The sequence below is a fragment of the Acipenser ruthenus genome, chromosome 32, assembly GCF_902713425.1.
Source record: "Acipenser ruthenus chromosome 32, fAciRut3.2 maternal haplotype, whole genome shotgun sequence".
Classification (NCBI taxonomy): Eukaryota; Metazoa; Chordata; class Actinopteri; order Acipenseriformes; family Acipenseridae; genus Acipenser; species Acipenser ruthenus.
Window position 1 is genome coordinate 9,747,131 of NC_081220.1, and position 141,339 is coordinate 9,888,469.

At 42.1% G+C, this 141,339-nt stretch overlaps 7 protein-coding genes, 3 long non-coding RNA genes, 13 other non-coding genes and 1 pseudogene across 25 annotated transcripts; 14 read left to right on the forward strand and 10 right to left on the reverse strand.

Moving 5' to 3' along the window:
* Nucleotides 1-7,003: 7,003 nt before the first annotated feature.
* trnaf-gaa (transfer RNA phenylalanine (anticodon GAA)) lies at nucleotides 7,004-7,076 on the reverse strand. Its single transcript has one exon. It is a non-coding gene; the product is annotated as a tRNA-Phe (tRNA).
* Nucleotides 7,077-10,069: 2,993 nt separating this feature from the next.
* Nucleotides 10,070-13,746, forward strand: LOC131703119 (uncharacterized). The gene is made up of 12 exons (XM_059005984.1): nucleotides 10,070-10,202; nucleotides 10,283-10,344; nucleotides 10,433-10,522; nucleotides 10,979-11,106; nucleotides 11,184-11,327; nucleotides 11,441-11,521; nucleotides 12,191-12,361; nucleotides 12,468-12,564; nucleotides 12,660-12,880; nucleotides 12,956-13,106; nucleotides 13,201-13,409; nucleotides 13,525-13,746. The coding sequence occupies exons 1-12, from the start codon at nucleotides 10,177-10,179 to the stop codon at nucleotides 13,744-13,746; spliced, it is 1,602 nt and encodes a 533-aa protein (XP_058861967.1). The 5' UTR covers nucleotides 10,070-10,176.
* Nucleotides 13,747-13,995: 249 nt separating this feature from the next.
* Nucleotides 13,996-16,631, forward strand: LOC131702971 (zona pellucida sperm-binding protein 2-like). Its single transcript, XM_059005834.1, has 9 exons — nucleotides 13,996-14,111; nucleotides 14,236-14,405; nucleotides 15,101-15,153; nucleotides 15,228-15,355; nucleotides 15,436-15,625; nucleotides 15,714-15,855; nucleotides 16,103-16,196; nucleotides 16,300-16,404; nucleotides 16,497-16,631. Exons 1-9 carry the CDS (start codon nucleotides 14,057-14,059, stop codon nucleotides 16,604-16,606), a joined length of 1,047 nt encoding a protein of 348 aa, XP_058861817.1. The 5' UTR covers nucleotides 13,996-14,056; the 3' UTR covers nucleotides 16,607-16,631.
* A 7,585-nt stretch (nucleotides 16,632-24,216) lies between these two features.
* LOC131703504 (small nucleolar RNA U3) lies at nucleotides 24,217-24,419 on the forward strand. The gene has a single exon (XR_009309946.1). It is a non-coding gene; the product is annotated as a small nucleolar RNA U3 (small nucleolar RNA).
* Nucleotides 24,420-27,110: 2,691 nt separating this feature from the next.
* Nucleotides 27,111-33,070, reverse strand: LOC131703120 (uncharacterized). The gene is made up of 5 exons (XM_059005985.1): nucleotides 32,660-33,070; nucleotides 31,009-31,055; nucleotides 29,676-30,089; nucleotides 28,007-28,123; nucleotides 27,111-27,524 (listed from the first exon to the last, which is right to left on the reverse strand). Exons 1-5 carry the CDS (start codon nucleotides 32,940-32,942, stop codon nucleotides 27,159-27,161), a joined length of 1,227 nt encoding a protein of 408 aa, XP_058861968.1. The 5' UTR covers nucleotides 32,943-33,070; the 3' UTR covers nucleotides 27,111-27,158.
* Nucleotides 33,071-40,652: 7,582 nt separating this feature from the next.
* On the reverse strand, nucleotides 40,653-40,771 carry LOC131703519 (5S ribosomal RNA). The gene has a single exon (XR_009309961.1). It is a non-coding gene; the product is annotated as a 5S ribosomal RNA (ribosomal RNA).
* Nucleotides 40,772-41,793: 1,022 nt separating this feature from the next.
* Nucleotides 41,794-58,181, forward strand: LOC131702965 (zinc finger protein 135-like). Of its 3 annotated transcripts, none has more exons than XM_059005809.1 (4): nucleotides 41,794-41,888; nucleotides 42,594-42,857; nucleotides 44,917-45,414; nucleotides 55,665-58,181. In XM_059005809.1, the coding sequence occupies exons 3-4, from the start codon at nucleotides 45,153-45,155 to the stop codon at nucleotides 56,858-56,860; spliced, it is 1,458 nt and encodes a 485-aa protein (XP_058861792.1). In that variant the 5' UTR covers nucleotides 41,794-41,888; nucleotides 42,594-42,857; nucleotides 44,917-45,152; the 3' UTR covers nucleotides 56,861-58,181. The 3 variants fall into 3 exon arrangements, with proteins under 3 accessions (XP_058861792.1, XP_058861793.1, XP_058861794.1); XM_059005810.1 differs by lacking the exon at nucleotides 41,794-41,888 and adding an exon at nucleotides 41,954-42,045; XM_059005811.1 differs by lacking the exon at nucleotides 41,794-41,888 and adding an exon at nucleotides 41,957-42,017.
* Nucleotides 58,182-63,667: 5,486 nt separating this feature from the next.
* Nucleotides 63,668-63,739, reverse strand: trnaw-cca (transfer RNA tryptophan (anticodon CCA)). The gene has a single exon. It is a non-coding gene; the product is annotated as a tRNA-Trp (tRNA).
* A 628-nt stretch (nucleotides 63,740-64,367) lies between these two features.
* trnav-uac (transfer RNA valine (anticodon UAC)) lies at nucleotides 64,368-64,440 on the reverse strand. Its single transcript has one exon. It is a non-coding gene; the product is annotated as a tRNA-Val (tRNA).
* Nucleotides 64,441-64,579: 139 nt separating this feature from the next.
* Nucleotides 64,580-64,780, forward strand: LOC131703428 (small nucleolar RNA U3; annotated as a pseudogene).
* Nucleotides 64,781-66,092: 1,312 nt separating this feature from the next.
* Nucleotides 66,093-66,165, forward strand: trnaf-gaa (transfer RNA phenylalanine (anticodon GAA)). Its single transcript has one exon. It is a non-coding gene; the product is annotated as a tRNA-Phe (tRNA).
* Nucleotides 66,166-66,301: 136 nt separating this feature from the next.
* On the reverse strand, nucleotides 66,302-66,375 carry trnan-guu (transfer RNA asparagine (anticodon GUU)). The gene has a single exon. It is a non-coding gene; the product is annotated as a tRNA-Asn (tRNA).
* A 6,988-nt stretch (nucleotides 66,376-73,363) lies between these two features.
* On the forward strand, nucleotides 73,364-73,437 carry trnai-aau (transfer RNA isoleucine (anticodon AAU)). The gene has a single exon. It is a non-coding gene; the product is annotated as a tRNA-Ile (tRNA).
* A 170-nt stretch (nucleotides 73,438-73,607) lies between these two features.
* trnas-aga (transfer RNA serine (anticodon AGA)) lies at nucleotides 73,608-73,689 on the reverse strand. The gene has a single exon. It is a non-coding gene; the product is annotated as a tRNA-Ser (tRNA).
* A 2,155-nt stretch (nucleotides 73,690-75,844) lies between these two features.
* On the forward strand, nucleotides 75,845-76,060 carry LOC131703317 (small nucleolar RNA U3). Its single transcript, XR_009309781.1, has one exon. It is a non-coding gene; the product is annotated as a small nucleolar RNA U3 (small nucleolar RNA).
* A 679-nt stretch (nucleotides 76,061-76,739) lies between these two features.
* On the forward strand, nucleotides 76,740-76,821 carry trnal-cag (transfer RNA leucine (anticodon CAG)). The gene has a single exon. It is a non-coding gene; the product is annotated as a tRNA-Leu (tRNA).
* Nucleotides 76,822-77,119: 298 nt separating this feature from the next.
* trnai-aau (transfer RNA isoleucine (anticodon AAU)) lies at nucleotides 77,120-77,193 on the forward strand. Its single transcript has one exon. It is a non-coding gene; the product is annotated as a tRNA-Ile (tRNA).
* A 170-nt stretch (nucleotides 77,194-77,363) lies between these two features.
* trnas-uga (transfer RNA serine (anticodon UGA)) lies at nucleotides 77,364-77,445 on the reverse strand. Its single transcript has one exon. It is a non-coding gene; the product is annotated as a tRNA-Ser (tRNA).
* Nucleotides 77,446-87,070: 9,625 nt separating this feature from the next.
* Nucleotides 87,071-93,906, reverse strand: LOC131703121 (reticulon-4 receptor-like 2; the record flags this gene model as incomplete). The annotated part of the gene is made up of 4 exons (XM_059005986.1): nucleotides 87,071-87,202; nucleotides 91,500-92,241; nucleotides 92,959-93,206; nucleotides 93,682-93,906. Coding segments are annotated over 4 exons (1,347 nt in total), but the record flags the coding sequence as incomplete, so codon positions are not given.
* A 17,402-nt stretch (nucleotides 93,907-111,308) lies between these two features.
* LOC131703016 (uncharacterized) lies at nucleotides 111,309-113,714 on the forward strand. Its single transcript, XR_009309634.1, has 8 exons — nucleotides 111,309-111,402; nucleotides 111,486-111,544; nucleotides 111,635-111,724; nucleotides 112,135-112,262; nucleotides 112,341-112,487; nucleotides 112,602-112,682; nucleotides 113,347-113,517; nucleotides 113,620-113,714. It is a non-coding gene; the product is annotated as an uncharacterized LOC131703016 (long non-coding RNA).
* A 102-nt stretch (nucleotides 113,715-113,816) lies between these two features.
* On the forward strand, nucleotides 113,817-114,841 carry LOC131703122 (uncharacterized). The gene is made up of 5 exons (XM_059005987.1): nucleotides 113,817-114,032; nucleotides 114,108-114,258; nucleotides 114,353-114,561; nucleotides 114,660-114,781; nucleotides 114,829-114,841. Exons 1-5 carry the CDS (start codon nucleotides 113,835-113,837, stop codon nucleotides 114,839-114,841), a joined length of 693 nt encoding a protein of 230 aa, XP_058861970.1. The 5' UTR covers nucleotides 113,817-113,834.
* Nucleotides 114,842-116,257: 1,416 nt separating this feature from the next.
* Nucleotides 116,258-116,773, forward strand: LOC131703021 (uncharacterized). Its single transcript, XR_009309639.1, has 3 exons — nucleotides 116,258-116,311; nucleotides 116,386-116,513; nucleotides 116,590-116,773. It is a non-coding gene; the product is annotated as an uncharacterized LOC131703021 (long non-coding RNA).
* A 102-nt stretch (nucleotides 116,774-116,875) lies between these two features.
* LOC131703123 (zona pellucida sperm-binding protein 2-like) lies at nucleotides 116,876-119,114 on the forward strand. Its single transcript, XM_059005988.1, has 5 exons — nucleotides 116,876-117,010; nucleotides 117,255-117,348; nucleotides 117,436-117,540; nucleotides 117,635-117,673; nucleotides 119,077-119,114. The coding sequence occupies exons 1-5, from the start codon at nucleotides 116,969-116,971 to the stop codon at nucleotides 119,112-119,114; spliced, it is 318 nt and encodes a 105-aa protein (XP_058861971.1). The 5' UTR covers nucleotides 116,876-116,968.
* A 9,870-nt stretch (nucleotides 119,115-128,984) lies between these two features.
* LOC131703050 (uncharacterized) lies at nucleotides 128,985-129,870 on the reverse strand. The gene is made up of 3 exons (XR_009309670.1): nucleotides 129,801-129,870; nucleotides 129,552-129,581; nucleotides 128,985-129,064 (listed from the first exon to the last, which is right to left on the reverse strand). It is a non-coding gene; the product is annotated as an uncharacterized LOC131703050 (long non-coding RNA).
* Nucleotides 129,871-141,339: the final 11,469 nt, after the last annotated feature.

Sequence of the window (141,339 nt, forward strand, 5' to 3'; positions counted from 1 at the left end):
GCCTGTAGCTTATACAGAAGTATACAAAAAACACAAAAGTTTTCAAAAGTACAGATTGAAGGATTATCATCTGAACAAAACAGTCTTTAGGCACGTATTTAAACACTTTGAAACCAGGCGTTTATGCTGAAATGCACGGATCATGAATGTATATTTAAGTTTATTTATTTTAAAGCTTCAAAACGTCAAAACAATATGGTACAAACATTGACTATCAGCGGTCATATTTTAGACAATTTCCAACTTTGTTACAACGTATTTACTTAAAGCAAAAAATTGTTTTAAAATAAAATGTGATAAACTTCGGCTGTGTCTATTCTTGTGTGAGCATGGCAGACTGAGAGAGAATTGTACAAGCGACAGATCCCCCTCATGAGCGAGGGGCTGGGGATTGCACTGGCCTGTGGTGATAGGCTAGAGGCGATAAGTACAAGAGTCTGCTGTAATTCCTTTAGGTAGAATGAGAACAGTTTTAAAGAGGGGAATGGTAAACAATTTTAAAAAGTTAATAAAATGACATAGAACACTTCTCGTTACACAGCATGTCACTCCCGTTTTAAAGTTTTTCATACATAGGACTGCATTTACAGAAAACTGCACGAAAAACTATTCCATATATCCTGTTAAAAAGTGTGCAGAATAGTGGGGTGTCTGCATAAAGAAAATAAGTGTCAAATTGGTTAACAGACCAGTAAGCTTACACGATGCATAAACCAAATAGGGAGCATTTTTCAAGAGAAACAGAACGGTGGTTGCTGACATTGAGTAGCAATGGCAAAATGAACTAGAGATTAGAGATGTGCTGGTATTGAAACTTCAACGATGATTTTAGGTTACATTATAGCGTGTATAGCTGCGCTGTCTAAGGATGCAGGGCCTGGCCCTTTGACAAGCAAGACAGCTAAAGAAGTGGACAGCGCATTTCAAAGCCTACAACCTGCTGTGTCCTGCGGTGCTATCTAGAGGTTGTCCAGCCAGTTTCACAAGAGAATCGGCAATGCAATTTCGATGAACAGTTGTTGGGGAGTTCTTAGCACAGGGCACACACTGTAAAACTATTATCTTTTGTTGCCCTTACACTTCACACTGTGTGTGTGTGTGTGTGTGTGTGTGTGTGTGTGTGTGTGTGTGTGTGTGTGTGTGTGTGTGTGTGTGTGTGTGTGTGTGTGTGTGTGTGTGCGTGCGTGCGTGCGTGCGTGCGTGTGTGTGCTAGTTATATTTTTCCAAGCTACGGTGTTCAAGAGTTTTAGCCAAGATGAAAATAACTAAACTTTAGAGATGCTAGTTGGGCCCCTCTAGCTGGGATGGCTGTTCTTGAGAATGTCCAGTTTGTGACGGTCAGCTAAGAAAATGTGGTGTTTTAAGATGCCAAGGGGCCATCCGGTTTACATTATTGTCCTTTTAGAAACGGTTTTGTGTCAATGTTCTGCAACCAGCTACTGTGTAGTATTGAAACATGTGGTGCCAGTAATTCAGTTATGCAAACTGAAATCTTTAAAAAAAACAATAAATTAAAAAAAATATTCCAATTTAGTCATCAGAAAACATTGCTTACAAAACATTTACAATATTTACAAACAGGTACTTATCCACATCCTGTGAAACGGTTCGCTTGTACTGCGCTTCCACGTTACAGGACGGATCCGCTGCTTCTTGTTATTTATTTGCAACACACACATTGTTCGGGGTGTGTGAGCACACATTTTACATTCTGTGTGCGTGCATTTTGTCTACAAACACTCATATATCCAATATTTATATATAAAGAAAACACCAACAAATACTTTGAGCAGATGTTAAGCATTTTCTTTGCAGAGAATAATTTCTGAAGGTATCCTAAATTCACATTAAGGATTTTTTCTTGGTTACAAATTGACTTGTTAAAACAGAGTGTGTAAAAACAAGGGGGTGAGGGGCTCTTCTTTAACTTGTCATCTCTCGTGGCTATCTAACTTACACCTGCCCTATCTGGAGTGTAATGCAGTCACTTGATAACCACATTCTTCACAATACAGTATGCAGACTCTTTGACAGAGGGGCTCCTCCTCAAAGATCCTGAAAATAAAAAGCTAAAGTTTGAATGCACTGAAATGAAGGAACATAAATATCTCCCTGAGCTGGGAGGTAGTGCCACCGTTTCATTTTTACCAGGGGAATTCTAACACGACTGAAGTGAAATAGAGAAACTAGGTACCAATGTCACCTCCATAGTAAAACGTGCTTCATTTACATGATCAAATTGTATCTAATGCCCAGCTGTAAACACTATGCTGCGTGTGTCGAGATATTAGTTTAGTCCATCCTCTATGCCTACACACACTGGTCAGCTTTCAAACGCTGTAGCGTCCATGTGTTAACATGTCTGTCGATGCCTCTGACGTACATCGCACTCTTGAGATTATTAACACAAATATCCTGTGCAACACGAAGGAAAGTTCATTCCAAACACTTAACTGTTCATTCTTTATTATAAATGTAGGGATTTGTAAATATCTGTGAAAGATAAACTTGCCAGCGTCAGTGCCATACTGTCGCTGGAGGTGAAAAGCGCTCAGTGCTACTGGCGCTGGTGTGTAACACCTGTAACATGTTAAACCAGCGCTCAGTGCCGCACCGCCGCGGACCAGCAGACCATTGCAAGCTAGAAAGCCAATACAGAAAGTGCCACATGACAAGTGTTCGTGTGGTGTTTTAGCTTGCTGAAATCATCTTCTTTAGAAACTTTATTTTTATTTTTGAAGCCGCACATTGTAAGTGATATTCTGGAAGACGAGACTCCCTTTTCAAAGCACGTAGAAACAAGCAATCAGCAGCGACAGTGCTTCCCGGCAGCTTTTGTCGAAATTCTCTTTTTATATGTATTTTCTGTAAACATTAGTTTATGGATAATCTTGTTTGCTTTTAAACCAATTAAATTACATTATTTTTTACACATTATTTTTACATACACTTGCCCATTTATTCAGTTGGGTGTTATTTTTTTTTTACTGGAGCAATCTAGGTAAAGTATCTTGCTCAAGCAGCAGCGTTCCCCACCTGGGATTGAACCCACGACCCTCCGGTCAAGAGTGCAGAGCCCTTGTTTGTTTGTTTGTTTGTTTGTTTGTTTGTGTTGGGTTAAGTATGTACATTTTAAACAGGTTGTTCCTTATTTTAAACATTTTGTCTTTTTTAAATATACACACTGCTCTGTTTAAAGCCATCCTGTGTCGTTTCCTTCTGTGTCGCCGCAATATAGCTCTGGACATGCAACCTCTACACGTGTTAACAATTCACATTTCTCCCCTTTTAAAATTGTTTTTCATTTTTAAGTAACTGCATGGCAACCTTGTTTTTACCATTTATTGCAGAGATTCGCCGTTTGGTTCTGTACCGTTTCTTATCTTCGAACAGACGTACCAGCAACACCCTTCGCACATGCCCAGCGATGCTGCTAGCCAGTGCTGGGGTTCTCCTAGTTTCTTATCTTCGAGCGACGCCCTTAGCTCCTGCAGGGCACAGATTAGTGTACAGCAGTGTTCTCTTTCCCGCAGACACATTTAAGGTTTGTAGTATTTTATTTAAAAAAAATATATATATTCTTTAAGCAAATACATTGTAACAAAGTTGGAACTTGTGCTTAGGTCTAAAGCTATGTAAAATACGTTTTTTTAAAATGTTAACAATGTCTACAGGTTCTCACATCTTACTTTGTTTTATTTATTTATCTATCTATGTGGTAGTTAAGAAGTGTTTTAAACTGTTTAGCACGTTTTTAGTCTTTTTTCAACAGACACGGTTCTCTGTTCTCTGCAGGTTTTAACAATTCACATTTCTCTGTTTTTAAACGGTTTTTCATTTTTAAGCACATGCATTGTAAACTTGTTTTTAACATTTTACTGCTCATTTTATTTTCAAAACGTGCTTTATCTTTTCAACATTTTATACATTTTTGTTTTCCCTTTTTACTCATTTAATTTTTTCAACACTTGATACATTTTAGTTTTGACGGGAGGGTGGGACTTCTGGAATTGCTTAAAGACTACAAACACATGACCGGAACTGGGAGTCGGAACCTCTGGTCGATTCTGATTGGCTAGGGGACCTGTCAAAACCAAATGCTGCATTCTCATTGGTTAAAAATTAACATGGTGATAGCACATATAGCGTACACTACTAACATTATGTAAAATAATATAACATGCTGTTATTAATAAAGATAAATACAACTAATTTGTGTTCTATTTTTCTTGCCATCAGATTATGTAGTGTACATTTTGTAATTTGCATTTGCGTTATATATTATTGTGTCAATTGCTACAAACATTCAGAGTTATGTAGCCTACGCATCAAGCGCATGCTAGTATACTCTTAGAATAAAGAGTTCTATAACCTTTTAAGGTTCTTTGGCGTGCTTCATATATGGAACCCTAAAAGTGTCTATATAGAACCATTTCAGATGGTTCGTTTAACACCAGATACGCATGCCAGCGTCAGTGACACACTGTCGCTGGAGGTGAAAAGCGCTCAGTGCTACTGGCGCTGGTGTGTAACACCTGTAACATGTTAAACCAGCGCTCAGTGCCGCACCGCCGCGGACCAGCAGACCATTGCAAGCTAGCAAGCCAATATAGAAAGTGTCACATGACAAGTGTTCGTGTGGTGTTTTAGCTTGCTGAAATCATCTTCTTTAGAAACTTTATTCTTATTTTTGATGGCGCACATTGTAAGTGATATTCTGGAAGACGAGACTCCCTTTTCAAAGCGCGTAGAAACAAGCAATCAGCAGCGACAGTGCTTCCCGGCAGCTTTTGTCGAAATTCTATTTTTATATGTATTTTCTGTTAACATTAGTTTATGGATAATCTTTTTTGCTTTTAAACCAATTAAATTGTTCCAAAAAAAAAAACCAAAAAAGACTATTCTATAGTCCATTCATTTTAATTCCGTACATGGTCTTGTTGTACTAGTGCTCAAATATACACTCCCTTTTTTCTTTATATATTTACCCGAAACCTTGCTTAATATAATTTTAGGAAATGACATGTCAGCACTGTGCCTGCATCCAGAGCACGTCTGCCGATGAAAATAAAAATACGGCTAAAAACAAAACAGTATTCGGTTCAACAGAGACAGTCAGTAGCGTAAAAACAAACAAGCTAAATGCTCCGCGTCTGACTGTACAGTTTGACATTTGAATGTGCCGCCCCTGCTTGTTCTGCGATGCTAAGCCAATAGGCAGGGACAGGACGTTGAAAAGAATTGTGGGAAATGTTGTTTTAAGACCTTGAAATATACCTTTGCTTCTATGCCTGAGCCCACATTTCCCACAATTCTTTTCAACGTCCCGGGTAGATGTTTTTTCGAGGCAACTGATCAATGTCTGATTCTGTTCACATTGTATACAGTATTGCAACAAAATTACTTATTGATCATTGTCATATACCAATTGCTATTGTAAAATGCGTGCATCATAGCTATAACAATATTGAAATACATAATCTTACTTTTTTGGGTTGGCTTCAATCCCTTTCTTTTTTACACTATGTACAGTTAGGAGGCTGTGTGGTCCGGTGGTTAAACAAAAAAGTCTTGTATCCAGAAGGTCCCCGGTTCAAATCCCACCTCAAGCACTGACACATTGTGTGACCCTGAGCAAGCCACTTAACCTCCTTGTGCTCCGTCTTTCGGGTGAGACGTAGTTGTGAGTGACTCTGCAGCTGATGCATAGTTCACACACCCTAGTCTCTGTAAGTTGCCTTGGATAAAGGCGTCTGCTAAATAAACAAATAGTATGTGCGTAATAAACCCAATCGGGCCGTGATAATGACAACCCTAGGCTGTGCTGAAATAAATAATGTGGTTTTCTGCTGTAGTATGTGCAGCTTGGCAGGATGGCCGAGTAGTCTAAGGCGCCAGACTCAAAGACTCTGTATTTCCAAAGAATTGTGTTCTGGTCTCAAAGTGGAGGCGTGGGTTCAAATCCCACTTCTGACAGTTCAATTTTATTTTAAAGCATACCTTAAGTTTGTCATGTGATACAAAAGCAAATTTTGGCATTTTTGCATTGCCTGCCTCGTCAAACAAACTCGAGCCACAGCACACAGCGCTGCTGCATCGGGATACAGAGATGGATTTTAAAGCGACTGAATCAACGAGCTGAGACTACTTTTTGAAGAAATTGAAAACATGCCTCTAGTCGAAATATTTGCTATTTAGTTAATTAATTTATTTTTTGAATTTGCAAATCGCAGATTACATTGCCAACAATCTGAATTGCTCAAATCAAGCTGCGATGAAGCCTATGAGAATCGCTGGCATAATTCAGGGGGAATTAGCTCAAATGTTAGAGCGCTCGCTTAGCATGTGAGAAGTAGCGGGATCGATGCCCGCATTCTCCAAATAGTTTTAATGTATCTGCGTATTAAGTCCCAACGCATTATGGAGATACATACAGTGTGTCAATTCTTTGTAACAGAGACGTCCGCCCTACATCTGTATTTTAAAGCACAGTTCCTAATTTGTAATATTCCCCAGGCTGAAAAACTGCAGTGCGCCCTCCATCGTATGCCTTCCGAGAAGCACAAACTGAGTTTTTTTTATATTTTTTTTAGCAATGGAAGAGTTTGTGTTATTTGGGAATAAATATAAATGGTTTGAAATTTGCTTGCATTGGTTTGAATACATGTAATTGTGATTGCAGACTTTCCTGCCCAGTGTTGCTTTCTTCTTAGATGTGGTCTGTTTCGGCTTTCTGCTCCCTCGATCACGTTGTGCAGCATCTCCCGTATGCTTTGGTGGTTTAACAGGTTGGTCTCTGTGGTGCAATCCGTTAGCGCGTTCGGCTGTTAACTGAAAGTTTGGTGGTTCAAGCCCACCCAGGGACGATGCTTTTTGCATTTCTTAATCCCATTAGAAGATGGCACTGTAATATGTTATTATTTCCTCCAATTACACTGAAGAAGAAAATGTGTTCTGTTTTTTAGTTCAAAATAATACAAAACAGAAAAATATTCTGGCTGTTTGCCGAAACCCGGGATCGAACCAGGAACCTTTAGATCTTCAGTCTAACGCTCTCCCAGCTGAGCTATTTCGGCTTGACAAGCCTCCTTTCTCGAGATAACATTGTTTTTTTTAGAAAAGTTGTAATATAATTAAGTACATTTCTAAACAATCCGCTCGTAACATATATAATCTCAAAGAACTATAATTTATTTCAGCTCTTATGAAAGACAAGTATCCTTGCGCATTACATCATCCTTGATTGCGAAATGTAATATTAATTAATTCTGTATTTGTAATTAAGAAATGCAGCTACCTTATAATTATTTATGAAAGATTATAAAAATCAAACACTGCTACCATCTCCTGTGTGGAATTTCATAGAAAATTGCGCTAAAAATTTAGCAGCTTTATTCCTATAGTTTTAATGGTAATGCTGACAATCCTTTATCAAGTTCACTGTACCTGTGTATTTGCATGGTCCAGTATAAGAAGATACGATTTTTCTGGAGTTCTTGGTTGCTCAGTTCAGCACCAGTCATCAGAGCTGAAAAACAACAGCAATAGGTACCTGGTATGGTAACTGGACCACATATCATTTATATCAACTGACTGTTTTCCTCGAAATATTATAATGCCAGTATTTGATATGTGTATACTAGAACATTCATTATATAGCACCCAAGTTTAAATCACACCATCAGTTATAAAAATGCATTGTAATAGATAATGAAATTAGCACTGAAAGGGAGACCTATAAAGTAGTTATAATGTGAAGATCATTATTTTTATAAGCATTGATTCAAATTCGAACTTACATGGTTGAACCTTCTGGGGCGATACCAGCTTATAGATTACTTTGTATCAGTCAGGCTGAGTCTGCCATCAGCCTTTCTTCTAAACAAGGGTTCCATCTGAACCTGAAAAAAGAACATTTGTGACAAAATAGCAAGGTTGCAGTTAAACAAAAGACTTCAATTAAACAAATAGCCTAAACACAAAATAGTCACAATGGCCAAATAAAAGGTTTCTACACAAAACAACAAGAAATCAAAAAGGGGTTCACTGGGTGAAAACAAATAAACACTACTATACAATGACAAAAGGGACTTACTGTTGAAAAAGAGAGATTATTTTTTTTAAAAAGCATGGAGTATCCATGTTCACATTTTTTAAGTATTGCTTTCAAAACAAGATCATTTTTCAATGAAACTAAATTAGACTTAAAAACCTGAAGTTAAATACAGTACTATAACGTTCATGGATACATAATTAAAAATAAATGATAGAAAAACACAATGTATCCGATACTATCAATGTACAATGCACTATTCTGGTACTATAATGCAGTACCATCATGATAATATGATTGTCCTTTTTATTTCTAAGAAGTATCCTGGTATCTACAGTATAATGCAACACTACACCACGGTACTATATGGTACTATTTATTTTACCATGGTACGATTTCTGTTGTCCCGGATACAAGTATTACAGTAACATTATAACGGAGAAATGTATTAAATATAATTGCGCTTTGGATAAAACAGTCCCTCAAACAAGTTTCTAGCTGTTGTAAATATTACATTTTTTTAACACTCAGAACTGACACCTATTGTAAAAATGTCAATACGAACATATATTATTATTGCCATTTTTTTTAATTTTTGGTGACTATACGTACAGTACTAGTGACAATTAAAATAATACTGTAATAAAATTCTTCCCTTCAGATGATTGTATTTCGAAATAAACCAAAAGTCTTCACGATTCAATAATCTCCCGCCGTTGAGAACGCGCAGGATTCCTGGGAGTTCTACGAGATCTGATTGGATAATTCCGTCACTTCATTCGTGGTAGCTCTGCGAAATCTGATTGGCTCGCTCCTTGGTAGTGACACGGGCTATGATTGGTCAAAGCTACCAAGATATTCCCAAGATTGCAGATCGGGTGGGAGGGAGAGCTGGCCGGGCTGGGGAGCGCACAGAAATGCACAGCTGAACAGAACACACCCCCTCAGACATGTGCCGTCTATTCACGGGAACACACCACTGAACCAGTTAGTTCAGATGATCGCTGGATACACTATAAACAATGTGACAATTTCACAAATAAACCCGTTTGTGTTCAAACCTATGAGAGGTGGAATGTAACAAAAATGTGAACTTCAAAAGCCAGAGCGTCAAACATCAACGACAAAGTTCAACATTTGAATTGAAATAACAGCTGTCAAATAGACAAAGCACAACACTCGAAGATAAAATGCCAAATTGAAAATGCTCAACACACTAATTGAATGAATTATACATAAAATAATGAATGTAATTAAGCTCAAAAATTGAAATGGGAACTTGAAATCTTAAATAAATTGATTACAATTCAAATTTCCAGCACGCCATCCGATTTGTGTTTAGTCTGTTCTAAATCAATTCTGCGCGTTGTATTTCAGGTTAAGCGCTGTGCTTTCCATTTGTCACTTGGTCATTCTATTCCCCGGGACTGCCCCTTTCATGGCAAATCTGACATGCGAAAGAGATGCTTTGCACTGTTTCTTAAATCAAGTGGCCTCAAATAAATTGTTTACATTAATGTCTGCTTAGCCTACCTATCAGTCTGGTGAAATTGTAAAAATGTGTAATTGACTTGTGGATGTTCACATCAGAACTCGAGATGTCATTCTCGTCCCCTCACACTGGCGCAGGCAACACATCTGCCTGGATTCCTGCATGATATAAATGTGTTTCTTCATTTGCGCGGCCTGCTTTTTATTATTCATTGGGGTTTGTTTACTACATGCCTCCATAGCTGAGCCTTTAATCAGACAGTCCTTGTAGGTGACAGTCCAGTTTGATCTGCACGTACTTCTGCCAAACTTCAATTCAAAGTACAATCTTCTAAATGGGTTGTAATATAATTTAAAAAGTATTATTATTATTATTATTATTATTATTATTATTATTATTATTATTATTATTATTATTATCAGTTTTAATTAACGTACTGATTGCAAATTAGAGGACTAATATGAAAGAGGTGCGTGCATCAATTGCAGCTAATTAGATCCCATTAGCACCTGAACCTCTTTATAACCCCATTGCACTCTAAGGAACCCCAAACTCAGCTACTGACGGGTTTGTTTTTATTATTGTTTCTTTATAACGGTGAAAGTTCACGGTCGGGGCTGCCTTGGATTTAATGATGCCGTGTTGTCTTAGATTTGGGTAATTGTTGATCTTTTCTCTACTTTAGAAACGTTCATTTTATTGTGTGTTTCTCACTTGCGTTTTTTTTTCCAATGCAGAATAACATTGCTATTAGCAGTGTTAGTCACAGAAGTTTGGACGCAAGTTTGTGCCCCTCTAGGTACGATAACGGTCGCTTCAGCACAACAGCTTTCAGCTTCCTGTTTATTTGCCGGTTGTGTGTTTTCAAGTATCGTTGTCTTCTACAGGCTCGGTGAGGACAGAATGTCAAGGGAGTGTTATGATGATGATGTTGGAGAAGTCTTTTGTTGGAAAGTATTTTCGCATCAATGTGATTGGTGAGTGATCATTTTTCTTGAATGGAAAGCTTTTGATGTACAAAGCCTGTTGACTCGTAATGTAATAACCTGAATTAAATACAGAGCACTCCTGCGCTGTATGACAGCAACCAGGCTTTGTTTTTTTTAGGATGCAGGGTATGAAAGGCTCTTGCCTTAGTTTTAGAAGCATGTTGCTGATCTCACTAAGTAGACCTGTGCTGCTACAGCCTTAGTCAGATTTGTTGACTGCAAGTGCGCAGAAATAGACATCATTTACACTAAACCCACTGTTCCAAATGGGCGTATAATTCTACTTGTATGAATCGTTTTTATAAAATTGCATTTAGTAGATGGAATAGTTATGACAATTTCAATAAGTAGATGGAACGGGGCGGTGGGGGTGTTCACTTTGTTATATCTCTACCTTGCTTGATCACGTGTACAGTTTAAGGCCAACTGAATTTTTTCCCATAGACAATAAGGGGGTGCTTGTATCCCTCTCTCCAAGACTGGCTGCACAGTGTGGATATAGCTTAACCGTTGACTTCTTGGGAAATGCCAAGTTCCTTGCTTCTGTGCTGAGCTGCTTTGTTCAGAACACAGTGAGTCATCATTTTATTTCTTGTAAACCTGTTTCTAATGGTGACATGCTGGGACTAACTTTAGCCTTTGTTTCCAGAATGAGACGTACAAGCTGACAGTACAAATCAGTGTCTTCTCAAACAGTGCTATGACTTCAGCTTCCTCCTATGTTCAGAGCATGACATGCCACTATTCTCCATGGGCAGAGAGGGAGATTCTGTGTGAAAGAAACTACATGGAGGTAAGGGCTGTCGGGATGTGATAATGCTGTTCAGTATAACTTGTTGGGTTGTGTGGGTATTTAATTGTCACTGCAGAAGTACTTCACTCATGACTAATGTGAATTCTCTTTAGGTTTCTGTGAGAAGAGGGGTGCCACTCATTGAGCCAAACTTTGTTCAAGATGATCCTGATTGGTCCCTTGCGTACCCAGAGGTAGAATCATGTGACTTTGCATTTTCTTCATTCATGTCCCCTTGGTCTTGCCTATTGAAGTTTACTCTACTGTCTCGTCTAGAGGAAGCAAAATCTAACGGCCCCCTTAACTTTAACCTGTCTCCCAAGAGGGTGGCCATATTGGAATTGTGTGACATTTAAGGCATTGGCTTTGCATACATGTATTCTGTGATTGCTTTGATAGAAATTGATTGGAGAAATTAACCCTTTCTTGTTGGTGTAAGCCTTGTATTTCAACCACTGAGGTAGTGGCTTCATATGTGCAGGGTTATAAACCCTTCATGCTAAATGTGTCCTGATTTACCTTTTTGAGGACTGCTGCATAGGTGCAATTTCAGGTATTGTCCTAAAGTTTGGTACACTGATGTATTAAGGTGCAGTACAAATGAATGGCTGTAAACTCTGCCTGTATCGGATCCAGACAACATGTTTTCACATAGGCTTTTGTACGCAGTTGTATTTGAGGATTTACTTTGTTCTATTAGAGATGCCCGGTGAACATAGAACAGTTTGAGTGATACATTGTTAAACTTTCACCTTTCAGTTTTAGTTCCTGTTTATTAAACAAGCCATTTGTGACAAATCCTTTAGACTGGGGATGCTTTGTGTTCAAACTCCTTATTCTAATGAGGTTTTTTTCTTTGCTAGGCAACTGCTGCTGACAACAGCATCTGGAAAATTGTGTTCCATCTCTCAGCAAATAGAAAGACAACTATGACTGTTGCTCAGGCCATGACAAATGGCTATGGCATAAACACTACACCAACTCGAATTCTGGTTAGAGCTGCATACAACTCCACAGAAAGCCAGCCTCAGGTGGTAAGTAGTCTAGGCTTCATTGTTGTCTAGTACAGTATATCCAGACTATGAAGGTAGATTTAATCTTGCTTTTGTTTTAGTAAAAGTTCCCCCTCCCCTCCAACAGATCCAAACTGTACCAATGGCTGTGCTAAGATCAACCACCTTTTATAAGCAAAGATGGATGGTCATGATGGTGGACACTGCAGTTACATGTCCTACTGGTGAGTAAGTTTATGGAGGGCAACGGTGCTCAAGAACTATTCTAGGTTTAAGTATGAATTTTCTATACCAAGTCTATGGTGTTCTTTTCTGTCAGATGGAACAGCCTTCACAGAACAGATGATTACATGGAATGTTCCCCGTGTTCTGCCTCCTCTTGTTCCGACACCACAAATTACTACCCTTGATGTCCAAATGGGAGTTGATGGCCGCAAGCTTGACCCTGCAACGATTCATAGTAGAGATTATAAACTGGATGTCAGTCCCCAGCTAATCACTGTAAAAATTCCTGTGGGAGCTGTTGGTGGATATTACAAGGTATGTAGAAGTTCAACATCTTCTAAATCCTTCTCATTTTAAAGCTTTCTTCCTAAGATGCTTCTGTGCTTTCAGAGCCATGTATTGGACAACACCTATGTGATCTCTTATTCTATTGAACCAATGCTGGAGCATACCTGGCAAGATGGGCCTGAGAAGACCAAGTACACAGTACTTCATCCAATAACCACTCCTTTCATGCCTCGGCCACCAGTTGTCACAAACCGTATGTAGAACCGGTCCACATGCAGTAAATCAAAGGGATTTGTTGCAGTGCTCCACTTCATATCCTTCATTTTAACTGCATGTTTTAATTTCAGACACTGTTCCTAAAGCCAGAGTGTTCAATGTGACCCTGGGGACATTCCTGCCTGATGTGGAGCTGGTCAAAATTATAGTTGGACCAGAGACGTTAACTGTGCCAGAAGCCAACCTAAAAGGTTATAATGTCCAGGAGCATGTCTTTCCCAATGGATCCAAGACCTACACTCTCCAGGTGCCATTTGAGGACCCCAATGTGAAGCAAAAGGTAACATCCCACCTGTTAAACCATCCTATTGCCCTTTGAAAACACTTGCTTCCTGTGGACGTTTTGCTTGCTGTTTGACTTTGGGTTTAATACTACAAACCCTTTCTCTTTTCAGGTAACTCCTCCAGACACCAGAACCTACATTCTGCCCCTGACCTACTTGCTGAAAATAGTGCCAGAGAATACACCCTTTACTCATCCTGCTGTAGTCGAAGCCATTCTCAAAGACATCAGTAAGTGCCTGACTGTGGTCTACAACTACCTTTTTCTAACCAATCCAGTCCATTGCCGTGACAATTCCTTTTGCAGTTCCACCTACAGTAACTGGCTACTGTGATGGTGCTGCATTCTATACCATGGTAACATATGGCAACATGGGTCGCAACTGGATTCCTTTTGTGGGCTCAAGAGAACTTGGTGGAAGTCTGCTTGCCCTGTACAAGTATAATGCCAACTCTACCAATTTCTGGATGACTGTCCCATACAATTCAGTTGATGCCACATATGAAGTAAGTGATGGAACTTTAAAATGTGTGTTAGCTGTTTTGGGTTCAACACATTACTGACCTGATGTATTGTCTCTGTAGGTGATCAGTTCTTCAGGCATCAGAAGCAGGCTTGACTTGACCTTGAAGGATATTGGGACCATGGTTGTGGTGGCTGACTTCTCCCTGTCCTGCAGTTTCCCTACAAAGATGATTGGTAACTCTCCTGCGAACAAAGCATTCTTTAGAATAGCTGCTTTTGAGATTGGAAAAAGGCTGCATGAAGTGGTATTGAAGCTATAATCTGTTTCCTTAACCTGGTTCCAAATGCTGTGTTTCAGATTGCTTCACCAATGGAACTATGGCAGCTCTTGCTGTGAAAGTGGAATCTGTCCCCACCTTGTCTCCAAGTCAACTAACTCTGAGGGATCCGAGTTGCCGGCCTCTTCAGTCTGATGCTATCAATGCGGTTTTCTACTTCAATGTCAACTCCTGTGGCACAACTAGAAGGGTTAGTATTGACACATTTAAAACCATATTATGAGGAGGTTCAACATATTGACAAGGTGGCCCCAACACCCCTGGATCAGTCTGGGGAGCCATGGTGACCTGTGTTTCTATCCGCTGAATTACTTGCATGAATTGTGGACATCTGAAGGATGCCACCTTTGTATTGAACTGCTTGTCCAGTTGACAAAGGCGTTGTGACACATGACTCTTGGTTATGGCATTGCATGTGCTGCCTAGAGACCTTTGGGTCAATAGCGGTGAACTGGAAAGAGCGTACTTACTGGGGATGATCCCGTGGTGAGGCCGGGACTAAACTAATACATGAGTTGATACCAACTGCAGCTCAAGAGTCACCAGCTGTGTATTCAAATGTGTATTTGCAACAAATCCAAAATAACTGCTGTTGCCCTCCTAGAGTTTACTAAAACAATACCATATTAGTCTAGCAGTTTCTGTAGACAGGCTTGAGGTATCATACTAACTGTAACAATCATGAGGTCCCAAAAAAGTGTTCAATTATGAAATTGCAATATTCATAACCAACGCTTTTTATTTTTAAATTGTGAAATTGGTACTAGGTTAGTACACAGCTGGGGATGATCCAGAGTACCATATTAGCTAGTCTGCAACTTGGTATGCAGCTCCATACTAAATCTACAAGTTCATTGCAACCTGGGTCTTTGATTTCTCTTTCAGTTTGACAACAACCTCCTGACTTATGAGAATGAAGTGCTGTTCACATCTTACCGGTAAGGATTGCAATCAAAGTGAGTATCCTTGTGGTTGATGCTGAAACTCTGCTAACCCCATCTCTTCTTTCCAGGTTGAGAGTTGCCTGTCACTATCTGGTCAATGACAGCAAGGTAGTACAGTTCTTGTACCAGAATAATCCTGCACCTGTAGTCCAGCCTGGCTTGGGTGACCTTGCGGTCATCATGCAGCTTGCATTGGGTAGGACTTGGCAATTGAAATAATATAGATGCTCTAGTAGCGTGTTTCCACCTATAAAATTCTCCCTTGCATCTCTGCAGATTCAACCTACAACGACTTCTATGGAGCTCAGGATTACCCTGTTGTGAAGTACTTGCGAACACCCTTGTATTTTGAGGTAGAGCTCCTGTACAGCAGGGATTCACAGGTTGAATTGTTTTTGGAGAACTGCTGGGCAACCTATTCTGCTGACAGGAATAGCTCTCCAAAGTGGGATGTTGTTGTGGACAGGTAAGATGCTGGAATATGATATTGCTGCTACAAAACCTATGAATTGGAGTTGTGGCTGATGTGCTCCTGACCTACTTTCTCTTTCTAGCTGTGAGAACTCTGCAGATGAGTACTTGACCATCTTTCACCCAGTCTCCAGCAATGCAAGAGTGCTGTTCCCTTCCCATCTGAAGAGGTTTGAAGTGAAAATGTTTTCCTTCACAAGCGGCCGGGATGCACTGAAAGGACAGGTAAAGTGGAGTGTTGATATGGGGATCTTGTACCACAATGCTTGGTTTGGATTGCTTTGCAAGCAGCAAATGGTCACTGTGCTCACATCTTTAGTGAGTTGGAATGAAAACCTATAACTGCACATTTGCAAGAAACACTTACTATGATGCAATATATTTGTTTTTCAATTCAGTAATCCTCATTGGATGATGGTCCTGCCTGATCTATTGATGCTTGTTTTACTTGACAAGGTGTGCTGTCTTTCAGATTTACTTCCACTGCAGTGTTGTGATATGTGATTCAAACCAGCCATCAGACAGCCTCTGTAGCAGACGGTGCATTCCAGGGAAACAGAGGCTTGGTAAGAGCTCTGCTTGAGAGGGGGGGGGGGGGGGGGGGGACGGACGACATTTTGCATGCATTTTTGTTCATTTGTTTTGATGGACTCCTAATTCCTCCTGTAGGTCGCAGTGCTGAAGGGATGGATGGTGGTGCAGTAAAGGCATTGGTGTCTTCTGGCCCAATTGAGCTGAAGAGAGATGGATCCCTTCACTTTATGCCTAGAAGCGGTAATATGCATGATGTGAACACAATTGCAGTTCAAGTGAAATATATAACTATCTCTTTATATTCCACTAACTATTTCTTTCTTCTCTTGCAGGCCAATTCAATGTGTGGTCCCTTCTGGGAGCTGCAATGGGTGTGTGTCCAGTGGTTGTCTTTGTAGCTGGAGTTGTATATTTTTGGAAAATGCCCAAACGTGTGTATTGATAAATAAAAATCTTGCTTTTAAAGACTTTTTTGGATTGTGTGTTGTTTTTATTTTTTTGGTGGGTGCTTGACTAATTCTACATAGATTATATATTGGTGAGTGTCGGAATGGCCATGTTAATGGGATTCTCTCCTCTTACTGCATTGAATGCTTTGCTTGTTTCCTGATCAGGCCATTCTCAATATGGTGTGTTATTCAAGGACCCTTCATTAATTCACTGAGTGAACCTGGGGGCAAAGACTTTCCTTCTCCATTGAGTTGTAACCCTCTTTTTATGTTCCTTTTTGCTTTGACATGCTGCTTTCAGTATGCAAGTTTAGGGTGAAATTATCAACACTCCTTTATATATGTATATATATATATATATATATATAAACCTTGTTCTAGCATCACAAAAAGTGTGTAGATTTATATGGTCTGATTGCTTGGTTTTTTTTTTTTTTGTTATGAATACAAGTTTGTATTCATTTTGTTCACTGAGATTAATACGTCTTTTACTGAAAGTGGTCCCTGGTGAGAGCTCCAAGTAAGGTATTAGTTTAACTTCTTCAGTTTTAACACTATAGAAATGAGGTTGTGTTTTTTTTTGTTTGTTTTTTTTAAGTAATTTGAGTTACTGGTTAAACAAACCACTACTTGGCAACATGTTCTCTTCATGTTTGTTTTGACTGTGGTTTATATTGTCTGTTACTGGATAAACTCATTTTACGAAACACGTTCCGTAACAAACCGGTACACCCGATGCGGGGAATCTTTAGATCCGCGCACCAGTCTGAACCAGAAGTTCCATTCTTTGAGCTTTAACATATCTATGAGAGAGCTGAGATATTGGAACTGAATTCACTACACCCGCTGGCAACCCCTTGTGTAATGTGTTTATACTATATAGAGGACACTGAGTTTGATGCAAAACTCGAGCAGCCACATTCATATTATTAAACCTGCTATCAGACTCTCCGGCGCCATCACTCTGAGTGCTCTTTGAAACAGACTGGGTTTGTATTTATATTCATGTTGGGTTAATCAGAGATGATTATCGGCGGCCCGTCTGTAGTACTACCGGAGATTTTAATTGCACAGTTTGTACCGCTCTGTGCAGCGCCGTACCGTTTGTAACACGGTACGTGAACTGCATTCTGCTAAACAAAACATCACAGCAGCAGCAGCAGCGCCATCTACTGGACAAAACCCAGACATACACGTTGAAACAATGATCCACTTCAATATCTACAAAGCCTAAACAAGAAACTATTAGCAAAGCCCCGAAAAAGAAAATATTATACAAAACAGTTTAAAATCAAATATTTAATTGTTAATCTAACCATTTTTAGTTACTGTAGAACTACTTCTCTCAGTGAATTATTAAAATAAGGTTTAAAGTCTTCATTTGTCAACAACACCACACTCCTAGACCCATTTAATAATAGCAATAATACACTCCAGGGTCTGTGTGTTATCATGAGATATATCACCACTTCCTGGGCGGTTCAAGAACTCGACTTCGTCTAGTGTCTCCCAACGCACCCAAGGCATGGTGATATTACCTCATGATAACACACACACCCTGTCGTGTATTACTGCTTCATTAATGTAGTCATTAGGTTTATATGTCACATTCCATTGTTGTCAATGTATTGATTTAGATATTCGGGTTGGATACCTCGGAAGCCAGCGGAACTCCAGCGTTTCTCCGACAACCACTGATAACCCCTCCCGTGATGATCGACGCTGCCATGACAACCCATGACATCACCCGCACACGTTAGAACACGTCGAGTCATTTTTTGTAGCACAGTATTAACGTGTTATTGTTTTCACAAAATAACATCAATAAGATTATCAGATCACCTGCTAGTGTGTACTAAACACAACCTCAAATATCAGTGAATTGATACAGAGACAAGCCGTGGCACCAGCAAGAGGTTAAAATGAAATTAATAAATAAATTACGACATGAAACAGAAATACATGTGGGTGTATTTTAATCAAAAATCCATGATCCATAATTCTGATTATAATCCCACAGCTAATTATTTACAAATTATCAATTTCTATGTTTCTCTGAGTGCTAATGTGGTGTACATATTAATGGATTTTAGAAATCATCTATACTAGTCTGCCCCTCAAACAGTTTTAAATATAATTTAGATTTAAATGGCAGGTAGTATATCAATCAATTTCTAAAACAGGTCGCATTTTGTAATTTAAATAGGCCTACGTATGAGCTACCAAAACATATTTTTGTTTCATGTCGTTATTAATGTATTTACTTATTTATCTGGTTAAACTTGAATCCAGCCTTACATTTTAACTTCTTGAAGTTACCACAGCATGTCTGTGTATGAATTACTGAAGAGTAATATTTGTGATTTGATTACTCTAGCAGATGAACTGATAATGTATGGGTGTTATTTTGTGAAAACAAGACAATATTAAAAAAGAAATACTACAACATTAAATAAATAAATAAATTATACACCAAACTGTAGAACATTTGTTTAGTCTTAATATCATAACAAATATGCATATTATAAATATGCACTTCTTTTAATTTGTTGGAAAACGGTCTGGAACTGAAGTAAAGTATATTTTTTTTAATACTGTGCTATTTGAGTATTTAAAATATGGTTATCTTCAAAATTAAAATGCCAGCAACTGTGTGTTAATTTAACGAAGCGCCTAACGCCGCTCGGAACGTTCGCATTTTTAAATCCTAACGGTCTCTGCTCAGCTGAATGGAATGTTCACGAGCCGGTTGCCTAGCAGCGTCTCCCCCTCCTTCTCTGCCCCGCCCTCTCGCCCTCTCTCGTTGCTCCAGCTAGGAGTTCAAATTTATCTTCATTATTAGCGCAACTCTTTACTAACTTTTACAAATTAGCTTATTGGAGGCTTCGTGTTTTCAAGATGGTTCTGGTGCAGTCCGGGCAGACTGACTGGAGCATCATTACAGTATAGCACACTGCTCTTTTTAATGCTAAATATGTATCTGGTATTCTAAGTATTATCTACAATTAATAATTCAGCTATATTCATATTCAGAATGTAATACAGTATTAAGACAGGCTCCAGTATTATAAATAAATAAACACGCTTTAAGAGAAACAGCAGTGATGTTTATTGTCCATTCACATACATTCTCTATATGTTTCTACATTGTGGTTGCACAGGGACAAGGGTCTCAGTGATGTTTAAAAAAAATACTAGAGCCTACAATTAACCAATATAGAAAGGAAGGGGGGAGAAATGTATTGCCTGTGTGCAGTACCTTACACTTTTCTCTATTAAATGTCATTTGCCATGTGTCTGTCCAGTTCTGAATGCTGTCTAGATCATTTTGAATGACCTTTGCTGCTGCATCCAGGGCGACTTATAGTCGTAAACCAAAATACATTTCAAGAATCACAGTACAGTATTAATACAATTAAGAGCAAGATAAATACAATGACTTTGGTTCAAGCAAGTACAAGTATGACAAAATACAATTCAATAACGAAGCAGATAACAGTGTCAGTGATAGTTACATCAGGATATAATTAAATACAAAATACTATAGTTTAAATAACACTTGACAGATTAGAGTACTCTCAAGTACAGGATTAGATGTAGTAAAATAGGGGGCAGATAAGAGCAAGTAAAGCACATTTAAGGAAGAGTGATAAGTGTCCAGAGGGAAAAACAGAGGAGTTCTACAGGTGCTGTCTGAAGAGGTGAGTCTTGAGGAGGCACCGGAAGGTGGTCAGGGACTGGGCAGTCCTGACATCTGTAGGAAGGTCATTCCACCACTGCAGGGCGAGGGTGGAGAAGGAGCGAGTTATGGAGGCAGGGGAGTGTAGAGGAGGTAGAGCCAGTCATCTAGTGCAGGAGGAGCGGAGAGGTCGAGTGGAGGTGTAGGGAGAGATGAGGGTCTGGAGGTAGCTGGGTGCAGTCTGGTCAAGGCATCTGTAGGCTAGTACAAGAGTCTTGAACTGGATGCGAGCGGTGATTGGGAGCCACTGGAGTGAGCGGAGCAGTGGGGTTGCGTAGGAGAAGCGAGGCAGAGAGAACACCAGGTGAGCAGCAGAGTTTTGGATGAGCTGGAGCGGACAGGTGGCGGACGCAGGGAGGCCAGCCAGGAGGGAGTTGCAGTAGTCTAGACGGGAGAGTACCAGGGCCTGGACCAGGAGCTGGGTGGCGTAGTTGGTGAGGAAGGGTCGGATTCTTCATATGTTGCTCAGGAAGAATCGGCAAGTGAGTGTCTGTGGCAATGTGCCCTGCCCCTGTGTGCATTTGTGTGTTATATGTTGTATGTTGCATGCGTGTGTTAATGTTGGTGTATAGTCATTGGTACACGAGATATAAACGGGTCTGTGTTTCACGTGTGATTTTAAAAGGTAGATTTGTATTTAGGCACGAGGAGGGCACAAATCACTTCACGTGCTGGTTAAATGTAATATGTGAGCACGGGGTTGCACAGAATTAATTCACGTGCTGGGATTCAAGTGAAAAATTAATTAGTAATTCAATCCCAGCACAACAGTATATATAGAGACACGTACCATTCACTCAGGGTTGGGTGTTCGAGAGTGGAGAACGGGTGAGAGAGAGAAGGAGAATAACTTTAAAATATCAATTGCTATTACGTGCTGGTAGGACCAGCACAATACTTGTTTATTTAAAACTCACCGTGTTTGTTTGTGTGTCTGTCCGTGCACTGTATAGTCCGTTTTGTTTGTCTCTTTATTTTGGCGTGAAGTGCCTTGTCCTGTTTTGTGTTCAAACCTTTTATTACTTGGTAAGTGCAGTTGGAGAGTTAGGGGAGAACCAGGCCAGAACAGTGCCAGAGATTCCCAGGTCAGCGAGAGAGGATAGTAGAATTGAGTGATCGACAGTGTCAAAGGCAGCAGAGAGGTCGAGGAGAATTAGGACAGAAGACAGAGAGGCAGCTAAGGCAGAGTTTAGTGAGTTGGTGACAGACAGGAGGGCGGTTTCAGTGGAGTGAGCAGAGCGGAAGCCAGATTGGAGAGGGTTGAGCAGAGAGTGGCTGGACAGGAAAGCAGAGAGCTGGCGGTGTACAGCCCGCTCGAGGGTTTTGGAGAGGAAGGGTAGGAGGGAGACAGGATGGTAGCTCTGGAGGGAGGTGGGGTCGAGGGTGTTTTTTAAGGAGGGGAGTGATAGGGGGTTGTTTGAAGGCAAGTGAGGAGAGGTTGGAGTGGACCGAAAAGAGTAAGGAGGGTGAGAGGAGAATACCAGTCCCACCTCCCTGTCCAGGGAGACGCGGGGTATGGGACAGGACGTAGAGAGAGGACAGGGCAGCAGGAGTTACAGTGTTATCAGGGGACAGCCAGGTTTCAGTGAGAGCAAGGAAATCGAGAGAGAGGTGGGAGGCAAAGGCAGAGATGAAATCAGCTTTGTTAGCAGAAGAGTGACAGTTCCAGAGTGCACCAGAGAGTGTGCGGGAGGGGGGAGAGGCAGCGGGATGAGGTTAGAGGGGTTGGAGGAGCAGCAGTGGAGAGAGGGCAGAGGACGAGGACGAGAGGACAGAACAGGGAATTGAGAGACAGTCATAGCAGGACAGGTAAGACAAATAGGCACAGTGGGAGCGGTGCGGTGGAGGGTACAGACCTGACTAGTAGATGGCATCATCCAGAGCGCTGTTAGGTTAGGATCTATTCGAACAGCGTCTCGAGGCAGGCCTCCCCTCGCTGGACTCCCACAGCTAGACTCCCGGCTCTTTTGTTGAGGCTCTTCTGTTTGCTGGCGCTTCGTGCTGGCCACGGAAATAGCCTTCCTGATTAATATAACAGCTGGGTGGGAAAAGAACAGCTAAACAGTGTGGAAACCAAACAAATAGCAAATCAACTTCTAAAATGGTATTGAGTGCTGACAAGAGTTTGGTATCAGCTGTTGATTTCCTTGAAACAATCTTTTATAGTAAAGTAAACACATTTATTCATTTTAAAAATAAGTAAAAATCAAACTGTCAGAAGTGGGATTTAAACCCACATCTCCATTTGGATATCAGAACACACAATTCTTTGGAAACACAGAGTTCTTGAGTCTGACGCCTTAGACAACTCGGCCATTACAGTAAAAATCTGCACTATTTATTTCAGCACAGACTAGGGTTGTCTATTGTATCAAGGCCCGATTGGGTTTATTACGCACATACCAACTGTTGCTCCATGAAAGATGTAATGACAATTGTAAAAAAAGAAACGGATTGAAGCCAACCCAAAAAAGTAAGATTATTTATTTCAGTATCGTTATAGCTATAAACGATGCATGCATTTTACAATAGCAATTGCTATTTGACAATGACCAATAAGTAATTTTGTTGCAATACTGTATACAATGTGAACAGAATCAGACATTGCTCCGTTGCCTCGAAGAAACATCTTCAATTTGTATTTAAAAAGGATGCCCACCATGGAGCTCGAACCCACGACCCTGAGATTAAGAGTCTCATGCTTTACCAACTGAGCTAGCCGGGCTGACTTTCACTGTAACCAACTGAGCTATTAATTTGTCATCTTATTTGAGAAAATACTTAACGACAGAACCAAAGATTCCAAATATAATCCACTGGACGTCACCAGAAACAGCTTTGATGAGACAAAGTCGTATGACACGAACCCTAAGAATGTTATTCCAGATTCATTGTCGCTTAGAAACAAGAGGATTTAAAATGTGAGTGTATGTGAATAGTCAAATACATTTGCATCATTCTGTATATATATATATATATATATATATATATATATATATATATATATATATTTCAAGTAACTGTAGATTTATTATCATAATGAAAACACATTACACACTTTAGTTCTGTAACAAAATGACAATAACAAAGACGTTCCCTTACCGGGAGTCGATACCGGGCCGCCTGGGTGTTAACCAGGAATCCTAACCACTAGACCATATAGGAAGCTATGTAGCAAAATCATGGACATAGAACAATAGTTAGTATACAGTACAATGATTGGTAAAAGGGAACCACAAAAACATATTTAATTACAAACACGTTACAAATGAAAGCAAACTTCAAACCATTTATATTTATTATCAATTAACACAAACACTTCAATTGCTAAAAAAAATCTCCCTTTGTGCTTCTCGGAAGGCATACGATGGAGGGCGCACTGCAGTTTTCAGTCGGGGGAATATTACAAATTAGGAGACTGTGCTTTAAAATACACATGTAGGGCGGGCGTCTCTGTTACAAAGAATTGTTACACTTTGTATTTATCTCCATAATGTGTTGGGACTAAATACGCAGATACATTAAAACTATTTGGAGAATGTGGGCATCGATCCCGCTACTTCTCGCTAAGCGAGCGCTCTATCATTTGAGCTAATTCCCCTTGAATGGGGCCACTGATTCTCATAGGCTACATCACAGATTGATATGAATTCAGATTGTCCTATAGATTTTTTTTTTTTTATTGGCAATGCAAAAATGCCAAAACTTGCTTTTGTATCTCATGACAAACTTAAGGTATGCTTTAACGACTTGGCTGTCTCAAGTTAGTTTGTATTGTTAATGGAACACCTCGTTGTTGCCCAGTCATTGTATCATATGAAGTAGAGCTTGCCAGCTGGGGGCGACGGTCTGCCAATAAAAGAGAAGACTATTTGCAAGGATCATTTCTAGAGTGAAACATGTTTTGAAGGGATTGGTCTCGGTATCCACCAGGAGGAATGGGAGTGTTTTCTTCTCAGCACCAAGCTGACAATGAGTGTTGTTTTTGGGCACCTGCTCGCTGCTAGTGATGACACTTCAATCTTCAATCGGGGGTTGTTGAAGGAAGGGGACACATTTTGAGTGCGTATCTCATACTGGTAGAAACGCAGAAAATCAGAAACCATCAAGCCTACAATTGTTCAGTTGTTTAAATAAATAAGCAAATTTCAAATTGATCAATGCTAATGTTAAAACAATTTAAGATCACTTTAAATAGGCCTTGACTGATATAAAAAATATAGTAATGTGATTTGCACTACGCAGGACTAGATGAGCTTAAATAAAGACATTACATTTGAAAATAACCTGTGCTTATCCCCACTTACAAGGAGGAGTGGCATCTGTTTCTTTATTAATGAACCAAAGATAAAGACGTTACAAATGAGAGAAGAGTGCCATCTAGTGGAGAAAGAAAAAGCACAATGGCAATAGACACGTTCTGCAGTATAGCCTATGGGAGTTCTGTTACAGGCGAATCTCTCCATCTCAATATTGATCCAGGTCCATTTCGTTGTTCGAGGTGATCTTGGTGCAAACAGAACGAAGATCACGTGTCGTGTCATTGAGATCTCTCTATCTCACTTAAACAGACGGCTGCGTTTCTCAAGATGCTCCAGCAAGCGCTGCTGCTTGCAAATGGAGAGCATGTAAACAAACTGGACAACTAAACTTAAAAGTAACAATTGTAAGTCGCCCTGGATAAGGGCGTCTGCTAAGAAATAAATAATAATAATAATAATAATAATAATAATAATAATAATAATAACAACAACTAACATTATCAATCAGTTATTTTTTTTAAATCAAGGTTTATAAATACAGATAGTTGGGCGGTGTATTTCACTGGGTTAATAAAAAACAAACATAATATATGAATGTAAACAATGAAATTTAAACCTGCCTCGGTTCTACTCTCAATTTAGAACAATGCACAACCAAACCTTTGAATTGCAAAGTACAACAGAATGCATGCCAGTGGAGGCAGCGATATACATGAAATAAATGAGATACCAACAAAAACATATTGTTCAATAATTAAGAACGCTTATTATAACTCAAATGTAATGTTTCTTGTAATATTCGCAGTTTTGTCGAAACAATCCATATTTAATTTTTCCCGCCGAAATTAAACAGATTCGAATCGATTTTTACAAGAAAAATAAAATTCATAAAACCCGAAAAACATTTAAATTTATGAAACTAAAACTACATGTATTCCCAATTAAATACGTAAGTCTCCTTACCTTAAACATTTCCATTTTAAAATGTGCAGAGAACTGAAATGAGAATTGTACTCTTTTTGCGGTATTTGGGTGGCTCTCAGAAGAGCCTTTGTGTTGTAAAGACGGAGCAGGGACGGTCTCGGTTTACTTGGAGCTGGTGTACTTGGTGACGGCCTTGGTGCCCTCAGACACGGCGTGCTTGGCCAGCTCTCCGGGCAGCAGGAGGCGCACGGCTGTCTGGATCTCCCGGGAAGTGATGGTGGAGCGCTTGTTGTAGTGAGCCAGGCGGCACGATTCGCCGGCGATGCGCTCGAAAATGTCGTTGACGAACGAATTCATGATGCCCATCGCCTTGGAAGAGATGCCGGTGTCGGGGTGGACCTGCTTCAGCACTTTGTACACGTAGATGGCGTAGCTCTCCTTCCTGGTCTTTCTGCGCTTCTTCCCTCCCTTAGGCTGGGTCTTGGCAACAGCCTTCTTGGAGCCTTTCTTCGGCGCGGGTGCAGCTTTCGGTTCTGGCATTTTCCTTCTCTGATGCTTTTTGAAAGATGAATGAGTAACCAGCCCCCAGAGCCCCAGTATTTATACAGTATGTATGCAAATTATTACCAAACAACCCTTTAGAGTGAGAATATTGACCTGGTAACCTAGCAACGCCCCCGGGCGACGGAGTACTTCGATGTGATTGGTTGTTCACTGGAAACGCAACAGAGGGGGTGGTGACTTTGCCGCGAGCTGAGATCTTTTTTTTTCTCTCTCTCTCGAGTTCAGGTTTGAATTCGGCGCCTTTTTTTCTTGAGCGGTTAGTTTAGGTCTTTTGTTTTTCATTTATTAAATACATGAAGAACTCAGTATACAGCAATACTGAAATCAACACCCGATGCGTCTTGAATATAGAAATATAAATAATCAAACCCACGCCACTTTGTGTGCTCATTAAACACGTTAAATGTAGAAACACACGATCAATGCTGATGCTTTTCGATTTCTTCCTCATCCCAGAGTCCCGATTGTTTCACAGCAGCTTGAATGGCGAAACTTCAACTCAAATTCAGAAAAGACGACATCGTGGAGCTCAAAGCTGAATCAGGATCTACTGCTTTTAATTTATTATACTGATTACAAAATGTAGTGAAAATAAAATTAAATTTTTTTTTTTTTTTTTTAAGTGTTTTATTTCTTATCTGACTTTAATTCTGTACGGAATCGGATAAAACCGAGCTCGTATTTTCTCATTATTACTGAAAATGTTCACTTTTTAAAATACAATTCCATTCAATTAATTGATTTATTAACTGAAATGCTTATTTTAATGTTATTTTTTTCTGGATTTGTGTCAAGAGTTAAAAATCCAACACTTAAGTTTAAGCCTAAAATACTCTCGTTACACAGCGTGAAATAGGTCTAAATAGCCATTTTAGAACAACAAAGAAAACACTGGGGAGATAACAGTATAAAACATTTTGAAAAATGTGATTTTATTCTTTTGAAGATTTAGTGGTGTACTAAAATTTAGCTTGTTTCAGAATTGAAAACTCTTTAAATGAAAAGGTGGGCGGCTCTTAAAAGAGCCTTTGTGTTCGTGTCCTTGTGTCCAAATCTTTAACCCCCGAATCCGTACAGAGTGCGACCCTGGCGCTTCAGAGCGTACACCACATCCATAGCGGTGACGGTCTTTCTCTTGGCGTGCTCAGTGTAGGTGACGGCATCCCGGATCACATTCTCCAGGAAAACCTTCAGCACCCCGCGGGTCTCTTCATAGATCAGCCCGGAAATTCGCTTCACTCCTCCGCGGCGAGCCAGGCGGCGGATAGCGGGCTTGGTGATGCCCTGGATGTTATCACGGAGCACTTTGCGATGCCGCTTAGCGCCTCCTTTGCCGAGTCCTTTACCACCTTTGCCTCTTCCAGACATGCTGTAGATCCGTATTATGAAAATAATACAATACTTGAAACGAGGGCTGAGGCTCTAATACATACACGCAGACCGGACCTGATTGAAAAAGAAGCCAGCAAAGAAGAGCGCGGAAACATTAGACCCGCCCACCACTGAGCCGTGTCTGTGAGCGCGTGTTAACCACCAAACTGCTGACTCGCATTCCCTGCATAGTGTTGCTGATTAACAACGCGAATGTGAATGAATTTATGGAAATGTCCTTTAACCTGATTCCAAATAAGTTTTTACACATTGTTTTCCAACATAATGGTTATGTATTTCTGCAGGCAAATACACAGTGGAAAAATAATCTTTTTTCCTCACCAGGAGGCAGAGGTGGCATTGCCTATGAAATACACTACTAATGAAATATTTAAACTACTCAGAGAATGCTGTGCTGCACAGAACAGTTTAGTATTAAGTTTGAGTTTTCTCCGTGTTGAAATATTAGAAATGGCAGAAACTGCTCCAGCACCAGCCGCTCCTGCTCCGGCTAAAGCTCTCAAGAAAAAGACTGCGGCAAAGCCCAAGAAATCGGGTCCCAGCGTGTCGGAGCTCATCGTCGTGTCTGCCTCCAAGGAGCGCAGCGGGCTGTCTGTGGCGGCGCTCAAGAAGATCCTGCAGGCCGGCGGCTACGATGTGGAGAAGAACAACTCCCTCGTCAATAGAGCCCTCAAGAGCCTGGTGACCAAGGAGACCCTGCTACAGACCAAGGGCACCGGCGCCTCGGGCTCCTTCAAGCTCAACAAAAAAGCAGCTGAAGCCAAGGAGAAGGCGGCCAAGAAGAAGGCAGCTCCAAAGAAACCAGCGGCAAAGAAAGCGGTTGTCAAGAAAACAACGAAAAAGGTTTCGGCAAAGAAAGCTGCGACACCCAAGAAGACTCCTACGAAAGCGAAGAAACCGAAAGCTGTAAAGAAAGCGCCCAAGAGCCCGAAGAAAGCGGCTGCCAAGCCTAAAAAGGTCGTGAAGAAGAGCCCGAAGAAAGCGAAGGCAGCGCCTAAACCTAAAAAGGTGACCAAGGCAGCTAAACCCGCAGCGAAGAAGGCGCCTCCTAAAAAGAAGTGATCAGTTAAAGCGACCATGCGACAGTGAACCCAAAGGCTCTTTTCAGAGCCAAAACATCTTTCTAAAAGAGCAGATTGTCCTTGTAAACACAGGGCGATGTGTGGAATGTGCTGCCGTGGAACGTGTTCCGCTTTCTCGGTGGAACAGCCCGGTCTCCTCGGCGAGCAGTCCAAGACGGTGAAACATGGCGCCGCCCCGCAGGTACAGCTGTGGACAAAGGTGTTGCATTATCTCGACTTCTGATTGAAACACCTTTAAAATAATTAATAACCTCATTTAGATCTTTTATTTGACATGTAATCAAATAAACTACGAAATGATGTCGTAAAAGTCTATCAAAAGCCATAATGCAGTTGTACAGTATTTCGTGTTAGATTTGGAAACGTCACATTGTTCAATACTTTTATTTTTATTATTATTTCTTAGCAGACGCCCTTAACCAGGGCGACTTACAATTAAAATCTATCACATTGTGCACATTATACATTAGATCAATGACAGCTGTATCTGCAATACTGGGAAACTGCAATAAACAGACTCGATTTACGATGGTCTGTACTGTACAGCGAGATTGTTTTTATGTATTTGACTCAATTTTATTAATGTTGCTATTTTACATATGATATAAATACTGGTTTGAACTTGTCGACTGAAAAAACATCACCAAGCACAAACCCCATCATCCCCACATCGCTGTCAGCCAAGATGCTAGAACAGAAACAGAACAAACTGATTCTGAGAAAAGACTCGAAGCTGTTCCTGTTACACACCGAACAAGCTGAGCGAGTCCGAGCCGGTTCACCTCCCGAAATTCCGCCGATAATAAACGAGGCATTTTTTTATATCTGATATCAGATTTTTATTTTGGCCTAAAATGTAGCCTCTCTTTCCATCTATAGATTTGATGGTTTAAAAGAAACACAACGTTGGGAAGGAAAAGCGAAACGCGCTCTTAATATAATATTAACATGTTCCAATTGCGAAACTTACACATATAACACTTACCGTGTAAACTACAGCTGTTTATTTAAAATTGGAATATAACACTTTCAGAGAAGTGGGTGGCTCTTAGAAGAGCCTTTGAGTTTCGCTGTATTTTAAGGGTTTTGCAGTTTAAGCGCGTTCCCCTCGGATTCGGCGGGCCAGCTGGATGTCTTTGGGCATGATGGTGACTCTCTTGGCGTGAATGGCACACAGGTTGGTGTCCTCAAAGAGCCCGACCAGGTAAGCCTCGCTAGCCTCCTGCAGCGCCATCACAGCGGAGCTCTGGAAGCGCAGGTCGGTCTTGAAATCCTGAGCGATTTCTCGGACGAGCCGCTGGAAGGGCAGTTTGCGGATCAACAACTCGGTGGATTTCTGATAGCGGCGGATTTCCCTCAGAGCCACAGTGCCAGGTCGGTAACGGTGGGGTTTCTTCACGCCGCCGGTAGCGGGGGCGCTCTTTCGAGCAGCCTTGGTGGCAAGCTGTTTCCTGGGCGCCTTTCCACCGGTGGACTTACGCGCAGTCTGCTTAGTTCTTGCCATTTTCAAACTCTACTACACAGTATTAAAAAAAACAACTGTAAATGGCACAAGCAGCCGATACCAGAGACTATATAGGAACTGAGCTACTCTGATAGGCTATGAGATCTGAAGGGCGGGTCTCTGTTCCTCATTGGCTATATTCCAGACTCTCAATGATTGATTGGAACATTTGAATTCTGCGCGCGCACATTCTGTTAAGCAGTTATTGTTTCGGAGCTGTTGGCGCCTTTTTTAAATAAATACAGTATAGTCATTCAGGACAACATTGCTTATCCCCAGTATAAGAAATGCATTCCATTCACATTAAGCAGTCTGGGTTCAAAATTGTAACGGAGAAACGCTCAACAATAGGCAAGCAATACTTATTTATGGCGAGAGAAAATACATAAACCAAGCATATACCCTTAACACTAAAGAAAATAAACCAATTCAAAAACTATAAATCAGACTGAAAACAAACAAACAAAAAACAAAACACGGAAAATACATATCCCCGCAATAAAACACAAACGCGGGAGGGGGTGGATTTCCAACTGGAAGCATGTTTCAAGGTAGCTCGATCGAAAACCAAGTAAAGCAGTCATTGATATTGTATCAGATTGTCTCTTTGTAAAGAACGTGGCATTAATGTGGGAACGTGATCTACACGCGCTGAGGCGAGGCGTGGGTTTGATATCGCTCCAAACAGACATGGCAGCGCTGCACTGCCACACACAAATACAAACTAACTATTTATTGCTTCAATTCTCACCAGTCGGTATTTTTCAGACAATAAAAATAAACTGATTCGATACGCTTTTATAGAAAAGTGGGTGGCTCTTAAAAGAGCCTTTGGGGGTTTATAAGATGTAAAAGCGGCGTCCGAGTGATTTATTTCTTGGCTGGCTTCTCGGTTTTCTTGGGCAGCAGCACGGCCTGGATGTTGGGCAGCACTCCGCCCTGAGCGATGGTGACGCCTCCCATCAGCTTGTTGAGCTCCTCGTCGTTGCGGACAGCGAGCTGCAGGTGACGCGGGATGATTCTGGTTTTCTTGTTGTCCCGGGCGGCGTTCCCGGCCAGCTCCAGGATTTCAGCAGTCAGGTATTCGAGCACAGCGGCCAGATAGACCGGGGCTCCAGCGCCCACACGCTGGGCATAGTTTCCCTTCCGCAGTAGCCTGTGAACACGACCGACTGGGAACTGCAGTCCTGCCCTGGAGGAGCGAGTCTTTGCTTTAGCACGCGCTTTACCGCCAGTCTTTCCTCTTCCAGACATCTTCACTGTAGTTCAGAATATCACAACAATAAATGCGCTGCCGCTCTCCTGCTATTATACACACCGGCTCATTCGTGATTGGACAGAACGGTGCAATACTAGTTAGAATGTTAAAAGACGTCATAGTGGATGAGGGCGTGCAGAATCTTATTGCATGCCTCTGATTGGTTGTATCATTCACTGCCCGCTGTTTCTGATTTGGCGCTGTTCTGCTGCGGTTTGTCTTTTTTCCTCTTGGCGCACATTTTTAAATTGGAAGACAGCTGTAACAAAATGTAACCGTTTAGAAGTGTTTAAAACCACACTGCCCTACAGTCGTGTTCGAGTTGTTATAATTCCTAGGTTTTAGTTTACAGTTTAGAGTTCTGGGCACTTCAGTTAACTAGAAAGTCGACATTGTTGACTGTCCAGTTTGTTTACATTGTGTAAAGGTAGTTATATCTGCAATTATACCAATTTAAATTATATGTTCCAATAATTTATTTACATTATAAAACAGTTTGATTAAAACATTCCCCCCCCCCAAAGTACAAATAACCGAAATATCGCTGTAGATTTTTAGATCACCGTGCCTGTTTTAACCCGAGTATCCTCGGGATGAGGTTCAGTAACACAGGCTCAGATTTTTGCCCATTTGAAAACATTCATAGACATCCTATCTATGGTTTCATTGAGATTATACAATGGCACGGAATAATACAAAATGGATATTTACACGTTGTCTGCAGGATTGGAACCTGCGCGGTGAGACCCCAATGGATTCCCAGTCCATCGTCTTACCCACTCGGCCTCGACACCCGCTGTCTAATCCCGCGCATCTGAGCAGCGCATTCCCCCGGTGACAGGCAGCCTCCTGTTAGGAGAGCTGCAAGGGGTTTCCAGTGAACACACCGCTAGTTCTGCGGTATCAGCAGTTTGTTAATATTAAAGTTACGCAGCGGTGTTTTTGCTTAAGACTGTTCAAATTTATAACAATACCTCTTTCCCTAGTTTACATCAACATACTACCTTAATTAAATTAGCTCGTTAATACATTATACATACTTTATTAATGCAGACTTTCTTTAAACAAAATAACTCCCAAAACGCATATTATACATACAATGTCATTGGAATTCAGAGTTTACGCAGATAATTATATATTTATGCATGTTTATATATGTAACACCCTAACCCAAAAAGCATCTCCTCATGTTGTAGAAAGTGAATGATTAGTAAACGGATTTAAACTCGTGCTTGATATTGTGGGTGGCTCTGAAAAGAGCCTTTGTGTTCAAATGCAGCCGATGAATATCCTTAACCTCCGAATCCGTACAGAGTGCGACCCTGGCGCTTCAGAGCGTACACCACATCCATAGCGGTGACGGTCTTTCTCTTGGCGTGCTCAGTGTAGGTGACGGCATCCCGGATCACATTCTCCAGGAAAACCTTCAGCACCCCGCGGGTCTCTTCATAGATCAGCCCGGAAATTCGCTTCACTCCTCCGCGGCGAGCCAGGCGGCGGATAGCAGGCTTGGTGATGCCCTGGATGTTATCACGGAGCACTTTGCGATGCCGCTTGGCGCCTCCTTTGCCGAGTCCTTTACCACCTTTGCCTCTTCCAGACATGCTGTAGATCCGTATTATGAAAATAATACAATACTTGAAACGAGGGCTGAGGCTCTAATACATACACGCAGACCGGACCTGATTGAAAAAGAAGCCAGCAAAGAAGAGCGCGGAAACATTAGACCCGCCCACCACTGAGCCGTGTCTGTGAGCGCGTGTTAACCACCAAACTGCTGACTCGCATTCCCTGCATAGTGTTGCTGATTAAAAAACAGTTCAATACATGCATCTGCATTCGCGTTGTTAACCTGATTCCAAATAAGTTGTTTCACATTGTTTTCTTAGATAATGGTTATGCATTTCCCTGCGTATTGCAGTTGTATTTCTGCAGAGGCAAACAAATGTTTACACACGCACACACACTCATGTTTTTTTTTTTTTACACCCGTGTTGTTGGGAGTCGATGCGCTGTAAGTATTATTATTATTATTATTATTATTATGTAACCCCCCCCCCCCTCTCTACCAGGGTCCTCGTGTTTTGTTCTCTTTCTTTGAACACACTCACACGGGGTCTGGGGTTCTTTTCAGGGTCTCGGTTTATTCACCAAAATTAGTAAGAAAGAAGAATTGGAGAGAGAGGTAACACAAGGGAAGGGTACAAAGGAATAGAGCAGGTAAAGATAGAAATAGGGTTTTGTTTTAAGGATAGGTGAACAATCTTATACAGAGCAAGAGGGTGGTGGTTAAATATTGGATAGAGTAGCTACAGGCTACTTCATATCCCCAGCTTAAAGACACACTGGGCAGTCCAGTGTCTTAACAGATATCAACGTTAACACTTTAATACATGTATATATGTGTTAATCAAGGCCGACAAGCAGGCCAAGAACACGTCACCTAAAGTACCCAATGGTCTATTTCAGCACATTCAACAAAACTCTCTCTTATTTCTAAAACTTAGCGTGAGTTTCTTATGGCAATACATGCAATGCATGTGAGATAAAATAATAATAATAATTGCTTAATGCTTACCCTTTAATATAAATCGTAAAAGGATATGGCTGTCTTCACCAGGCAAATGAAACTGAATTCAATCAGCTCAACTGTGTAGGTTTTCTACAGTGTGAAAGGTTTAGATTTGTACAACTCATTTTCTTTTAGTAAGTGTTTTATTTGTACCTACTTTGTGTCATGCTGCTCAGCAGCTATTTTTGCTGTTGTGTAATAAAAAGCCTGGGTGTCTATTTAGATTACCCTCCAGTTTCCAGTCTCCTTCATAAAATAGCTGGTTTGCTACAATACATTCAGAGATCACTCTGATTGGATACAACATGCCATAATCATAACCTGCTCCTGAACAGGATATGTAGAGCCTTGTAACAATGTCTCAATAAAATGCTAGTGGAACTGCAATAGAGCATTGCTGCTCCACCCCCTCTGCTGATGGGGGCGCTCTAAGGGAAATAGGGGTGCCCTGTGTCTGACAGAGATGCAGGAAACCATTGTGTGTCTTGCATTTTTGTGTTTAAAATCTAAATGACCACATCTCTCTAATACAGTACCTGCTTAGTCAATCAGAGGTATGACAAGCATGCCTGTGTAATTAACAGGACAGAGGATGAGTCCAAACCAGCGACCTGACCCACAGCAAGCAAGCAAGCAAAGAGCTGGTCTGCATTGTGGTTATAGAGCTTTTATCCTCATCTCATCTCATCGACAGGGGACGGAATCCATAACGACAGTGCAACACACAGTACTGCCCATTACACTACCAATGAAAATCATTTCTGCTCACTCAAAAAATATATATTGGTAGATATTCAAAGTTATTTAAGAAGCATTTGATTACATTTACTTCCACTGGTATTTGAGTAATCCTTAATGACACAGTTCTAGTGAATTATTGCTTAATTCATGAAGCGCCATTGTCCACTGAAATGAATAGGACAATACTGGTACTGTAAGTAATAACATGGATCAACAGGTAAGGTTGAAAAAAACACTGTAATTTAACTAAACATTTAAACTGAATGTCAGTGCAACCTAGTCCAAATGGCTTCAGATACAGTGTAAGTATTATGAAACAACTGATTGTTTCTAAATGAATTCATTCATGTTTGTTAGACGTTCAAAGATTTATTTTTGTTATACAGTTCAAACCTTTGCAAAATGGCAGTACATTGCAGCAGGTCTTTTGTTGACAGTAGACATCTGAGTCAATTGTATTGTACAGTACCCAGTATAATTTGTATTTGAGTTTATTTTTATTGTATAGTATACAGTATATATTGTATTTGAGTTTATTTGTATTGTATAGTATACAGTATATATTGTATTTGAGTTTATTTTTATTGTATAGTATACAGTATATATTGTATTTGAGTTTATTTTTATTGTATAGTATACAGTATATATTGTATTTGAGTTTATTTTTATTGTATAGTATACAGTATATATTGTATTTGAGTTTGTTTTTATTGTATAGTATACAGTATATATTGTATTTGAGTTTATTTTTATTGTATAGTCTATTTTACTGTATATTTATGATGCAGGTATTCCCTCTCAGGGTAATTTATCCTGGAGTGTGGTCGCTTTAATACTGAAGTTCCTGACAGGTGGATTCTGTCCATTACCATTCCCAACAGAATACCCTGGACAGCCATGTTGAGGCCTTTTCCACACAAGTAATGTTTTGGTGCCCTCTGGTGAGCTTTCCTTGTACTTGTAAATGCGTGTATAGGATTACTATCAGCAAAAAACAAAACAAAACAACAACCTTAAATAATATTAGAAAACGAAAGATAGAATAAAGGGATAATCTTGCCCCATTACAGAAGACACCCCCTTTCCTTTTAGTAATTAAACAAATTAAAAAATAATAATGAAAGAATATAAACAAACAAACAAGGTTTATTCATCCTGTTGATTTTCAAGTTCTTCTAGCTGGGCTCCTTATTGCACTCATTCTGTGATCTTTTTACAGTATCTGTAAATACCTCTGGTTTGTGCTAAAGCTGAAAAAAATCCATAACAGTGCTGGATTCTCTGGTTTTCAGCCAGGTGGATAAGCTACTATAGTCATATTATTAGAGCCAAGGACAGGTGTCCTGGTAGGGTTAAAGCTAGCCTGCACACACAAGTAAAGTAGAGTTGATGAAATCGTACTTAATAATAACAAGAGCAAAGTCTTCTGTTGAGATTAGTTTGGAATCCAAAGCGTATAAAGGTTCACTTCATTACTGCACTGAGTGTGGAATTGCTTTGTCCCAATCAGATCTCATTATATTGATGAGTTTCTCGAGAGCACTTCATTATTGCACTGTATGCTCTGTTCTCTGCTAATTTTCCACAGTTAAATCCTGAATCCCTGCTTCCCGTCATGTGTCAAATAATTGCTGTCTTGTTCTTTTCTGTGCCTCCTACAAATATTCAGCAATTGAATTCTCTTCCAAAGTAAAAACAGAAATGCAGTTTATTGATTAGAAGCCTATTTTATTATTATTATTATTATTATTATTATTATTATTATTATTATTATTATTATTATTATTATTATTATTATTATTGAATGACGTATATGTTGAATAATAATAATAATTTAAACTAATGTTATTTGTGTGTCATATTTATCGGTATTACTTTGAATGTATTGTTTGTGGTGTGTGTGCTCTCTAGGCAGCAAGGTGTTTGCAATGCTGTAAACAAACAGTGTACTATTTTTCACCGTGTTTGTTGTCTGCTTATACTCGCCCACCGCGGCTTTGGCCCTGCGCCCCCCCCCCCGGTACACGCTACGCGCTGACCAGGTGTGTGTGTTGACCACGCGGTTAGGGTCGGCACATTGCGTAGCGGCCTCCCTGGTGCTACGATACTGCGGCGCACGCATAACCCGTGATGTTATTATCTCGGGGCACAGGTGCTTAATATAAGCGCCTCAGTGGTAGTGCACAACAACGCTGCACGATACACGGTGCACTTAGTGCCCTCAGTACTCGGAGTGTGCAGTGCTCGGATCACACAGAACACGTGTGCATGTGTGCTGATACCTCTACCACTCTAGTGTGATTACGCACGGTACTCAGTTCACGTAGATATGGTGCCTGGGACGCACAGTGCAAGCAGAACATGTGGTGCACGTTGCGCTAATTGCGTAGGCACTGGTCAACCTAGCATATAGCTCACAGTGCTGCGCAGCACCCAGTGTAAACAGGGTACTCGGCACAAGGTGCACAAGGTTAATACCCTTGCTGCAACAATAGTGGTTGTATACACTATGCTAACACTTGCAAGTGTTCGTCGCAGTGCAAGCAGTGTCTCAGTGCTAATGCACAAGGCCAGGACTATGTCAGGGTCTCATCCCTGTATGGACATTATGGATCTCAAAGCCAAGATGATCCAGGTCCTGTCCAGGTCCCACAGCCCCAATCGCCATACCCCCCCCCCCCCCCCTCTCCCAACGGAGTGCAGGAGGGGTGGGCATGGTCGTCTCAGCTGGTACAGGAGGACACGCTGTCTATAGCGGCCTCGGGTGACGGGGCTTCTTTCTCCTCGGAGATGCAAGTGGGTGAGACCCTTACCGAGGAAGAGCCTGGTTCTGAGAGTGTCTCAGAAGCCAGTACCACCCCGCTGTCCAGCTCCATTTCGGCACTTGTGGGACATGCTGCAGCTTTCCTGCAGCTCCCCGGGACGCCAGCATCAGAACCATGCTGGTCCATTTTCCGGAAGCAGGCGCTGGTTCCCCACCCCCAGAGGTTCCAAGCCTTCCCAGATTTTTTGGAGGAGGTACGCTCCTCCTGGGACCACCCGGCCTCGGGACTCAGTGTGCTGAAGCAGGCTGCATCGCTTGCCTCCTGGTAGACTCCACCATTGCAGCCTTGGTTAAGGCCCCGCCGGTGGGTGGTCTTATTAAAGACCCGGCGTGCCCGAACCCCCAATGCAGGGTGACGGAGACACATTTGAAGCGAGCCTACACAGCAGAAGCGCAGGCAACTCGCTTGGCTAATACAGCTAGTGTGCTGACCACATATTTAGATGGTGTATTGCGTGAAGCCCCACTCCCCGGGCCTGTGGCCATGGAGCTGCGACTCCTGTCCAGCACACTGCTGCAAGTCTCCAGTCTCCAAGTACAAGCCCTTGGCCGGAGCCTGGCTAGCTATGGCTGTCTCAAGCCAGGGTCCCTGATGCGGATAAGGCCGCGCTGCTTGACACGCCCATATCCCCAGGTCATACGTTTGGGCGAGCAGTGGAGGAGATTTTGCAAAGATCCCACCAGGAAACCAGGAACGCGAGATATCCAGTCAGGTGGCCGCATTGCTCCCTCCCTGTGCCGCTGCATGGGGTAGGTCAGGCCGCTGACGAGCTCCACAGACTCGGACTGTCACACGAACAGTCCCAGTCTCCACAGCTCCACTGGGTGACCTAAGGCATCGCACACCAGCAGGTAACCGAGCCCGACCGGCAGGTCGTGGTCAGTCCACAAACCAGCGTCATAGAAGATTTAGGCCAGCGCCCTAAATACTCACTCAAAATTGCCAAGCCGCATGGGGCAAATTCTATTTCCTCTCGGCCACGAAGGTCCTTGTCCTTCCAAAACCCAAGGTGGCGTAGTCAACACAATCTCTTGGTATCATACAGGTTACAGTGGACACCCTACCCGTGACACATACATGTAAACTACACCACGGTGAGCAGCTCCTTCCTCCAGACACAGACCACACTGGAGTGTTTAGATTACTGGGTGTGAGGAGCCTTGTGTTAACAATGGGAGAACTGGGCTGACTGGGGAGCTCACTGCTGCTGCCTATTTCAAATGTTTTATTACTGTGTTACAGTATGGGGCAGCAGTAGTGCTCTGGCTCCCTCTTGTGCTCAGTGTGAGTGATGGCAGTGTGTGCAGCTTGGCAGGGCACTGATGCCTGTTTCCGGAGAGGGATTCAATCAAACACTAAGTTCACAGTTTAATAGAAGAGTGGATTAGTTCTATTTGTATATGTGTTCTAAGCGCTGCACTTCTGTTTCAATAAGTGTCACAGACAGTTCTATGAGATCTGAGCTGTGAACACAGGTGGGACTTGATAGGGTTGGGTGACTCACAGTGCAGTTAGATTATCCTTCCTGTAGTTTTATGTTTAGCCTCTCATTGCTTTCCTGCTCTCTAGGAGGGGCATTAGAAATCTGCCTGTTCAGAATGAACTGGCCCATAAGTGTTGAGACATGTGTGCCAGGGAGCTGCTGCACACATAAGGAATGAAGGAGACCAGGTGGGTAACAAGGATGACACAGGAGGCAAGACAATGAAGAATAAACTGCCTTCAATAACGCTGATGTGCTGATCCTTAATAAAAAATACAAATTCATTCAGGGACTTCTGAGTTCCTCATTTAAAAATGTGTCTGAAATTGAGATAACATCATTTTTATTATTATAAGTTATAATCCAAGTTAGAAAAAGTAGACTAAAGCACCCAATCTTCCATCTATTTGAGGTGCACACCATGTTAATATATGGGGCATTCCATACCAAGTCAACCAGTGCAGATTTTACTAGAAAAAATCACCTGGGTTTTTCTGACATGCTGAGTGCAGAAACTATGGTTGTTATTTTTTTTAAATTTCTCCTTCGACCTATGACCTTGCAAGGGTCAACAAAAAATGAGAAATTATGTTGTAATCAAACTGCCATGTTTCTTCAATTTTGCATTGTCTGGAGTTAGATCTAGAGAAACAAGTGGCAGGGTTTGCTTCCAGTGGCACTAGCTTGGAGCTGAGGAGTTATCAACTTGCATATGGGACTTGGTGTTTTTTGTTATCATGACATATTTGATTGAATACTGCTCATTTCTCCCGAGTAATCCAGGCTGATTCAAATTCAGGATGCTCTCTAATTAAGTATGACCCCATTTTTGGGGGGTTTTGCCTGTGGGCTTCTCGCCCTGGATTGTAAGTCAAGGTGTTTCTTCACCTCTTTAAATGTTGGTGATGCCCATCGCCTGGGCCTAACTACTGTTCTCAGCTGTTGACAGGACTTGGAGACGACGTTGTATTTTCTGGAAAAATTAGCAATAAACAATTTTAATTTTGACATTTTCTTTTACAAAGCATTTCATCTCTTTAATGACACCTCTCCATGCGTCTGACATTTTTATATTGCTTAATCCTGTCCAATACAATGTGGAATATTTGAAGTAGTGTCCGATACATTCAGCAAAACTTTTAAAATTTGAGTTAAAAAAAGTTAACAAAAACAAAGACCATTTCAATGTGTTAAAATATTTGTCCTTAATTGCAACCATATAGTAAAACCACTTACATTTCTTTTTGACTTTCTTCTTCTCTCCTCAAGATGCCATCTGTTCCAAATGTTGGATTTGTTGCTTTTTCTTTTTAAGGAACACCAGTAAGTTTTCATGGCAGCTAGAAAATAGAAAATCATATTTAAATATGCATGTACCATTTTACTGTACATATATAGGCTGATATACTGATAATACATTGAATCTCAATGTCTTTGAAATCACGTAATCCCACAACAATGTCTATTTATCAAACTGAAAAAATAATGTAATTTTTTATGTTTTAACAAACTCGAACACACACACACATGGGAAAAGGGCGGAATGGATTGAGTTCATATCATTTACTTATGTTAAAAGTTTCATGTTAAATGTTAAAATAAAATGTAAAACAAATTCTAGTTGGAGTAAGTGTGAGAATATTATTCGAAATATGTGGGGAAATAGCGCCCCCTTTCAAGCTGTAGGTAGAAAAGCTTACAGCACCTGGTATTCCCAGGCGGTCTCCATTCCAAGTACTAACCAGGCCCGACCTTGCTTAGCTTCCGAGATCAGACGAGATCGGGCGTTCTCAAGGTGGTATGGCCGTAAGCGGAAAGCTGTGGTGGTTTAGTATGTTTCATAGTAACTAATACCGGAATAGTGCTACACGAGGAAAAAAGCATTGCTTAAAATGAATGAATGAATTCATAAATATCGACATAAATGTATTTATTCCCATACGTATTTATTTATTCATTTCAATATTTACATATTACTTTATTTATTTCGATAATTGCAGGTGGTCGGACAAACTTCATACAAGATTCTCGTCTGTATTGTTCTTTCAGTAGCCTAAATACCAAATTTAAACGACACCAAAACTGACCACGGGGTAAGAACAAATAAAAAATAAGAAACGCATATGCACGGCCATAAAACGACACACACACACACACACACACACACACACACACACACACACACACACACACACACACACACACACACACACACACACACACACACACACACACACAACCTGAAAAGCAAACATTATACTGAAGGGAAAACAAACACGTAAAGAAGCAGAAATGAAATCCACACACCGTTATTAAAACAGCCGATCTCAGTTGTATTGTGTAATGAATGATAAAGGGCTAGATGTGTCATTGGACTCCGCTGACGAGGGGCAGCAGTAGGTTTAGTGGTTATTTGTTTATACTCGACAGATGATTCGGTCAGGATGGACACAGACCTGCACTTGCTCAAGGCAGACATATTTTAAACTCAAGTCTCATTCTGTATCACCAACACTGCATTGCCATGAAAAACTTGAATAAACCATCTTTGGAAACACTGGTATTAAAATATTGTATATGTACGAATCTTGCAAAATTAAAAAAAAAAAAAATATATCGGTAGTTTGATACAGCCTCTGTTCTTCTATACAATATTTTATATAATTCTATGCATTTCAGTGGGTAGTTCTAACCGCAAAGTCAGACACACCTAAATTTTTCCCAGTCTTTCCCCGCCAGCTTTTTGTAACATAATCTGGCCAATCAAATGTTCCATTAATCATTTTAGACTCGCAAGTAACCAATCAGAAGCAAAGCATTCGTTTTGCCCCCCAGAACAAGCTTGGTTTCCAAAAACTCAACTGAACCGGACGCATCATTTTAAAGCGCAAGATTTGCGGCGGGTTTGAGTTTTGAAGATTAGTAGCGGGTGAGTTGTTAACCATTTCATAAAATCCTGGATTTATATTGGTCTGGTGGGGTCTGGTAGGAAGATGTTGGAGAGCGGGATTCTGGGAAGAGCGGAGTTCGTTGTACCGGATGTGTGATTTTCAATAAAGTGTGTTCATTTAGAAGTAATACACAGTGTGAGTCTAATCGTTTGTGGAAACCCCATAATTTATAACACTGCTTGTACGAGAGCAGCCTGTTTCCTGTTTGTGTGTGAATACAACATGTAGTCAAATTTTTCCGCATTTTCTGAAACGTTAGTATAAACTACACGTTGACAATGTAATCCATGTTATATATATATATATATATATATATATATATATATATATGTCTGTGTGTGTGTGTGTGTGTGTGTGTGTGTGTGTGTGTGTCAATGGTTAACACGATTTCTGCTTCAGGGTTAAACCGAAAACTCGCCGAATTTGCAGGAGTTTTTTTAATAGACGCATGCGCAATCAGTAATTTAAATTAAACATCTTCATGTTTTGTGGCGATTTAAAAGTGAAATCCACCTTAAGAGTCAGATCAGAATAATTCTGGTATTTTTAAGTTTCTGGAGTCTGAAAGTGAAATACAAATCCACTGCACTCGGGCGAGCGCTTTGACTGGGTGTGCCTGTCAGGAGCCCCCACTTAAACCTCTTTGACAGGACTTATAATCTTTCTTTTTTTATTTTTGGCAGCTACCGAGCAGAACCCCATTTGATACTGTGGACAGTTTAAAGATGGAATCAGTCCCGATTAAAGAGGAGCTCCCTAAACTTGAACTGGTCCCCATTAGACTGGAGTTCTCTGGACTGTCTTCCCTCCCCATTAAACAGAAGCTCTGTGAGATGCCATCTGACAGCATCAAGTCGGAGGTGTCTGGGATTAAAGCTGAGCGCAATGAATTGGAGATCTCCCAGACAGAAGAACCCCTTCCTGTGAATGAAGAGGTGCTGGAAATGGTGTGTATTACTAAACTGGAACCCCTCCAGAGACATATATAGAACTATGTGTACTCTCTCGTGTTCTTATCATCACCCAAGATGATGGACCCAAATCTCACTTGAACTCCGCTGATTGTAGCTCTAGATCTGTCTATAGATATATATCTGTAGTTTTGACGGTAAAATAACAGAGTTAAGTGATCTTTAACAAAGAACCCATGAACGTGACCACAACACCAGAATGGTGAAAATGTAGTCACAGCAGTTATAAGATTTTTTTTAAAGAATTATGTATGGGTTGGTTATGTATGTCAGACTGACTATAAGATATATCTGTCAGAAGTTCTCTACCAATAAATCTCTAGGCAAACGTATTCGACTGCATTGCTGTGTATACAAACTGTATAGGTATTTTGATCTAAGTGCTTTCAATGTATTTCATGCTAGTAATGTGAAACCATTTTTCTTTTCATTTGTGATCAGCAGGGATGCCCTGACATGTCTCAAAACACAGGGGGGTTGAGCCCCCTTTTAAAATGCTGACTTTGCCCGAGGGTGGCTGAGGTCTCACGGCCCCCACATACTCGATGCTGGTGGGCAGTTGCTATTCATTCATCACATGATTTTTTTTTTTATAATTCACCATAATCCTAACAATCCTAACCAAAACTTCAAAGCACAGGCAACCTCCAAAACCCTTATTTTATTTTATCCCCACGGGATGAATGCAGTACGTCCAGTACTTTCCCAGGCTTCTTGTAGAGTGTAGGTGTAGCGGTTGATCAAACACAACAGGGTGATGATGTGCACATTGCAGAAGTGTCACTGGTGCTTACATTAAAACATTTACAACTCATTCAGTTGGTGGGGTTCATAGATGTTCTTTGCATTCTTCACAAAATGTAAAAAATACAAATTCTCTGCCAAAATGCAAATTGCGCATTTTTCCACCGTATTCTGTTATAAACAGATTTCTAGGATCCCTGGGGATTAACACCTACTTTGAGCAATCGATCAAATCAATCCATTTTTAAATAAGTTGATCTACACAAAGTTTGACATGATTAAAGCATCATTTAGTAATTTAAAAATTACTTCTTTTATTCTATCGACCCTCATTTTTGTACACTGCAGTTTGTTTGTTTTGAACTTCGGCTCCCTGCTGCAGATTATTATTATTATTATTATTATTATTATTATTATTATTTATTTCTTAGCAGACGCCCTAGGGCGACTTACAATCGCAAGTAAATACAAATACATTCAAGTGTTACAATACAAGTCATACAATAAGAGCAAGAAATACAATAATTTTTGTTCAAGTGTGACAAACCACAATTCAATAATACAGAAGATAATAGTGATAGATACATCAGGATATGATTAAGTACAAACTACTACAGGTTAAACACTTGGCAGATTACAATATTCTGAAATACAGGATTAAATGCAGTAAAATAGGGGGCAGATAAGAGCAAAATAAAGCACATTTAAATGAAGGGTGATAGTGTCCCAGGATACAAACAGAGGAGTTCTACAGGTGCTGTTTGAAGAGGTGAGTGTTAAGGAGGCACCGGAATGTGGTCAGGGACTGGGCAGTCCTGACATCTGTAGGAAGGTCGTTCCACCACTGCGGAGCAAGGGTGGAGAAGGAGCGGGCTCGGGAGGCAGGGGACCGTAGCGGGTTGAACCCTATTTCAAAACACAAAAAAATGTTTTTTTTAAGGAGTGTACCATTAACGTCCATTACAAATATAATAGGGTGTTACATACTGTTCTGTGTAAAATGCAGTGTCTGTTGTGGCATTGCAGTTTACACTGAGAAACATCTGCTTCAGAACCGGTACTGTGCCGCCACCGAACCACCTCGAGAGACGGGTCAGTGACAGAATAAAGAGTCTCTGCATTTTACCTGCATTTTACCAGCATTTCCCATTGACACTGAAAGTGACTCAGCATCAGTGCCGCCACAGACACAGTGATTTGCTTCAGTGTAGACATGCCTCAGCATTAGTGCTAATCAGGGTCTGTGATATGAAACCAGCCTTTCATCTTTTTTTTCTTTTTTTTCTGACAGTTACCAAGCAGAACCACGTTTGATGCCTTGGACAATGTGAAGATGGAATCTGTCCCGATTAAAGAGGAGCTCCCTAAACTTGAACTGGTCCCCATTAGACTGGAGTTCACTGGACTGGCTGCCCTCCCCATTAAACAGGAGCTCGGTGAGACGCCCTGTGACAGCATCAAGCCAGTGGTGGAATTAAAGCTGAGCGCAACGAACTGGAGATCTCCCAGACAGAAGAACCAGTTCCTATGAAAGAAGAGGTGCTGGAAATGGTGCGTATTAAAATGGAGCCCCTGAAAGAGGAGGTACTCTTGAAACCAGGGAAGGAAGAATCCGAAGACTTGAAAGCAGCCCCCACTAAGCTGGGTCCGGTACATCTGCGGGAGTGTAGCGTGGTGCTGGAGAGAATCTATGTGAGAAAGCAAGGCTCTGGAGAGGAAGGCTCTCCCAACAGCACGCAAGGAGGTGGACAGGACGACGAGAGCTCACATTCAGAGTGCAGTCCAGCAGGTGAGTGACTGACTAGATGTGACATTGTCATTCTACACTGAGTGATGGCCACAGTGTGACTGAGAGGCTGAGAACAGATAGCAGGGCTCCACATTAGCATCCAGGTTCATTTCACATACTTGTCTACACTGAAGCAAATCACTGTGTCTGTGGCGGCACTGATGCGGAATCACTTTCAGTGTCAATGGGAAATGCTGGGAAATGCAGCGACACTCTCAAGGTGGTTCAGTGGAGGCACAGTGCCGGTGTGAAGCAGATTTTTCTCAGTGTGAACAGACACCACATTTTGTATAGGACAGTATGTAACACCCTATAATGTGTGTAATAGATGTTACTGGTACAGTCCTAAAACTCCCCTTATTTTTTCGTGTTCTGAAATCTGGTCCTGCCCACATCTGCAGCTGATGACACGGGGCTGAAGTTCGAAACCAACTGTCTGACCAGCGTAGGCTAGTATATTGTATATTTTATGTCACAGGTTGGGTAATAAATAGCTTAAATATTTAATTTCACCTCAGAATATAAATGATAAAAACACAAATACTGTTTAAAATACCATATGTTAACAGCATTTCTGCTTTATATTATAAAATAAAGTTTAATTTATTAGAATAAGTTAGAGTTCTGGCTAAAATGGTTTATTCTTTAATTAAAATACTGTAGCCTACTGTTTTATGTGTATGATTACTTGGCACAAAAAGTTTGAAACAAACTATCAGTTTAACTTGTCTAAGCAACATACTGAAATGTGAGTTACCGGTAGACTTTATGTTTTGTGCTCTTGCAGATTTGAAGAACAGAATGTTTTTGTTTTTTAAAAAACGAATCCCTATTTAATGTGTGCAGCATACAGTATATTCTTTTGAAGTGTGACACACCGGCAGCATGTTTTAACACTGCATGATCTGCCTTCTATGTAAATGGAGGTATGCTGCCAAATTGCAGCTGAGCCTGTAATATCGCTGTGTGAATGCCGTACTGAAGGGTCCTTTTTGTAGGTTTACTTTTTTGCTTGATTTTTTTTTTTTTTTTTTTTTTAAGTAGTTTTTTTTACCAATTAATAAAAGCATGTCATGATCAGGACCCATCCTTCAATAAAAGGGCCGTTATGGCAGAACAAGTACACACATGAGGAAATACATCCACTTTGTCAGTCTGTGCATACAGTAAATTGGTAAGCAGAAATCAATATATTTTGGAGGTGATTATTGTGAAGAGTCTGAATCGGGATTCATTTCAAGACGTCATATACACAATTTGGGGGTGGGGCCCTCCTAGGCGGTCACCTTGCTTGCCTTGCCCTAAGGCCGGCTCTGAGAGACAGTGCTTATCTATGTAGCCGGACATGTACAAAAGTATTTAACAGCAGTTAAATGGACATTAACACATACCGTGAAACTTCTATTAAACGGACAGGCATTTATTTACAAAACTCACAAGCAGACCAGCGCCTATTGGAGACTGCCAATTTATTTGAGACCTGGCGATTATATAGACGAGGAAACTTTGGAAAATGAACAAGCAGAAATAAAAATGTGTATTGTTAATATACTGTAATATTGTAAGGGTTTAAAAAGATTAGACAGCCAGGCATGGGTTATATAAATGCGAACAGGCCACTTGAATCAAGCATGGAGGGTTTATTACAGTGAAAAGGGATACAAAACAACCGTGCCAAACTCAATCTTTCTCTTCTTATCTGGACTCCCCTGAACTGACGGTACAGTAAAAACAAGCTCTATATACAAATAAGTAAATTAAAGATATAAACTACTAGCACTTTTGTTTATAAATATAGATCAATGTTGTCTATTAATAAAGATAAGTAATGAAATAATAATAATAGGTCTAATACTGGTAATAATAAGTTCAATCCATCCCAGATATAGAATGCAGGTAGGTTAGCCTTACAGCGCAATAATAATAATAGTTTGTTTTTTCTTATGGCCCCTGGTGGTGATGTCTCCGTTCAGTATATCCAAGTAACCATTTCCATAACCGCTTACTCCTTTACAGGGTCATGGGGAGTAACCATTATGTATTGTGATAACAGCATCTTCCAGATATCATTTCAATTTCCATTTAAATCATGATCTTATGTACACTTTGTATTACTAAACTTTGTACTTCTGCCCTCATATAATGCGTCTTTATTTTACACATTGCAATTGAAGGTAACCTGGCTTCAAAACGATACAATTAAATACTGGTCTTTTTTTATTCTTAATAAAATTACCCTTTTTATTTGTTATAAATGCAATAAATTCAACACAAAGCAACGCGATATGCTGTTCAAAGCAAGAATTATTAAACTTAAACCAGAATGTATATGTTTGATGCCCTCAACACACACACTTCAAGTGGTGCTCCGCAGCCCTTGTGTGCTCACAAAGTCTCCTCGCAATTACCCCAGACCGCTCGTGAACCCACAATGCTATTCATGAGCTACTTGACTAACGACGGTGTTTGGGAAACACATCAGATTTGACACGTTGCTGTTACGATGGTCGAGTTACTTTTGGGAAACGGCACCCTGGATAACTTTCGAGTTAGACCTAATGTCGTTTAAACAATACATTTCTAGCATATTATTCCAACTATCAACATTAATAAGCACAGTCAACATTGATTATTTGAACATTTTCAAAAGTAGTCTTTTTGAAACGAGTAAACACAAGTCTGTTTGCGGATCCTGGAGTAGTCTGTGGACTATGTGGTATCAGTGGTTTTGGTCATGGTCGTGGCAATAATAATGGGTTTTTGTTTCAGAAATGAAAGCTGAAACACATTGAGAGTGGTCCAAGTTTATTGTGTGGTATATTGCAACCAGTAAGTTCCAGTGTGTTTTGCATTGAAGGGATGAATTCGCAACTCCTTAAAGGGAATGTCCGATCCCCCCCCCCCCATTAGGAATTTTTCAACAACAATGGATATTGAATGAAGTCATTACCCAGCCTCCATGTTCGTCTTTCTTTAGGGATTTGACATCTCCAATCTTTGAATGAAGTCATTACCCAGCCTCCATGTTCGTCTTTCTTTAGGGATTTGACATCTCCAATCTTTGAATGAAGTCATTACCCAGCCTCCATGTTCCTCTTTCTTTAGGGATTTGACATCTCCAATCTTTGGCAAAGCAGTAGGTTTTATGTGTTTTTGTTCATCAGTATTTTGTTCTGGAGGTACTGCCTGTATCAATTGCGGGTTCTCGCTTCCCCTCTGTTAACATCACTGTGGAGTTCTCCTTGTTTGTTAATCACTGCTTCCACCAGATCTTAGTTCATAGCAAAGCAGTAATCGGCTTGTTTATCTCTCATTGAGGGAACACAGGGATCTGGACTAAAGGGTGCATTTCAGTGACTGCTAGCAGGCTCACCAATGCACACAGAACAGCAGCTTCTGAAATGAAAAATCAAGTGAAGGATTTATTCTTTGTTAATATTTGAAAACCTTAAATATATATTGCATGACTTTTGCCCCAACCTCCCCATTGAAATATAGGTCTAAGACTTTAATTTAGAATGTATTCTAGACAATATCAGCCTTTAAACAATTTGCACTAATCCACATGAAACCATTTATATGTCGGCTGTTTCCTTGTTTTTACAAACCATCATATTCCCCTCGCCACATGTGTCTATAATTTCACGTGGTCCCGTCCAATTTGCTGCCCAAGGCCACTTTTGTAAAAAGTTTTTAATCATTAGCTTTTCCATAATCTCAGTCTACAAGCCATTAATTAGTTAATGGCTAAAGTAAAACTTGTTTTCTTATTACAATGTCAATGTGTCTTACTTTTAAAATGTTCAGATTACTTTTAATTTTTGTAATATGAATTGCATTTATTCTCATGGATCTTTCTCAATGGAACTGGTAGATAAACATCGTAATGGATCTGCTCCTAAAGACCATCCACAGTAATTTATCAAATTTGGCTAATTGGGTAAAACTTCAATGTAATTTAATGAACATGTCCATAACTACCAGATTGAATTAACAGCCAAGGTCTTTCAGTGTTTATCAAAAGTAAGAAATAAACAATTTAAATGATTCTTACAACAAAATGCTTTATGTGTTAATTAATTCTATGCAAAATCAATCACCAAATTCATGTTATTTTCTTCCTAATCACTTCTAAGTATTCAAAGTATATTATTTAAAAAGTGGGCATTGAAATGAGTGTGTGTGTGTGTCTGTGTGGTGAGAGCCTGTAGTCCCAGAATGCAGCTGGACATCTTTCTCTCCATTCTCACACAGTCCGTACAACACAGCTTGAGATCCCAAACACAGTTCAATTTATTGTATTTATTTGTTTGTCGAAACCAAATTGTACCCAATTATGTAGGTAAAAATCGATGAAACAGTTAAGAGATTTGATTAACATTCCCAGTCCTCTAATTCACTCTCCCTCTAGAAGCTATAGTGTGTGCAATATGAAACTTAATGTTATGTTCTTCTTTAAAAGAGACGGCTATCTCTTACAGCGACCTTTTTGAATAGTCAGAGTTTTCTGGTACTTTTTTTTTTTTTTTTTTCAAAAACAATTCACATACATTTTGAACTTTTATATGTTTCCCATAACATCACTCAAGCATTTTGACACTTGACATTGAAGACTATGACTTTGGCACTGACTGGCACTCAGTTCTCTTTTAAAAGCCCAATCATTTGACAACTGCCTGATCATATTCCTCCCACTTTCACAAAAGCCGTTCCAACAGAAAAGGCTACCTTCCTTCCCTCCTAATAACGTTTAACCTCTGGGCGGGAGGGTGGGAAAGTTAGAGTCCAGCCAACCCTGACCCTGACACCTGTCAAATACCAGACGGACATGGCTGCCTTTTCTAACCTGGATGCCCTGCCGTCTGCTAACCGCTGTCTCTAATTTTATCCTATTGTTGCCCCCTGGGTTTCTGTTAGAAGGCGCACGTTTAACCACCACATTTTCCCTTAAGCCCCATGTCCCCATGTAGCAGCACTAACCCATCTGGCTGCAGTGCAGGGCATAGGGTCAGCAACACCCGCTCTGGCGGTGGTGGTGGTGGCAGTGGCCACACTGCTGCTAGTGGTGACAACAGCCACTCCTCTGCTGCTGCTGGGGCAAACGGCCACTCAGGCACGGGTGCTGTCGGCTCCAGACGCTCCGACAGGCTCACTTTCTCTCCCCGTGGGAACCATAGCTCCGCCCCCTCTGGTTGACATGACTGCCATTCCCCCTTCCTGGGCTGGCGGTAGCTCCTCCCCCTGAGAATGCTGGGCTGAGAGCTCCGCCTCCTTCTCTGGTAACTTGGCTGGCGGTAGCTCCTCCCCTTTAGACTGCTAGGCTGAGAGCTCCTTCTTTCCTGACCAACAGGATGGCAGCTGCCTTCTTCTGCCCCGCCGCCTTTTCCGCCTCTTCTTATTTTACTGGCTAATGGAACAGAAGCCCCTCCTTCCTTCTCGTCTCCTTTCTTTTCAGTGGCGGACGCGACCTGGAAGCCCTTTCGTCTTACCCATCTCTTCACTCTGCTGTCTGCTTTGCACAAACTGTCAAGGCTGGTGTTGTTTCAAAGAATAATTTGTCCTGTTTAGAATTAATAAAACCTGTAATTATACATTTTACTTGTTTTTTTTAGTTATGTTTATTTGAATCAAACTTAGGTGGAATCGCCACTGTTGGTCAAAATTCTCAGGAATCTACAGGAGGGTTCTGTATTTAATCTGGGGTCTACAGGGTTAATATGACATCTATTGGGGAATATGACTTTATTCCGAATCGGCAGGCTTACCCCCCCCCCTGCCAATATACTAGACTTAATATTCAATCACTCTTATTCATTTATTTCTAATACACAGATTTAAAATGATCTTTATTGCTAATCGGCGGGTTTGTCCTCCGATATATTGGAGTTAATAATCAATCACTCTTATTCATTTATTCTATTTTTATACAGCAGATTTGTGAATCAACATATAATCAATGAGTTTATTTCCAATTACTCTCTCATTTACAATCAACAAACAAGGTTATCGTACACACAATTACTCCCAGAAAACTCCTGTAACCTTGACAAGCTTATTGTGCATTCAACTGCTCTCTGGTTTCTCCTGCAACCCAATCTAACAAATGACTCTCTGGGTTCTCTTGCAACCTAGGCTAGCCTTTCCCATTTGCATGTTCAATTACTCTCAACATAGGCAAGCTTTTTTTTTTTTTTTTTATAAACTTAGTCGTTGCCAGTAATTTATTATTTTCTCCCAATTTGGAATGGCCAATTATTTTATTACGCTTGGCTCACCGCTACCACCCCTGCGCTGACTCGGGAGGTTGAAGATGAACACACGCTGTCCTCCGAAGCGTGTGCCGTCAAGCCGACCGCTTTTTTTCACACTGCAGACTCACCATGCAGCCACCCAAGAGCTACAGCGTCGGAGGACAACGCAGCTCTCGGTCAGCTTACAGGCAAGCCCTCAGGCGCCCGGCCAGAATACAGGGGTCACTGGTGCGCGGTGAACCGAGACACCCTGACCGACCTAAGCCCTCCCTCCCCCCGGGCGACGCTCGGCCAATTGTGCGCCGCCCCTTGGAAGCTCCCGTCCTCGATCGGCAAAGGAATAGCCTAGATTCAAACTCGCGACTTGCAGACTATAGAGCGCATCCTGCACTCACGTGGAGCGCCTTTACTGGATGCGCCACTCGGGAACCCCCCAGCATAGGCAAGCTTAACTGTATGTACAGTCCCTCTCAGGAAATTAGCAATAACAACTTGACTCCCTGGTCTTCGCAACCAGAATGGGATCAGGACCATTATACTCTGTATAGTACAGGGTTGCCAGATTTCTACAGTGTTTATAGCCCAAAGTCACTTCAAAACTAGCCTCATTTGTTTTTTTTACTGAAACCAAGCTTATTACCATTAACATGTAGCCCTATCCTTCAATGCTGCTACTGTTTCCCAAAGAAGAAAACAGTTCAATCTTTTAAAGTTATGCCACCAATCTAATTAGGTGATCACATCATTTAAATCAATTAAACATCCACATCAATTAAATACACCTAACAAATTAAAAAAGGCAAGTTGTTGGCTCTTTTTTGCAAACACAAAAGTTAATTGAAAGTATGCCCCATGCATTGAAATAACACATAAAAAAACATTTTTAACCTCTTACCTTCAAACTCCTTGTGTAAGGGCCAGCTGTTATCATCACGCAGGTGTATCTCAAGTCAATTTTAAATGTACAAAGAAAAAAGTATGTACCAAATAAAACATTTTTACTTTTATATATATATATATATATATATATATATATATATATATATATATATATATATATATATATATATATATATATATATATATTAGTTTCAAAAAAGCTCCTCTGAGTCTGCACCATCTTCTGCGTTATTTGCTTCATATATGTCGCCTGTAAACAGTGACAGCATTGCTTTGGATGGCTGAAATTGGTTGCAGCAACACTTATTACGCTGCATATATGCTCTGACCCTAAGAATGTTTTCCAACAATTTCTCTTGCATGCGGGTCCTTAGTTTGGTTTTGATTAGGGCCATTTGTGAAAAAGCACGTTCCACTGATGCATTGCTAAATGGTAGGGCTAAAAGAGATAAGGCAAAAAGACCAAGTTCAGTGAAATCTTTATCACCAGCTGCATCGGAGTGTTTAGCCACTTCAACCCAGAACTCTTTAATTTGGCTGTCTTCAGTGTGCTCCCAGTGTACATTGTTCAAAGCTCGCCATTGCTGTTCGAGTTTGCCAAGATCTCCATTGTAAAGTGGCAAAAATGATAAATTTGCGAGCTGTGGCTTTTTGGAACTGAGTACAACAGTTGGGCTGAGAACGGTAAGTGACTCAAGTTGCTGGATATTAGGAGGCAATCTTTGTTTGATCTCTTTCAGAAACTCGAACATGTAATCTCTGCATCTGCGTTTGATATCCTCTGCTTTCTGAGGTTCGATCTTTGATTCTGACAGTTCTAACTGGAACTTGATCCCGAAGTCCACTGCTGAAAGTGGCAAGCTGTTTCTGTCGGACGTTATGTCAAAATCCATTACAGATGACCATGTTGGAAAATCGTGAGGTTTCATGATTCGTTGGATCAAACTGCGGTAAAATGTCATTAAATCAGCAAGAGGTTTCGCTGGATTGGCACCGTCAAGCTGAAACAGCTTGTTTATTCTGTTGACCTCAGTGACGAGGGGCTGAAAAAAACCCAGATACATTCTGTTTACGCGGTCTGAATGCATCTGGTACAGCAGTTCAGCATTGTAATTCCTTTCAGTGTCCTTTGTAAGCTGAAAGTGCAACTTTAGCTCTTCATACTGAGAAAGCACTCGATCAACACACTGGCTAATTGCAAGCCATCTTGTGTCAGAAAGCTGCAAAATCTTCAGCGGGGCTTCTCCAACATTAATGGTGGCATAGAGATCGCGGTACTTCTTTTGACGCTGAGTGCTGTGGGAAAACCACGAGTACGTCTGTGATACCATGTACTCGATGTTTCGAGGAAGTACGTCCATTGCTTTTGATGCACAGAGCTGCAGTGAATGACAAACACACTTGATGTACACAATTTTTGGATTCACCTCCCTTAACTTTGTTAGTACCGAATTATTTTTCCCACACATTGTATTGCAACCGTCTGTTGCCAGACCAATGCATCTTTCCACTTCGTTTGTTTTCCTTTAAGAATTTGAACAAGGCTGTTGCAATGCTGTGAGAATCACCGGCTGGCAAGCTAACAATCCCGGCAAATGATGTCACGATACGTTCAAGTTTTCTGCTGAAGTACCTGAACACCACACAGAGTTGCTTGTTTGCACTGATGTCTGTGCTTTCATCCACAATTAGAGAGTGTGGCTCTTTGGCGATGTCTTCAAGCATCTCCTGATGAACAATGGGCCCGATGACACATTTTATAAGTGCTGAGCATTTTGTTCTATGAAGACTAATATCCTTCTGTACAACTTCCCTGACTATGCATCCCAAATGATCTACGGTGTGGATGCTGGAAAGGCAAGCAATATGGGCTGCCAGATTCAACTCACATATTTTAATGGAATTGTCAACTTGTTTCTTAAATCCTGTGTCAAATAAGCTTCTTGTATTTGAATAGGGAGCTGCATTTCTAATATGTTTCTCTGTCTTACTGTGAGCTAACAGATCGCTGTGATGTGCTCGCACTTCACATTTACAGTACCTACACGCTGCTTTTGAGTCATCGCCAGGTACACGGCTAATCCATGCTTGTAACCCTTTTTCTTTCTCAGTCTTTGCAGTATTTTTTCAGTATTTAGATTACTTCTTTATTTTTCCTGCTTTTTAGCGGTTTCGATGTTTCTACCCTGTTTCTTAAAATGGCTGCTTTTCACTGTCAATTAACACAATCATTCGTCTCTCACTCCTGTTCACTCGCATGGTCATGCGCAGTGGTGGTTGTGGTCATGCGCAATATGTTATTTTATTGGGAAACAAAGTTTTACATAGTTTGTGTGCACTGCGGCGGGTAGGCTGCAAAAGTTTATACATTTTTAATAAAGTTATTCTTTTTTATATGTATAAAGTAAACTAGCCCAAAAAACCACGAGACCTCTTGAAAGTAGCCCAAAAAGTAGCAACCAGCGACTCCTAAATATTTCCCGCGGCTGTCTTTTTAAAGGAAAACCGCAGACCTGGCAACTCTGGTATAGTATTTCAAACACCCAATCTCTGTCTACTTTACACCACCCCTTAAATCTGTTTTTCGAAAAAGACTAAAAGTTCTAGGCTGACTCTCCTGATCAAACCTTCCGAGATCGGCACAGGGCCCCAGAATCAGAGTGCACAGATTCCTCGTAGAAATGTACAGCTCTGTTACCTCCTACAATCTCCCTATCCTAATCTAGCTGATCGGGCTAGTATTAATAACAGATAGGTACCCATTGCAACCCTTTTTGACAAATAATAAACAATAATCAACAACACCAGAAAAAACAGTATAGTAGGTTACTATTCCTGTGATGAATAAATTAAACTTATACTCACTCATCCTTAGTATTCCTCTAAAGTTCAGTTAAAGAGAGGTTAGAAGGTTCCTTCATGCGTTCAGATGGATGAAATCAAATCAGTTTTGCAGCCTCCCTGGTGCGGACTAGACTACAGTTACCTACACTACCTAACCCAGAAAAGGTCATGAAACGACATAATGAGGAAGGAACATTTGCTGCATTTCTTACTTAAAACCATCTCTGATTTTTCTCTCCTGTTTGTTTTTTCCAGGTTCCAGTCCAGCAGTTAAAGCAAGGACCCAGTTAAGGAATTTAAAAATACTGAGGGGAGAGAAATTAAAAAATACCAGAGGAGAGAAACCGTATCACTGCTCTGACTGTGGAAAGAGTTTCAGGCACTCAGGAGACCTTGTGATACACCAGCGAATTCACACAGGAGAGAAACCCTATCGCTGCTCTGACTGTGGAAAGAGGTTCAAGTCATCAGGACACCGTACAGCACACCAGCGAATTCACACAGGAGAGAAACCGCATTGCTGCTCTGACTGTGGAAAGAGTTTCAGGAACTCAGGAGACCTTTCAAAACACCAACGAATTCACACAGGAGAGAAACCTTATCGCTGTTCTCACTGTGGGAAGAGTTTCAGTCGGTCTGGAAATTTTGAATTGCATAAGCGAACTCACAAAGGAGAGAAACCATATCACTGTTCTGACTGTGGGAAGAGTTTCAGTCGGTCAGAACACCTATTAATACATCAGCGAATACACACTGGAGAGAGACCGTATCACTGCACTGACTGTGGGAAGAGTTTCAGTCGATCAGGACAACTTGTAACACACCAGCGAATTCACACAGGAGAGAAACCATATTACTGCTCTGACTGTGGGAAGAGTTTCAGGGATTCAACAGACCTTGTAAAACACCAGAGAACTCACACAGGAGTAAAGCCATATCACTGCTCCGACTGTGGTAAAAGTTTCAGTCAGTCAGGACAACTTGGAAAACATCAGCGGATTCACACAGGAGAAAAAACGTTTCATTGCTCTGACTGTGGGAAGAGTTTCAGTTCGTTAGCAAACCTTGTTTCACACCAGCGAATTCACTCAGGAGAGAAACCGTATCACTGCTCTAACTGTGGGAAAAGTTTCCGTCACTCAGCATCCTTTGCTGTACACCGGCGCATTCACACAGGAGAGAAACCGTATCACTGCTCTCACTGTGGGAAGAGTTTCGGTCACTTGGCATCCTTTGCTGCACACCAGCGTATTCACACAGGAGAGAAACCATACCGCTGCTCTGACTGTGGAAAGACTTTCAGACGGTCGGGACACCTTGTTTCACACCGGCGCGTTCACACAGGAGAGAAACCGTACCGCTGCTCTGATTGTGGGAAGAGTTTCAGTCAGTCAAGATCCCTTGTTACACACCAGCAAATTCACACAGGAGAGAAAAAAAAGAAAATGTAAATAATGTTCCCGCATAAAAATAACTTTTATCCATTTTGCTTCCTGGCATTTCAGCACAGCAGTGTGCTGCTGAATAGTGTGGCTGCCCAAGCCGAGGAGACAGTCAGAACAAATCCTTAAATGGAATTTACTAGTGTAACGACCTCGCCCTTAGCACAAAGCCAACCACTATGGAGTGATTACCTCCCTATATTAAATATATCCCATGACAAAAACAAGTTCGACAAACAGCTGTTTAAAGGGGTGATCTCAAATGCAAAAATCCAAGTTAGCAGAAGCAATTAGGCCAATCTTGTCAAGCAAATAGGCACAATTGGAAAGGTGCTGGGGCCCAAGATTCACACAATTCTTGCTTCTAACTTGGCGCCTTTTTTTTTGATCGCTTCGCTCCACTTTATCGCTCCTCTTGAAATGCTCTTTGTATGATTGAAGTGACTGAGACACACACTCACATTGTAATACGAAAGACATAATTTCGGATTGGATCAGAATCTGAGTGCTCATGTTCAACACTGTGTTGTTGTTTTTTTTTTTTTTTTTTTAATAAATAGAGCTATTAAAAAATGATATGTCCAAACTACAAAGTAAAATGCGCAATGCAAATTTAGGACACAGTGTAAATGCTCTTATTGGAAGTCCAGGAATGCTGAATTCAGCTCCATCGATTGCTATGAGCTACAGCTGTATCACAGAGCAGCTCTCCTGGTAAACCCTTTGAAGGAGGAAACAAACTGCTATTGTTAATTATTTTGCATAGAATGGCACAAGGCAGCTGTAATAGAGTAAATGTAGATGCGCTTTTAGACTGTGTGTTGCTGCTAGCCCCACCCTGTGCAAATTCAAAGTGTAAAACCAGATAACACAACGAGCAGGGCACAAGCTAAGCGATGAGCTGTATTTGATTAGGGAAATAAAAGCTGTTTACTTTGACTATCTGCGTCAGTCTGGATTCTTATAGAAATCAAATGTAAGACAACAAATATACTAGAAGTGTCAGGGGTGGAAGTTGCAGGTTGAGATTTTAGAGTCAGTGTTTCCCTGCATGCATCACTGTGAGCAGCTCCTTCCTCCAGACACAGACCCACACTGGAATGTTTAGATGACTGGGTGTGAGGAGCCTTGTGTTAACAATGGGAGAACTGGGCTAACTGGGGAGGTAACTGCTACTGCCTATTTCAATAGTCTTATTACTGTGTTGTTACATTATGGACAGCAGTGGTGCTCTGGCTCCCTCTTGTGGTCACTATTAATATCTGCTGTGTGTCTCTCGGAGGTCAAATTAATTGCTCTTTGTCATTAAAATGCTGTTTTTATCATCAAACTCTTTGGACTACTTTTCTGAGTATGAACACATCTCTTCTGTATGCAGGTTTTTAAATGATGAAAACAAGAAAAAGAATGAAGTAAAGCAAATAGATTATTGTTTACTTCCTCACATTGTTAAGTAATAGCAGCACTAATGTCCCCCACGGTGGGCTCTAAGACTAGATCATTGACCTGGTCTTTCTTTAAATGATCTTTCACGTTGGACACATTCAAATGTCATCACTGTCATTAAACAACATTTTACATTCATACTGAAATTATTTTATTAATATTGCTTACTTAATAAAATAAAAAAAAAATCTTCTAAAAATTATAAAATTCAGGGGCTCCTGAGTGGAGCATTCAGCAAAGGCACTGTGCCGGAGTGCAGGATGTGCCCTATAGCCCGGAGAGCGCTGGTTTGAATCCAGGCTATACCACTGACACAGCCTAATCAAACCCAGCTCTGTGCAGTCCGACTGTAGCAGCTCTGCAGCTGCTCTCAGCCTCAGCCCCTGTGGTTACTGTCTATGAGCCAGAGCAGTCCCTGCAGAGCTGAGGGAGGTTTTTGTACGGACGTGTATCACTGTGTGAATGTGTAGCTATTGCCCTGCTGACAGTAATAATCTCCTGCATCTTCAGGCTGCACTCCACTGATGCTCAGTGTAAACTATGTCCCTGATCCACTGCCACTGAATGGAGCTGGAGTCCCAGAGTGACGGTTAGAAGTAGAATAAATCAGGAGTCAGGTTTCTGCAGGTACCAGTGGATGGAGCTGGTACTAACAAAGCTGCTGGCTGTACAGCGGATAGAGACCGTGTGTCCTGGAGAACAGACTGAGCTGTTGGAGACGGAGTCAGAACAACGTCTGCACTGGACTCTGGAGAAAAAATACAACAAAAAATGATTATAAAATAATAATGCAAGAGTCAAATTAAATAGTGTTGTGTTAGAATACAAACAAAATGTACAGAAGCGGCTAGACAGATCTAATTCAATGAAAAGTTCTGTTTAAAATGAACTCCAGTCAAGCTTTCAGATTTATAAATAACTATTTAATTATCACCTTGAGCAAAGAGCCCCCGTGTCCCCAGCAGTAGAAGCAATGGCATCATTGTACTGTGTGTTTCAGTGACTCTGAAAGGGCTGAGCAGTGACTCATCAATACTGTGTGTCTCAAAGTGTTTGGAGCAGTGAGGCAGGCACCGGTATACAAAGCAGCTTCCTTTCTACAAATCCTGCTGCTGCTGCTGCTGTCACAGATAGAGGAGATCTGAGCCGTGAGTGAGCACCAGTGCAATTGATAGGGTCGGGTTCACTTTGACTGTTTTCTTCTATTTTTCCCCCAGTCAAAGCTCTCAGTATATCACTGATGTCTAATATAACTGATCTGTTTGTCTAAACTGACAGTAATATTTCTGTTTCTGTCATCATTTCAATGCTATTGTGTATTAAAGGGTATGTAGTGCCCTACCCCTAGTGGTATACCTTCCCACGTGCTGCTGCTGCTGCTGTAGAAGTAATGGACCTGTCATTTTTCTTTTCATTGGTCACATTTTGAATGCTTCTTACTGTTATAAATTGGACATCTACTTCACTGTCTTTCACAGGCCTTTTCAAGATGTACCTTGAGCAAGCTGCTAGGAGTGTGTTTTCATTATGTCAATCAGAATGATATTTAACAAGCCAGGGGAAAAGGTATCAAACTCCTTGTGGCAAAGTGGTTGCTGATTATGAACAGGTGCAGAGGTGATGCAGTGCAGGAATAAACGGACGAGATTTGTAATCCAGTATGGAAAAATATACGTTTTATTTTTAGTTATAATCCAGGTCTGGTGACCAAATAATAAGCGATGCGTAAAACACAGAGTACAGTAACAGGGATTGCAGCCCTAAACAATAAACACAGCATCTCTCCCACAATATACAACCACGGTCACCATTCCTGGGTGCGTGCTGTAGTGCTCGTGGTGGGTGATACAGGTTAAAGAGTGACAAATAGTGCAGTGCTGTTCCGGGTTCAGTGCTGGCTCTTACTAACAGCTCCAGAACGTGTTAGCTGTCTATAAACACACAAATAGCAATTATAGACAAGACAAACAAAACAAAAACTCACAATATTCTTAATACACAGTGCACGGGTCCTTCTGGGTCTATTTCAAAACCAAAAACGAAGGAAAAGATTCTCCAGCCCCTTTTATGTGATTATGCATGACTCCTTGGTAAACGATTGCAGCTGATTCTATTGCCTGCAGCTGCTACCTCGTTTACCTTCCAGGTCAATACATTCCCGCACTGGAGTCTCGTCTTTTTCCAGGCTGATTGACTTCCCGACCCAGGGAATGAACTGTCAGGCCAACCCATACAAAGCCTTTCCCTTTCGCTACTTTGTATCCTCACAGGTCAAGAGGGAGATTTACAACCAGAACTCATTATATTTCCATCACACTCGTGTATTGATTTCTTTATTGATTGATTTTGTTTGATGTTTGTGAAAGGGCGCACACAGTGACTGATCACACTCCATTGCCATGGCGATTCCAGCTCACTGAGAAACACATGGCTCTTGTATTGACATGTTGTTTTGAGAAATATTGGAAAAACCAGCTTTCTTTCATTTGGAATGAGACTAAATTAGTGGGGAGTCTGTAAAAATATAGTACATCAGTGAATTAACTAATGAAAACCCATTTAAATGAAAGCCTTTTCTATTGAAGTTTAATTTATTTTCCATTAGTTTGCCCCTGTTTTACACTTATATATTAAAAATAGCCCCACAAATTGATGAAAGTGTTTTTCTAAATGATTCTTACCCTGAGTCTTCCTTGGCACAGCAGCCACTTGTAGCCAAGCAGTGCTCTTATGTTTAAACTCATTTTCAGCTGATGCAGTTTCTTTGCCATTCAGAAAAAAAACTGAAAAAAGTTGATCTTGCAAGCAAAACGAAAAAATAGAATATAGTTTTCTTTGTGTTGAGTTTGTACAAACACAGCTATTTCTCTCTCTTCTCCCTTCTCTCAAACCATTCATCTTAGCCACGGTTGTGATTATGTAGCTTTGTTACACAGTATAAATAATTATTAATTATTAATGGACCCCAGGTTAAGAACCACTGCTCTGGATTAAAGAGCATCATTTTATTACGCTCTCTCTCCCTCTTGTGGTCACAGAGTGTAGTGCAGTTTGTGCTGTTTGGTGTTTTGACGAAACATTGACGAGAGTCCCTGCAATGGGGGAACTGTATGGGTGGTTTCATGGTGTAATGGTTAGCACTCTGAATCTAGCGAGCTGAGTTCAAATCTCGGTGCATTTGTGTTTTATTTGTCTTACAAAAACACTTTATACACTGGTTTTGGTTTAACTAACGAATGCTTTAAACTGGTTTAGTGTCTTTCAAAGTAACTATTATTAGTATTATTATTATTATTATTATTATTATTATTATTATTATTATTATTATTAGTATTTATTTCTTAGCAGACGCCCTTATCCAGGGCAACTTACAATCGTAAGCAAATACATTTCAAGTGTTGCAATACAAGTAATACAATAAGAGCAAGAAATACAATAACTTTTGTTCAAGTGTGACAAACCATAATTCAATAATACAGCAGATAATAGTGATAGTTACATCAGGATATGATTAAATAGTGATAGTTACATCAGGATATGATTAAATACAAAATACTACAGGTTAAACACTTGACAGATTACAGTATTCTGAAGTACAGGATTAAATGCAGATAAGAGCAAAATAAAGCACATTTAAATGAAGGGTGATAGTGTCCCAGGATACAAACAGAGGAGTTCTACAGGTGCTGTTTGAAGAGGTGAGTCTTAAGGAGGCGCCGGAATGTGGTCAGGGACTGGGCAGTCCTGACATCTGTAGGATACACTACTGATACTGCAGATTCCACCCTCGCCCCGCAGTGGAGGAGCGACCTTCCTACAGATGTCAGGACTGCCCAGTCTCTGACCACCTTCTGGCACCTCCTCAAGACACACCTCTTCAGACAGGACCTGTAAAACTCAGCTCTCCCCTTCTGGACAATATAGCACTCTGCCCTTAATGCACTTTAACTTGCACTTATCTGCTCCCGATTTTACTGTATTTAGTCCTGGTATACGGCATACGATGGAGGGCGCAATGCAGTTTTTCAGCCTGGGGAATATTACAAATTAGGAGACTGTGCTTTAAAATACACATGTAGGGCGGGCGTCTCTGTTACAAAGAATTGTCACACTTTGTATTTATCTCCATAATGCGTTGGGACTAAATACGCAGATACATTAAAACTATTTGGAGAATGCGGGCATCGATCCCGCTACTTCTCGCATGCTAAGCGAGCGCTCTACCATTTGAGCTAATACCCCTTGAGCTATGCCAGCGATTCTCATAGGCTACAACGCAACTTGATATGAGCAATTCAGATTGTCGGCAATGTAGTCTGCCAATTGCAAATTCAAAAAATAAATAAATTAACTAAATAGCAAATATTTTGACGAGAGGTATGTTTTCAATTTCTTCAAAAAGTAGTCTCAGCTCGTTGATTCAGTCGCTTTAAAATCCACCTCTGTGTCCCGATGCAGCAGCGCTGTGTGCTGTGGCTAGAGCTTGTTTGACGAAGCAGACAATGCAAAAATGCCAATACTTGTTATTGCATCACATGGCAGACTGAAGGTATGCTTTAACGGCTTGGCTGTCTCAAGTTAGTTTGTATTGTTCAACAGACAGTCAGTATCTTAAAAACAAATAAGCGAAATACTCCGTGTCTGTCTGTATAAGTTTGAAATTTAAATGCGCCGCCCCTGCATGCTCTGCGACGCTCAGCCAATAGGCAGGGACGGGACGTTGAAAATAATTGTGGGAAATGTTGGATCAGGTATAGAAGCAAAGGTATATTTCAAGGTCTTAAAACGACATTTCCCACAATTCCTTCAACAAGTAGTGACTTCAACAAGTAGTCTGTTTACAACAAAAATACAATCTGTGTTAGGAACGCTATTTTAGTCCGATTTAAAAAAGAAATTAAAATGGTATTGAGTGCTGACAAGAGTTTGGTATCAGCTGTTGATTTCACTGAAACAATCTTTATAGTAAAATGAACACATTTATTCCTCTGGTCGTGTATTGTCTCGCTGACTGCTATCCATCTGGAAGTCACCTAAAGGATAAGGCACTGGCCTCCTAAACCAGGGATTATGGTTTCGTCAGTTTTATTTAAAACAGTGTGTGTGTATTTGTTCTTGGTCTGTGATATATGTGGTCTGTGTTTATAGATATTGGCACGTTGCACCAAGTAGTCGTGGCCAAGTGGTTAAGGTGATGGGCTTGAACTCTGTTGGCGTTGTGTCCCTTTTTATGTCTTCGTTGTTAATTCTTAAATGCCTGTTCAGCTTAAAGGTATCAATTATTACTTGCTGTACATTAAATTCGTCCAAACTAGTATTTGCAAACACATTACAAAATTAAATGGTGTGGAATAGAAACAATGAAGGCTTTGACCTCGACGTGATTTGAACACGCAACCTTCTGATCTGGAGTCAGACGCGCTACCGTTGCGCCACGAATTCCTGCCGTAGTGCATGCTTGTTATGCAATGCTAGAGTGCACAGCAAGCATGCCAAACACATGGTAATGCCGACGCTGATACTATTAAAACACTCGGTATCACCAGGGTCATGGGAAACAGCCGACTCAATATTTGTTCGTAGTCAGCAGGGCTATGAAGTTGTCGGAAGTGTGTTTGATTCTCAGCTTAAAAGTAAAGAAAACATAAAACAATGCGATTTGCTTTTATAATGTTTATTATTTGAAACGTGGGCATAAACACAGTTGTACTGGCTGGGAATCGTCTCGGGTCAATTACTTGGAAAGCAGATATGCTGACCAATATATCACCAACGAGGGAAAGCTGGCAGTACTGAGTGACACAGATGACGGATTTTCTCAGCGCGTCTCCTCTGAATGCGCACTGGCACAAAGGGGCTTTGCTCATCTAATGACGTGACAGAATGCAATAATGTATTGGGTTAATTTACCAACAAAAGAAACATAAATAAAAGTGTATGTATTTTTTGTGAATAAACTATCTTGCTTCTACGATGGGACCAGAGACCTTACATCCGCAATCTAATGATCGGCCAAACCCAGAACTACCTTGTCTTGACCAGGGAGTCATATTGTAAAAACAAACTGAAGTGGTTCCACTGGGGATCGAACCCAGGACCTTCTGCGTGTAAAGCAGACGTGATAACCACTACACTATGGAACCTTGTCAGAAAGTGAGTTTTGTGTTTGAAACGCATTGGCAATTATTAACATTACTATGAACAAGTAATATTCTAGAAAGGAAACCGAATCAGACACCATCATGCCGGGAGTAGGGAATTTGTTTTACCCACATATTTGTTAAGACTATACTTTCAGGGATCATTTCTATAGTTTGTTTCTAGTGAAATGCGTTTCTAGTGTCTGGTCTCGCTAACCATAACGAGGAGTTACAGTGTTTTCTTCTGAGCGCGAAGCGGGACTTGAATGCTACTTCACTGTAGCTGTTCTTGATCATTGATGAACATTCCGCTCTCTTTTGGGATCGAGCACCACGTTGGATGTCCTTTTTAAATACAAAATGTAGATGTTTCTTCGAGGCAACAGAGCAATATCTGATTCTGTTCACACTGTATACAGTATTGCAACAAAATTACTTTTTGGTCGTTGTCATATAGCAATTGCTATTGTAAAATGCGTGCATCGTTTATAGTTATAACGATATTGAAATAAATAGTCTTACTTTTGTGGGTTGGCTTCAAACCGTTTCTGTTTTAACACTTGTCATTACATCATTCATGGAGCAACAGTTGGTATGTGCGTAATAAACCCGATCGGGCCTTGATATGACAACCCTAGGCTGTGCTGAAATAAATAATGCGGGTTTCTGCTGTAATGAACGCAGTTTGTCAGGATGGTCGAGTGGTCTTAGGCGCTAGACTTAAGGACTCTGTCTTTCCAAAGAATTCTGTGTTCTGGTCTCCAAGTGGAGGTGTCGGTTCAAATCCTCCTCTGACAGTTCAATTTTATTTATTCTTAAAATGAATAAATGTGTTCATGTTACTATAAAAGATTGTTTCAAGGAAATCAACAGCTGATACCAAACTCTTGTCAGAACGCAATACCATTTTAATTTCCATTTTAATTCAGACTAAAATAGCGTTCCTAACACAGATTGCATTTGGTTGTAAACAGACTACTCGTTGAAGTCAATGAAAAATATTTTGTCCAAACATGCATTTAACTTGTTTTAATATTAAAAATAATATATTAAATTGAATAACATCTCCGTCGGCCACTGGATCGTGGTCTCAGGCTGGGATGCGGACCTTTGAGAACAGTATAAACGATCTATGACTGGAAGTAGCTTACATGAGAAATGCTCTCGTTAAACATGCTAGGATGATCGACTTCGGCATTCTCCAACTGCTGTTTACATTTTCTAACACGTTATGAGTACGAATACAAAGTTGGACACTTTCCTTGTAAGTGGGGGTAAGCACAATTTATTTTCAGATGTAATGTCTTTATTTAAGCTCAATCTAGTCCTGCGTAATGCAAATCACATTACTATATTTTTATATTAGTCAAGGCCTATGTAAAGTGTTCTTAAATTGTTTTAACATTAGCATTGATCAATTTGATGATCCGTTTTCTTTTCTCCCAATACGGTATGCAAAGTATGCAACTTTTCTGCCCACTTTGATCATAGGCAGTTTTATCCCCCCGTTTCGGCTGAAAACCGCATCTGGGAGAAAACTTAAGTGTTTCGAAACGCATTTGTAAAGGCATCAGATTCTATTGTGTTGCCGAGCTGTTGACGTTTCTCATAATACACAGGTTTACTGGGGTGACAAAAAACACAAGTCTTGTCAAGCCGAAATAGCTCAGTTGGGAGAGCGTTAGACTGAAGATCTAAAGGTCCCTGGTTCGATCCCGGGTTTCGGCAAATAGCAAGACTATTTTTGTTTTGTATTATTTTGAACTGAAAAATAGAGCGGGTTTTTTTTTGTTCTGTGTAATTGGAAGAAATAACAACGTATCAGAGTGCCATTTTCTAATGTGATTAAGAAATGCAAAAACATCGTCCCTGGGTGGGCTTGAACCACCAACCTTTCGGTTAACAGCCGAACGCGCTAACCAATTGCGCCACAGAGACCAATCGGCTCCACCGAACCTGAGACCACATCTAAGAAGAAAGCAACACGGCAGAAAAGTCTGTAATCTCAATTAAATGTATGCAACCCAATGCAAGCAAACTTCAAGCCTTTTATATTTATTCCCATGTATGTAGTCTGCCATTTGCAAATTCAATAAATAAATAAATTAATTAAATAGCACAGTTTTCGACAAGAGGTATGTTTTCAGTTTCTTCAAAAAGTAGTCTCAGCTCGTTGATTCAGTCGCTATAAAATCCACCTCTGTTCAGATGCATCAGCGCTGTGTGCTGTGGCTCGAGCTTGTTTGACAAAGCAGGAAATGCAAAAATGCTAAAACCTATTATTCTGGCTGGGGACAGGTAAGTAAGCTGGGCTGAGTTGAGTGGGGGACGGAGGGGGGTGATGCTGGGACGCCAGAATCACCGTCGAGCCCTCTTGAGGTGTCGTGGGCTAGTCGACGAAACACTGAGGATGGAAGGTGCCCACTTGAAAACCCCAGAGATGTACCCTACTTAGCTCAATCCAGACGGTTGTCATGCTGATGCGCTGGGGAGGCCGCACTTTGGTTGATCCCCGGAGCCAGCATCGCAGCCGTTGTGTGTGCTGATGCGCCAGGGAGGCAAAATAAGCTGATCCCTGGAGCCAGCATTACACTTCAGCCATTAACACCAGACAGAAGGATATCTACATCATCATATGGAAGGAAACGTAAATGGATGGAGACACATATGGATCACATTAGTTTACTGTAAAGCTACGTCTTAGTTGGTGCTTATCTTGGCGAGAGCCGAGTTCAAATCAGCATGAAGTTTTAACATCTACTCTCGTGTAATGGAAATCATGAAGATCTGGATACGTCCAGTGACTGCTGTGAATAGTGCAGCTGGCAACAAGGGAAAGACCTTGTGACAGCCTGGAGAGACAGCTGACAGGAGGAAAGAGACCCCATTGGGGCTGGTAAGGGTTAGCTACCCTTTTCGGCAGTATCCAGCTCTGTGTTTACAGGATGCTGGAGACACCCGCCCAAGGCTTCTAAGAAATTAAAGAGTAAAATACCCCTAGAGTCTGCGAGAGCGGGGGCGGAAGATGACTCAACGTTGGACAACACGGTTAACGACTTAGGAACGGAAACGGATATGAGTATGGAGAGTACTTCACAAAAGACTAGTTCAAGATCTGCAGTTAACAAAGACATGTAACTCCAGGTTTGTGTCTGCGGCTGGAGCAAGGCGACAACGGTCAGGGGTTTGAAGATTCATCAAGGGAGAATGAAATGCTTGAGGGAGAAGGGACAAGGGCCTCGCATTGATCAGTACTTCTTACGAAGTCAGTCAAGTCAGTCGAATGAAATCCAGCGACAGGAAGCAAACCACAGTTCGCAGGATATCAGCACCCCTGTCATAGATGTGAGGAGGACTTGCATGGACACAGTTAGTGATGAACCTAATGATCCTTGTGAACCCGGTCAGACAAACCAGCATAAGAGAGAAAAGAACCTCAACGGGCACAAGCCTGGAGTTAAATGGCCAAGAGCTTGTGAGAAAACTGCATGGGACACAGTAAACACAGATCTCTGCGTTGCATTGGAAAGATTAAGTGGAACAGTTGAAAAGAAGCTGGATAAATTTGGGGACATCATCTACGCATATGGAAGTGAGAGGTTTGGAGTTGAAAAAAGGAAGGAAAAAGTACAAACTATTCCTGGAAAGTCTAGACGGCAGCAGGAGATTGAACGCTTAGTTAGAGAAAGGAGACAGCTGAGGAAGCAATGGAGAAGAGCAGAACAAAGTCAGAAGGAGGGACTCAATCTCTTACAAAGGGTCATAAAAGATAAGCTTGCAACATTGCGCAGAGCTGAGCGCCTACGGAAACGCTACAAAAAGAAGGAGCGTGCGAGAGCGAACTTTTATAAAGACCCATTCAAATTTGTAAAGAAGTTATTCACCAGTGAGAAGAATGGCACACTAAAAGCATCTAAGGTTGAGCTGGAGAGATATTTGGAGGAAACACATACAGATTCAAAAAGGCAGGAGCCTATGTCAGTTCCGTCAGACATCCCACCTATCAATCCACCAGAATACCAAATGGAGGACTGTGCACCTAAGTGGAAAGAAATAGAGCAAGCTGTGAAAAAAGCAAGGGCTTCATCATCTCCAGGGCCTAATGGAGTTCCGTACAGAGTGTACAAGAGTGCTTCAGGAGTTCTACGAATTCTGTGGAAATTGATGAAAGTGGCATGGGAAAAACAGGTTGTACCAAGAGCATGGCGCCGAGCAGGTGGAGTCTTTATACCTAAAGAAAAAGATTCTACAAGCATCAGTCAGTTTCGTCACATTTCCCAATTAAACGTAGAAGGCAAGATTTTCTTCAGCATTATTGCTCAGAGATTGTCAGCTTACCTATTAAAGAACTGCTTCATTGACACTTCAATACAAAAAGCGGGCATTCCAGGTTTCCCAGGTTGCTTAGAACACATCAATGTGATCTGGCAACAAATTCAATCAGCTAAAAAGGAGAGGAAGGAGCTCCATGTGACATTCCTGGATTTGGCTAATGCATATGGTTCAGTGCCACATGAACTACTTTGGGCAGCATTTGATTTTTTCAGTGTACCGATGACAATAACAAATTTAGTGAAAGCCTATTTTGGTGATTTGCAATTCAGTTTTTCAACTTCAGAATTCAGCACTACATGGCAATGCCTAGAGGTTGGAATAATGGCAGGATGCACCATTTCTCCACTGGCTTTTACCATGGCAATGGAAGTAATCATTAGGGCATCAAAATGGGTAGTAGGAGGAGAGCGCTTGGCTTCTGGAATGCGACTACCACCAATTCGAGCATACATGGATGACATGACAACCATGACTACAACAGTAGCCTGCACTAATCGATTATTGGGCAAATTAACCAATAACATTGAATGGGCACGAATGCAATTCAAGCCCACTAAATCAAGGAGCATCTCTATAATTAAAGGCAAAGTAGTAGATAAAACATTCTTCATTAATGGTGAGGCAATACCAACAGTGTCTGAGAAGCCAGTGAAGAGTCTTGGGAGATGGTACGACGGGGATCTAAAGGACACAGTTCGTGTGGGAGAAGTTAGACAACAAGCAGTGGAAGGGTTGAAGAGCATAGACAGCTGCGCTCTACCAGGTAAACTAAAACTCTGGTGCTTTCAGTTTGGTCTACTGCCGAGGTTGCTGTGGCCACTGACTGTGTACGAGGTTTCTTTGACAACAGTAGAGAAGCTGGAAGCTTTAATCAGTTCATACATCAGGAAATGGTTGGGAGTTCCACGCTGCCTCAGCAGAGTGGGACTTTATGGTAAAGGAATACTGCAGCTACCAGTCTCTGCTCTAACCGAGGAGTTTAAGTGCGCCAAGGTCAGACTGGAAATGACATTAGTAGAGTCACGCGATAAATGCGTAAGGGAGGCAGCACCTGTGTTGAAAACTGGAAGAAAGTGGGCGGCAAAGAAAGCTGTGGAAGATGCAAAGGCTGCCCTTCGAATTGGTGATATCATGGGGCAAGTTCAGCATGGAAGAGGGGGTCTTGGTTTCAGTTCAACTCCTCCTACATGGCACAAGGCGGCCCCAGCTCAAAGAAGGAAGCTGGTAGTCAACGAGGTGCAAAAGCAGGAGGAGAGGATGAGGTGTATAAAGGCCATTTCCCAGGCCAAACAGGGAGAATGGATGAGATGGGAGAGTGTGGAACAACGCAAGATTGGCTGGAAAGACCTATGGTCAATGGAACAGAGCAGGATCAGTTTCCTCATCAGGTCAACATATGATGTTCTCCCATCACCACAGAACCTAAACCTCTGGGTAGGAGAGGATCCCTCATGTCCTTTGTGTTCATCACCTGCAACATTAAGGCACATTTTGACAGGATGTAAGGTGGCTCTTAGCCAAGGACGGTTTACTTGGCGCCATGACCAGGTGCTGCGATGTTTGTCCTTAGCATTGGAAGACAAGCGTAACATGACCAATAAGTTGCCACCTGTTCCATCAAAACATTACACACAAAAGACAACATTCCTCCGCCCAGGAGAGCAACCACCAAGAAAAGGTGTTAAAACCAATCCTCGCCCAGGACAACTGGAAGCTGCTAGAGACTGGAATATGCTGGCAGATGTTGGTCAACGGCTTATTTTTCCACCTGAGATTGCCACCACTAACCTTCGACCAGATATTGTCTTGTGGTCTGGATCAGCACGCCTTGTTCACCTGGTAGAGTTAACAGTGCCATGGGAGGACGCTGTAGATGAGGCGTATGAGAGGAAGAAACTGCGGTATGCTCAACTAGCCACTGAAGCGGAACAGCGAGGATGGAGAGTTCGGGTTTACCCAGTGGAAGTGGGTTGTCGAGGATTTGTGGCACACTCTACAACCCGGTTTCTCAGAGACGTCGGATTCAGTGGCCAAGAGTTGCGTCGCACAGTGAAGAACTTATCTGAAGCAGCAGAGAGGAGCAGCAACTGGCTGTGGTTGAGACGGAAAGATTCTGGCTGGGGACAGGTAAGTAAGCTGGGCTGAGTTGAGTGGGGGACGGAGGGGGGTGATGCTGGGACGCCAGAATCACCGTTGAGCTCTCTTGAGGTGTCGTGGGCTAGTCGACGAAACACTGAGGATGGAAGGTGCCCACTTGAAAACCCCAGAGATGTACCCTACTTAGCTCAATCCAGACGGTTGTCATGCTGATGCGCTGGGGAGGCCGCACTTTGGTTGATCCCCGGAGCCAGCATCGCAGCCGTTGTGTGTGCTGATGCGCCAGGGAGGCAAAATAAGCTGATCCCTGGAGCCAGCATTACACTTCAGCCATTAACACCAGACAGAAGGATATCTACATCATCATATGGAAGGAAACGTAAATGGATGGAGACACATATGGATCACATTAGTTTACTGTAAAGCTACGTCTTAGTTGGTGCTTATCTTGGCGAGAGCCGAGTTCAAATCAGCATGAAGTTTTAACATCTACTCTCGTGTAATGGAAATCTTGCATCACATGACAGACTTAAGGTATACTTCAACGTCTTGGCTGTCTCAAGTTAGTTGGTATTGTTAATGTAACACCTCGTTGTTGCCCAGTCATTGTATCATATTAATGAAGTAGAGCTTGCCACTTCTCAGCACCGAGCTGACAATGAGTGTTGTTTTCGGGCACCTGCTGGCTGCTAGTGATGACCACTCCAATCTTCAGTCAGGGGGTTGTTGAAGGAAGGGGACACATTTTGAGTGTGCATCTCATACTGGTTTAAATCAATAAGCAAATTTCAAATTGATCATTGATAATGTTGAAACTATTTAAGAACTCTTTCAATAGGACTTGACTAATATAAAAAATATAGTAATGTGATTTGCACTACGCAGGACTTGATTGAGCTTAAATAAAGACATTACATCTGAAAATAACTTGTGCTTACCCCCACTTACAAGGAAAGGGTCAAACTTTGTATTCGTTCTCATAACGTGTTAGAAAATGTAAACAGCAGTTGGAGAATGCTGAAGTCGATCATCCTAGCATGTTAAACGAGAGCATTTCTCATGTAAGCTACTTCCAGTCATAGATCGTTTATACTGTTCTCAATGGTCCGTATCCCAGCCTGAGACCACGATCCAGTGGCCGACGGAGATGTTTTTCAAAGTAATATGTTATTTGGAATATTAAAACAATCAAGTTAATTACATGTTTGGACACACAGTATTTTCCAGTGACTTCAACAAGTAGTCTGTTTACAACAAAAATACAATCTGTGTTAGGAACGCTATTTTAGTCCGATTTAAAAAAGAAATTAAAATGGTATTGAGTGCTGACAAGAGTTTGGTATCAGCTGTTGATTTCATTGAAACAATCTTTATAGTAAAATGAACACATTTATTCCTCTGGTCGTGTATTGTCTCGCTGACTGCTATCCACCTGGAAGTCACCTAAAGGATAAGGCACTGGCCTCCTAAACCAGGGATTATGGTTTCGTCAGTTTTATTTAAAACAGTGTGTGTGTATTTGTTCTTGGTCTGTGATATATGTGGTCTGTGTTTATAGATCTTGGCACGTTGCACCAAGTAGTCGTGGCCAAGTGGTTAAGGTGATGGGCTTGAACTCTGTTGGCGTTGTGTCCCTTTTTATGTCTTCGTTGTTAATTCTTAAATGCCTGTTCAGCTTAAAGGTATCAATTATTACTTGCTGTACATTAAATTCTTCCAAACTAGTATTTGCAAACACATTACAAAATTAAATGGTGTGGAATAGAAACAAAGAAGGCTTTGACCTCAACGTGATTTGAACACGCAACCTTCTGATCTGGAATCAGACGCGCTACCGTTGCGCCACGATTTCCTGCCGTACTGCATGCTTGTTATGCAATGCTAGAGTGCACAGCAAGCATGCCAAACACATGGTAATGCCGACGCTGATACTATTAAAACACTCGGTATCACCAGGGTCATGGGAAACAGCCGACTCAATATTTGTTCGTAGTCAGCAGGGCTATGAAGTTGTCGGAAGTGTGTTTGATTCTCAGCTTAAAAGTAAAGAAAACATAAAACAATGCGATTTGCTTTTATAATGTTTATTATTTGAAACGTGGGCATAAACACAGTTGTACTGGCTGGGAATCGTCTCGGGTCAATTACTTGGAAAGCAGCTATGCTGACCAATATATCACCAACGAGGGAAAGCTGGCAGTACTGAGTGACACAGATGACGGATTTTCTCAGCGCGTCTCCTCTGAATGCGCACTGGCACAAAAGGGCTTTGATCATCTAATGACATGAAATACATGAAAGTCACCGCAAGCCTGCACCTCACCACATCCTTCACACTGTTAAACTGCCTCATTATGAGCAGGCCTCTAATTATGCCTTTCCAATACTTTGAATGTGTTATTGTTCAGTTTAACATGAGAACATCTTGGTAGAACAATCATAATGTCCGCAGGACTTATTTTCCTCGGGTTCTAGTATCAAGTTTTGAGTGTGTGGCCGGTTAGCTCAGTTGGTTAGAGCGTGGTGCTAATAACGCCAAGGTCGCGGGTTCGATCCCCGTACGGGCCACGGCTTTTCTTCTTTAAAGAAACCACAGCATTTGTAATGGTGCCAAAATGAACATTCTTTAACAAAATGAACCGAAGCGATATGAAGTACAACCAGTAATATTTCAGACTTCCTGAGCTTTAAACATGTATTAACAATGAACACATACAATTAATTAAAAACAAAGCTTACGTAGTCGGCAGGATTCGAACCTGCGCGGGGAAACCCCAATGGATTTCTAGTCCATCGCCTTAACCACTCGGCCACGACTACATGCTCGCGCGGTTAGTTGTGAAAATATCCAAAAGAAGTAAATGGCTCCCGCAGTAATGCTGTAGATGGCAGTATAGGCTAACTAATGAACCTAAGTCAAATGTCTTTGCTGAAACTGTCAGATTTGTACAAGGCAAGCACACATGGGAAAAGTAAATACAATATAATTTTTGTTAACGTTCATAATAATGAATACATCTTTATTTCAAAATACGTAGCTATTTAACTGATCTTTTCAAAAAACACCCCCATCCACAAAAACAAAGTAGTTATTTAATTGAACTGAAAAATTGACTTGCTTCAATGCTGTTGCCAGAGCACTCGAGCACGTTCTGGCTAGCGTGAGCGGACTTAGCAGATAACAAGATCTACAAAATATTTCATGCTAATAAAACATACCATAATTATGTTCGTTTTTATTATACATGGCAACTTACAGAGACTAGGGTGTGTGAACTATGCATCAGCTGTAGAGTCACTTACATTTACATCTCACCCGAAAAACGGAGCACAAGGAGGTTAAGTGACTTGCTCAGGGTCACACAATGAGTCAGTGGCTGAGGTGGGATTTGTACCGGGGGACCTCCTGGTTACAAGCCCTTTATCTTTAACCACTGGACCACACAGCCTCCTATAACAAAATCACACCCCAGATGGGACTCGAAACCACAATCCATGGCTTAGAAAGCCAGTGCCTTATCCATTAGGCCACAAGGGCTGACACGAAAAGCACATTTGGTAGTAATAAAGAAAGTGGGAACAATAGTATCGTGGTTTAATACATCATATCCAAGCCATCGTTGGTGGTCAAACACAGCAGAGTGTTACACTGGGAAAGGGCCGTACTTGTCAGTACGTATTTGACATTCATGTGGGAAGATTCAAGATTGTGAAGAAGTTTAAGTATGTTGCGTATTTGCGCAATGGAAACATTACATAATTAGGTTTTTGATTAATGCCACTTTCTTATGGACAGTAATCAAGGTGACGATACAAGACCAGAGCCAATAAAGCAGTTATTTTCCTGTCCTTTCATTACCATATTCTAATGTGCTTGTTCAGAATATGCGTGAATCGTGAAAACGTCTTCCGAATATGTGAACAAAGCCAGTATTCACTTTATTGATCACCATGTGGATTAACCGCTATTGGAACACAGATGATTGTGTTAAAGATGTTAATAGACTTTTAATGTACACGTTTTAGAGCTAAACGTTTGTTGAGACAGTTCAAGCGCTGTAGCAGTGTTTAACTATTTCCTGGATGTTTGCCTTTTGGTCTTACTCTAGAAAAAGTAATAATAATAATAATAAAAAGTAGGCAAAACCATTTTTTGAGAAACCGCATTTGGGAGAAAAACTAACAGTTTGGAAACACATTTGCAAAGGCATTGGATTCTATTGTGGTGTTTCCGAACTGTTGAACGTTTCTCATTACATGCAGGTTTACTGGCTTGACAAAAAGGCGATTGACGAAAAGAATGCTGTCTCGACAGCAAAATCGCATCAAGCTGAAATAGCTCAGTTGGGAGCGCGTTAGACTGTAACGGTCCCTGCTTTGATCCCGAGTTTTTTCAAACAGCACGACTAGGGTTATTTTTTCTTAATTAATTTTTTGAATTAAAAAAACAGCACATTTTTTCTTCAGTGTAATTGGAGGAAATAAAAACGTATTATAGTGCCATTTTCTAATGCGATAAAGAAATGCAAAAAGCATCATCTCTGCGTGGGCTTGAAACACCAAAATTTCGATTAACAGCCGAACGTGCTAAGCGATTATGGTGTTTTATTAGATAACACCCTGGGAGCTCAACAGAACAGTGTGTATGCGTAGAGCTAAAATGGAAACCAAATATATACGATTCAAATGGGAATCGTATTCAGATTTTAAGCACAAATTTGATAGACTTCACAGTGCAAAGGGGGAAGGCAGACAATGCAAATGAGGCAACTGGCTCCTACTTTTTAAATCATACGAGAAACTTGAACCCAATTAAGCTTTTAACCGCCTGCAGTTTGGAATGAGTTTGAAATGTTGTTGTAACACCTCACTGGGCAACAGCAATTGCATTATATGAAAGCTCCTGTTTATTTGTCAGCGGCACAGCTACCGGTGCCACTCAGAGTGGGAGGGAGACGGTCGGCCACTTGCCCATAAAACAGTACTTTCCGGGATCATTTCTATAGTGATTTGCCAGCGAAATGCGTTTATAAAGTGTTTGGACTCGCTATCCACGAGGAAGAGTAAGAGTGTTCGTTTTTGAGCGTGAAGGAGACAGCGAGTGTTGTTTTTTGGCCAACTGCTCCCTGTTATTGATGACCGCTCCAGTGTTCCTTAGGGGGCTGGAGGAAGCGGACAAGTTCTGAGTGGGTATCTTACCAAAAGGTACGCAAGATGAACTACAGTTGCAAAGCACTGCTGCTTTTTCGATGATTGATTAAAACTATCAATCTGACTGAAAACACGGATCACATTAATTGTGATCGGTTTGATACCAATAGGCTTACACGACAGGTATTGTGTATAGACAATGTCATATACACTGAAATGAACACGGACAGTGTTTATTATGGGCTGACTCATTGAAACGTTCGAGAGATCTCGGTGTACTGGACAAATATACTGGATTTTTTCCATGTCGTAATTGTGCCGCCTGTGATAATGCGTTTGAAACTAGAGATAATGTGAGATAATGTCTGTTACTGGCGGGTAGTTTACAAATGTACTCAATTATGTTACAACTTTTGTGTCTACGAAACATATCTGTAACATTTATGTAATGCCTGTGTGGTTTTTTTCATGAAGTTAATTTGCTAACAGACTGTTCTGATTTGTTTCTAACCGTGAAGCGATCGCTCTGTTTGCCGTATATTTTCTGTCTGTAAGAGGAGTGTCCTTGTGATCCCATATAGAATGCGACGAAACAGGTCGCCCTCCTTAATATAAACAGATAAAGAATAAGTTCACGCACACAGCAGGTGATTTACTGTAGCGTCAGACATTGGAGGTACAGCAGTGTACTGCAGTGTTGTGCAAAGTCGTCGGTGTAAGTCAGGATGGCCGAGCGGTCTAAGGCGCTGCGTTCAGGTCGCAGTCTCTCTGGAGGCGTGGGTTCGAATCCCACTTCTGACAAATCTGTTTGTTTATTTATTTCTTAAAACGTCCACCGAATGCTTGGTAATTTGATTTGTTTTTCTTGTTAGTATTCAAATCACAAGGTCGTTAAATGAGAGAAAGTCACCGCAAGCCTGCACCTCACCACATCCTTCACACTGTTAAACTGCCTCATTATGACGAGGCCTCTAATGATGCCTTTCCAATACTTTGAATGTGTTCTTGTTCAGTTTAACATGAGAACATCTTGGTAGAACAATCATAATGTCCGCAGGACTTATTTTCCTCGGGTTCTAGTATCAAGTTTTGAGTGTGTGGCCGGTTAGCTCAGTTGGTTAGCGCGTGGTGCTAATAACGCCAAGGTCGCGGGTTCGATCCCCGTACGGGCCACGGCTTTTCTTCTTTAAAGAAACCACAGCATTTGTAATGGTGCCAAAATGAACATTCTTTAACAAAATGAACTGAAGCGATATGAAGTACAACCAGCAATATTTCAGACTTCCTGAGCTTTAAACATGTATTAACAATGAGCACATACAATCAATTAAAAATAAAGCTTACGTAGTCGGCAGGATTCGAACCTGCGCGGGGAAACCCCAATGGATTTCAAGTCCATCGCCTTAACCACTCGGCCACGACTACATGCTCGCACGGTTAGTTGTGAAAATATCCAAAAGAAGTAAACGGCTCCCGCAGTAATGCTGTAGATGGCAGTATAGGCTAACTAATGAACCCAAGTCAAATGCCTTTGTTGAAACTCTGTCAGATTTGTACAAGGCAAGCACACGTGGGAAAAGTAAATACAATATACTTTCTGTTAACGTTCATAATAATGAATACATCTTTATTTCAAAATACGTAGCTATTTAACTGATCTTTTCAAAACACCCCCATCCACAAAAACAAAGTAGTTATTTATTTCAACTGAAAAACGGACTTGCTTCATGGCTGCTGCAAGAGCACTCGAGAACGTTCTGGCTAGCGTGAGCGGACTAAGCAGATAACAAGATCTACAAAATATCACATGCCAATAAAACTTACCATAATTATGTTCATTTTATTATTATTTATTTAGCAGACGCCTTTATCCGTGGAGACTTACAGAGACTAGGGTGTGTGAACATTGCATCAGCTGTAGAGTCACTTACATTTACATCTCACCCGAAAAACGGAGCACAAGGAGGTTAAGTGACTTGCTCAGGGTCACACAATGAGTCAGTGGCTGAGGTGGGATTTGTACCGGGGGACCTCCTGGTTATAAGCCCTTTATCTTTATCCGCTGGCCACACAGCCTCCTATAACAAAATCACACCCCAGATGGGACTCGAGACCACAATCCATGGTTCAGAAAGCCAGTGCCTTATCCATTAGGCCACAAGGCTGACACGAAAAGCACATTTGGTAGTAATAAAGAAAGTGGGAACAATAGTATTGTGGTTTAATACATCATATGCAAGCCATCGTTGGTGTTCAAACACAGCAGAGTGTTACATTGGGAAAGGGCCGTACTTGTCAGTACGTATTTGACATTCATGTGGGAAGATTTAAGATTGTGAAGAAGTTTAAATATGCTGCGTATTTGCGCATTGGGAACCTTACATAATTAGGTTTTTGATTAATGCCACTTTCTTACAGACAGTAATCAAGGTGACGATACAAGACCAGAGCCAATAAAGCAGTTATTTTCCTGTCCTTTCATTACCATATTCTAATGTGCTTGTTCCAGAATATGCGTGAATCGTGAAAACGTCTTGCGAATATGTGAACAAAGCCAGCATTCACTTTATTGATCACCATGTGGATTAACCGCTATTGGAACACAGATGATTGTGTTAAAGATGTTAATAGACTTTTAATGTACACGCTCCATTTCAAGTTGAAAATAGCCATCAAGGTATTGGACATTGCCGTCAGGTAGTAGGGATTGGCTGAGCTTTATGTCAAAGCTGCCGATAGGCCTCCGCGCAAGCTGTTATTGTATTATTATTGAGGATTATATATTGTTTTACTTTATATATTCCTTCTCGCTTTGCTTCGGCATCGCGTTCTTCGTGGTTTCCCCGTCTTTCCTCTTTTCTTATAATTTATTGTGCTGGGTTTTTGTATTTTATTGTGTATATATATATTTGTTATATATATATTGTATATATTTTGTCTTTCGGACGCGTGTTGCGTTGGCCTTGGCCCACGCGCATTTTGCATCCTCGGTCTAGCTTAGGCTAGACCGTGTGTGTGTGCGTGTAGTCTGCTCTGCAGTGTTCCCACCCGCGGCGCGTTCCCGCCACGTGGTATTGCACTACACCCTCTTACCTTCTGCAGCGTCCAAAAAAAAAAAAAAAAAATTTCCCTTCACTATACAGAGGAAGACAACCACCAACGTGCAAAATCCCCAGCACCTTCAGGTAGGTATTGCACAGCATCAGACGCCGTACCAGCACTTAGCGTCTCCGCTTGGCGGGTCAGCTGACGCTTAGGCGTCCGTGCTAGCGTTCCAAACTCGGTACTCGCGCTTCGGCGCTCGTGCTCCGGCGCTTTTGGTGTCAGCGCTTGTGCGCTTGGTGCAGCGCTTCGGCGCTTTGTGCAGCGCTTCTGCGCTTGGTGCTTAGTGCTTCTGCACTTGGGGCTCAGTGCTCGACTCTCGACGCTCGGTGCACGTTCCATCAACGTTGGTGCTCGGTGCTCGACGCTCGGTGCTCGACGCTCGGTGCTCGATGCTTAGGCGCTCGGTGCTCGGCGCCTCGATGCACACAACCTCGACGCACGCACCTCGGCACTCGACGCTTCGGCGCTCGACGCCTCGACGCGCGCACCCTCGATGTTTGACGCACGCACCTCGGTGCTCAACGCTTTGGCGCTCGACGCACACGCACTTCAGGTGCTTGACGCTGGTGTCCGACGCTTTGGCGTTCGACGCACACACCTCGCGTTTAACGCGACAGTGCTCGACGCACACTCTTGGTGCTTGGCGTCAATACTAGATGCTTCGGCGTTCTACTATGTCTGGGTTCCACCGTTGCTTGACCTGTCAGGCCAAGTTGCCTGCTAGCGACCCTCATGAGGACTGCGTCGCATGCTTGGGGCCGGACCATGCCACATCTGCCCTGGCAGATAGGGCATACTGCCAGCTATGTGCAGGGTTTCAGACACGCACCCTTCGCCAGAGAGCTAGGAAGGCGGTTGGAGGTCGTTCCCCATCCTCGGGCTCGTTCCACACCGTCTCGGCCCCACCATCATCTGTCGTGTCGCTGCCGGCGACGTCTCAGCTCCCTCTGAGCCCATCTTCCCAGCTTACAGCTGGTCAGAGGTCTCCAATTAGACGTGCTCGGGAACGTTCCCGCAGTCCCTCCTCTCGCGGGGCTCGCCCCCGTCGGGAGTCTCGATCCAGATCTCGATCGCCTCGCCGGAGAAGGGGTAGGCGCTATCAGGACACATCTGGGGTGGCTGAGCTCACCTCCAAGATGTCGCAGTTTATGGAGCTCATGATGGGACAATAATCCTTCCTCATGACCCTAGCGAATGTGGCGCCTCGGGCCCCAGAGATGGTAACCGGACCCAGCGCTAGTCAGCCGATGGTTCCTCCACCAGTGCCCCAGGAAGTAGAGTGGGACACCGATGCTGTCTCAAGGGACGCATCTGACACAGACCCGCTCTTTGAAGACACTGAGGTGGCATCCCAGCACTCTGGGCAGGACGACCCTGAAATGCTGGATACTAATGACCCTATCTGGTCAGTGGTGGAGATGGCAGACCGTCACTTGGGCGTGGACTGGCCTGCGTTAGAGCCAACACGGCGCTCTCTATTTGAGTTGCCATCGGCTCCGCCCCTTCAGTCCAGGATGCTCCCGGCATTCCCGGATTTTATTAAGGAGGTGCAGTCCACCTGGGGAGCTCCGGCCTCCGCCCCTGCGACTTCTCGCAAGGCTTCGGCTTTCACCATGCACGGGGCGAGCGAAGCTGGGTTAGCGTCTTTTCCACCAGTGGGCGCCGCGTTCACCGTGCTAGTAAAGGCGGCGACATTATCGGGGCTGGCTAAGGACCCTTCCTGCCCTAACAGGCAGTGTAGGACTACGGAGGCCCACCTAAAAAAGGGTTATGCCGCGGCTACAGAGGCAGTTAGACTGTCTAACGTGGCCAGCCTCCTGACAGTCTACCAGGCGGCGCTGATTCGCGACCTGCCTGAGTCCCCATCCGTCGGACTTAGAACCGAGCTGGGTGCAGTTGCGCAGCTTTTGGTTAAGCTGGCTCATATGAATGCGCGAGCACAGGGCAGGAGCATTGCTTCCCTTGTGGTGGCAAGGAGGCAGCTCTGGCTCTCTCAGGCCAGGGTACAGGAGCCTGATAAGGCCCCGTTGCTAGATGCTCCTATATCCCCGGGGCACACATTTGGCCCAGCGGTGGAGGAGATGCTGCAACGCTCCGTCAAGGCACGTGAGGCGTCGCAGCAGTTGGCTAAGATGTGGCCAAGCAAGCCTTTCCAGCCAAGGCGGCCGCAGGAGCGCCAATGGCGCAGGGCGCCGCCGCAGCAGCAAGCGCACCCACAGTGCAGTAAAACCGTCCCTTTGGGGGTTTAAGCACGCAGCCAACCCGCGTTTGCAAGACCGCAGCGTGGAGGGTGGCGCCCCAGAGGAGGTAGCAGACCACGCCCTCGTGGCTCTGGCCAGGCCCCTCGTGAGCGAGCGCAGCCTAAGCAGCCCTGAGAAACCCCAGCAGCCGTTAACCCACCCCTAAACTGTTCCACAGCTCCTGTTCTGGCAACAATGCACCAACGACATCTGGGTGCGCAAAACTATACTCACCGGGTACACCCTTCAATTCCGGTTAAACCCCCCCCCCCCTTCAGGGGAGTGGTGGTAACTGCCGTGAAGGACTCGGTTCAGTCCTCAGCTCTAAATGCAGAAATACAGGCATTGCTCAAGAAGCGTGCCATTCAACTAGTAGACCCTGCTCTGACCGACCAGGGGTTCTACTCCAAGTACTTCCTAGTGCCAAAAAAGGACGGCGGGCTCTGCCCTATTTTAGATCTGCGACTACTGAACAAATACCTATGGGTGTTGTCGTTCAAGATGCTTACGCACAGGCACATTGTCCAGTCTGTCCGGCAAGGTAGACCTCACAGATGCATACTTTCACGTTCCCATCTGTCCGGGTCACAGGAAGTACCTACGTTTCGCATTTCAGAGCAGGGTCTACGAGTTTTGTGTCCTGCCATTCGGCCTGTCTCTAGCTCCTCTAACCTTTTCGAAGTGTATGGACGCCATTTTAGCCCCCTTGCGGGCTCAAGGTATCCGACTGCTGAACTATCTGGACGACTGGCTCGTCTGCGCGCAGTCAAAGGAGCAGTTGGCACAGCACACAGTGATGGTTACAGACCATCTTCAGCAGCTAGGTCTGAAGGTCAATTCAGAAAAGAGCCGCCTTGTGCCGGGCCAACAGACCGAATTCTTGGGTCTGCATCTGGACTCTGTGTCCATGGAAGCGACCCTGTCGACACAAAGAGTTGCCTCACTGGAGCGGTGTCTCACCCTATTCAGGTTGAGAGAAACAGTCAGCATGGAGCTGTGTCAGCGCATGCTGGGGTTGATGGCTGCCGCCTCGCAAGCCCTTCCTTTGGGCTTACTACACCAGAGACCTCTGCAGGCCTGGTTCAATGCCTTCGCGTTGCATCCGCGGAGAGACAAACACCGCAGGTTGAGGGTATCCCGAACCTGCTGGGAAGCACTGCGCTGGTGGAAAGTTCCGTCGAACATCCGCCAGGGCATATGCTTGGGTCCCATCTTCCGAAGGGAGGTTATTACGACCGACGCTTCCAACCAGGGTTGTTGAGCAGTCTGGAACGGGTCGGGGACTCGCGGAGTGTGGTCAGGACCCTGGAGGTCGGCCCACATCAATACTTTGGAACTTCTTGCCAGTGCTTCTAGGCAAGCACGTGTTAGTGCGGTCAGACAACACCACGGTAGTGGCGTATATCAACCGCCAGGGCGGCTTGCGGTCCCCCGGTCTTCACCGGATGGTAACACGGCTGTTGCTTTGGGCTCAACCACGTTTAGCCTCTCTACGGGCGGTTCACCTACCGGGCAGAGTCAATTACGCAGCGGATCTCCTGTCCAGAGGAGGTCCTCTTGCAGGCGAATGGCGTCTTCACCCTGAAACATTAGGCTACTATTAACTTTTCTAAGCAAGCATTCTTGGTGCTGCAAGAATAGCTCCCAAAACAGAATGGAGAGTACAGTACGGTATGTGACATAGACCGAGCTGGCAAATACAAAACAACTGTCTGGAGAAGGAGCGGGCTCTGGAGGCAGGGGAGCGTAGCGGAGGTAGAGCCAGTCTTCTAGTGCAGGTGGAGTGGAGAGGTCGAGTGGGGGTGTAGGGAGAGATGAGGGTCTGGAGGTAGCTGGGTGCAGTCTGGTCAAGGCATCTGTAGGCTAGTACAAGAGTCTTGAACTGGATGCGAGTGGTGATCGGGAGCCAGTGGAGCGAGCGGAGTAGTGGACTAGCGTGGGCGAAGCGAGGCAGAGAGAACACCAGGCGGGCAGCAGAGTTCTGGATGAGCTGGAGCGGACGGGTGGCGGACGCAGGGAGGCCAGCCAGGAGGGAGTTGCAGTAGTCTAGGCGGGAGAGTACCAGGGCCTGGACCAGGAGCTGGGTAGCATAGTTGGTGAGGAAGGGTCGGATTCTTCGGATGTTGCTGAGGAAGAATCGTCAAATGCGTGCCACAGTGGAGATGTGCTGGGAATAAGAGAGGCAGGGGTCCAGGGTGACTCCAAGGTTCTTAGCTGAGGAAGAGTGTGGTAGATTCCAGAGGAATAGAGATAGAGAGATCAGAGGAGGGGGAGGAGGAGGGAAAGAAAAGGAGGTCAGATTTAGAGAGGTTGAGTTTGAGGTGATGCAAGTGCATCCAGGAGGAAATAGCAGACAGACAGGTAGAGATACGGGAGGAGATGGTGGAGTCAGAGGTGGGGAAGGAGAGGAAAATCTGAGCATCATCAGCATAGAAATGGTATGAGAAACCATAGGATGCGATGAGGGGGCCCAGGGAGCGGGTGTAGAGAGAGAACAGGAGAGGACCCAAGACTGACCCTTGGGGGACTCTAGTTAAGAGAGGGTGAGGTGTGGAGGTTGCTCCACGCCAGGTTACCTGGTAAGTGCGGTTGGAGAGGTAGGAGGAGAACCAGACCAGAGCAGTGCCAGAGATCCCCAGGTCAGCAAGAGATGATAGTAGAATAGAGTGATCAACAGTGTCAAAGGCAGCAGAGAGGTCGAGGAGAATTAGGACAGAGGAGAGAGAGGCAGCTCGGGCACATTTAAGTGAGTTGGTGAAAGACAGGAGGGCGGTTTCAGTGGAGTGAGCAGAGCGGAAGCCAGATTGGAGAGGGTCAAGCAGAGAGTGGTTGGACAGGAAAGCAGAGAGCTGGCGGTGTACAGTCCGCTCGAGGGTTTTGGAGAGGAAGGGTAGGAGGGAGACAGGACGGTAGCTCTGGATGGAGGTGGGGTCGAGGGTAGGTTTTTTGAGGAGGGGAGTGATCGAGGCTTTTTTGAAGGCAGAGGGGAAGATACCAGAAACTAGAGATGTGTTGAGGAGGGAGGAGATGAAGGGGAGTAGAGCAGGAGCAGCAGCTTGAAAGAGGTGAGTGGGGAGGGGGTCCAAGGCACACGTGGTGGGTTTGTGACCCTGGAGCAGGGAGGAGAGGTCAGAGTCTGAGAGGGGCAAGAAGGTGGAGAAGGAGGGTGAGTTAGTAGGGGTTGCAGTGGGTGTAGGAGTTGGAGCGGGAGGGGGTGCGGGGGAGGGAGAGGTGTTAAAGAGTTTGCGGATATCTGAGATTTTAGAAGAGAAGAAGGAGGCAAAGTCATCAGGGGAGATAGAGGAGGGAGGAGGAAGGGGGGGAGGGTTTAGGAGGGAGGAGAAAGTAGAGAATAGTTTACGTGGGTTGTTAGTGGAGGCTTGGATTACAGATTGGAAATAAGCACATTTAGCAGAGGAGAGAGTAGAGGAGAAGGAGGAGAGGAGAGTGCGGTAAAGGTCTAGGGCAGCAGGGAGGTTACGGCGAGAGGTGACAGTGGGGGTAGGAGGAGCAGGGAGAGGGGGGAGAGACAGAGAAAAAGAGATGAAATAGTGATCATAGAGGTCCAGGGGGTGACAGAGAGGGTGGAGGGGCAGCAGGCCCTGGAGAAGGTGAGGTCCAGTTGACGGCCAGCTTTGTGGGTAGGAGGGGACGGAGAGAGACAGAAGTCGAAGGAGTGCAGGAGAGGGAGGAATCCAGCAGAGTGGCTGGGGTTGGAGAGATGGATGTTGAAGTCACCCAACAGGACAGTCGGGGTAGACAGAGAGGGGAGGGAGGAGAGTAGATAGTCGAGTTCATCCAGAAAGTGAGTGAGAGGCCCAGGGGGGCGGTACAGAACAACGAGCAGGAGTTGACAGGGAAAGGTTAGTTGGACTGCATGAAATTCAAAGGTATTGACAGAGAGCGAGATGAGATCGGAGGGGACAGAAAAGAGTAAGGAGGGAGAGAGGAGAAGACCCGTCCCACCTCCCCGTCCAGTGAGACGCGGGGTATGGGTCAGGACGTAGAGAGAGGACAGGGCAGCAGGAGTAACAGTGTTATCAGGGGACAACCAGGTTTCAGTGAGAGCAAGGAAATCGAGCGAGAGGTGGGAGGCAAAGGCAGATATGAAATCAGCTTTGTTAGCAGAAGAGTGACAGTTCCAGAGTGCACCAGAGAGTGTGCGAGAGGGGGGGAGAGGCAGAGAAATGAGGTTAGAGGGGTTGGAGGAGCAGCAGCGGAGGGAGGGCAGAGGACGAGAGGACAGAACAGGGATGTGAGAGACAGTCATAGCAGGGCAAGCAGGACAAAAGGCACAGTAGGAGCAGTAGGGTGGAGGGTACAGACCTGACGAGTAGATAGCTTCTTCTAGAGCCCAGTTAGGTTTGGATCTATTGGAATAGCGTCTCAGCGCAGGCCTCCCCTTGCTGGACTCCCACAGCTAGACTCCCGGCTCTTTTGTTGAGGCTCTTCTGTTGGCTGGCGCAGAAATAGGCTGCTTAATATAAAAAGAACAACTGCGTGGAAACCAATCAGATAGCAAATCAACTTCTGTACAATTAAACCACTCACCTGGTACTAATCACACACCAACTCAGCTAATTCAAACACCACCTTACAAAGTTACCAAATGTAGTTAATTAAAAATTACTTGAAGCAGGAACTTGCCTATCTGCCTCAGTCCCTGGTTCCTGTAGACTGACCACTATTATATGCCAACCCTTAAATGGGTTCCACCTCACTTTGCAAGGGGACTGGCACAACTGCTAACTGCTCTATTGACAATACTTTTACACACTTCAAAGGGGATCACACCACTACAGGAGACTGTGTGGAGACCAATCCAAATGCAAACAACTCTCTTCAAGTTAATAAACCACCCTCCCTGATAATTACAAATTGCAAATCACCTTATTATTCAAATAACCACACTACCTGGTTTAAAATCACATACACACACTCCTCCCTAAATTGAAACACCAACTAATAATGATACTTAAATTGATAATTAAAAATTAGTAGGAGCAGGACCAATTACCTATCTTGCCTCAGACACTGGTTACCTGTAGACTCCCACAGCTAGACTCCCGGCTCTTTTGTTGAGGCTCTTCTGTTGGCAGGCGCTTCTGGCTGGCGCAGAAATAGGCTGCTTAATATATAAAGAACAACTGCGTGGAAACCAATCAGATAGCAAATCAACTTCTATACAATTAAACCACTCACCTGGTACTAATCACACACCACTTTACAAAGTTACCAAATGTAGTTAATTAAAAATTACTTGAAGCAGGAACTTGCCTATCTGCCTCAGTCCCTGGTTCCTGTAGACTGACCACTATTATATGCCCACCCTTAAATAGAGTTATATTTAAGAGCAAGTAGTAACTGCAGTAGAGTATTTAATTATGGATGGACCAAACTTGCAGGTCGCCACTGTCACATTTTCCAGGAAATCACGGCTAATACTGAGAAAGAAAACAGATGAGAACCTAACAGAAAACTAGTGAAAAACACTGCATTGATTACCTGAACGGGTCAAATGTAGACTACTGAATTGCTGAATTGTTGGGGGAGAGTGGCGCATCCAGCTGAGGCGCTTCATCTGAAATGCAGGGTGTGCCCTATAGCCTGGAGATCGCTGTTTCCAATCCAGACTATGCCATCGCCGACAGGAACGCCGAGGGGGCGGCACACAGTTTGCCGAGTGCTACACGGGTTGGGAGGGCTTAGGTCAGCTTGGTAATCATTGTCTCAACAAGCTCCAGCGACTCCTGTGGCGAACGGTCGCCTGCGAGTTGTGGGCGGAACTGCGTTTCCTCCAACACCGCTACAGCCAGGTGCGGTTGTCTTTGCTGTTGCTGTGTGACAAGAGGAGGGTGGCTGACGGCATTTGTTTCAGAGGATGCGCATGATGAGTCTTCGTTCTCCCGAGTCGATACGGGAAGTTGCAGCAGCGCCATAAACAAACAATTGGATATTCCAAATTGGGAGCTTTTTTTAAAAAAATATTACAACAAAAAAAATAAATAGTTAAGCTTCAAAAAATCTATTTTTGACTGAACGAGTTAAGTGTGTACGGTATCCTGACAACACAACACGTTGAAAACACAGAAAAGACGCTGAGAAAAAAAAAAAAGTTTCCTATTTCCTGTTTAACTAAGAAAATACAATAAATAAAGATTATTCTCTTACTTGTCTTCCTGCCATATCCCCTCGTTTTTTCATTTTTTCGTTTTTTTTCTGTTTGTTGTTGGGCTGCCATCTTGGTAAGAGCTTGTCAATTGTCGCATGTGAACACATTCCCTACCAAAATGTCCAGTACAGTACAGTACCGTGCTGTTAGATTAGACTGGACTGTATTGAATTAGCTGGCTCTCAGATCCCCAGTACAGTACAGTGCTGTTAGATTAGACTGGACTGTATTGAATTAGCTGGCTCTCAGATCCCCAGTACAGAAGCGTGCTGTTAGATTAGACTGGACTGTATTGAACTAGCTGGCACTCAGATCACCAGTACAGTACTGTGCTGTTAGATTAGACTGGACTGTATTGAATTAGCTGGCTCTCAGATCCCCAGTACAGTACCGTGCTGTTAGATTAGACTGGACTGTATTGAATTAGCTGGCTCTCAGATCCCCAGTACAGAAGCGTGCTGTTAGATTAGACTGGACTGTATTGAACTAGCTGGCACTCAGATCACCAGTACAGTACTGTGCTGTTAGATTAGACTGGACTGTATTGAATTAGCTGGCTCTCATATCTCCAGTATAGTACAGTGCTGTTAGATTAGACTGGAATGTATTGAATTAGCTGGCTCTCAGATCCCCAGTATAGTACAGTGCTGTTAGATTAGACTGGACTGTATTGAATTAGCTGGCTCTCATATCTCCAGTACAGTACAGGGCTGTTAGATTAGACTGGACTGTATTGAATTAGCTGGCTCTCAGATCCCCAGTACAGTACAGTGCTGTTAGATTAGACTGGACTGTATTGAATTAGCTGGCTCTCATATCTCCAGTACAGTACCGTGCTGTTAGATTAGACTGGACTGTATTGAATTTGCTGGCTCTCAGATCCCCAGTACAGTACAGTGCTGTTTTTAAAATCCATAAAATGTTGTAAATCTTAAATTCCTGAGAAATAACACTTATGAAAATGAATGAACAAAATAAACAAATAAAAATACATAAATGAAAAAAATCAATACACAACTTTATAAACAAATTCCTAAAATTACACAAATTCAGTCAATCCAACACCTTTAAAAAAAAAAAAGTACAAAGTAACACGGAACAGTCCATTATATTTAGTATAGGGGGTGATTGGTCTAAGGCTATTGTGCATATTATTATTATTATTATTATGATTATTATTATTATTATTATTATTATTATTATTATTATTATTATTATTATTATTATTATTATTATTATAGTATTATTACTAGTCCAAACTCCCTCACCCCTCTCTTTGACTGCACCTAAATGGACCAGTCCCTTAAAAAAAAGAAAAAAGTCATTTTCCACTGAAATTAAATAAAATACACGCAATTTCAAACTAAAAAGAAAACAGTTTCAAATTGTAACACCTGAAACACATTTTGTGTGTATATATATATATATATATATATATATATATATATATATATATATATATATATATATATAATCTTTAAACATCTTAAAACAGTTGCAGAATATTTTGTAGGGATTTTCATAGCAATTAAGAAAGTCAAAGAGAGAGAGAGAGACATAACTGGGAAAAAAATGGCAAAATACTTTAAAAGAAGTGTAATTTGTAATTCATTATGAACAGAGCTGCACAGAGCAGGTCTATAGGAAACTCAACACTGCAGAACTGCACAGAGCAGGTCTATAGGAAACTCAACACTGCAGAGCTGCACAGAGCAGGTCTATAGGAAACTCAACACTGCAGAGCTGCACAGAGCAGGTCTATAGGAAACTCAACACTGCAGAGCTGCACAGAGCAGGTCTATAGGAAACTCAACACTGCAGAGCTGCAAAGAGCAGGTTAAAAGGAAAGAGAGATCAACACTGCAGAGCTGTACAGAGCGAGTCTATAGGAAAGACAAAAATTCTTTTTTTTATATAACTTTTTAGATTATTTCCTTTTAAAACAGTGCTTTCCCTGGGTCTCTCTCAAACACTTTCAATGAGACTCCCTATCGCACAGGAGTTTCAGTAAGACTCCCTATTACAGAGCAGTTTCAATAGAACTCCCTATTGCACAACTGTTTTAATGAGACTCCCTATCACACAGCAGTTTCAATGAGACTGCCAATTGCACAGCAGTTTCAATAAGACTCCCTATCACACAGCAGTTTCAATAAGACTCCCTATTGCACAGCAGTTTCAATAAGACTCCCTATTGCACAGCAGTTTCAATGAGACTCCCTATCACACAGCAGTTTCAATAAGACTCCCTATCACACAGCAGTTTCAATAAGACTCCCTATCACACAGCAGTTTCAATAAGACTCCCTATCGCACAGCAGTTTCAATAAGACTCCCTATCACACAGCAGTTTCAATAAGACTCCCTATCACACAGCAGTTTCAATAAGACTGCCTATCGCACAGCAGTTTCAATAAGACTCCCTATCACACAGCAGTTTCAATAAGACTGCCTATCGCACAGCAGTTTCAATAAGACTCCCTATTGCACAGCAGTTTCAATGAGACTGCCAATTGCACAGCAGTTTCAATAAGACTCCCTATCACACAGCAGTTTCAATAAGACTCCCTATCGCACAGCAGTTTCAATGAGACTCCCTTTTGCACAGCAGTTTCAATAAGACTTCCTATCACACAGCAATTTCAGTGAGACTCACTATCACACAGCAGTTTCAATGAGACTCCCTATTGCACAGTGTAGGAAACTCAACACTGCAGAGCTGCACAGAGCAGGTTAAAAGGAAAGAGAGATCAACACTGCAGAGCTGCACAGAGCAGGTCTATAGGAAACTCAACACTGCAGAGCTGTACAGAGCAGGTTAAAAGGAAAGAGAGATCAACACTGCAGAGCTGTACAGAGCGAGTCTATAGGAAAGACAAAATTTCATTTTTTTTATATAACTTTTTAGATTATTTCCTTTTAAAACAGTGCTTTCCCTGGGTCTCTCTCAAACACTTTCAATGAGACTCCCTATAGCACAGGAGTTTCAGTAAGACTCCCTATTACAGAGCAGTTTCAATAGAACTCCCTATTGCACAACTGTTTTAATGAGACTCCCTATCACACAGCAGTTTTAATGAGACTCCCTATCGCACAGGAGTTTCAGTAAGACTCCCTATCACACAGCAGTTTCAATGAGACTCCCTATTGCACAGCAGTTTCAATAAGACTCCCTATCACACAGCAGTTTCAATGAGACTCCCTATTGCACAGCAGTTTCAATAAGACTCCCTATCACACAGCAGTTTCAATGAGACTCCCTATTGCACAGCAGTTTCAATAAGACTCCCTATTGCAAAGCAGTTTCAATAAGACTCCCTATCACACAGCAGTTTCAATAAGACTCCCTATCACACAGCAGTTTCAATAAGACTCCCTATCACACAGCAGTTTCAATAAGACTCCCTATCACACAGCAGTTTCAATAAGACTCCCTATCACACAGCAGTTTCAATAAGACTCCCTATTGCACAGCAGTTTCAATAAGACTCCCTATTGCACAGCAGTTTCAATAAGACTCCCTATCACACAGCAGTTTCAATGAGACTCCCTATCACACAGCAGTTTCAATGAGACTCCCTATCACACAACAGTTTCAATAAGACTCCCTATCACACAACACTTTCAATGAGACTCCCTATTGCACAGCAGTTTCAATAAGACTCCCTATTGCACACCAGTTTAAATAAGACTCATTATCACACAGCAGTTTTAATAAGACTCATTATCGCACAGTAGTTTCAATGAGACTCATTATCGCACAGCAGTTTCAGAGCAGAGCTGGTCTATAGGAAACTCAAAACTGCAGAGCAGTAATTGAATCGTAATATCTTTTCAATATAGACTTTAAGGGGAAATTCACACATGCTCTTCACATGGTTTCAGGAAAAAGAAAGTGAAGGGTGAGAGAGGGTGAGAGTGAGGGAGAGAGAGAGGAGAAAGAGGGACGCGTCTGGACAAACGCCTCTGGATTTCCCGTTTGCTTCTTTCAAACAATCCAACTTGTAACAACAAATAGTGGAGTCTTTGTTTTCATATTTCTCCCAGTAGTCTTGCTCTTTAACTTTCGTCAATGTGGACTCAGCTTCGTAACTTTTGGTTTGACTTTTATCTGGACTGATGTAACTGTTGTCTTGCTGTTGTCCTTTCTTTCCATCCAAGCCTTTAGATTTGTCCGAATTCCCCCCGCTTGCCTTGCCCGATTTGGGGAACCACCATCTCGTTCTGGTGCTGAAGGTGTAAGTGACGCGGGCTCTCGGATAGTAAGGCAGCATGGGGCAGGGAGCGAAATCGATTTCTCTCAAGAACCTCAAATCTAGACCTTTCCTCTCCTCGGGACCGGCGCAGAGGAGCTCGGAGCTGGAGATCCGGACCTGACGGAACCATTCCCAGAGAGGGCGGGCCTGGCAGGAGCAGCTCCAGGGGTTTCCGTTGAGTCTGAGGAACTGCAGGGACGAGAGATCGGAGAGGGCCGAAGCAGGGAGGTCTGTTAGGGCGTTGTTGAAGATGAACAGGGTGGTGAGGTGACCCAGGTCTCTGAAGGCTTTGCGGTTGACCTGTCGCACTCGGTTCTCGTGGAGGAGGAGCCTGTCCAGGTTGACCAGCCCTCTGAAGACATTTTCGGACAGGACTCGGATTCGGTTGCCGTGGAGGAAGAGGTGAGTGAGATTCACCAGGTCTGAGAAGAGATTGTCCTGAGAGGGGGAGAGAGAGGGAGGGGGAAGGGGAGGGACAGAGATTGGTATTTGGCACATGAAAATTCAGTACTACCAAAAAGTTGTATGTTAAATTATGAAAATAAAATGATTTGTGTTATAGCTCTCCTGTATGTATCTGCCTCCTGTCACCCCTCCCCCCCAGGAGCAGGGTTGAGACAGACTGTATTAGATAGGATAGAGGGGGCTCTCCAGGAGCAGGATTGAGACACATTGTATTAGATAGGATAGAGGGGGCTCTCCAGGAGCAGGATTGAGACACACTGTATTAGATAGGATAGACGGGGCTCTCCAAGAGCAGGATTGAGACACACTGTATTAGATAGGATAGAGGGGGCTCTCCAGGAGCAGGATTGAGACACATTGTATTAGATAGGATAGAGGGGGCTCTCCAGGAGCAGGGTTGGAGACCCACTGTATTAGATAGGATAGAGGGGGCTCTCCGGGAGCAGGATTGAGACACACTGTATTAGATAGGATTGGGGGGGGGGGCTCCAGGAGCAGGGTTGGAGACGCACTGTATTAGATAGGATGGGGGGCTCTCCAGGAGCAGGGTTGGAGACGCACTGTATTAGATAGGATGGGGGGGATGGGGGGGGGCTCCAGGAGCAGGGTTGGAGGCGCACTGTATTAGATAGGAGGTCTCTCTCTCTCTCTCTCTCTCTCTCTCTCTCTCTCTCTCTCTCTCTCTCTCTCCTGGATGTGTTGCAGCAGGTTGTCCTGCAGGTAAAGGAACTGCAGGCTGTAGAGTTTTTTGAAGATGTTTCCGGGCAGGGTCCCCAGCTGGCAGCGGTATATGTGCAGGCTCTGCAGCTTGTCCAGCCCCCGGAAGGAGTCAGGATGGAGGGTGCGCAGGGAGGGGTTATCCCCCAGGTCCAGCTCCTCGAGATCTCGCATGTCGCTGAAGGAATCTGGTTTGATGGAGCAGATGTTGTTGGAGTAGAGCCACAGGACCTGATGAGAGGGAGAGAGAGAGGTGGGGGAGAGAGAGGAAGATCATTTTCAAGCTCAATTTCGAGTTACAGTCAAACCTGTATTAAGAGACCTGCACTCAAGGGACAGTCAAATAGTGTCTCTTAAAAGAGGGACCCCCCCATACATTTTCTATTTGTCTCCGACATCCTACCTTCCTGTAATTATATATGTATGTTTAAAAAACTCTGTAAAAGACTACATATATGAACAAAATAAGTACTGGAATTGAATTACATTTAGATTATTGTGTGGGCTTGCACGTTGTTGTTTCGGAGGACAAAAGCTTGAGTGCGTTTGTCTATCTCCAGCCTCTCCCAGCCGAGAAGGAGTCACTGCGGGGGAGATCGCAGCAGCAGCAGTGGTGAGGCAGACATAGTCTTAAAAACAATTTATAAATTGGGGGAGAAAAGGGGGTTACAAATAATTGTGAAGTGTGAACAGGGCAAGATGGTACCTGTGTCTGGAAGCCGAAGGACTGCGCCCGCAGCTCTGTGATGCGGTTGTTTTGGAGGAACACTCTCTGGCTGTCGTAGGGAATGCCGGCCGGCACCGCCGAGAAGTTCTGAGACTGGCAGCTGACCGTCATCGGGGAGAGGTAACAGACACACAGCCTGGGGCAGGAATAGGCAGGGCTAGGGGAGCAGACTGCCAGCCAGAGCAACAGCCAGACAGACACCGAGCCTGCGTGGGGAGAGAGAGGAGAGTGTGAGAGAGGAGAAGGGAGGGGAGAGAGATAGACTGATAGATCAACAGAATGACAGACAAGACAGAAAGGCAGATAAACAAATAGACAGACAGATTTGAAGTCATGTCTCAATGAACATTTATTCAGTTGTCTGTCATAGATCTCTCTAAGAGTGACCCCTGACCACCAGTGACCCAATGATATAATGTTTTCAGCACATAACAGAACTGACTGGGCAAACAGTCACTCAGAGAGAGGCTCGGAAACTTTGGTGACATTTATAGAAGAACCTGAATACTCGGAAAAACAGGAACGCCTTCTATAATTCAGGAAAGACAATGAATAGAGGAGAACACTGTCTCTATCTCAATGTGTGTGTATGTGCTCCAGTGTGTGTATGTGTGTGTGTGTGTCTCAGTGTGTGTCTCTCTCAATGTGTGTGTGTCAGTGTGTTTCTCTCTCAATGTGTGTGTGTCTCAGTGTGTGTCTCTCTCAATGTGTGTGTCTCAGTGTGTGTCTCTCTCAATGTGTGTGTGTGTGTGTGTCTCAGTGTGTGTCTCTCTCAATGTGTGTGTGTGTGTCTCAATGTGTGTCTCAGTGTGTTTCTCTCTCAATGTGTGTGTGTGTGTCTCAGTGTGTTTCTCTCTCAATGTGTGTGTCTCAGTGTGTGTCTCTCTCAATGTGTGTGTGTGTGTGTGTCTCAATGTGTGTCTCAGTGTGTTTCTCTCTCAATGTGTGTGTGTGTCTCAGTTTGTTTCTCTCTCAATGTGTGTGTCTCAGTGTGTGTCTATCTCAATGTGTGTGTGTGTGTGTCTCAATGTGTGTCTCAGTGTGTTTCTCTCTCAATGTGTGTGTGTGTCTCAGTGTGTTTCTCTCTCAATATGTGTGTGTCTCAGTGTGTTTCTCTCTCAATGTGTGTGTGTGTCTCAGTGTGTTTCTCTCTCAATATGTGTGTGTCTCAGTGTGTGTCTCTCTCAATGTGTGTGTGTGTGTGTGTGTCTCAATGTGTGTCTCAGTGTGTTTCTCTCTCAATGTGTGTGTGTCTCAGTGTGTTTCTCTCTCAATGTGTGTGTCTCAGTGTGTGTCTCTCTCAATGTGTGTGTGTGTGTGTCTCAATGTGTGTCTCAGTGTGTTTCTCTCTCAATGTGTGTGTGTGTGTGTGTCTCAATGTGTGTCTCAGTGTGTTTCTCTCTCAATGTGTGTGTCTCAATGTGTGTCTCAGTGTGTTTCTCTCTCAATGTGTGTGTGTGTCTCAGTGTGTTTCTCTCTCAATGTGTGTGTGTATCTCAGTTTGTTTCTCTCTCAATGTGTGTGTCTCAGTGTGTGTCTCTCTCAATTTGTGTGTGTGTGTGTGTCTCAATGTGTGTCTCAGTGTGTTTCTCTCTCAATGTGTGTGTGTCTCAGTGTGTTTCTCTCTCAATATGTGTGTGTCTCAGTGTGTTTCTCTCTCAATGTGTGTGTGTGTCTCAGTGTGTTTCTCTCTCAATATGTGTGTGTCTCAGTGTGTCTCTCTCAATGATTGTGTGTGTGTGTGTCTCAATGTGTGTCTCAGTGTGTTTCTCTCTCAATGTGTGTGTGTGTCTCAGTGTGTTTCTCTCTCAATGTGTGTGTCTCAGTGTGTGTCTCTCTCAATGTGTGTGTGTGTGTCTCAATGTGTGTCTCAGTGTGTTTCTCTCTCAATGTGTGTGTGTGTGTGTGTCTCAATGTGTGTCTCAGTGTGTTTCTCTCTCAATGTGTGTGTCTCAATGTGTGTCTCAGTGTGTTTCTCTCTCAATGTGTGTGTGTGTCTCAGTGTGTTTCTCTCTCAATGTGTGTGTGTGTCTCAGTTTGTTTCTCTCTCAATGTGTGTGTCTCAGTGTGTGTCTCTCTCAATTTGTGTGTGTGTGTGTCTCAATGTGTGTCTCAGTGTGTTTCTCTCTCAATGTGTGTGTGTGTGTGTCTCAATGTGTGTCTCAGTGTGTTTCTCTCTCGATGTGTGTGTGTGTCTCAGTGTGTTTCTCTCTCAATGTGTGTGTGTGTCTCAGTGTGTTTCTCTCTCAATATGTGTGTGTCTCAGTGTGTTTCTCTCTCAATGTGTGTGTGTGTCTCAGTGTGTGTCTCTCTCAATGTGTGTGTGTGTGTGTGTGTGTCTCTCTCAATGTGTGTGTGTGTGTCTCAATGTGTGTCTCAGTGTGTTTCTCTCTCAATGTGTGTGTGTGTCTCAGTGTGTTTCTCTCTCAATATGTGTGTGTCTCAGTGTGTTTCTCTCTCAATGTGTGTGTGTGTGTCTCAGTGTGTTTCTCAATATGTGTGTGTCTCAGTGTGTGTCTCTCTCAATGTGTGTGTGTGTGTGTGTGTGTGTCTCAATGTGTGTCTCAGTGTGTTTCTCTCTCAATGTGTGTGTGTGTCTGTGGCAAAGTGGCTGGTAAGGGGAACAGGTGTAGCGGTGATGCGATGCAGGAGTGACAGGCAGACAACGGTAATTTTGTGAATAAGTGTTTATTGTGCTGTTTCCAGGTCTGGCGACCGTCAAATAATAAATCCCCGGCAGTACACAACAATGTGTAAAGCACGGGGAGCGTGAATAATCCCACACAGTCCTGAACAGAAAAACAAAGGCACGGTCATCAGTCCTGGGTGAATTCAAACATGCAGGTGCTCTGTGCAGTGGTGCTCCGGATAGTGCTTTTGTGGCGACAGCTCCGGAGGTGTGCTTTAACTGTCTAGTAGTGCGAAAAAAGACAGACAATTACAGACAGACAGAAATAACACACAACACGTAACACTTAATTCTTTTTATATTTCTGAGAGCTCCTCTCTCAGTCCTTCTCTCCTCACGTTTAACCCAAACGAAGGAAAAGAACAGCGTTACCCTGGCCCCTATATGTAATCCCGCATGATATCTAGGTAAACGGTTGCAGCTGCCTTATTACTTGCAGCTGCCCCTCATTTACCTGTCAAATCAATACGGTCTTACAACAGAGTCTCGCTTCCTTCCAGGCTGACCCACTTCGCGGTCCCGGAAACGAACTGTCAGGCCAGCCCTTCCAGATACTTCTCCTCCCGTTCTTTAGCGCCCTCACAGATCGGGAGGTAGATTTATCACCAGAACTCATTGTATTTCTGTCACATATCCCACCGCTCAGAGTGGAGCCGAAGGAACACTCGGCTGAATCTACCTTTCCCATTGCTCCCCCCTCCCGGGAAAAATAATCCGCATTTTGGTGGTCTTTCCCCGCACGGTGTACCATATGGTACATGAAGGGCTGCAATGCCAGATACCACCGAGTTATCCGGGCATTGCTGTCCTTCATTGTGCTTAACCACTTGAGTGGGGTGTGGTCTGTGACAAGATCAAATGAGTGTCCCAGCAGGTAGTATCGTAAAGAATGAGTAGCCCATTTAATGGCCAAACACTCTTTTTCGACTATGGAATAGTTACGTTCCCGAGGTAACATTTTTTTGCTCAGGTACAATATCGGGTGTTCTACTCCAGCTACTTTTTGGGACAAGACTGCACCCAAACCTACATCCGAGGCGTCGGTGTGTAGGATGAATCTCTTGGTGAAATCTGGGGTAATAAGAGTGGGGGCCTGGCAAAGTTTACGCTTAATCGTATCAAACGCCCCCTGACACTCAGCTGACCATTTAATTAAATTTGGAGCACTCTTTTTGGTGAGGTCGACTAACGGGTTAACCACTGTGGCGTACTCGGGGATGAAGCGGCGGTAATAACCGGCTAAGCCCAGTAGTGACCTCACCTGAGTCTTGATTTTGGGGATCGCTGCATCAACCAAAGCCTGGATTTTGGTGACCACAGGTTTCACCCTTATATTTCCCATTACAAATCCCAAATATTGAGTCTCTATTTTGGCAAACACACATTTTCTCAAGTTAGCTGTCAGCCGGGCTGCTCTTAGAGACTGAAGAACGGCTGCAAGCCTAGCCAAATGCTCTCGCCAGGTGGAGCTGTAAATCACCACATCATCAATATACGCTGCTGCATATTCATTATGTGGGCGTAAAACCTGGTCCATCAGTCTCTGAAAGGCAGCGGGCGCACCATGTAGCCCAAATGGCATGGTTTTAAAGTGGAACAGCCCTTATGGTGTTGAAAATGCAGTTTTCTCTCTGGAGCTGCGGGTTAAAGGGATTTGCCAGTATCCCTTCTTCAGGTCCAGAGTGGAAATAAACCTCGCTTTTCCCAGTCTGTCTAAAAGCTCGTCGACCCGAGGCATGGGATACGCATCGAACTTAGCAATAGCGTTCACCTTTCTGAAATCCACGCAGAAGCGGTTGGTGCCGTCTTTCTTAGCCACTATGACAATGGGGCTGCACCACTCGCTCCTGGAAGGTTCAATTACCCCAAGCTCAAGCATATCCCATACCTCTTTGCGCACGCCACTTCGTCGACTTTCCGGGATCCGGTACGGTCTCTCTCGCACTGTGACACCTGGTGGAGAGATAATGTCATATTCAACTAAGTTTGTTCTGCCGGGCACGTCAGAAAAAACATCGCTGAACTCTTCAATAAGCTTACGCAGCTCTCTTTGCTGATCCGGAACCAACTGTTCCCCCATCGAAATCGCTCTTGTGCTCGGGGTCTCTGGAGAGGGGCCTAAATCATCCTCCATATTGCCTGGGGCTATAAATAAGACCTCCCTTGCCTGCCAGGGCTTTAACAAATTAACATGGTAAATTTCACGTTCATTCCGGCGATCGGGCTGTCTAATTTCATAATTTACTTTCCCTATAGCCCGAATCACCTCATACGGCCCCTGCCATTTAGCACACAGTTTTGATTCTGATGAGGGAAGTAGCAACATTACCTTGTCCCCTGGTCGAAAGGTTCGAATTCGTGCATTTTTGTTGTAATGCTGCTGCTGTCGGTGCTGAGCCGATCTGAGGTTGTCTCGGGCCAAACGACCGACCAAATCCAGGCGATCTCTTAGTAGGAGCACATACTTCACTACATTTTTAGACGAGCCTTTGTGCTCCTCCCACCCCTCTCTCAGAAGGTCGAGAATGCCGCGAGGCTGCCGGCCGTACAGGAGCTCAAAGGGGGAGAACCCCGTGGAACTCTGCGGCACTTCTCTCACCGCAAAAAGGAGGTAGGGAAGAAGCGATGCCCAATGTTTCTGCTCTTGTGTTACAAATCGCCTCAGCATCGACTTTAAGGTCTGATTAAAACGTTCAACCAGACCGTCCGATTGTGGATGACGTATTTTCAATATTTTGTACACCTGCTGTAACGTATTTGACAGAAAATTGGTTCCGTGATCGGTCAAAATCTCCTTGGGGATCACTACTCTAGCCATAATCTGCGCTAACTTGGTGGCTATTGCAGCGGCACTAGTGGACCTCAATGGAACTGCCTCCGGGTATCGCGTTGCATAATCCACCACCACTAATATATGCGTATACCCGGAGTCAGAAGGTAGCAAAGGGCCCACTATGTCCATTGCAATGCGTTCAAAAGGAGTGGAAATAATCGGCAGTGGGACCAAAGGGGCAGGGGCAGCACCTCTACCCCAGCTGGGGGCCAACCTTGGTCTCCATGGGGGGGAGGCAAGGGGGCCCAATGGGGTCGGTGTTCTAGGAGGTCTGGGTCCCTGGAACGCGGGGGGGTGGTGGTGGTGGTGTTGGAGGAGAGGGAGGGAGAGGTCGGCTGCTCCGAAGGGCAGGGGCCGACAGGATCCTGATCCGGGCAGAAGTCAGGGAGTCCTCGAAGTCTTCAGCCAATTTGACCGCCTCCTCCAGGGTGTCGGGATTGTGGCGCCGTATCCACGCCTGGGTTTCGGCGCCGACCACATGGCAAAATTGCTCTACCACAATGGCTTCCCCCATCTGCTGGGCGGTCTTCTTCCCGTGGGTCAGCCAATGCACCATGTGGTCGCACAACCGCTCTGCAACCACCCTGGGGCGTGTCTCCGGGGCTCTCCGGTACTCCCTAAACCGAGCCCGGTGGGTCTCTGTGGTGATGTTCAGCCGGCGGAGGATAGCCTGCTTGACCAGGTCATACTCGGTGGCGTGATGGTCGCTCATGGCTTGGTAGGCTGCCTGAGCCTACCCAATCAGGCAGGGTCCCAACTGGCTGGCCCAGAACTCCCGCAGCCAAGCCGCCGCGGTAGCCAGCCGCTCGAACGCCACCTTCGGGGGCGACATCAGCGGTGTTGTGGTAGGGGTCGTTGCTGCGGCAATGGCCAGCCCTACCCGTTCAATGAGCGCCGTGTAGCGCTCCTCCCTCCTCCTCTCCTCTGCGCCGCGTCTGCTCTCCAGCGCCTGCAGCAGCTCCGCCAGTGCGTTGCGATCCATGATCCCGGATCTGACACCAAGTGTGGCAAAGTGGCTGGTAAGGGGAACAGGTGTAGCGGTGATGCGATGCAGGAGTGACAGGCAGACAACGGTAATTTTGTGAATAAGTGTTTATTGTGCTGTTTCCAGGTCTGGCGACCGTCAAATAATAAATCCCCGGCAGTACACAACAATGTGTAAAGCACGGGGAGCGTGAATAATCCCACACAGTCCTGAACAGAAAAACAAAGGCACGGTCATCAGTCCTGGGTGAATTCAAACGTGCAGGTGCTCTGTGCAGTGGTGCTCCGGATAGTGCTTTTGTGGCGACAGCTCCGGAGGTGTGCTTTAACTGTCTAATAGTGCGACAAAAAGACAGACAATTATAGACAGACAGAAATAACACACAACACGTAACACTTATTCCCTTTTTATATTTCTGAGAGCTCCTCTCTCAGTCCTTCTCTCCTCATGTTTAACCCAAATGAAGGAAAAGAACAGCGTTACCCTGGCCCCTATATGATATCTAGGTAAACGGTTGCAGCTGCCTTATTACTTGCAGCTGCCCCTTGTTTACCTGTCAAATCAATACGGTCTTACAACAGAGTCTTGCTTCCTTCCAGGCTGACCCACTTCCCGGTCCCGGAAACAAACTGTCAGGCCAGCCCTTCCAGATACTTCTCCTCCCGTTCTTTAACGCCCTCACAGGTCGGGAGGAAGATTTATCACCAGAACTCATTGTATTTCTGTCACAGTGTCTCAGTGTGTTTCTCTCTCGATATGTGTGTGTGTGTGTGTGTGTCCCAATGTGTGTCTCAGTGTGTTTCTCTCTCAATGTGTGTGTGTGTGTGTGTGTGTGTGTGTGTGTCAATGTGTGTCTCAGTGTGTTTCTCTCTCAATGTGTGTGTGTGTCTCGGTGTGTTTCTCTCTCAATATGTGTGTGTCTCAGTGTGTTTCTCTTGCAATGTGTGTGTGTTCCAGTGAGTGTATGTCTCTCAATGTGTGTGTGTCTCAGTGTGTGTCTCTCTCAATGTGTGTGTGTGTGTGTGTGCTCCATTGTGCATATGTGTGTTTCTCTCTCAATGTGTGTGTGTGAAAGCCTGAACACATTTCACTCCAGATTAGCACTCTCACACAGCAGCACATCAGCAGCACGGTGGAAATGACTTCATCAGGAACAAGAATCCGCTTTATTTATGGTGGATCTGTTGATCTACAAATCTGATTATAATATTTTATTATCTTTAACAATAATAGGGGACTCCCGAGTGGTGCATCCTGTAAAGGCACACCTTGGAGTGCAGAATGCACTGTTTTGAATCCGGGCCTATGCCATCGCCAGCTGTGGCCATGAGCTCCTAGTAGGTACCTAGGGGATTCCTAGAGGATTTCCAAGGGGCTCCCAGGGACAGTGCACAATTAGCAGAGTGCCACCCAGGCAGGGGGCTCAAGTCAGCTGGGTAATCACGGTCTCACCGCACACCAGTGACTCCTGTGGGTGGCCAGACGCCCGCCTGCCTGCCTGCCTGCCTGCCTGTGAGCCGGCTGTGTTACACTGGGCTTGCAGTGTGAAAGAAAGAAACAAAAAAACAAAGAAAGAAGAAAGTGGACAGCTTGACTTGACAGCTTGAGTGCGCTTGTCTGTCTCCAGCCTCTCCCAGCCGAGGAGGCTTCACTGCGGGGGTGGCGGGTGGGGGGGGGGGGGTGGGGGGGGAGGTGGGGAGGTGGGGTGGGGGGTTGTAGAATCAGTGAGACAGGGGCTGTCTTAAAAACAATTGGGCATTCCAAATTGGGGAGAAATCACGGGGTAAAAATAATTGACGATTCCAAAAAAAAAAGAAACTAAACTTTGATATGCTTTGATGTTAACATTTGAGGGGGTGACTGCTTGAAAAGGCATCTGTGACGGGGGACTGCCCCGTCTTTATGAACGTGGGTGGGACTGGCAGGGAGGGGGTTAAATTCCTCCGTGCCAGGAAAACATGTGAGAATGTGGCTGGAGCCCTAATTGAATAATCAGCAATTATTGATTAATTGGGCTCCAGCCACAGGGGATAAAAGCCAGGGGAGAGGCCCTGGCTAGGGGGAGTGTTCTAGAAGAAGAAACAAGACTGGTTTGTGTGTGCTGGTTTTCTGTGTGTTTGTTTTTGAATCCAGTGAAGGCAACGCCCAGCCTGGAAACCTTTATTTTTGTAAGTTTTGCTTTTTTTGTTTTGTGTTTATTTTATGTTTAAAACCTTTTTGTTTGGCCCTTGTGCTGGTTTATTTTGTATTTTTGTTTATTAAAAACTTTATTTTTGAACTTTAAAACTGTCTCTGAGTTTCAACCTCGGTCATTTCCTGTCACAGCATCCCTCAGACAAACGGTTATAAACTTCTATCTATCTTTCAGTCTCCAGAATTCCAGTGATTAATTTGTTGATTCATTCATTAGTTCATCCCTTTACACTCCCAAACGAGTCACTCGTTCTCGCTCTCCCTCTTGCTGTTCTTTCTCTCACTTCCTTTTCCTCCCTCCCTCTCCCACCCACTCTCTCATTAGTTTGTTTAATTTATTTATTTACACATTCATTCACAATTTGAGTGATTCACTATTGCCCTGCAAGCTGTTTGAAAACCAGAATGATTGGTTTACATCATAGACACGCAGAGACACAGGTGCACATTCTAAAACACGCACACAGTGACACATGCACAGAAAAATACGCACACTGACACACAGAGAGACATGAACACGCGTACACACAGGGAAACACACACACACACTCACTGAGACACGAACACACACACACACACACACACACACACACAGAGGGTATACAACTTAATAATTAGCTTGTCAGCTCGTAACCTGCTGATGAAGCCCTATGGCATAAACTTCAGTTAAAAAAGACTATGCCAGTTTCAATAAGACTCCCTATTGCACAGCAGTTTTAATGAGACTCCCTATTTCACAGCAGTTTCAATGAGACTCCCTATTGCACAGCAGTTTCAATGAGACTCCACATTGCACAGCAGTTTCAATGAGACTCCTATGGCACAGCAGATTATATGAGACTCCTATGGCACAGCAGTTTCAATGAGACTCCCTCCTATGGCAAAACTTCAGTAAAAAAAGACTCTGCCAGTTTCAATGAGACTCCTATGGCACAGCATACATTCTACTGTTTAGCAGACTCTGATATTTTATTTCTTAGCAGACACCCGTATCCAGGGTGACTTACAATTGTGATATTATTATTTACATACAATTACCCATTTATACAGTTGGGTTTTTTAATGGAGCAATCTACGTAAAGTACCTGCTTGCTCAAGGGTACAGCAGCAGTGTGTGTGTCCCCACCTGGGACTGAACCCACACAAGAGCCTCCGGTCAAGAGTACAGAGCCCCCCTGACCACTACTCCACACTGCTGCTCCAGATATTGATTGAGACATCTGAAATATCTTTATAATACACAGCAGCAGATACTGATATTGATTGAGCATGTCTGAAATCTCTTTATAATACACAGCAGCAGATACTGATATGGATTGAGCATGTCTGAAATCACTTTATAATACACAGCAGCAGACCCTGATATTGATTGAGCATGTCTGAAATATCTTTATAATACACAGCAGCAGACCCTGATATTGATTGAGCATGTCTGAAATATCTTTATAATACACAGCAGCAGATACTGATATTGTTTGAGCATGTCTGAAATCTCTTTATAATACACAGCAGCAGACCCTGATATTGATTGAGCATGTCTGAAATCACTTTATAATACACAGCAGCAGACCCTGATATTGATTGAGCATGTCTGAAATATCTTTATAATACACAGCAGCGGACCCTGATATTGATTGAGCATTTCTGAAATCTCTTTATAATACACAGCAGCAGACCCTGATATTGATTGAGCATGTCTGAAATCTCTTTATAATACACAGCAGCAGACCCTGATATTCATTGAGCATGTCTGAAATTTCTTTATAATACACAGCAGCAGACCCTGATATGGATTGAGCATGTCTGACATTTCTATCAAACGGAAAAACGACTAAAAATAAGGAATACTAAAAGACCATGTTCGCAAACTCAAAACAAGCGATACAAAGAAATACATACATAGACCAAACCCGTATATTTAATAATATAATATAGATTTTGTTGAATATATATGTGAATGATCAAATATATAACATTTCAAAGTACATAAATGAATATTTGAAAAGAGATAAAAAAAATAAACAAACAAAGTCTATCTGCTCATTTATGTTATAAGTTGCTCCTCACTGCGTGTTAAACTTAACAAAGACTTAAAATAATGACAATAAATAAATAAATAAAACACATCATTGTCAATGTAAATCCATACTGCTATTAGATTCAGTATTTATTTTTTTACTTAACTTTGACATTTCGAGTACGGGAACCGCTTCGTAAATTCGACCGAGTCCCCATTTCTACTCTGTGCCGGGTGAAATCGTGTGCGGCGCTGCTGCTGCTATCTCTCCGCTGGAGTCTGGTGCTCTCTTTCGGCTCGACTGCGCCTATTATAGAGGGCAACTGCCTACGAAGCACTTGGGGGCTGCGACTGGAAACCCACACGGGCCAAGCCGGGGCATTGTGCGCTAAAGGCGGGGGACAAAACCCGGCACTGTGCCCGCTGACGGAGCTCAGAAGCGAGGGAGGGAGTGGGGAGGAGACTCCGAGGAGGTCTATAAAAAGTTCAATTTCTCTGCTAAATATCAAAAGAAAAGAGGAAGGGATGAATGAAGAAAGGATGAAAAGAAGACGTCTGCATCAATTTTTTAATGCTATTCCAAATTAATACGGATCTTATTTTTTTACTTTGAAGGTTATGCGCTCTAAGACACGGCTCACACCGCCGTTCACTCGCAGACTGACAGGCGCTCCGATACGGCAGGAAAGTTACAGGGGAGCCGCTGCAGGATTGAGGCTCTCTTTAGGACCATGGGTTAACAACTCCTGCACTAGATGGATGGACAGACAGACAGCTAGCAAGTACTTTACCTCCTAGATTGTTCCAGTAAAAACCCAACTGTATTAAAGGGTGGCAGAATTTGTATACATTTGTGATTCTTGAAATGTGTATTATTATTATTATTTTATGTAGGCTGTGTGTGACAACTGTAAAATAAATAATAGGCTACTAATGTAAAAATAATGTGATATCGTCATCTCAACACTTAATGTGTCATGAGTATATCTTGTTATTTTCCTTGTATAACACTGTACAACTGCTGCCTCTGTGTGTGTGTGTGTGTGTGTGTGTGTGTGTGTGTGTGTTTTGTACTGGTAATAGACAGGACTGTTTCTAGCCTTTTGGGGGCCCTAAGCAGGATTTGGTTTGAACCCCCCCCCCCCCCCCCCCAATTAGCCCACTCCACTTGGCACGACATCAAAGCAACATAGGCTTAAGACTACTGTCTTTCTTGAAACGTTTGTAAGAGCACACATATGTACGAGCAAACATACAATGTACAAATAAACATTTAGATTTTTACTGAGGCAAAAAAAAAAAGTTGAACAAACCTCTTGCAGATCCTGTTCATGTTACAAAGGTAAAAGTTATCATCTTACAAAGCCTGAATACTGTTCATGTAAACTGCAAAGCAATATTAAGTCTCTTGGATGGTGATGTTAATGTTAAAATTTGATGACCCATATTATTTCAAAGATTAAAACGAATTGTCTCCCAGCAAAACCACAGCAACCTACAATGACCATATTCACACTGTCAGAAATATGTGATTTTAAAAGGACAAGAATATAACATCACTATTAATAAGTAGATGGGTTCATACCTTTATTGACATGCATTTTGTTCACTGCTACTTAAGTTGCCTTACACTGCTGGGACTGGTAAGACTGGTGCTGATACTGCTGGGACTGGTGCTGACACTGGGACTGGTGCTGACACTGTGACTCGTGCTTTGAACGAGTTTAGCACACAGTTTCTCTCTCAATTCTAATATTCTTTTGTCTGTATAAATCGATGATAGGAAGTAGTACAGTACTTCAGGCGGGGGAAACCGGTCGCAGAGGTCCCGGTGCTGCCTGGCGCACAGGCCGGGTTGCTATACATGCAAATACACAGCCACTATGCTGTAATAAAACGCTATGCTATGGCAGGTAGGGGGATACTTGGACGAGCTGACTGTCCAGTTAAAGTGACAAGAAAAAAACAAACAAACATACAGCTAGCTATCCCGGTTTAGCTACACATTTAATGTCACCATAAAAACAGGTAATTGTATTTTTGCTCTGCTGGCATCAAAACATTCTACATGAAAAAAGGCTTTATCAAAACGTATTGCAGCTAAACATCACATTGCGCAGGGGAAAAACAACAATATAATTGACAAATTCACTTGACATTGATTGATGGCTTCTTACAATACCTTTCTCATGTTGTTTTTCTTCCTCTGTTTTTTTTTCTTTTTACGCTTCTTCGCGCCAGATTGGTACATTCTTGATCTTTTTTCAGTCATAATTTGTTCGCAATCCTCAAAGAAGCCACCGGAGGCAGATATCACCGTGTAACAATTTTTTTTTTTTTTTGGTTCCTGGGTAGTAAGTGTTATTTCCTAATTGCTTATGCCTCAAAAGTATAGAAAATGGCTATTATTCCCCACAAACTTTGCTTTTGTGACCAGGACAGTGATATTTTGAAATGTACCTATTTTCCAGAACATTCCAGATAGATTCAGTGCTGAGTAAACTTGGAGTAACTTCTAGAACTTTCTAGAACTTTCCAGTAATATAAATAGTAGTAGCTCTCTGCTTTCCTGTCCAACCACTCTCTGCTTGACCCTCTCCAATCTGGCTTCCGCTCTGCTCACTCTACTGAAACCGCCCTCCTGTCTGTCACCAACTCACTTAAATGTGCCCGAGCTGCCTCTCTCTCCTCTGTCCTAATTCTCCTCGACCTCTCTGCTGCTTTTGACACTGTTGATCACTCTATTCTACTATCATCTCTTGCTGACCTGGGGATCTCTGGCACTGCTCTGGCCTGGTTCTCCTCCTACCTCTCCAACCGCACTTACCAGGTAACCTGACGTGGAGCAACCTCCACACCTCACCCTCTCTTAACTGGAGTCCCCCAAGGGTCAGTCTTGGGTCCTCTCCTGTTCTCTCTCTACACCCGCTCCCTGGGCCCCCTCATCGCATCCTATGGTTTCTCATACCATTTATATGCTGATGATGCTCAGATTTTCCTCTCCTTCCCCACCTCTGACTCCACCATCTCCTCCCGTATCTCTACCTGTCTGTCTGCTATTTCCTGCTGGATGCACTCGCATCACCTCAAACTCAACCTCTCTAAATCTGACCTCCTTTTCTTTCCCTCCTCCTCCCCCTCCTCTGATCTCTCCATCTCTGTTCCTCTGGAATCTACCACACTCTCTCCCTCTTCCTCAGCTAAGAACCTTGGAGTCACCCTGGACCCCTTCCTCTCTTATTCCCAGCACATCTCCACTCTGGCACGTACTTGCCGATTCTTCCTGAGCAACATCCGAAGAATCCGACCCTTCCTCACCAACTATGCTACCCAGCTCCTGGTCCAGGCCCTGGTACTCTCCCGCCTAGACTACTGCAACTCCCTCCTGGCTGGCCTCCCTGCGTCCGCCACCCGTCCGCTCCAGCTCATCCAGAACTCTGCTGCCCGCCTAGTGTTCTCTCTGCCTCGCTTCGCCCACGCTACTCCACTACTCCGCTCGCTCCACTGGCTCCCGATCACCGCTCGCATCCAGTTCAAGACTCTTGTACTAGCTTACAGATGCCTTGACCAGTCTGCACCCAGCTACCTCCAGACCCTCATCTCTCCCTACACCCCCACTCGACCTCTCCGCTCCGCCTGCACTAGAAGACTAGCTCTACCACCGCTACGCTCCCCTGCCTCCAAAGCCCGCTCCTTCTCCACCCTTGCTCCGCAGTGGTGGAATGACCTTCCTACAGATGTCAGGACTGCCCAGTCCCTGACCACATTCCGGCGCCTCCTTAAGACTCACCTCTTCAAAGAGCACCTGTAGAACTCCTCTGTTTGTATCCTGGGACACTATCACCCTTCATGTAAATGTGCTTTATTTTGCTCTTATCTGCCCCTATTTTACTGCATTTAATCCTGTACTTCAGAATACTGTAATCTGCCAAGTTTTTAACCTGTAGTACTTTGTATTTAATCACATCCTGATGTAACTATCACTATTTAATCATATCCTGATGTAACTATCACTATTACCTGCTGTATTATTGAATTGTGGTTTGTCAAACTTGTACTTTACTTGAACAAAAGTTATTGTATTTCTTGCTCTTATTGTATTACTTGTATTGTAACGCTTGAAATGTTTTTGCTTACGATTGTAAGTCGCCCTGGATAAGGGCGTCTGCTAAGAAATAAATAATAATAATAATAATAAATACAGGGGCCTTAAGCCCACCAGTTCAGTTTAGTTCCAGCTGCCTAAGTGGATACATATCTGCATATTTCTGAGATGGCATCAAGAGGCTGCAAGCATCCGTCAGACGCATTTTGCTATGTCTGCGGCCAATTTATCAAGACAAGAGCGAACAAGTACTCCGTGGAATCATCTGCTAAGATGTGTGAGGCCTACAAGGCATATTTCGGCATGCCTGTCGGGGATCAAGACAAACTCTGGGCACCTCATTACACCTGCGAGCACTCCAAAAAAACTCTGGAAGGTAAGATGGACAATTGTTGCTCGGAATTTTATGTTATAAAATTTGTTAAAATTTTTAAAATTGTAAAAGTTTTTAATTTTAAAATGTTTTACATTTTTCAATGTTATTGAATAAATATATCATATATGAAAAATGTTGCGAGAATCTCTTACACATTAGTCATGGGTGAAATAAATGTATTTTTGTAGGATGGTACAGAGGGGAAAAGAGAGCCATGAAGTTCGCTATCCCAAGAATTTGGCGGGAACCCACTGACCACTCAAGCAACTGCTACTTCTGCATGGTGGACCCTTCCAAATGTCGGACTGGCAAGAATGCACCTGCTATCACGTATCCGGACCTTCCTTCATCCATCGCCCCGGTGACACACTGCCATGAGCTCCCCGTACCCACTCCTCCGGAGAGAGAGCAGCCGTCTTTAGAAGTAAAGAGAAGGGTCTCAGGTACCTTCAAGACTTCTTCCCTAAGCTGTCTGAGGCAAAGGTCAAAGCCGGTGTCTTCGTCGGACCACAGATAAAGAAGATCCTGGAGTGCAATTATATCCTGGAGGCGAGCGCTTCCACCAGGATATAATGGACTTTGAACGCCGCTACCAAGGACAGTATAACGAGAATATGATGGGAGACTACATCTGGGGGCTGATTCGTGAAAGTGATTTACAGTATAATCGTAAATCTCGAAAAACTACTCGCTTCTAAATATTTTGTAGTCATTTTTGTATTACTTTAGTATAAATACATGTTAATTTGGATTCATATGTTGTTTTTTTCTGACTTATGTGAACCAAAAGACACAAATTCGTCCGTTTTCTCATTGGAAAAAGGTAAATTTCAAAATATCACTGTCCTGGTCACAAAAGCAAAGTTTGTGGGGAATAGTAGCCATTTTCTATACTTTTGAGGCATAAGCAATTAGGAAATAACACCTACTACCCAGGAACAAAAATTGTGTTACATAGTGATATCAAGACGACGGAACAAGCCTGCTTGCTGCTACAAAAGCGGCACTATACTGAACTTTACCGATGCGTTAGGAATAGACACCATTCATTTATTCATGCTTTTACATATCAACTAATTGCATTCCGCATTTACAGAACATACATGATTATCGTGAAGATTTGATAAAATCAAACAATCAAAAAATTCCACTGACTCACACTGCTTTCACTTTTTACCATTTACTTCTTAGCCCTTAGCTTGCGTCTCAATGCGTGATGATGTTGGTTTTGTTGACTCAGTTGCCATGGGAACGTTTAAAACTCCGCGACAAACTTTACTCAAATGCACAGCTGTACAGAACACACCCCCTCAGACATGTGCTGTCTATTCACGGGAACAGACTACTGAACCAGTTAGTTCAGATGAGCGCTGGATACACAATAAACAATCTGACAATTTCACAAATAAAACCGTTTGTGTTCAAACCTATGAGAGGTGGAATGTAACAAAAATGTGAACTGCAAAAGCCGGAGCGTCAAACATCAACGACAAAGTTCAACATTTGAATTGAAATAACAGCTGTCAAATAGACAAAGCTCAAGACTCGAAGATAATATGCCAAATTGAAAATGCTCAACACACCAAGTGAATTAATTATACATAAAAGAATGAATGTAATTAAGCTCAATAATTGAAATGGGAACTTCAAATCTTAAATAAATTGATTACAATTCAAATTTCCAACACGTCATCCGATTTGTGTTTAGTCTGTTCTAAATCAATACTGCGCGTTGTATTTCAGGTTAAGCGCTGTGCTTTCCATTTGCCTCTTGGTCATTCTATTCCCCGGGACTGCCCCTGTCATGGTAAATCTGACATGCAAAAGAGATGCTTTGCACTGTTTCTTAAATCAAGTGGCCTCAAATAAATTGTCTCCTTTAATGTCTGCTTAGCCTACCTATCAGTCTGGTGAAATTGTAAAAATGGGTAATTGACTTGTGGATGTTAACATCAGAACTCGAGCTGTCATTCTCGTCCCCTCAAACTGGCGCAGGCAACACACCTGCCTGGATTCCTGCACGATATAAATGTGTTTCTTCATTTGCGCGGCCTGCTTTTTATTATTCATTGGGGTTTGTTTACTACATGCCTCCATAGCTGAGCCTTTAATCAGACAGTCCTTGTCGGTGACAGTCCAGTTTGTTCCGCACGTACTTCTGCCAAACTTTAATTCAAAGTACAATCTTCTAAATGGGTTATTATTATTATTATTATTATTATTATTATTATTATTATTATTATTATTATTATTATTATTATTTATTTTAATTAACATACTGATTGAAAATTAGAGGACTAATATGAAAGAGGTGCGCGCATCAATTGCAGCTAATTAGCTCCCATTAGCACCTGAACCTCTTTATAAACCCATTGCGCACTAAGGAACACAAAACTCAGCTACTGGCGGGTTTGTTTTTATTATTGTGTCTTTCTAACGGTGAAAGAAGTTCACGGTCGGGGCTGCCTTGGATTTAATGATGCCGTGTTGTCTTAGATTTGGGTAATTGTTGATCTTTCCTCTACTTTAGAAACGTTCATTTTATTGTGTGTGTCTCACTTGCGTGGTTTTTTTTTCCAATGCAGAATAACATTGCTGTTAGCAGTGTTAGTCACTGAAGTTTGGACGCAGAACCCCCCTCTAGGTACGTTAACGGTCGCTTCAGCACATCTGTTCTTTTAGCTTGCTGTTTATTTGCCGGTTGTGTGTTTTCATGTATCGTTGTCTTCTGCAGGCTCGGTGAGGACAGAATGTCAAGGGAGTGTTATGATGATGATGTTGGATAAGTCTTTTGTTGGAAAGTATTTTCGTATCAATGTGATTGGTGAGTGATCAATTTTCTTGAATGGAAAGCTTTTGATGTTTAAAGCCTGTTGAGTCGTAATGTAATAACCTGAATTAAGAACAGAGTACTCCTGCGCTGTAAGGCTTCGTTTTTTTCAAATGCAGTGTATGAAACTCTTGCGTTAACTTTAAAAGCATGTTGCTGATCACCCTAAATAGACCTGTGCTGCTACAACCTTAGTCAGATTTGTTGACTGCAAGTGCGCCGAAATATAAATTATTTACTCTAAACATACTGTTCCGAATGGGTGTACAATTCTATTAATATAACTCGTTTTTACAAAATTGCTTATGGAACGTGGCGGTGGGGGTGTTCACTTTGTTATATCTCTACCTTGCTTGATCACGTGTACAGTTTCTTAAAAGGCCAACTTAATTTATTTTCCATAGACAATAAGGGGGCGCTTGTGTCCCTCTCTCCAAGACTGGCCGCACAGTGTGGATATAGCTTAACCGTTGACTTCTTGGGAAATGCCAAGTTCCTTGCTTCTGTGGTGAGCTGCTTTGCTCAGAACACAGTGAGTTTTAATTATATTTCTTTTTAAACGTGTTTCTAATGGTGACATGCTGGGACTAACTTTAGCCTTTGTTTCCAGAATGATGAGACCTACAAGCTGACAGTACAAATCAGTGTCTTCTCAAACAGTGCTATGACTTCAGCTTCCTCCTATGTTCAGAGCATGACATGCCGCTATTCTCCATGGGCAGAGAGGGAGATTCTGTGTGAAAGAAACTACATGGAGGTAAGGGCTATCAGGATGTGATAATGCTGTTCAGTATAACTTGTTGGGTTGTGTGGGTATTTTAATTGTCATTACAGAAGTGCTTCACTCATGACTAATGTGAATTCTCTTTAGGTTTCTGTGAGAAGAGGGGTGCCACTTATTGAGCCAAACTTTGTTTAAGATGATCCTGATTGGTCCCTTGCATACCCTGAGGTAGAATCATGTGACTTTGCATTTGCTTCATTCACATCCCCTTGGTCTTGCCTAATTGAGGTCTACTCTACTGTCTCATCTAGTTGAAGCAAAATCTAACGGCCCCCTTAACTTTAACCTGTCTCCCAAGAGGGTGGTCATATTGGAATTGTGTAACATTTAAGGCATTGGCTTTGTATACGTATTCTGTGATTTGTTGTGGTAAAACATGATTGTGGTGAAGTTAACACTTTCTTGTCAGTGTGTAAGCTTTGTATTTCAACCACTTAGGTAGTGGCTTCATATGTGCAGGGTTATAAACCCTTCATGATAAATGTGTCCTGATATACCTTTTTGAAGTCTGCTGTATAGGAGCAATTTCAAGTATTATCCTAAAATTTTTGGTACACTGATATTAAGGTCCAGTACAAATGAGTGGCTACAAACTCTGCCTGTATCCGATCCAGACCACATGCTTTCACGTAGGCTCTTTCGTATGCAGTTGTATTTGAGGATTCTCTGTTCCATTAGAGACGTTTGATCATATAACGGTTTCAGTGATACATTTCACCCTTCAGTTTTAGTTCATGTTTTATTAAACAAACCATCTGCTGTGACAAATCCTTTAGACTGGGGATGCTTTGTGTTCAAACTCCCTATTCTAATGGGGTTTTCTCTTTGCTAGGCAACTGCTGCTGACAACAGCATCTGGAAAGTTGTGTTCCATCTCCCAGCAAATAGAAAGACAACCATGACTGTTGCTCAGGCCATGACAAATGGCTATGGCATAAACACTACACCAACTCGAATTCTGGTTAGAGCTGCATACAACTCCACAGAAAGCCAGCCTCAGGTGGTAAGTAGTCTGGGCTTCATTGTTGTCTAGTACAGTATATCCAGACAATGAAGGTAGATTTAGTCTTTTATTTTAGTAAAAGTTCCCCCTCCTCTCCAACAGATCCAAACTGTACCAATGGCTGTGCTAAGATCAACCACCTTTTATAAGCAAAGATGGATGGTCATGATGGTGGACACTGCAGTTACATGTCCTACTGGTGAGTAAGATTATAGAGGGCAATGGTGCTCAAGAACTGTTCTAGGTTTAAGTGTGAGTTTTCTATACCAAGTCTATGGTGTTCCTTTTTGTCAGATTGAACAGCCTTCACAGAACAGATGATTACATGGAATGTTCCCCGTGTTCTACCTCCCCTTGTTCCAACACCACAAATTACTACCCTTGATGTTCAAATGGGAGTTGATGGCCGCAAGCTTGACCCTGCAACGATTCATAGTAGAGATTATAAACTGGATGTCGGTCCCCAGCTAATCACTGTAAAAATTCCTGTGGGAGCTGATGGTGGATATTACAAGGTATGTAGAAGTTCAACATCTTCTAAATCCTTCTCATGTTAAAGCTTTCCTCCTAAGATGCTTCTGTGCTTTCAGAGCCATGTATTGGACAACACCTATGTGATCTCTTACTCTATTGAACCAATGCTGGAGCATACCTGGCAAGATGGGCCTGAGAAGACCAAGTACACAGTACTTCATCCAATAACCACTCCTTTCATGCCTCGGCCACCAGTTGTCACAAACAGTATGTAGAACTTGTCCACATGCAGTAAATCAAAGGGATTTGTTGCAGTGCTCCACTTCATAGCCTTCATTTTAACTGCATGCTTTAATTTCAGACACTGTTCCTAAAGCCAGAGTGTTCAATGTGACCCTGGGGACATTCCTGCCTGATGTGGAGCTGGTCAAAATTATAGTTGGACCAGAGACGTTAACTGTGCCAGAAGCCAACCTAAAAGGTTATAATGTCCAGGAGCATGTCTTTCCCAATGGATCCAAGACCTACACTCTCCAGGTGCCATTTGAGGACCCCAATGTGAAGCAAAAGGTAATATCCCACATGTTCAGCCATCCTATTGCTATTTTGAAAACACTTGCTTGCTGTCTGACTTTGGGTGTAATCCTACAAACCCATGTTTCTTTCAGGTAACTCCTCCAGACACCAGAACCTACATTCTGCCCCTGACCTACTTGCTGAATATAGTGCCAGAGAATACACCCTTTACTCATCCTGCTGTAGTTGAAGCCATTCTCAAAGACATCAGTAAGTGCCTGACTGTTTGTGGTCTACTACTACTTTTTTCTGACAATCCAGTCCATTGCCCTGACAACTGCTTTTCCTCTTGCAGTTCTACCTACAGTAACTGGCTACTGTGATGGTGCTGCATTCTATACCATGGTAACATATGGCAACATGGGTCGCAACTGGGTTCCTTTTGTGGGCTCAAGAGAACTTGGTGGAAGTCTGCTTGCCCTGTACAAGTATAATGCCAATGCTACCAATTTCTGGATGACTGTGCCATACAATTCAGTTGATGCCACATATGAAGTAAGTGATGGAACTTTAATGTGTTTTTAGTTGTCTTGGGTTCAACACATTACTGACCTGATGTATTGTCTCTGTAGGTGATCAGTTCTTCGGGCATCAGAAGCAGGCTTGACTTGACCTTGAAGGATGTTGGCACCATGGTTGTGGTGGCTGACTTTTCTCTGTCCTGCAGTTTCCCTACAAAGATGATTGGTAACTCTCCTGCAGACCAAGCATTCTTTAGAATAACTGATTTTGAGATTGGCCAAAGGTTGCATGGAGTGGTATTGAAGCTATAATCTGTTTCCTTAACCTGGATCCAAATGCTGTGTTTCAGATTGCTTCACCAATGGAACTATGGCAGCTCTCGCTGTGAAAGTGGAATCTGTCCCCAGCTTGTCTCCAAGTCAACTAACTCTAAGGGATCAGAGTTGCCGGCCTCTTCAGTCTGATGCTATCAATGCGGTTTTCTACTTCAATGTCAACTCCTGTGGAACAACTAGACGGGTTATTGATATTGACACATTTTTAAAACCATGTTTTGAGGAGGTTCAACATATTGACAAGTTGACCAACACCCCTGGATCACTCTGGGGAGCCATGGTGACCAGTGTTTCTATCAGCTGAATTACTTGCATGAATTGTGTACGTCCTGAAGGATGTCACCTTTTGTATTGAACTGCTTGTCCAGTTGACAAAGGTGCTGCGACACATGACTCTTGGTTATGGCATTGCATGTGCTGCCTATAGACCTTTTTGGGTCAATGGCAGTGAACTGGAAGGAGCGTACTAACTGGGGAAGATCCCGTGGCTAGTACATAGGATGGGACTAAACTAGTACACGAGTTGATACCAATTGCAGCTCAAGAGTCGCCAGCTGTGTATTCAAATGTGTATTTGCAACAAATCCAAAATTTACTTCTTTTGCCCTCCTAGAGGTTACTAAAACAATACCAAATTAGTCTAGCAGTTTCTGTAGACAGACTTGTGGTATCATACTAACTGTAACAAACATGAGGTCCCAAAAGTGTTCAATTATGAAATTGCAATATTCGTAACCAACGCTTTTTATTTTTAAATTGTGAAATTGGTACAAAATTAGTACACAGCTGGGGATGATCCTGAGTACCATATTAGCTAGTCTGCAACTTGGTATGCAGCTCCATACTAAATCTACAAGTTCATTGCAACCTGAGCCTTTTGTGATTCTCTTCCAGTTTGACAACAACCTCCTGACTTATGAGAATGAAGTGTTGTTCACATCTTACCGGTAAGGATTGCAATCAAATTGAGTATCCTTGTGGTTGAGCCTGAAACTCTCCTAACCCCATCTCCTCTTTCCAGGTTGAGAGTTGCCTGTCACTACCTGGTCAATGACACCAAGGTAGTACAGTTCTTGTACCAGAATAATCCTGCACCTGTAGCCCAGCCTGGCTTGGGGGACCTTGCAGTCATCATGCGGCTTGCATTGGGTAGGACTTGGCAATTGAAGTAATATAGATGCTCTAGTAGTGTGTTTCCACCTATAGATCCCTTGCATCTCTGCAGATTCAACCTACAATGACTTCTATGGAGCTCAGGATTACCCTGTTGTGAAGTACTTGCGAAGACCCTTGTATTTTGAGGTAGAGCTCCTGTACAGCAGGGATCCACAGGCTGAATTGTTTTTGGAGAACTGCTGGGCAACCTATTCTGTTGACAGGAATAGCTCTCCAAAGTGGGATGTCGTTGTGGACAGGTAAGATGCTGGAATATGATATTGCTGTTACAAAACCTTGGAATTGGAGTTGTGGCTGATGTGCTCCTGACCTACTTTCTCTTTCTAGCTGTGAGAACTCCTGCAGATGAGTACTTGACCATCTTTCACCCAGTGTCCAGCAATGCAAGAGTGCTGTTCCCTTCCCATCTGAAGAGGTTTGAAGTGAAAATGTTTTCCTTCACAAGCGGCCGGGATGCACTGAAAGGACAGGTAAAGTGGACTGTTGGGATGGGGATCTTGTACCACAATGCATGGTTTGGATTGCTTTGCAAGCAACGAATAGTTGCTGTTCTCAAATCTTTAGTGAGTTGGAATGAAAACATGTAACTGCACTTTTGCAAGAAACACTTATGATGCAATATATTTGTTTTTCAATTCAGTAATCCTCATTGGATGATGGTACTGCCTGATCTATTGATGCTTGTTTTACTTGACAAGGTGTGCTGTCTTTCAGATTTACTTCCACTGCAGTGTTGTGATATGCGATTCAAACCGGCCATCAGACAGCCTCTGTAGCAGACGGTGCATTCCAGGGAAACAGAGGCTTGGTAAGAGCTCTGTCTAAGAAGGGGGGGACATTTAGCATGCATTTTTGTCCATTTGTTTTGATGGACTCCTCCTAATTCCTCCTGTAGGTCGCAGTGCTGAAGGGATGGATGGTGGTGCAGTAAAGGTGTTTGTGTCTTCTGGCCCAATTGAGCTGAAGAGAGATGGATCCCTTCACTTTATGCCTAGAAGCGGTAATATGCATGATGTGAACACAATTGCAGTTCAAGTTAAATCTATAAATATCTCTCTTTATATTCCTCTAACTATTTCTTTCTTCTCTTGCAGCCCAATTCAATGTGTGGTCCCTTCTGGGAGCTGCAATGGGTGTGTTCAGTAGTTATCTTCATAGCTGGAGTTGTATCTTTCTGGAAACTGCCAAAAAGTGTGTGTTGATAAATAAAAATCTTGCTTGTAAAAGCTTATTTTTTTGTGCTTGACTAATTCTACACTTGATATGTCAGAATGGCCATGTCAATGGGATTTCCTCCTCCTTGCTGTATCAAATGCTTTGATTTTCCCTGATCAGGCCATTCTCCAATATGGTGTGTTAGCGACGGGTCCTTGAGTAATTCACTGTTTGTACCTGGGAGCAAAGACTTTCCTCCTCCATTGAGCTGTAACCCTATTTTTATATTGAACAGTAACAGGGCAATTACTATACCTTCAGTTATTTAGCATGATAAAATTTAAGGAAGAAACCCCCCTTCATTTGTCCCTTTTATTAAATATGTATTGGGTAACAATTTTCATATAAATTCTATTTCAGTATACAATTTATATATTGTCATGAACCAGGCTTCAACAAGAAACAAACTAGAGCCCTGCTTCACTGATTTAAGAATATATGTTTAACTGTTAATTATTTTGAAGCCTCGTGTGTAGAAATAGTAAGGGGGGAGGGTTCATTTGAAAACAAAAGCTGGTGTAAAGTTAAAAGCTGTCCACCAAAGCCAGGCTTGTCCACTTTCCCTTATGTTGGGCCCTTCTCCCTGACCAGATTCTCTTGTCTCTTTAAATTTACATTGTGGTGGCTTCATAAATGATTTTCCCACTTGTTAGTTTTTGTAGGCTAGGTATCCTCTACATTACGACTCATCATACAGTCACTGTGCTTCACATCACTTCCAGCTCTTAACTTCTAGAATAATTCCAGGTGTGTAAACTTCCCAATCTTCAGAATACAGTAAGCTTTTATTAACTTACATCCAATAATAAAACTAGTGGAAAATCCTTCCAATACAGCAATATGTTCCATACCAGGAACTCCTTTCAAAAGTACAAACTAATTGTCTTCAGTTGAACTGTATTTGCTGCTGCTCCTCCTCACTGTGTCATCTGTGTTCTTTATTGTTTACTTTCCACACTGAATTCTATAATTCATTAGCTATAAAGAAAACTACCACTTGAGGGTGCAGTGCATAGAAAAGGCGCACATACCAAACCATAATAATTACACATACCTAAATAAACTAAAATAAGAATACATTCCTGTGATGAGATAAAGCGATCCCGTGCTGTAAGCCATCCTCCCAGCCGCCAGCGGGCTGTGAGCCAGCCTAGAAGGCCCCAACAGAGATGGTGTGACGTGACAGCTCCACCTTTGGGGCGGAAGTCCCGAAAGGACGGTCACCATCTTTGTTGAGGGCAACAACACGGAATGTCCTGCAAAGTCCCAGAATTGGGAGGAGATTAAAATGGCAATTGCTGATTGGTGTTCCGCTGATCAGGGGGCGTTCCGCAGCACATAAAAGGGGCCGTGTTGTAGCAGTCGAGGGTGGTATCTGAAAGCACAAAGGAGTGTTGGAGAGGTACTGAGGGATAAAAACAAACAAATGCTCACTGTGACTTTTTTGACAGACATAAACAAACTAATTCAAAAGAGAGACAGCCAACCAGGAGGGTGGACACCAGAAAGGCAAGGACAGCCACCCAGAGTCTGGATAATTTTACTTTGTTGTTTGTTTGTTTTGTCTCTCCACATTTCAGTTAGTGTTTCTCTTTTGCTTGGACATTTTCTTTTGTTTGTTGTCCTGATTACCACTGTTTGCAGACACTAATAAATGAAAAGAAAACAACTTGTGTCACATCATACCATTGTCTGGACGTGATTATTTTTACACCTCCACCCAACTCAGCTATCTGTGACAATTCCTTTTTTTTAATAATCAAAATTCCAGTTCAGCTCCTACATACGTTTTTGCAAAAGCAATTATTTTTGCTAACATTTCAGGTTCTAAAATCACTATTTCCAGCAGTGCAGTTCCTTCCTCTGTGTATTGGTCATACTTTAGGGCCCATGGGAAGCCTGTGGCAGGCATGCATTCTGGTTACCATGTGACTCCTTGTTCATTGGGACAATTCAGGCTTTTCCAATTGCAATGCATTGTGGTACATTCTACACCTCTTGGTCACTGTTCACAGCAGGACTACACTTCCCACAATCTTTTGGCATGTGAGTTGAAGAGCCTAAACTATCCCAGTGTGTTCTAGTCTGCATGAAGTCATATGGTAACCCTGCCCGTGAAGGTCTGTTTCAGAGTCCTGCCCCATGCAGTCTCCCTTATTTTGAAAGCTCAGTGCTGACAGGTGTACATATTATAAAACACACACATGCAAAGAACAGAATTCTAGAAACAAACTTTATTATACAGTTCTGTGGGTGATCGTGTTCACAAAAACTAAGTATATTAAGTATTAATCCAAATACATGCAAAATATAAAACATTAATATATCTCTTACATTTTTGCTTAGTGTAGTTTGTATTACTCCCGTTAGATAAAAAAAAATCGAATACAGTTTCTAATGCAGCCTCCAGCGTTCAGCCACAAAACGGTAAAACTGCAAACAAACTACAATTCCAGAATCCCATACCAGTTTCTGTAGTCCCATGTGTGATGCCATAGGTCTGGCTGCCTCTGAGTTGTGATTACACAGGCATAATCTATTTATTAGATTCCTTCTTGCTTTGACATGCTACTTTCAATATGCAAGTTTAGGGTGAAATTATCAACACTCCTTATTTATATACCTTGTTTTAGCATCACAAAAAAGTGCTACTTAACAACATGTTGTTCTCTTCATGTTTGAGTGTGTGAGTTATTGGAACTGAATTCACTACACTGGAAACACCGTGTGTAGTACGGGGGGTGTAATGTGTTTATATTATAAAGAGGACGATGAGTTTGATGCGAGACTCGATCAGACACAGGCACATTCATATTATTAAAGCTGCTATCAGACTCTCCGGCGCCGTCACTCTGAGTGCTCTTTGAAACAGACTGGGTTTGTATTTATATTCATGTTGGGTTAATCAGAGATGACTATCGGCGGCCCGTCTGTAGTACTACCGGAGATTTTAATTGCACAGTTTGTACCGCTCTGTGCAGCGCCGTCCCGTTTGTAACACGGTACGTGAACTGCATTCTGCTAAACAAAACATCACAACAGCAGCAGCAGCTCCATCAACTGGACAAAACCCAGACATGCACGTTGAAACAATGATCCAGTTCAATATCTACAAAGACTAAACAAGAAGCTATTAGCGAAGCCCCGAAAAAGAAAATATTATACAAAACGGTTTAAAATCAAATGTTTTAGATATTCGGGTTGGATCCTCGGAAGCCAGCGGAACTCCAGCGTTTCTCTGACAACCAATGATAACCCCTCCCGTGATGATCGGCGCTGCCATGACAACCCATGACATCACCCGCACACGTTACAACACGTCGAGTCATTTTTTTGTAGCACAGTATTAACGTCTTATTGTTTTCACAAAATAACATCAATAACATTATCAGATCACCTGCTAGTGTGTACTAAACAAAACCTCAAATATCAGTGAATTGATACAGAGACAACCCGTGGCACCAGCATGGGGTTACAATGAAATTAATAAATAAATTACGACATAAAACAAAAACACATGTGGGTGTATTTTAATCAAAAATCCATGCATCCACAATTCTGATTATAATCTCACAGCTAATTCTTTACAAATGATCAATTTCTATATTTCTCGGCTAATGTGGTGTATAGTTTAACATATTAATGGATTTTAGAAATCATCTATGCTAGTCTGCCGCTCAAACAGTTTTAAATATAATTTAGATTTAAATGGCAGGTAGTATATCAATCAATTTCTAAAACAGGTCGCATTTTGTAATTTAAATAGGCCTACGTATGAGCTACCAAAACTTATTTTTGTTTCATGTCGTTATTAATGTATTTACTTATTTATTTGGTTAAACTTTAATCCAGCCTTACATTTTAACTTCTTGAAGTTACCACAGTGTGTCTGTGTATGAATTACTGACGAGTAATATTTGTGATTTGATTACTCTAGCAGATGAACTGATAATGTATGGATGTTATTTTGTGAAAACAATACAATATTAAAAAAAGAAATACTACAACATTTAATAAATAAATAAATTATACACCAAACTGTAGCACATTTCTTTAGTCTTAATATCATAACAAATATACTTATTATAAATACGTATCACCTTTTATTTGTTGGAAAACGGTCTGGAACTTCTAGTAAAGTATTATTTTAATACAGTGCTGTTTGAGTTAAAATATTGTTTTCTTCAAAATTCAAATGCCAGCAACGGTGTGTTAATTTAACGAAGCGCCTAACGCCGCTCGGAACGTTCGCATTTTTAAATCCTAACGGTCTCTGCTCAGCTGAGTGGAATGTTCACGAGCCGGTTGCCTAGCAGCGTCTCCCCCTCCTTCTCTGCCCCGCCCTCTCTTCCTCTCTCGTTGTACCAGCTATGAGTTCTAATTTAGCTTCGTTGTATCTGCGCAATTCTTTCCTAATTTTTACAAATTAGCTTATTAGGGGCTTCGTGTTTTTAAAATGGTTCAGGTGCAGTCCGGACAGACTGACTGGAGCATCATTACAGTCTAACGCACTGCTCTGAGCTTTGTGTGGCGCCTGATACACAAAATAATGAACTATTATGACTAATGACTAATGACTGTTAAATAAATCACATGTATTGCTTTTTAATGCTAAATATGTATCTGGTATTCTAAGTATTATCTACAATGAATAATTCAGCTATATTCATATTCATAATGTAATACAGTATTGACAGGATCCAGTATTATAAATAAATAAACACGCTTTAAGAGAAACAGCAGTGATGTTTATTGACCATTCCCATACATTCTCTATATGTTTCTACATTGTTTTGCACAGGGACAAGGGACTCAGTGATGTTAAAAAAAGAAAATAGAGCCCACAATTAACCAATATAGAAAGGAAGGGGGAGAAATGTATTGCCTGTGTGCAGTACCTTACACTTTTCTCTATTAAATGTCATTTGAAATGTGTCTGCCCAGTTCTGAATGCTGTCTAGATCACTTTGAATGTCCTCTGCTGCTGCAACAGTGTTTGCTACTCGTATTTGGAACTGCAAACACAAGTCAAAAAGGAAGTTAGAAAGGCCAAGAGAGATAGATATAAATGATCATTGCTAAGGGGGCTAAAACCAATTCCAAAATGTTTTTCCAATATTATAACAGCAAGAGAACATTCAAAGAGGAGGTTAAATGTCTAAGAGATACAAATGGCAAAATCATAGATGAAAAAATAAAAAATAGCAAATATATTAAATGATTACTTTTCACAGGTTTTTACAAAGGAGGATACGGACAACATGCCCCACGTCAACCTGTTCCTATCCAGTTTTAAATAACTTTAGCATAACAGAGGCAGAAGTGTTAAAGGGATGAGAAGCTCTTAAAATAAACAAATCCACTGGGCTGGATGAGATCCTCCTAATAGTACTCAAAGAAATGAAAGAAGTTATTTACAAACTGCTAACCAAGATCATGCAACAGTCTCTTGACACAGGGGTTGTACCGACAGACTGGAAAATTGCAAACGTAATACCAATCCACAAAAAGGGAGACAAAACCGAGCCATGTAACTAAAGACCAATAAGCCTGACTTCTATTATATGTAAACTTATGGAAACTGTAATAAGATCCAAAATGGAAAATTACCTATATGGTAAAAGTATCCTGGGAGACAGTCAGCATGGTTTTAGGAAAGGGAGATCGTGTCTAACTAACCTGCTTGACTTTTTTTGAGGATGCAACATCGACAATGGATAATTGCAAAGCATATGGCATGGTTTATTTAGATTTTCAGAAAGCTTTTGACAAAGTCCTGCTAAAAGATTAATTCTCAAATTGAATGCAGGTGGGATTCAAGGAAATGCATGCACATGGATTAGGGAGTGGTTAACATGTGGAAAACAGATTAGAGGAGAAACCTCAAAATGGAGTGAGGTAACCAGTGGTGTACCACAGGGATCATTATTGAGTTCTCTGCTATTCCTAATCTACACTAAGGATTTAGATTCTGGTATAGTAAGCAAACTTGTTATTTACAACAACACAAAAATAGGAGAAGTGGCAAACACTGTTGCAGCAGCAAAGGTCATTCAAAATGATCTAGACAGCATTCAGAACTGGGCAAACACATGGCAACTGACATTTAATACAGAAAAGTGTAAGGTACTGCACGCAGGCAATAAAAATGTGCATTATAAATATCATAATATGACACCTATTGAAACACAAGTGCAGCGCTTAGAACACATATACAAATAGAACTAATCCACTCTTCTATTAAACTGTGAACTTAGTGTTTGATTGAATCCATCTCTGTGTTTGTATAGCCTGGAAACAGGCATCAGTGCCTTGCATAGTAGCACACACTGCCATAATTCACACTGACCACAAGAGGGAGCCAGAGCACCACTGCTGTTTATAATGTAATAACACAGTAATAAGACAATTGACATAGGCATCAGTTACCTCCCCAGTCAGCCCAGTTCTCCCATTGTTAACACAAACCTCCTCACATCCAGTCATCTAAACACTACAGTGTGGTCTGTGTCTGTATATGAGCAATACTGAAATTGAAGAAGGAATTTATGAAAAATACCAAGGAGTTTATGTTGACTCAGAAATGTCGTCATCTAGACAATGTGGGGAAGCTATAAAAAAGGCCAACAAGATGCTCGGATATATTGTGAGAAGTGTTGAATTTAAATCAAGGGAAGTAATGTTGAAACTTTACAATGCATTAGTAAGACCTCACCTTGAATATTGTGTTCATTTCTGGTCACCGCATTACAAAAAGGATATTGCTGCTCTAGAAAGAGTGCAAAGAAGAGTGACCAAAATTATCCCGAGTTTAAAAGGCATGTTGTATGCAGACAGGCCAAAAGAATTTAATCTATTCAGTCTTGAACAAAGAAAACTACGCGGCGATCTGATTCAAGCATTAAAAATCCTAAAAGGTATTGACAATGTCGACCCAAGGGACTTTTTCGGCCTGAAAAAAGAAACAAGGACCAAGGGTCACACGTGGAGATTAGATAAAGAAGCATTCAGAACAGAAAATAGGAGGCACTTTTTTACACAGAGAAGTGTGAGGGTCTGGAACCAACTCCCCAGTAATATTTTTGAAGCTGACACCCTGGGATCCTTCAAGAAGCTGCTTGATGAGATTATGGGATCAATAAGCTACTAACAACCAAATAAGCAAGATGGGCCAAATGGCCTCCTCTTGTTTGTAAACTTTATGTCCTAGAAGCGGGAGTATTTAAATGCTGTCCAAATGCTCACTGACATTAATCGATAAACTTGACCTTGTTATAATACAAGTTAATACAGACAGCACAGTGAGTCTTTAGAGCAAGGTCAATTCTAGCACATCATGATAATACAATACACACATTTGTGATTTGTTTCCCCAAAGTTGGAGAGTAATTCATTAGTAGAAGTGAAAGATGAGAGATGGTCCAGGTTCAATAACCAGTTTAATGTAGGGAGCACACAGTAAAGTAAAAGCAGGGTTTGCCATAATGCCTCCAGCATCTCATCATGCCTTTTGGTTTACCCACAATATGCAAGTAACAATTACCTGGGAAAGAGCAGCGTGCTTCTGAACGGCTAAACCGATGACATTATAGAAACAATCAGGCACTTTCTCCTTTACTAAATATGCAATGCAGAAGAAAGAGGAAATACATGAATCCTCCCTTGCCTGTTAAGAGTTCTTTGTTGTCAATAAAGAGTGCTTTTTGAATGATTTCAGTGGTGGCAGTTTGACAAGAATACATGTCATGTGAAATAAACCAGTCCAAAACGAGACATTGATGCTAATAGTTTTATTGCTTAAAAAGCTTTACAGAAAGAGACAGGCTTTTACCCAGTTTCATGTAACAGCAGATAGTGTTGTTTTGGCAGGACAGCATTTATACTGGTCAACAGTTGGAGCATTTGTTGTCATGAATGCAAATAAAGAGATTTTTAAATAATTGAGAGATGAAGAAAATCTCTATATAAACACAATGTTTTTGTCAGTCTGTGAACAAGGCCTGTCACGGGTCACTTGTGACATCACAGGGTGGCTGTGAGGAGCTGGGAGAAGAAAGGAGTCTACTGGTCAAACCTGACTCGGTGCAGTGATTATGAGCTGGGGCAAATCAATCAAGCACGCTCTCCAAGTAACTCTTTGTATATGTGCCCATGTGGAGTTGTATTTCTATTCAAACATGTGTGAGCATGTGATCTCACTGAGAATCTGAGACTACATGTTAAATAAGGCCACCTTTCCATACAATGTAAAGACCTGCTTCATGAGAGGCAGGGAATCACCCAATAGAAAAACAATGTTGTCTCTATTATATATCCTTGAAGAGATTGACCAAATGCACAACAGAGAGCAGCTGTTTTAAACAAACTGGGAATGGCCTGATAGAAATATGTATGGGTGCTGTAGCTGTGTGTTTGGAGAGGGACCACAACAGAAAGGTTACAGCCATGCTACAAAAGAAGGTTGCTGGTGTGTTTAAGCTTTGCTTGCAGGTCTGCTGTCAGGTAAACTCCAGCACTGTGATCCCTGGGCGCTGCTGCTTCTCAGTAGTGCTGGCATCGCCTGCAGCGGTAGGTATGCCAGTCTGAAACCAATTGAAGACATTATCAGCAACCTGGGCAGAAAAGCTATTGTTCTGATCCATACCCTACAGAGCATTGCACAGCTAGGTAATGGGATTGTGGGGTGGTAATGGTCAGCATTGTCTAATAATATAGACAATCAGTGTCACACTGAGCTGCAGAATTGAACTCCCTCCCATGTGTAGACAGCATCCTCCACACTCTTTGTATTGCACTCCTTTGAATTACAAATTTGAGTAAAGCTTTGTGTAATTCAGCATGCAATTTCACAATCCCAAAGGGTATGGAATCAAATGCTAAACTGTGGAGCCACCACAACCTCGCAATATAATCCTATCAATAAAAAACACGGAAACCCTCTATACTAGTTCAAATGCCAAACATGCTTCTGAGGTTTTATTCAGAGCAATCCTAGATCAAAGCTCCTCTGTTTTGTCCCCTGCTTTTATATTTTGTTTCACTGAAATGACAAAAGTTCCACATGAGATTGAGGTCAGTGGACCCTTCTTCTCAACTCAAAGCCAACCCTGACATAATGACCTCCCACAGAGAACTACTGTACACACACCATAAAACAGCAGCAAACACATTCATCAGATCTCCTGGGATTATTTGTGGAGTTGGTTACTCCGGCATGAGATCACACACATGTAATAAGTTTAAGTATACATTTCTTGATTGCAAGAGACAGGTTAGACTTTTTATTATTATTATTATTATTATTAATTTCTTAGCAGACACCCTTATCCAGGGCGACTTACAATTGTTACAAGATATCACATTATTTTTTTTACATACAATTACCCATTTATACAGTTGGGTTTTTACTGGAGCAATCTAGGTAAAGTACCTTGCCCAAGGGTACAACAGCAGGGTCCCCGACCGGGGATTGAACCCACGACCCTCTGGTCAAGAGTCCAGAGCCCTAACCACTACTCCACACTGCTGCCCTGTTTTTTCCTCTTTCCAATAAGTTACGAATGACCTCAAATCGATCAATAGTTGGAGACAATGCAGTAGAAAGATGAATCATAAACTTATCTTGATATTTCCAGTTGAAGGATTATGATGGATGGCATCTGTTATAAAACTTATTCCAACAATTTTGTGTCTCTCTTGGAGTTCCATCCATATTTGACCTGGTCGACCTCATGTTCTAAACTGATATGGAATGACACTTGGTTTTCTATTTCAAATTGTTCTAATATATCCCTCAACCAATGTATACAGAAATAATAAGGCATACTCACAGCGAGCGCAGCGGTACCCATGACGGTAGTAGAAATAGTAGTGATAGTGGTGAGCTACACAAAAAAAGAAAAGATAATTAGTAACAGTCTATTTTTAACACAGATCTTCTTAAACCCACTGCCTTCCACACTGTAGCCCAGAACTCAACCCCCTGAGCTACTCAGGGACAGTGGCCCATTGGTTAAAGAAAAGGGCTTGATACCAGGAGGTTCACATCCCGGCTCAGCCACTCACTCACTGTGTGTGACCCTGAGCAAGTCAAAACGTAAAACTGGAGTCCTATTGTAAGTGACTGCAGCAGCAGTTGTTGATGCATAGTACACCCCCTAGTCTCAAAGGCATTTTGGAGAAAAGCGACTGCTAAAAGACTAATGAATAAAAAAGTAATACTCAGATCCACAAGCATGCACATTGCCTTCCACTCTGCAGGGCACCACTTTCTCTAAACACTGAGCTATCAAACCCATTAACTCCTATACTACAGCCCAGCACTAACCACTAAACTGCTCAAACCCACTACCTTCCACACTGCAGCTCTGCACTCTAGTCACTGTGTCACTGAAGCCTCTCAGCAAAGCTACTCTGATAAACAATTCATGCCCTGATTGAAAATAAATACAACCCACTGATTGCTGCATGAAATAAAGTAGAATCCATTTACTTACCATAGTAGCATCTGTACCTTACTGTGAAAGATAAAAGTGATATATTGAGTTCAGTCCATTTGAAGTCACTGCAGTGGCTGCTTTATACAAGAATGGGGCCTCAGTAGTGTATTAGAGAGCTATATATTTCAAAGGAGTGTCTCTCTATTTGTACATTTCTATTATTGGCAAAATCCAAAGCCAGGGCTCCTTCTTTATATCCCCTCCCACAGGATACAGAACACCTCACTATGTGAGTATGTATTAAATGAAGATGGCATTTCTTATTAAGAGCAGCTAATTCATACTATTATACAATAATACCCCATTCCATATTCTCAACATCAGCTGTAGGAGACCCCATTGTTAACATGTATTCATTTCTTGTGACACGCACAGTACATGTGTATTGTATTGTAGTGTACAGTCACATTTTTATTAAAATATCAGATTCACACTTACCACGAGCACAGATGCTATAATCTGGAAATGAAATAAACATACACCATTAAATACAATTTAAAAATATATATACAATTCATTTCTACATATTAATGTACCATAATAAAATAAAATACTTACAACAGTAAGCTGTTCCAAAGAAAAAGAAAAACAGAAACAGTGGTTATTGGATTTAATAGTTCACTTTATATTCATGTTTGAGTTCCATTTACTGGAATGTCTTCAATCAATTGACCTTCAGTCTATAATCCATGCAGTTCACCCAAACCAGGAGCCAGCTCCAGAGAGACACACACTTACTTCTGTAGTATCTTTTGGACAAGGCATCCTTCTTCACTACCATGGACTGTGTCAGGACCACTTCAGAATCCACTTCAGGAGACAGAAAGCACGTGAAGATCATTAAACAGTAGGTTGCATCCCTTCTACTTAAACACAGACCATGTTGAGGAACTCTCCACATTTGGATTAGGATTTCAATGTACATTAAAGAAGATTGCTGAACAGTAAGGAGCTTCACATTTCATTTTGTTAGAGTGTGTGTTACAATGTTTTCACCTGAGTTCAGGAGCTGCTCTTTTAGTCAAGTTATTATATCTCAGTTGGGCGATCCTTCTTACTGACATTTAAGGTGATCAATTAATACAATATGTCTTATTAAAGGTGCTGCATCAACACATTTAAATTCACATGTTAAATGCAAACAGGTGAAATATTTTCAAAGTGTATATCCCTCAAGCTTTGTGTTTTCCTCTTCCGCATCAGTGTGACAGACAGACAGACAGACAGACAGACAGACAGACAGACAGACAGGCAGAAACACACTCAACAGAAGAAGCTATAGGCCATCTGTACTCACTGTCAGCTCTTTTCTCCATCATATTGTCTCCTATCAGGTAAAACAGAAATAGGTTTATACAGTTAGACGTACATTAGAAAACAGATCTGGGCACTTTGTGTTAGTGCCAGTAGAGAAACAGCAGCTAAATGTGCTCAGATTCACTGGGGTTTGGCCTTAAGTCTATCATCTGTAATTCACAATGTGTTCCTCTTGAAGGTTTAACGTTGTACCCACACACTACCCAGACGTGCTTTTCAAAGGACTCACCCAACTCCCGCTCTCCTTTGAGTCCATCACTGTCCAGTTCAGCATCACTGTCACCTGAATCCTCTGCCTCTGGAACAGGGAGAAGAGAGCTTCATGAAGCAATGAAGGAGTCCCTCGACTGCAGTGCACAGCTTCAGCTCTTTTGCTCTTTCTTTCTCTCTTTCTTTCTTTGTTTGTTTCTTTCTCTCTTTCTTTCTTTCTCTCTCTTTTGCTCTTTCTTTCTTTCTCTCTTTCTTTCTTTCTTTCTTTCTTTCTTTCTTTTTTTCTCTTTCTTTCTCTCTTTCTTTCTTTCTCTTTCTTTCTTTCTTTCTTTCTTTCTCTCTTTCTTTCTTTCTTTCTTTCTTTCTTTCTTTCTCTCTTTCTTTCTTTGTTTGTTTCTTTCTCTCTCTTTTGCTCTTTCTTTCTCTTTCTTTCTTTCTTTCTTTCTTTCTTTCTTTCTTTCTCTTTCTTTCTTTCTTTCTCGCTTTCTTTCTTTTTCTCTCTTTTGCTCTTTCTTTCTTTCTTTCTTTCTTTCTTTCTTTCTTTCTTTCTCTCTTTCTTTCTCTCTTTCTTTCTTTCTCTCTTTCTTTCTCTCTTTCTTTCTCTCTCTTTCTTTCTTTCTCTTTTGTTCTTTCTTTCTTTCTTTCTTTCTTTCTCTCTTTCTTTCTTTCTTTCTTTCTTTTTTTCTCTTTCTTTCTCTTTCTTTCTTTCTTTCTCTTTCTTTCTTTCTTTCTTTCTTTCTTTCTTTCTTTCTTTCTTTCTTTCTCTCTTTCTTTCTTTGTTTGTTTCTTTCTCTCTTTCTTTCTTTCTCTCTCTTTTGCTCTTTCTTTCTCTTTCTTTCTTTCTTTCTTTCTTTCTTTCTTTCTTTCTTTCTTTCTCTTTCTTTCTTTCTTTCTCGCTTTCTTTCTTTTTCTTTCTTTCTTTCTTTCTTTCTTTCTTTCTTTCTTTCTTTCTTTCTTTCTCTCTTTCTTTCTCTCTTTCTTTCTTTCTCTCTTTCTTTCTCTCTTTCTTTCTCTCTCTTTCTTTCTTTCTCTTTTGTTCTTTCTTTCTTTCTTTCTTTCTTTCTCTCTTTCTTTCTCTCTTTCTTTCTTTCTCTCTCTTTCTTTCTTTCTCTCTCTTTTGCTCTTTCTTTCTTTCTCTCTTTCTTTCTTTCTTTCTTTCTTTTTTTCTCTTTCTTTCTCTTTCTTTCTTTCTTTCTTTCTCTCTTTCTTTCTTTTTCTCTCTTTTGCTCTTTCTTTCTTTCTTTTTTTCTCTTTCTTTCTCTTTCTTTCTTTCTCTTTCTTTCTCTCTTTCTTTCTTTCTTTCTCTCTTTCTTTCTCTCTTTCTTTCTTTCTCTCTCTTTCTTTCTTTCTCTCTCTTTTGCTCTTTCTTTCTTTCTTTCTTTCTTTTTTTCTCTTTCTTTCTCTTTCTTTCTTTCTTTCTTTCTTTCTCTTTCTTTCTTTCTTTCTCGCTTTCTTTCTTTTTCTCTCTTTTGCTCTTTCTTTCTTTCTTTCTTTCTTTCTTTCTTTCTTTCTCTCTTTCTTTCTCTCTTTCTTTCTTTCTCTCTTTCTTTCTCTCTTTCTTTCTCTCTCTTTCTTTCTTTCTCTTTTGTTCTTTCTTTCTTTCTTTCTTTCTTTCTCTCTTTCTTTCTTTCTTTCTTTCTTTTTTTCTCTTTCTTTCTCTTTCTTTCTTTCTTTCTCTTTCTTTCTTTCTTTCTTTCTTTCTTTCTTTCTTTCTTTCTTTCTTTCTTTCTCTCTTTCTCTCTTTCTTTCTTTCTTTCTCTCTTTCTTTCTTTCTTTCTTTCTTTCTTTCTTTCTTTCCTTACCCAGCGCTCTCTTATTCTCCAGTGCTCCTTCCTGCTCCTCTGAGTCTTCCAAAGTGTTGCTGAGATCTGTAAGCACAGGCTGTGGTTACATTTTTAATGAGAGCAGTCCTGTGTTGTATCCAGTGCTATGAAAGGAATGACAGCATGGAATGGAGAATGCAAACGGACCGATTAGGAAAACTGGGATTTTTTAAAATTTTATTAAGATTTTTGTATCTGTATTGAAAACATGTAATTATGGTCATAACATTCTGCACTTTTGTTAATAACCGCAACAGTGTAGAATAGTTGAATTAATATTATATAAATAAACCACTTTAAAGTGCCACATATTATATAAGGCAAATAATTGTAATAAATCAACTTGCAGTAAACATTTTGCATTTTTAATATCTCTTAAATAAATTATTATATTAAATCTGCTGTATAAAAAGTGGTTTGAATATTAGCACAATAAATGAAAGAGCAGGTTTATATGTTTCAAGGATATGTATATTTTGTGAAAAAGGTAAATCAAACTGAATGAACATTTTAAAATCTCAGTGTATTTTATTCACACCCTGCAATGGTTTATTGAAGAGATGAGCAGGAGGCAAGATCGACTCGAAGGGAAATTTCAAATGCAAACCTTGATTTGTTTCCCCCCCCAATATATTTAAATATTTACTGTTTATGACTGTTTCATTTCTAATAAGTTCTTATAAAATATAAAAAACGACGAGTTGATTTGGCTATTCACGTGGATAAGCCAAAGCTGCATTTTACAGTACCAGGGAATCCTTCTGGTCTGAAGCAGCCTTTAATAAGGGGTCCCCATGGTGGGAGGTGGTTGATGCAACACATGGGAGTTTTCAAGTTCTTTAATGCTGTTTCTTATTCTAGTGGAGTACAGGCTCATCAAATCAATCCCCAAGACAAGTAGACAAACCTCTGTGTTGAGAATATAGGATTGAGTTCTGGAAGAATGGATCTTACCCAGTTCTCTCTTGCTGGCCTGGTAATCATCATCTCCCAGCTCTTCAGAGTCCTCAAGGAGGTTCCTTGCATCTGCACACAGAGGAAATGGAGGGGGTGGAATCATTCTTTTAAATGGCAATGTACAAATTAAGAACAAAGAAGGATATTCTTATGGTAAGTTGATTATTCAATGATGCAGCATTGAGGAAAAGCCTGCCTTCTCCACTATGTTATCTCATGGAAGACTGTCTGCTATCTCCCTACCCTTCTGTTATTCTGATGAAAGCCAGTCAATGCCATCTCTTCCCCCATTTATTTTAGGTTGAAGGCAATCAATGCAATCCCTCCCTCCCTCCCCATGTTACTCAGGAGAAAGGCAGTCTTACCAGCCCCTGACAGAAGACATGCTGTCAGGACCGAGAGGAGAATGGCTCTTGTAGTCCAGGCTTTCATCTTGACAAGGTGCTGATGCTGCTTTTCCACTCTTCAGCTGCTCTGGTCCCTCCACCCTGCTCTGTTTTATACCCTCTCCCAGGCAAATGCACTCCTTCACCACTAAACCGTCATCAAGGACCCTTTCTTTCTCTACACTGTGATACTGTGTGATGCCCTCATCTTCCAAATTTCCATACTTCACTTGAAAACTATTTCCTCTATACCCTATGATCCAAATCTATTGACACAGTGTCAGTGATCTCCATTGTTCTCTTAACACAGAGCAGGATCAGTGCTGGGATCAGCAGGTGCAGACAGGTGGCCCCATATACAGTATTAAAGGCAATAGAATGATTAGTTATCAGTCATGCAAAATGAAGCATTCTCTGGAATTTCATATCTACAGTACAGTACTGCAAAAACCTGGCTCACAAACATGTTCATTATACCAGGTGTTGTGGTTGAGCTGCTTCTTTCATGAGCAAATCAGTCAGCTGCTGTACGGTGTGGAGTGCATGTTTCTTATTGAAACATTTCACAAATGTATTACCAAGTCTCTTTTTAGAAGGAAAAAAGTAGGATTGAAATACACAGTGGGTGTGAGAGAAATACCTTGGTGTTGTGATAGACTCATTTCTACCAGCAACAGGGATGCAATCATAAAGGTGAAGACTAATCCCGGGGCTTAAAGGAACGAGCTGTGAAGAGGGTACTGAATTTGTTTAGCTTGAACACAGAACAATTAGGCGGACTTGACTGAAGTCTTTAAAAACTTGAAAGGTGTTGACAAAGTTAACCCAAACTAATACCTCAAGCATAGCTCTGACACCAGGGTCAGAGGGCACTGTTGGAAATTAAGTGTGGATAGCCATAGGACAGAGGGTAGGAGACACCTTCTCACAGAGTGTGGTGAGGGGATGGAATGGGTTACCAAGTCATGTTGTTAGGGCTGGGATCCTTTAAGACCCGACTTAACAGGTTTGAGATCAATCAGCTGCTGCACTGATGGGCCGAATGTCCTCCCTGGTTCTGTGTTCTGAATTCTGGATTTCCAGTGTGCTGGCATTGATTGGTAACTCCTCTCCAGAGTCAGTTGTTTTCCTTGTACACTCAACCAACCCTAAATATGCTGAGAGAACAGTTGAGGGAACTAAATCAATTCAGTCTGGAACAAAAAAAAAGACTAGAGGAGACTAAAAAGCTTTTAAAAAGTTGGAGTTAACTGTAGTCACTCTTTCAAGCACAGCAGAGAGACCAGGACTAGAGTACACAGTTATAAACTGAGTGGAGACAGACTTAGGACAGAGGTTAGGAGACACATCTTCTCACAGTAAGTTACTTAACCTCCTTGTGCTCCATCCTTCGGATGAGATGTAAAACCGAGATCCTATTGGAAGTGACTCTGCAGCAGAAATTGTTGGTGTATAGTTCATTCCCTAGTCTGTGTAGTTGCTTTGGATAACAGCGTCTGCTAATTGACACATTTATTATTACACCCAGAGTCAAAAAGTGCTCGGGTTGACGTGCTCCTCCGACTGGGCAACATCCCTTGCAGTGGAGTTAACAAACAATCAACAGACAAGGGAACTGAATCTATTTAGCCTGGAACAAAGAAGGATTAGAGGAGACACTTCTCACAGAGTTGGGAGTGTTTGAAATGGGTCACTAGAATGGTGCTGCTGCAGAGTCATCAGGATGTCTTTAAAAGCCAACTAGATGAAAGCCAGAATCAGTCAGCTACTAGAAAAGTATTGATGCATTAAATTCCCTGATTTTGTTCATAACATTTCTTATATTATTAAAGCAATGCCCTATTGTAAGTGACTCTGCATATAATGCACAGTTCACAGCCTACCTCTGTAAAGCACTGTGAGATGGTGGTCCACTATGAAAGGTGCTATATAAAAATAAAGATATTATTATTATATTATTACAAGCTAAAAAGATTATTATTTATTTATTTCTTAGCAGACACCCTTATCCGTCTTACAACATTTGGAATTCAAAGAGAAAGAATAAATATGGTGTTTAACTTGTAATGCAATATATGAACATGTGAGCCTCCACACCTTGCATTACACTCAAATGCAGGTGCATAAGCTTCTATATGAAACCAAAGGAGTAACTGCATCTGCACAGAAAACAGCACAGACTCAAGTATAAGCGCATGCGTCAATTCCTAGTGAGTATACGGTACTAAAACAAAACCTGATCTCATTGCTAAACATTACTACAGTACTAGCTTCAATAGTTCCTTTAAACAAACCTCTCCCAATTCCAATAATATGACATTATTAGTACATAAATAGGTTACTTTTTAAATAACCAACCATTAAGAACACAATGAACAATGTTTGATAGTTTTAATGAGCTCGTTGCTAACAGTTACTAGACTAAACAAGCAGCACTTCAAATGAAGCGTGACCACTGCTCCCACTGAACACCTGATTGTGCATTTCAAAGGAACTTTGATGGATATCACATCACTGATGTATGTGCTGAAATATGGAAATATAAAAAGCAAATGTGTCACCAGTAGTTCAATTGCTTTTGAGTAATGGCTTCTTTCTTGCCACCCATCCATACAGGCCAGCTTTGTGTAGGGACCGGCTTATTGTTGATGTGTGAATGCTGACTCCCACCTTAGACACAGAACTTTGCAGATCTCTCAAGGTCATTGGTGGCTTCAGTGACATCCCGAACCAGTTTCCTGCTTGTCCAGCTGCTCAGTTTGGGAGGGCGACCTGATCTGGGTAGTGTCTGGGTGGTATGATGCATCTTCCACTTCTTAATGATGGCCTTCACTGTGCTGAGAGGGATAATCAGAGCCTTTGAAATGTTCTTGAACCCTTCTCTGTGCCTCTCTACCACTTTATCCCTGACTTGTTTCGAAAGCTCCTTGGTCTTCATGGTTGCTTTGTTGGTTCACTATGTGAGTTGCAGCTTGAAAGTCTTTATATGCCTGAATGTAATTATCTACAAGTTAAACCACTTTGAGTACATACAGGCTAAAACTATTTCACAAATTTTGTGACCTTTAACTTTATCAATGTGGAGTAGTTTGTGTAGATTCTACATGTAAAGTCTAATTTGAAAGCGTCATGCAGTACGCTCAGGTGCCAACAAAATGTGAAAACTTTGCAGGGGGGTGAATACTTCTGCAAACCACTGGAATTGCTTAATAAAAATGTCTTGTGCAAAATGCTTTTTCGGGTTCCCATTCGCTCAGTTTATTTTACTTGAGAAAACCCGGCTTTCATCAGACGTCATGCAAATGAAGGGGAAAGGTGGGGATTGCTATATAAATTAGTCATGTGTAAAGATCTTGTGCTGTTTTCACAGATGGCTCATGAAAATGTTGTTTCCATGCACAAAGAACTGGTACACGAGAGAATCTAAGCTGATGTAATAAAGCTGTGATTTCTAAATTCCTTGTGCCTGTTTGTTTAATAGAGTCCCCCAGAGAGAGATGGGAGTATTCAACACATCAGGAGCAGAAATCACCTTGTTAAGAAGCAATGGTATGCAGCCCATTAAAGTGCTAAAAGGTCTCTGGCGCACCCTGCTGGAAACAGTATTGATTTTCCACTTCAAGCTGCCCGCATGATAACTGTGGTATACTGTGCTGCGTCTTGAGGTACCGCAGATTCACCATGGTATCAGGGAAGATTCCACACAACACACTGCAAGAGGCTGAGCAATGCAGGAGGAAAAAAAGAGAAACTTGCACTCATAATAACAATCTATTTAATATATTACTAATGTGATGTAACACAATCAGAATGCTCAACAACATGATGAACACAGATTTTGGTGAGTTTTTGATCTGAACAGATTGTGATTAGGGGTGACCCTATTTATCAAGCAAGTTTATTCTTTTGTTTTCAGTTAATATTTCTGTTTTTAGTCGAATGCACTCCTGTTGTTTAGGTGTCCCCAAGTGTCTGCATTTCTGAGAATGTTCTCAAGTCCTGTAAGAGCCTGCAACTGACTTAACTTCTTCACACTAAGTGCAGGGATAGGATTACACATATGTGTGAATGTTATGGTGTCTTGTGCGGTTTCCGAACGGACTGAATCTCTTCCCACAAACAGCACAGTGATAACGTTTCTCTCCTGTGTGAACGCGCTGGTGTCTTTTAAGCAGTGATATATGATTGAAACTCTTCCCACAATCAGCCCAGGAACACGGAGTCCCTCCTGAGGGATTTCCCTTGTGAGTTTCAGGAACATCTAATTGACAGGAACTCTTCCCACCTTTAATAGAATGAGGTAAGGTCTTCAAGTTGCCCTGGGTTTCAGAATTGTTAAAACACACAGAATGTGCCGTCTCTGTACTCTCCACAGTAAGTGGGTGTCTGTCTTGTAAAGAAGGAATTGTAACTGAGTGAGTTCTCAATGCCTTCATATTTTCTTCTTGGGGTGTTGTTTCTCTGTGTTTCTTGCACTGTGGTTTGCCTCTAGAAGCATTTTTGCACTGGAGTGATAGAGTGGAGTCGTGTTCTCCTTCATCTACTTTAGAAGCTAAAGAAAGAAAGAGAAGAGAGACAAAGGTTATTGTACAGCATTCTTCCACATGCACTGTTCTGAAAACAAGCGAATGAGCAGTTCAGTGATTGGTTGCTTGAGCTGAGGTGGATTCATTCACCAGTTAAGTGTCCCGCAAGTTTCAGTCACTGCAAAAATGATGTCAACATGTCAGCCAAGTGGAAAATGAAAAACAACATGCTTTTTTTTAATGTTTAAAATGGATTACTTTAAATCAAGCCAACAGAGCATCATGAAAAATCCTATTTAGTACCTGCATTTTGATAGTACTGCAATGTATCTAATATTTAATTTGTTTTTTGATAATTAATAATTAATAAAGAAATTATCTGTTGAGCTGGTCTGCTGTACAGAACACCTCCACACACATACTTACTGTACTGTGACAATAATAACACAGCAATGCTTACTGTGAGACACACAAAAGTGAAATGTGGCGTTGCGAGCAAACATTACAGTCCTCGGGATAGTTGCAGTGAGATGAGCGTTTAAAAATGATATTGTATTTGCATAAAGTGTAAGAAATAAAATAAGACTCATGTTGTTGATCCTGCTGCATACATTCTCCACAGAAATTCTCTACTGAAATGTTTCGTCTGGTGACGCCGAGCAACCCGACTGGATTTGGCATCACCCAGTGATGGGACATGTGATCCCTGCAGCTCTGTAAAGCTGTGGGAGCAGAACTGCAAACAGCCTACCAGGAATGAGGAAAGGCAAATATCTAACACAGGGGTGTCCATCCAGGCACAGGAGTAGCACTTTATATAACTGAACCTGTTCAATGTGGAGTGGAATGGCCTCCAGGAGCGTGATTGGACACTGCTGATCTCACAGCATTCTAAAGAGGCGTGGCAGCAGCTGCACATCTAGCAGGTGGGCAGCTCCCCTTGGTTAAAATATGAATCTCAAGCACACTGCTGGTGTTCAGTACCAGGTTCTCCAGGATGAACAGGCAACTCAATGCTGCTTGTTTTGTAGGATTACCTCTAAATCCCAGTTCACATTCAGATGGAGAGTCATCACACAGGTTGGATCCCAGCTTGTTGTTCTCCTCAAGTGTACAGACATGATTTTCATGAGGAAGTTCCTCTGCGATGGGGACACATTCCTGCTCTATGAATTCCTCTTTAATAGGAACACATTCCTGTTGAGGGACCTCTTCATCTTTAACACATGCCAGCTCTGTAACCTGCATTAGACTTGCACAGCACTCCTGCTTCTATCTTTGGCCCTTCCTGTGCTTCAGATTCAGGGATAGCGTGGCTCTCTTTGGGATCTGTGGGAAACAAAACTGTATACAATTAGATCTCTTACTTACCAGCTAGGTTTGTTAGTTGCTTTGATCAGGGATTTAAAGTTACTGTTCCTCAGTTATTTCGTATAGGGTTGAGCCGGTATAATAGTTTGGTGGTTTAGGTACATGATGGCATTGATACCATTCCTGTTATTCTACATTGCAATTATCGGTTAACGCTGTGTTTGTGTTCCTATGAACAAAGTGAAGGAAAAGGCATTTTCATATGAACATCTTTTTATTCTACGTCCTGTACAAAACAAGTCTCAGTGCTGCTGGGCTTTCTCACCTCCTGTAGCCTCACCCTGGAGCATTGCATCCACTTCTACCTCCCTGTCAATCACCATCATGACCACCATTCTGCCTTTGCATTGTTCTAATGCAAACATCCATTTCTCTACTGCAAACATGCTTAGAAACCAAGCCAGGAGACTTGCAGTCTTAGCAAAGTGTCTGAGGAATGTCTTTTTGTTATCTGATACTGTATTGTGAGAACGGTTTTGAAGGAAACGGTCAACGCAGAATACAAGTTTCAATGTGTCAAATACAATGAGCAGACAAGCGACTGCAGCAGGATAGCCTGCTTATTCTCAAAGCTTTCTCAAAGTTTCATTTAAACACGTGATTTACACAACTCAAACTTTTTCAAGTGCAGCAATATGTTTTTTGTACAAATTCCACCTGTGTAATAATCATTAGCAACAACACTGGAAGCTTACTTGTGCAATGTCAGGTGACCTGTAGATATAAATCCAATAACATCCCTTGTAGTATTAAAATACATTTGTAATGGTGTGGCTCTCCCTATTGTATGTATCCCGTGCAAACTCATCTCTGCTCTTAAATAATAACCTGGATTAGTAAATGTTTATAAGCAATATGAGCGATCGTTTCCTAATTCTGTTTACCATCAGCTGAACAAAGTACTTTATTTAGAGACTCAGTCTAGAGACTCAATAAAATGATACAATTCAGTTGACACCTTACTGTGTTGTATGTACTTCCTCCAACTTCAACCCTTAATTGAACTTGTGGAACCACTCGGGTCCAAAATCTTACAGCGGATTGGTGCAGGCAGGGTGCTGCTGCCGCCCCTTTATTCACACAGTGAGGTCTGGAAAGATCGTGTAAATGTGTGTGTGTGGAACAAGAAGGAAACAGGACTAAAGCAAAAGAACGAGCAGCGAATGAGCCGCGACTGTACCAAAGACAAACTCAACAGCACTGGAGCGGAATACAATGAAACCATTTATCTAAAAATAGATTCGCAGTCAAACAGTTCAATCAAACACTGAAACCCCATGTGCTGCTGCCTGTATGTTGATATTAAATCACAAATCATTATTCTAACCCTCTGCAATATGGTCTGTGACTGTCTCAGTGGGACTCTATACAAGACATCACTTTACCAGAAGGATACCATTGAAGCCTCCTAAATTAGACTGGTTAAGATTTTCCAATCTAGTACTTTCTAGAATACCTATTTAAATATACAAAATAATACAATGCCTCGATTTGACTCTTTATAACCAATATCAGGACAGAGCTGCGCTTATTATAATCAAACACTTTAAAACGTGTCTTAAGAGAAATTCTAACCACGATCTTTCCAATAGAAGGTGGTTTAAGGTGTTTGATTGACCAAGCAATACCACACAATAAAATCAATCTTACCTTGAAATATTAAAGGTTGTTTAGTGTCTGCATCTGCAGCGTTTATACACCCTCGCACTGCTTTCAGCTCGTTCTCTGATATTTCCAATCTCAGCTTCAGACTTTCATTCTCTTTCTCCTTTTTTGTTCCATTTCCACTCTGAATTCAGTGAATTTGCTGCCGACAGCTTTAGTAATCGCGCACAAGACGGTGTGTAGAGCCGCTTTCACTGCGTGCTCGATGGTAGAGGCGAGCTCGTCTTGAAAGAGCGACACGGACACGCTGACGCGTCCATCTTCACTGGTTTGAGTTTCACACTGGTCTAGCGGAATCCTCTTTTCATTCAGAAACACCGCCTGCGGTTTGTATTTAGTAATATTTATTTTGTACTGTAGCCTTCCCATTCAAATATATTCATCACTTCTTCTGGTGTGATAAAGAAAGAACACAAACAACAGGCTTTGCAAGGAGTAACTTTACTTTGGTCTTTCAGAATCGCGCAGAGCTCTGCTGGAGCTTCAACGCGTTTGTTTCTCAGTAAATCATCTCATTGAAAAGCTCGACTTGTCTGTAGCTGCGACTGACGCGCTCCGCTCTGTGTGTGAAATTCAACACAGAAAAGGGATGCTTTCCTTTTCACGGAACTCCGTGCAGGTAATAAACAAACACAAAAATCACTAATTATTAGAAAACATTTCATCCCAGCCTAAATACTTTAAACAGCAGGAGACAGCGTGTTGTAAAATCATCACTGACTGCAGCAACCTCTCCACACATGAACAAAACAAACCTCTCTATTTCCTGTACTGAAATGAAAGCGTCACCAGCAGAAGGCGGGTCTGGTTGGAGTCATCGCGTATTATTG

Coding starts and splice junctions, on each gene's coding strand:
- LOC131703119 (XM_059005984.1), top strand. CDS start 10,177: ATGATGCCGTGTTGTCTTAGATTTGG. Junction 11,522..12,190: donor GGTCCCTTGCGTACCCAGAG/GTAGAATCATGT, acceptor TTTCTTTGCTAG/GCAACTGCTGCTGACAACAG. Junction 12,565..12,659: donor TGCAGTTACATGTCCTACTG/GTGAGTAAGTTT, acceptor CTTTTCTGTCAG/ATGGAACAGCCTTCACAGAA.
- LOC131702971 (XM_059005834.1), top strand. CDS start 14,057: ATGGTTGTGGTGGCTGACTTCTCCCTGTCCTGCAGTTTCCCTACAAAG. Junction 15,356..15,435: donor CATCATGCAGCTTGCATTGG/GTAGGACTTGGC, acceptor GCATCTCTGCAG/ATTCAACCTACAACGACTTC. Junction 15,626..15,713: donor TGGGATGTTGTTGTGGACAG/GTAAGATGCTGG, acceptor TTCTCTTTCTAG/CTGTGAGAACTCTGCAGATG.
- LOC131703120 (XM_059005985.1), bottom strand. CDS start 32,942: ATGTCTGGAAGAGGCAAAGGTGGTAAAGGACTCGGCAAAGGAGGCGCC. Junction 31,056..32,659: donor GTACGCTCTGAAGCGCCAGG/GTCGCACTCTGT, acceptor AACGACGAGGAG/CTCAACAAGCTGATGGGAGG. Junction 27,525..28,006: donor ATTTCTTGGGCTTTGCCGCA/GTCTTTTTCTTG, acceptor TGTATGTATTAG/AGCCTCAGCCCTCGTTTCAA.
- LOC131702965 (XM_059005809.1), top strand. CDS start 45,153: ATGAAAGAAGAGGTGCTGGAAATGGTGCGTATTAAAATGGAGCCCCTG. Junction 45,415..55,664: donor TTCAGAGTGCAGTCCAGCAG/GTGAGTGACTGA, acceptor TGTTTTTTCCAG/GTTCCAGTCCAGCAGTTAAA.
- LOC131703122 (XM_059005987.1), top strand. CDS start 113,835: ATGATTACATGGAATGTTCCCCGTGTTCTACCTCCCCTTGTTCCAACA. Junction 114,259..114,352: donor GCCACCAGTTGTCACAAACA/GTATGTAGAACT, acceptor CTTTAATTTCAG/ACACTGTTCCTAAAGCCAGA. Junction 114,562..114,659: donor ACCCCAATGTGAAGCAAAAG/GTAATATCCCAC, acceptor TGTTTCTTTCAG/GTAACTCCTCCAGACACCAG.
- LOC131703123 (XM_059005988.1), top strand. CDS start 116,969: ATGTTTTCCTTCACAAGCGGCCGGGATGCACTGAAAGGACAG. Junction 117,349..117,435: donor TCCAGGGAAACAGAGGCTTG/GTAAGAGCTCTG, acceptor TTCCTCCTGTAG/GTCGCAGTGCTGAAGGGATG. Junction 117,674..119,076: donor CCTTCTGGGAGCTGCAATGG/GTGTGTTCAGTA, acceptor TCCGCTGATCAG/GGGGCGTTCCGCAGCACATA.